The following is a 144,179-nucleotide window of genomic DNA, read 5'->3' as shown; positions in this document are numbered from 1 at the left end:
CTGCACCCCAGCCTAGGTGACAGAGCAAAACTGTCTCAAAACAAAACAAAACAAAACAAAACAAAACAAAACAAAACAAAACAACATACTTACAGGATGGCAAAAGACATACCTTGACTATAAGTAGGTTATAATCTATTCAGAAGACAAAAGTATCTGTTGTTCGTATATTAAAATAGGCAAACCAGAAATAAGGCCACACACTTATGACAATCTGATCTTCTACAAAGCTGACAAAAACAAGCAAAAGGGAAAAGACTCCCTATTCAATAAATGGTGCTGGGGTAACTGGCCAGCCATATGCATCAGACTGAAGCTGGACCCTTACAAGCCACATACAAAAATTAACTCATGATGGATTAAAGACTTACATGTAAAACTCACAACTATAAAAACCCTGGAAGGCAACTGAGGCAATATCATCCTGGATATAGGAACAGTAAAAGACTTCATGACAAAGACACCAAAGCAATCATAACAAAAGCAAAAATTGACAGGTGGGATCTAATTAAGCTAAAGAGCTTCTGCACAGCAAAAGAAAATGTCAACAGTAAACAGACATCCTACAAAATGGGAGAAAATATTTGCAAACTGTGCATCTGACAAAAGTCTAATATCCAGCATCTATAAGGAACTTAAACAAATTTACAAGAGAAAAACAAGCCCATTAAAAAGTGGGCAAAGGATATGAACAGACACTTCAAGACATATATGCCACCAACAAGCATATGAAAAAAAGCTCAACATCACCGATCGTTAGAGAAATGCAAATCAAAACCACAATGAGACACTATCCCACACCAGTCAGAATGGCTATTATTAAAAAGTCAACAAATAACAGATGCTGGCAAGATTGCAGAGAAATGGGAAAACTTACTTATACACTGTTGGTGGGAGTGTAAATTAATTCAATTATTGTGGAAAGTGATTCCTCAAAGGGTTAAAAGCAGAACAATGATTTGATCCAGCAATCCCATTACTGGTTATATACCCAGAGGAATATAAATTATTCTACCATAAAGACACACGCATGCAAATTTTCATTGCAGCACTATTCACAATAGCAAAGACATGGAATCAACCAGAATCTCCATCAATGACACACCGAATAAAGAAAAAGTAGTACATACACACCATGGAATACTATGTAGCCATAAAAAAGAATGAGATCATGTCTTTTGCAGCAACATGGATGGAGCTAAAGGCTATTATCCTCAGCAAACTAACACAGGAACAGAAAACCAAATACTGCATGTTCTCACTTATAAGTGGGAGCTAAATGATGAAAACTTGACTGGGCACAGTGGCTCACGTCTGTAATCCCAGCACTTTGGGAGGCCAAGGGAGGCAGATGACCTGATATCAGGAGTTTGAGGCCAGCCTGGCCAATATGGTGAAACCCCATCTCTACTAAAAATACACAAATTAGCCAGGCTCAGTGGTGTATGCCTATAATCCCAGCTACTTGGTAGGCTGAGGCAGGAGAATCACTTGAACCCGGGAGGTGGAGGTTGCAGTGAGCGAAGATCATACCACTACACTCCAGTCTGGGCAACAGAGTGAAACTCTGTCTCAAAAAAAAAAAAAAAAAAGGTAAGAACTCATACTCAAGGAAGAAAACAACAGACACTGGGGTCTACTCGAGGCTGGAGGTTGGGATGAAATAATCTGTACAACAAACCCCTGTGGCATGAGTTTACCTATTTAACAAACCTTCACATGTACCCCTGAACCTAAAATTAAGAGATTAAAAAAAAAAAAAGGAAAAAATAGTAAGACAATGACTAAGCAATACAGCAGTGCTACAGCACACTAGAATGTTGACAACTCTTTGCAAGTATGTCACCGAATTTTAATTGTTTAGTTCATTTCTTTTACATTAGGATTCTCAAATGAGCACCAAAGATGCTAACTGTGTTGCATATGTGGTACATACATAACAAAGCACTTAATGTCCCTATGTAATTTTATTTTAAATGGGTTAGGGTTAAAAAAACAACCAACTTATGTTCTGCTGAGTTTGATTTTTAAATGGAAATCTCAATGGTATCTGAATATCTACAGCTACTAAAACAATGTCATGAACATGAAGCAGAATGGTATGTGGATTTGTTGATTTATTTTTTAAAGTTTTTACAAGAAAGAGTAGGCATACCCAAACCAAGTTCATGAGTTAGAACGGTAAGGAAGGAAACAATTTCTCCTTTAAATCTCTTTTCTTCTCTGAAAATAAAACAATTTTCTTCTGATCATAAAAAAAGACATTCTTCTTTTTAAAAAAACTAAACACAAAAAGTATAAAGAAGAAAGTAAAAGTTACTGTTAATGTCTTTGTGTATACATACCTAGATATAATTTTCAAAATTGTATACTGAAACTATTTTTCACTTAATGGTAAGTAATGTTTCACATATTTTTTATGCACCCTTAAATATCAACCTACAGCAACATTTTAAATGTGTACACAGTATATACCACAGTATAGTTAAATGAAAAATAATTTAACCAACTCAAATCAAAGGACATCTTGATAATTTCAAATTTTTAGATAATAGTACCACAATGTGTATGTGTATGCATGTGCACCCATACACATATACATATTTATGTCATTTGTGTAATTCCTAGGAATAACATACCGAGGTAAATTTACTTATATTTTAATAAGAAATTAAAGACAAAGTTTGGATTTCAGCTGCACATAAGTTGGTGGGTCAGTTTAAAATTCATATTCCCAAATTGTCCTTGCAAAAGTTCAAACCAATTTTCATTTATACTCTCATCAACATGATATTTTAAATTAACAAACCAATATCTAATAACTTAGTTATGGAATGATTATAGGGAGTCATTTGTGTGGCCTAAAATTCTGCCTGGGAAAAATATAGTCCTAGACATCTACAGTGCTAAGTGTTTTTCTGTTAAGACTTGTAGCTACTCCCACTGTTGTTACTTTTGATTCTCTCACAGCAGGTAATCTATAGAGGGAGTTGGTTTATTAAACTGCAGTGAATATAAACCAAAAATTAGAAACAGAGGAAATATAAATAAGAAGCAACTGTGCCAGCATTTTCTATCTATGACCAAGATCACACTAAACATATCACTATTATAACAAGGAAAGTTGAGGATATTAAGACTTAGTTTCAAAGGATTTGTGAAAATAAATTACCTTAAAAGACCGCAAACACTGAAAATTATAAAAAAACACAGCTTTGGGAAAGTTTTGGACATAATCCAGGGAGAACTGAAAAAGGATCCAACATCAGTAAACAGAAAATTAGAGAAGTATCTGATGTAGCTAAGACTAGAGAAAGATATATGACAATCAGAAATTCATGAGGCACCCTATCTAACAAAACCAAGGGTTTTAAAAAAATTTAAGTCTAGTTTGGTCTGTCATCGTCCAATTCTTAACCATCTAATTGTTTCTCCATCATTATGGAGGGAAAGACAACAGTTTTGACCACAAATCTGGTACTGCATTTTTCTAGTTACTTACTTTTCCTGTCGGTGACTGGTCACATATTCTCCTTTCTTTCCAAATCTAATGCCTTCCTCCTCAACTCTCAGTTAGTAACTTTATTTCATTGAGAAAACAGAAGCAATGCAATAAAAACTCATTTTCCTGCTGAGTGTGGTGTTGCATGTCTATAGTTCTAGCTACTCCAGGATTGCTTAAGCCTGGAAGTTCAAGGCCAGTCTGGGCAACACAGTGAGACCCCATCTTTTTCTTTTTGAGACAGAATCTCACTCTGTCACCCAGGCTGGAGTGCAGTGGTGCGATCTCAGCTCACTGCAAGCTTCGCCTCCCAGGTTCACGTCATTCTCCTGCCTCAGAATCCCGAGTATCTGTGACTGCAGGCGCCCGCCACCATGCCTGGCTAATTTTTTCGTATTTTTTTAGTAGAGACGGGGTTTCACGGTGTTAGCCAGGATGTTCTCGATCTCCTGACCTCGTGATCCACCCGCCTCAGCCTCCCAAAGTGCTGGAATTACAGGTGTGAGCCACCGCGCCCAGCCAAGAACCCATCTTTTTAAAAGACAAAACTCATTTTCCTACTACCAAATCTGTTAAGCTATTGTATCTGTACTTCTGCTTTTCTTCCTGTTTCAATGGATGAACTGTCCCAAAACCTTAAGGTCACATTTCCTTCCACAGTGGTGTTGGATATCATCCTCCTGCAATTATCATTTCTCTTATACGTCACGAATTTTCTTTTCTCTCTTGGATTATTCCCATAAACATGCAAACATGCTGGAACATCTGCCATCTCAACAAACACCCTCCCCTCAATGCATGTTCCTTTCTACCCATAGACCCATTTCTTTGCTCTCCTTCATAGCAAAACTCCATGGAAGAGTCCACAATCATTTTCTCTGCTTCTTCACTTTTAGTCTCTCTTAATCCCACTCCAGCCAGGTTTACCTCTCCACCACTCTACTGTAACTGCTTTTGTCATGGTCACCAATGACCTTCATCTTGCAAAATCCAATGGTCAATTCTCTGTCCTCATCTTACCTGATCTCCCAGCAGCATTTGACATAGTGGACTACTCCCTCCTTGAAATACTTTCTACACTTGGCTTCCAGGCCATCACAATCTCCTGGTTTTCCTCCTGCCTCACTGGCCGCTCCTGATCAATAAATATTTATTGAATAAATGAATATTAAATATAATGATTATAAAGATCTAATACTTAAGATAACTATGTTAAAAACAGATCACTTTTTATATGGGAAAATAAATGGAAATGTATATACCATTAATATTAGAATCTTATATTAATATAATATAATCTTACATTAATATAAGAAAATAAACGGAAGCTCTATATACCATTAATAAAACAGCACACTACATGGCCACTAAAACAAAATTTTATTGGTAGGTAGTTTTTTGTTTTTTTTTTTTTTAACTCGGAGGATATACACAAAACTGCTAATTGTAGTTATCTTGTGGGATTAGGGGAAGGGAAGTACTGTGTTTTTCACTTTCTGGTATTTATGTACTTATATATGGTTTGAATGTTTTATAACAAACATGTATTACCATCATACTAAACAATATACCTTACTTATACGCAAAGTACCTAAAGAAATGAGCAACTGTTTGAGTACTGGAATTATAAATCTAAATATATATATAATGTTACAGCAAAGGTCACAAAATGCCAAATGACATGAAGGGAGAAAAGATAAATGTAAGCTGGAATTACCAGGAAGATTTAATCTAGGAGTTGATGCAGAACTATGGGAAATGAAGAAAACCATGAAAAAAAAAAGATGAGAAGTTACATGAAATATCTTATATAAACCACAGTGAAATATCATTAAGTAACACTTTAAAACCAGTGTAGAAGAGATTAAAAAGGTATACGCTTCTCAACACAAAGATAGATGTTTGGATTTATAAATGATGGATATTTTAATTACCCTGATTTGATCATTACAAATTATATAAATGTATCAAAATATCACATGTACCCCCAGAATATGTACAGCTATCAATCAGAAAACAAAAAAACCAAAAAGGTATAGGAGGAGAAATTAACATAGCACCTATAAAACTCTCTTGCTTAGCAAAAAGTGAACATTTATAAATAAGTATAATATCTAGCCTGAATGGTAAAATCATACTATAAAAGAGTAAAGCCTTATATACAAATGTTCATCTAAATATATGAAAAAACAATTATAACCCCAAAATGGAAACAATAGAAATGTCCAATAGCTGGAGAACGCCAGAGTTAGGTAGGGTAGGACTACCATGTATCATGCAGCTATTAAAACTTGTCTATAAAGAGTTCAAAATAATGTTATAGATAAAAGGCATACATAATAAAGTGATAAAAGGCTGGTTGGAAATTTATTTACAAAAGATCATAACTACGTAAACACTAGTAAATCTAAGTGCACACACACACACAGACAGGAAGGAAATACTCTAAATGTTAACAGTAATTGTTTATATATATATATACTGTGTATATATATACAGTATGAGATATACTGTATTATATATATAATATATATAGTATGGCATATACTGTATATATAAAATATATATTTTTTATATGTTATATATTACATATATAATATATATATAATATATATTATATGTAATATATATAACGTATGGGAACAATAAATTTTTCGTCTTCTAAATTTTTTTAGAAGAGCAGCCCATTCTGAAGGTCAATTATTTTTAAATCTTTTATTAGTAGTATTATTGTAATAGTGTGTATACAGGAAAATCTACAATTTTTAAAAAAGGAATCTGGGCTGGGCACAGTGGCTCATGTCTGTAATCCCAGCACTTTGGGAGGCTGAGGTGGGTGGATCATGAGATCAGGAGTTCGAGATCAGCCTGGCCAACATGATGAAACCCCACCTCTACTAAAAATATAAAAATTAGCTGGGCATTGTGGATGCCTGCAATCCCAGCTACTCGGGAGGCTGAGGCAGAAGAATGGGTTGAACCTGGGAGACTGAGACTGCAGTGAGCCAAGATCTTGCACCAGTGCACTCTAGCCTGAGCAACAGAGCAAGACTCCATCTCAAAAAAAAAGGAATCTGTAAAACTAGGCTGGGCATGGTGACTCATGCCTGTAATCCCAGCACTTTGGGAAGTCAAGGCGGGTAGATCACTTGAGACCAGGGATTCGAGATCAGCCTGGCCAACAAAGCGAAACCCCATCTCTAGTAAAAATACAAAATAGTAGTCGGGTGTGGTGGCACATGCCTGCAATCCCAACTACTCAGTAGGAGGCTGAGGCATGAGAATTGCTTGAACCTGGGAGGCAAGGTTGCAGTGAACTGAGATCATGCCACTGTGCTGCATGCAACCTGGGCGACAGAGCAAGACTCAGTCTCAAAAATAAAAAAAGGAATCTGTAAAACTAGTGGTAAAAGCAGTAAAAATTAAGAATTCAGTATTAAATTTATAAGACATTACTAAAAAATCATTGTTAACTACTCCACACGAAGAGAATTATAAATATATCTATCCATTTTGATCACAAATCCTAAAAAATTATTTATCAAAATCTGTTCCCTGGACAACCTACATTGGCATCAACTGCAATGTTTATGAAAAATGCAGATTTTTTTTGTGCTTTGCCTAAGACCAATGGCGATCAATCCAGAACTGTTCTAGATTTTCCAGGATAGTCAGATATTAAACTACTGAAGTATACTGGAAATTCCAGTATTTCAGGATTCCAATTTTATCCACCCAGAGTGTCTGGGAGATGCAAAAAGCTTGTCACACTGTGTGTCTTCATTTTGTTAGTGAAAATATTGCTGTTGTGATAACAGGCAAATATCACCTAGAAGTTTTTGAAAAACAGAAAATGAGCTAATAATGGGAGTCCATTTTTTCATTAGTCCATGTTTTCTTTTTTTTAATGGGAGTATGAGTACTAATAGCCTTAATAAGTAAAATGCGATAAAAGAATAATATGGTTTAACATCTAAAGAGTAATTCACATGTAATCAACAAGATGTGGTGACAAGAAAGACACTTTTAAAAAATAAAGTAATTCACTTACGTTCTGAGGATGGAAGAATGAGGCAGCTTAAGAATCTTTCTTACATAATCATAGACTTTGCTACTGCACAAGTAGAGTGTACATGCAAATTGTTTCATTTCCGTGGTGTACTCATCTGTTTCTCTCCAATTATATAACTCCCACTTAAAATCTGTTAAAATAAATTTTTTTATTCTTTGTGATGAATAGTAAAATTTTCAGGTACATATTATAGCATTTGGATGTAAAATGCACTGGGCATCAAAATTCAAATACAAATATAGATGCATTTTAATTAAGTCTATTCAGAGGTTAATATCCATGTAGGCCCCTTGACCAATTTATTCGGTTCATCTGGAATCATTTCATTAGAGGGAAAAAAAATTTTTCAACTTGAATTATGTTTTACTATTCAGTGGCAGCCTGAGTGGAGAGATTTTTAGAGGAACAGGAAAGAAAATAAAATGAGGACATTTATTTATTTTATTTTGTTCCCTGATTAGTATTTATCTGAGGGTGAAAATTAGATATGAAAAATATTTCTGGGGATAGGGTACTATTCAGACTGAACAGACCATCTTGCCTAATATCGAGAAAGAAAAAAAAAAATTCTTTTCCTGGTGGGGATTCCTATTTATGACCTCTAGTCCCCTCTTGGAAAAACATAAAATATTCTCCTCCTTTGGAGATACCTACTCTTTTCTAAAAACAGGACACGTTTCTCTTTTCCTAGAATGTAATCCAAATCTCTGCTGCTTTCATCAAAGAATAAGTTGGCAATTTTTATTTTGCCCTTTTTCAAATATCTTAGTTCACAAAGAGGACTAGGTAGCCTTTCCGTGGGTTTACAGGTCTACTCTATAGAATATTTTAGAAAAAAATGTGGAGATACACAATTTCCAAGCTCAAAGAAATTCTGCAAACTAGTACAACTCCACTGCAAAAAAACTTTGGTAAAATTATGTAGCAGTTAAAACTGTTCATAATGAATTTGCAGTAGCAAATGGGTAAGAGCTACTATAAAAAGTGAAAAGTGCAGAACAGAAAATGGTATAAACCATATGGTCTCATCTCTGGGTAGTGGGATTACACATTATTTTAATTACTTAAATATTTCTTTGCTTTCCTATAATAAATATTACTTTTATAACTGGAAAACCGTAAGATACAAAAGAATTTTGGTGATATTCTTTCTTCTTGCTTAAGCTGAGACTTTCACTTCCCAACTAAAAGCATGTTTTCATAGGCAAGAACAGAATAAATATTTAATGGTATTTCAGAAAAACAGCTATTTTTGTAAATACTACAGGTTACCAAGGGGAAATACCTGAAAATTGAGCTCGTAGCAGACACTCTGTTTCTTCAGAAAGTAGTTTCTCTTCTACAAGTGCATCAATTAATCGTAAACCCTTTCTCTTCTTGATCATCCTGTAGTTCTTTACGGAGATAAGTCTTTTTTTGGACACTTGTAACATTTGTTGCACCTCAGCCAGTTTCTCTGCACCTATCATCAAAGGTGTCTTTAAACTATAGTTATGGTCCTCAGTGGCAACTTCTTGAGAATTATCTGGAAGAGGTTGTTTTAGGATTTTCTGTCTTGCTTTACCTTTAAGATGTACACCTTGAGGAATCTATGACAGACATATAAAATTAAAGTTATTTTAGAAATAATCACACAGAAGAGTATCTATAAAAATACCCTAGGTACAAAGCACTAATCTGGTTGCTGTGGAGAGTTAGTTAGGAAAGAAAAGGTCAAAATCTCTGAATGTTTTAATGTATAGTTTATAGGGTAATATAAACAGTTTTTGGTTTTTTTTTTTTTTTTTTTTTGCACTACACAGAAATATTAATGTGATGTTGAAAGTTTCTGAAATAAAGTAACTAGAGAAAAGTGGTAGTAAACTGGGACGGCTTCATGGAAGTGAGTTTTAAGCAGTTCTTAGAAGGTACAATAACATGGTTAATGAAGGTGACAGAGAAGTTATTTGTGCAAAAAGGAAGGCATAGTGGACAGAGCATGGCTTTGGAATTAAGACTGACCTGGGTTTGAATCTTAGCTCCCTCAATTAGCTGTCACATAAGCTCTACAATCCCTTGTGTCCTCATCTGTAAAATGTGGATAATAATACAAGGTTGTTTTGAGGATACAATATAAGAATTTATGTAGATCTCCTAGTACAATGCCTGGACCATTGTAGCTCTCAATAATGGCAGCCATTATTGATTTTACACAAAAGTATGAAAGCAGGCAAATTTATCACATATATAGTAAGTATATACGGTTTGAAAAGAGAATTCAAGGCAGTTAAAAATGTACAAATCAGTTAACAGTAAGCTCTTGGAACTTGGTGAGTTTGAATTTGACACCAACTAAATACTTCCAAATAGGGGAATGAGATAAACCAATACTGAAAGAAGGAGACTCTGATGATTAAGAGGAAAGTAAGGCAAGTGTCAGGATAGAACAGTTAGGTGACTATCACAGACTGTGCAGAAAGTGAAAGCCCATGTGTCAGAGTTGTGGTTAAGAGGTAAAAGGATAAAATAAAACCAGTCATAGGAAACAGAAGACTATCATACCAACACTGGTGACTCACTCATAGAAAGTTTCATTATTTCCCATAGACTTCCTGTATCAATGTTAATAATTAGGTATATTTTTGATCAAGATAAATAACATTATTAGGAGGAACCAAAAAACACAGATAATTTCAAAGTACTTTGAAAGCTGTCTCATAATTTAAAAAAGTCTGTATTCTAAGGCTATTTATATCTACCAGTTGATTTTTGCAATTGGTTAGTAACCTTTATATATATCTAGACAAATGATTTGCATTTATATAGTTTTTTAAAAGCTCCAGAACAGATGCTAATATATATAGATTTTTTTTTTAATTTTCAAAGCATTTAAAATCTATTACTGGATTTAAGACTTGGGATTTTTTCTGTCTGCAAATTCTAGCTATAATAGGGGCTATCTTGATTTTTAAAAGCTCTGTAAATTTTCATTTTGTTGACTTACACCTACATTTAAGTACCTTGTATAGAGAAACAGAAGGCACAGCTCCTTTTTTCAGCTTTCTTCTTATGCCATATGACTCAAAGTCACTTTCTTGAAAATGTTTGGAACACAGTATAGCACCTGGTCCTGGAATCCAAATCTTTTTGCTTCTGGGGTCCACACGATTAACAGCCCTGATCCATTTTGAGCGCTGTATGGTATCAGTTGGAAATCTATGGCAATCAGATTAAAGTTCCATTAACATGAAAACATTATAGTAATACTGCAGTAGTATTAATTATATATACCCATTTATTATTTTACTGCTTTATAGAAACATAAAGCCAAGTGAATTAAAAGTTTACTTAGTTCGTTTTTCAAAGTTCTTTGATTTTTTTAATCCACAAGTTCAATATCTGATTGTCTGTGTCAATCATAGAGGGGCAATTCTCATATTAAAAATCCTACTGTATTTTGTCTTCACTTCCTACACTTAACAGAATCTGCTCAAATTTAAATGGTTAAAGAATATATGACTCTTTTCCTTTCCTGTGGTGATTTTAAACTATTTGGTACTCCTTTTAAGAAGTGGAGCCTGGCTGGGCGCAGTGGCTCACGCCTGTAATCCCAGCACTTTGGGAGGCTGAGGCGGAAGGATCAGAGGTCAGGAGTTCAAGACCAGCCTGGACAACATGGTGAAACTCCGTCTCTACTAAACATACAAAAAATTAGCCGGGTGTGGTGGTGGGTGCCTGTAATCTCAGCTACTGGGAAGGCTGAGGCAGGAGAATCTTGAATCCAGAGGTGGAGGTTGCAGTGAGCTGAGATCGCACCATTGCACCCCAATATGGGCAACAAAAGTGAAACTCCGTCACAAAAAAAAGGTGGAGCCTAATTCCCCTCCCCATGAGTGAGTATGGGCTAGAGTTAGTGATTTGCTAAGGAATGGAAAAAGAACATGTGACAGTAAGTGACCACAGACTATGTCATAAAGGAACAAGTTTTCCTCCTTGCTCCCTGTAGAGAATGGTTTGCTCTGGGGTAAGGTACTGGCATGTTATAAGCAGTCCTGTGGAGAAAACTAGTTGGTGAGCAACTGAGGCCTCCAGTCAAAGGCCATGTTGAGTTGGTCTTTTTGAAAGCAGGTGACTTCAGCCTTCAGATGACTGCAATCTTATGAGATACCATAACATCCAGCTACACTCCTGAATTCCTGACCCTTAGAAATGTGTGAGGTAATGTTTATAGTGAATTTTGAGGTAACTTGTTATGCAGCAGTAGAAAACAAGACAAGTATATTTACTATATTCAACTTTTTCATGTTTAAAGGCACTACTTTTTGCTAGCCCTGATTATAAAAATTACCTTGCATTTATTTATTTTTCAATCCAAGCCAAATTATGTTTAGAAACTTGTCGGCTAGGCGTGGTGGCTCACGCCTGTAATCCCAACACTTTGGGAGGCTGAGGCGGGCGGATCACTTGAGGTCAGGAGTTCAAGACCAGCCTGGCCAACATGGTGAAACCCTGTCTCTAATAAAAACACAAAAATTAGCTGGGCATGGTGGCTCGCACCTGTAATCCCAGCTACTAGGGAGGCTGAGGCAGGAGAATCGCTTGAATCTGGGAGGCAAAGGTTGCGGTGAGCCAAGATCGCGCCACTACACTCTAGCCTGGGCGACAGCAAGACTCCATCTCAAAAAAAAAAAAAAAAAACAAGAAACTTGTGAAATTAACACAATAAAAACCACAAAACTACTCTTTCTGCCCCCTCTTCTTTGACTTATTTTAGAGACAGATTTATACATAACTATGCTTTTTGTGCATTTTAATTTAGACTTTAAGGCACATAGTTACCAGAACTGAGATTGGTATAAATTTTATTTCTCAGTTAATTGCTACAAAAATATAGCAGTATGGTAAAACATAATTCTGAGATACTCTCTCAATCACCTTGAGAAAGAACACTGACTTGGAAAACCTGTTTTTAAGCTTTATAGCTTTAAAAGATCAGAACACTGACCTTTTACCAGCTATATGGTATTAGACACATCTCTCAATCTTAGAAAGATCAGAACACTGACCTTTTACCAGCTATATGGTATTAGACACATCTCTCAATCTTAGAACTTCCTCATGGGGCTGTAGTAAGAGTGTATGAGGCTACAAATGTATTCAAAATCACTTTGTAAACTCTAAAGTACTATCCAAAGTTTGCACTTTCCTAGGAACAACTAATTCCATTTCTGGGATTAAAATTTTATTGTTCCAGGAAGATGATGACACTTGATCAAGGGAAAATGAACAGGGAATTCTTTTTCCAATAAGGTTGGAGCAAATCTATCTTTTTTCACTGAGTTATTTTTTAACTCATGGAACATATTTGCAAGGGAGCTTTTCCACAGATTTGGTATAGTCTCTAAATGTGCAAGCAACCCTCAAGAGTTGGCTGGTCCAACAACTTCTATTACTAGCGTGGTCCTCTGATGCAAAGCTTCCCAACTGTTATGCCTAGTGAGTACAGCTGTTGATATTGGCCTGGGACACCTGAGTAGTTACTTCAAGGCAGCCCCAAAGAGTGCTGCAGGTTTGCCCCCAAAGTATTGAACAATTATTTCCTATGCGTAAAATGCTTCTATGAAAAAGGCTGGGGCTGGGCAGGGTGGCTCATGCCTGTAATCCCAGCCCAGAAGTTGGAGATCAACCTGGGCAACACACTGAGACCTCTTCTCTACCAAAAAAAAAAAAAAAAAAATAGCCGGGGTGGTGGCCTGTGCCTGTAGTCTCATGAGGCTGAGGTGGGAGGATCACTTGAGCCTGGGAGATAGAGGCTTCGCTGAGCTGTGATAGTGCCACTGCTCTCCAGCCTGGGCAACAGTGAGACCCTGTCTCCAAAAAAAGAAAAAAAAAAAAAAGAAGAAGAAAAAGGTTGGAAAATATTGTAGTCTAACTAGCATAACCAGTTTTGAGTTCTGGAAAAAATTAAATTGGTAATAATACCATTTTTAAAGCATTTACCTTGTGCTCTATGTATGCTATAAAGTCTTACGTTTTGGTTTTACAAAACTCTACAAGGCAGGTTTTTATTCCTCTTACAGAAGAAGAAACCAAGACCCAGAGCTAAGTACAGAGATCAGTAAATAATCAATTAAAACTGGAATTCATGTCTCCCTAGTTTAAAGCTACCTCTATCCCAAGAAAAATCCCAAATCAATTATCGTCTCACATACAGAATGAATTGGTTCACACTGTTAACAATTTAGGTGGAGGAATCAGCCTTATTTAAAACATTAAAAAAAAAAAAAAATCAATGAATTTGATACACAGCCTACCATACATAATCCAAACTCCTTAACCTGGCATTTAAATTTTTTAAATGATTTGTCTCTCAGGTACTTTCCCATTCCTCTATATTTGCACTTTCTATCCTTTACATTTTCCCATGCCATTCCTAACTATCCTCTTCCTAAACCCATTTTCCAACCATAAAGTTCTTTTTGATCGTTCCATAAATCTGCTCCTTTTGTCTGGGATGATCTCTTTTACCCACTTTTCTACTTGCCAGTACACTCTGAATACTGATTTGAATGACCTATAGCAGTCTGAACCATGGATAAGTTCAGATAAGACTGGTCTGAAATTCTTCCCCACTGTCGAGTCAAATGAAACTTCCCCATGATCAAATCCAACCAGAATCGGACCGGCCTTGTAGAGCTCGGCTAATAGCACTTAAGAACTTTCAATGTCTGCCAGTACAGGAGAAAACTGATCTGTACTCGTGCTCAGGAACACGCCACACACTTCAACCGTTGTCCCAAACTGCCTTCCCTTCCGGCCTCCTCACTTTAAATAATAAGACCATCCAATTAATGGAGGACTCCTTTCGCGTAACTCTCGCTACAGCGGTAAGCGGTGCGAGACCCGGCTACAAGGAGGTAAACACTGAGCGAGGAGAAAGAACCTCAATTCTCACAGTGCCCCAACTCCGCTCCCACGCCCCGACGCTGCGCACGTCACGTCGCGTCACATCCACGGCACGACCCACAGTGCGGCCCGGCCCCGCCCCACGCCGCGCTACGGCCCGCCGGGCCCCGCAGGGAGTTCGAAGGCTCCGAGGCTGCTCCCATACGCACTGGTGGAAGGAGAGGCCGCGCTCCCGGCTGAGCACGGTGTCACGGGTGCTACAGCCCACTGCGGAGCAACTTCGGGTCATCTTCTTGTTACGTGGGGCCCCACCTTCGGGGTTCCCGCGACAGCATGAATCACGACCACTTTAGCTCCGCCCGTTGACTGCGGCTACGACCTTTATTTGTCAGGAAAGGCGGGCTTTAGAGGCGCGGGACTTCCACACTTCCTCTCCGAAGGCCCTGCGCCGGTACCGTAGCCAATCACAGGCCACGTTGTGTCGCAGCAGCCAATCGGAAGGGCCTGAGCCTGAAGACGTGCACTTGACCGCTCCTCCTTCCGCGTTGGAGGCCCAATAGTGGGTTTTGCTGCCACCGGTTCATTTTCCTTCTGTTTTCACCCATTCTGGCACAATCCGCCACCATCGTCGTTCTTTGTGAGACCAAGCCTGAAAATGCGAAGCAGAGAGGCAGGACCAAAATTGAGGCGAATCCGGGAACCTGCCAATGGGTCTCTGGATGCGTTCTCTGAAACTGGAGGATATCGGGAAGAAAGGGTATGGAAAAGAGATAAAACACGGTGCCCTAGGTATGTTAAAGACAGAGTCGGGCCCAAAATACATGATTTACTGAGATGCGTGTCGTGTTCTTGCGCTTTATCTTGTAGCTCTCCGATGCGGAGATAATGCGGAAACTCTTGGCATGGTTGGCAGTAGGTACCTGATACGGGAGGAGCGGGAGTCAAATAGGATACGCCCACTTTTAATTCGAGGAACTCTTCTGAAACACTGCCACAATGAAGGACATAAGGTAAGGTTCTTGGGGCTCGTCAGTAGTAATAGGGGACAAGGGGCAATTAAGTGGTTTTGGTTGGGAATGAGGCGTTATGGATAGCTTTCAGGAGAAAAAGCTTAGAACAATGTCTTAGTTATAAGCCCTTGTGTTTGAGGAAGAGATTTCAATTTGCTTAGAAGGAAACAGGCAGTGTGTTTTTGTCTCTGAGGAGATCCTTAGCATACAGAAAACAGAAGGGTTTGCAACTTTTCCGTTTCTTTGTATAGCACACAAAAATAATTCCAAATATCCAGGCCTAACAAGATTGCTTCTTTTTCCCCTTTGTGTTTACTTTGTCCTAATTACAGCCGAAAAGACACATATTAAGGTGTTTATTCACACCAGTTTTCCACTAAAATATGTTTATGTCTTCTTTGGATGGAATTAATAGCTTTTGGTTATGGTTCCTTAAAAGTCACATGGCCTAAGGATAGTCAAGGAACTTTGGAAAAATTGGTCCCTGGGCGATGAGCAGGGAAAATACTTTTTGGCTGTAAGATGTGTGTAGAGAGTAGGAACTGGATTTAAATACTGTAAGTTGGTTGGGCTGTTAGAGCCTTTTCCTACTCAACCAATTAAGACCTGAATGAGGCTGAATAAAAATACATTGTTTTTAGCTGTCTTTAAGGAAAAAATCAGTTGCCTTGTATTTTTGTGACAGTTTTATTCAGATATAATTTTCATACCATACAACTAACTGGTTTAAACTGTACAATTCAGTGGGTTTTAGGATATGCACAGAATTGTGCAATAGTCACAATCAATCTTAGAACATTTTCATCACTCCAAAAAGAAACCTCATTTTTTTTTTTTTTTTCTTTGAGACGGAGTTTCGCTCTGTCGCCCAGGCTGGAGTGCAGTGGCGCGATCTTGGCTCACTGCAAGCTTCGCCTCCCAGGTTCACGCCATTCTCCTGCCTCAGCCTCCCAAGTAGCTGGGACAACCGGCGCCCGCGACCACACCCGGCTAATTTTTTGTGTTCTTAGTAGAGACGGTTTTCACCGTGTTAGCCAGGATGGTCTCGATCTCCTGACTTCGTGATCCACCTGCCTCGGCCTCCCAAAGTGCTGGGATTACAGATGTGAGCCACCGCGCCTGTCCGAAACCTCATTCTTATTAGCAGTACCTCCAAATATTCCCCCACCCCACTTCAGCAACCACTAATTTACTTTCTGTGTGCCCATGCCTGCTCTGTACACTTCATGTAAATGGAATTATGAACTAATATATGGTCCTTGTGATTGGCTTCTTTCACTTGGAATGTTTTCAGAGTTCATCCATCTTATAGCACGTATCAGTACTTTATTTTTTATTGCTGAATCATATTCCATTTTATGGATGTAGCAGATTTTGTTTATCTGTTCATCAGTTGGAGGGCATTTGGGTTTTTCCTTTTTTTTTTTTTTTTTTTTTTTTACTGTTAGGAACATTTGTGTACAAGTTTTTCTGTGGACAAATGTTTTCATTTTCCTGATTACACACCTAAGAGTGAAACTGGTGAGTCATAAGGTAACTAACTGTGTTTAACTTCTTGAGGAAGTACCAGATTATTTTCCCTAGTGGCTGCAACATTTTACATTCCCACCAGCAGTGGATGAGGCTGTCAGTTTCTCCACATTTTTGTGGTGTGAAGTGACTGTCTCATCGTGGTGTTTACCTTTTCTTAAGGATTCAAAATTTGTTTGCAGATACAGGCCTTCATTTGCCATTTTCTTAAGGTAGAGTTGAAAGTACTGCTGCCAGTTCATCATCTGAAATGAGGGCTGTTTTCTTTCCTGTTTAATTGGATTGTAACTATTTGCCTTTCCTAAAGTTGAAACAGTGTGCTTCCACGTTATTCTGACAACATTCCTTTATTATATTCAAATCAGTTTCTGAAAACTGCTTTTATTAGAACAGATTTACTTAAATGAAGGCAATAGCTGCAAGGGGTTACTGCTGTAGATACTTACTTCTGGATAGGAAATAAGTAATCCTATCTTTACATTTGTTTATAACTTATATATGCTTTTTTTTGTTGTTGTGATTGTTTATTTTATTGTTGACATTGAAGTTCTCAATTTGATCCTTTGGTTATATCGTTGCTTCTTCTAGTAACTTCATATCCAGTGATTAAACTTTTTCACTGCTGTTCACATAATGAACTGTTGTGATTATTGAATACTTAAATGAGGATATGTAAGCTGTATTAAAGATCGTGTTATTTGCAAAGGCATTGACTATTGCACAAAAAATTTTAAAAGAAAATATCTCTTTTCAGGAGTCATGCTCAGAGATGTCAAGAAAAGATACATGGGTCTTGGAAGATAATTACTCAAAATATGCAGGTAGTATATTTTTCTATTCTAAATGTGTTAAGTATTCCTGGAACTATAGCAGTGAGTTGGAAATGGAGGATTGTCCAAGTAAAAAACATTTATAAAGGATTTGATGAAATCTAATTATTTTATGGTATAGAATCTTATTAATTGTCCACTTGGAAAGAATAATAACAAATTATTTATTGGCCCATTACTATGGGCCACACATTATGCTGAGCTTTTTATTATTTTATTTTATTTTTTTGAGATGGGGTCTCACTCTGTCACCCAGGCTGGAGTGCAGTGGCAAAATCTCAGCTCACTGCAACCTCTGTCTTCCAGGCTCAAGCAATCTTCCCACCTCAGCTTCCTAAGTAGCTGGGACCATAGGCATGTACCACTACACCTGGCTAATTTTTTTTTGTATTTTTGGTAGAGACAGGGTTTTGCTGTGTTGCCCAGGTTGCTAAGCTTTTTATATAGAGTATATAGAAAGAGTTGGTTTTCTTAAACACTGTTTATTTCTTATAATAGCTATGAAAGCAGATACAGACTTCTTGCTTTCTAGGGTTGGTATCTTGCTTGTTGAGCACCTATCCCTTTTGTCTTGCCAAATTTTTCATTGTTTGAGTTCTGTCTTTTGTTTCAGAAAGCCATGGAGTTTTGAAATTATTGTTAAATCATTATTTGTTACATAATTATTTCTACTTCTAGAATCTCATGCTAACTTGGAAGTGTCTTCTCAGCATCAAGCCTGATATAGAGGGGCAGCTACACCCTAATGTACTCCAAAACTAGTTATGCTTTGTTTTATACGTAATGCTTCTATTATTAGATAAGTGGTTTCCAACTATTAGAAGCAGTGCTAAGACTTAAAGGAAAAGGGGGAGTGTTTTTTCTTCTAACAGAACTTTTGAGCAGTGATGAAAGGAAAACAAGAAGACTCAAAAGATTATAAATCTCGGCATGAATTAGTATTCTGCCAATTAGAAACATTCTGATTGCCTGACAAGATCTATTGCTGATGAGGAGTAGAAGCCTGTGGGAGGTGGGGGTGGAAGCAGCAGAAGGGAAAACAAGCAAGTAGTAAAATGTATTCATCATAGTGGATAAAAATCCACTTTGGGGGAAAAGGTCAAACTCCTTTAACGGTGCTGTACATCTGTACCTTTACTCTATCCTATGGCAAATATTTGTATAACTGCACAGAAGAAATTGGACAATATTCGTTGAAATATTCATAGAAAGTTCAACTTTCCAAGTTAGTACCACCCCAAGGAAAATTATATGAATAGGGATACTTAATTTCTAGCCATACTCTAGTTCTAATCAGCTTCTCTAAGTAGCTGGAACTGCAGGCGTGTGCCACCACACCTGGCTAATTTTTTGTACTTTTGGTAGAGAAGGGGTTTTGCCATGTTGCCCAGGCTGGTAAGATTTTTATATATAGTATAAAGAGTTGGTTTTCTTGGCCAGGCATGGTGGCTCACACCTGTAATCCCAGTACTTTGGGAGGCTAAGGCAGGTGGATCACCTGAGCTCAGGAGTTCAAGACCAGCCTGGCCAACATGGCGAAACACCATCTCTACTAAAAATACAAAAATTAGCCAGGCGTGGTGGCATGTACCTGTAACCCCAGCTACTTGGGAGGCCAAGGCAGGAGAATCACTTGAACCCAGGAGGTGCAAGTTGCAGTGGGCCAAGATTTGCCACTGCACTCCAGCCTGGGTAACAGAGCAAGACTCCATCTCAAAAAAGAAAGAGTTGGTTTTCTTAAACAATATTTATTTCTCTTAATAACGCAATGAAAGTAGATACAGACTTCTTGCTTTTTAGGGTTGGTATCTCACTTGTTGAACACCTACCCTTTTGTCAGATGCATAGCAGGTTAACAAAGTCGATAAAGTGATATGCTTGACATTGTTCTGAGTTTTTTTTCCCAATTATAGTAAAATTGGAGGTCTTAACTGTTCTACATTAGATAAATACACGCATTTGTTTTAAAGAGCTAAGCAATGAGAATCTTATGAGTAGAGCTGAAGTTCAAGAAATAAATGTCCAATGATTAAACTTTTTCCACTGCTGTTCACATCATGATTTGTTGTGATTAATGTATGTGGATGAGGACATAATAGAAAAAGAAAATGGTGAGGCTTGTATATATTGTGTTTCTGCACAATGAGTTCCTTTGAATGTTTTTCGTTTTAGGAATAAAATTGAAGGGCGTTTTTCTTAGAGAACATCATTTGTCATATTTATTTGATCAAGAAGTTGAAGATTTATGTAATAAGGTATGGGACGTACACATTTATTTTGATAAAAGAACACAAAAAAGGTCAGGTATGAGTAGAAAATTCACATTTATTTGAGTCTAATGTGGATACTGTACTCTGAATTAAAGTTTTCTTTTTGTTACTCTTCCAGCTTTTAAAGATAATAAGTATTATTTCAAAATAGTATTTTTTAAATTAATAGATTCAATTCAGGAAAGGCATTGGAGGGGGTGGAGCTTTTGACAGTCTCACTCTGTTGCCCAGGCTGGAGTGCAGTGGCGCAATCTCTGCTCACTGCAATCTCTGCCTCCTGGGTTTAAACAGTTATTGTGGCTCAGCTTTCGAAGTGGCTGGGATTAGAGGCGCATGCCACCATGCCCAGCTAATTTTTTTTATTAAATAGAGACCAGGTTTTGCCATGTTGGCCAGACTGGTCTCAAACTTCCAGCCTCAAGTGATCCGCCTACCTTGGCCTCCCAGAGTGCTGGGATTATAGTCATGAGCCACTGCACCTGGCTGTTGGTTATCTTTTCTTAGAAATAATGATGTAATCTTTTCAGCACCTGAATTCTTAAAGATCTAAGGTTTACAAATGACTCTTAGATATGCCAAGGATGACTATCCTATAACTTAAGGAAGTCAGGAACAGTAGAAAAGAAGGTGATAGGAAACTGGGAATCTTAAAACTAGTTCTGTCATTAATTAGGCTTGTTATTGTGGGTATTTCTCAAATTTAAGAAATATGAGGGGTCTTGAAAAAGTTCATGGAAAATGCATATCATGAAAAAACTGCATGGATTTCAAAATTTTTGGACCAAAATAAACTCCTACTAACTTGTTATAACATGTTTGAACAGGATCTAGTTTGAAGCACTAAGAAGAATAAGACATCAGTTTGAAAAGAGGCTGTATCAGAGCAACACAAATTCTGCTAAAATTGAAGGAAGAACAAACATCAAATATATGTTGACACTTGGGTGGAAGAATGGTGAGCTAATTGATGCTTTGTGAAGTTTATGGGGCCAATGCTCCAAAGAAATCAGTTTACAAATGGATAACTCGTTTTAAGAAGGGATAAGGTAATGTTGAAGAAGAAGCCCACAGTGGCAGATCATCCACATCAGTTTGTGAGAAATTAGTTCATGGCATAATTGAAGAAAACCAACAATTAACAGCAGAGACGACAGCCAACACCATAGACATCTCAGTTGGTTCACCTTACACAATTTTGACTGGAAAAGTTCAGCAAACTTTATACCTGATAGATACCAAAACCATTGCACCCAGATCAGCTACAGACAAGAACAGAACTCTCAATGGAAATTTTAAGTGGGATCAGGATCGTGAAGCCTTTCATTGAAAAATTGTAACAGGAGATGAAACATGGTTTTACCAGCGCAATCCTGAAGACAAAACACAAAGCAATGTTACCAAGATAAGTAGTAGTTCAGTCAAAGCATAAGTGGACTGGTTGAGAACAAAGGTCATGGCAACAGCTTTTGAATGCTCAAGGCATTTTGCTTGTTGACTTTCTGTAGGGCCAAAGAATGGTAACATGTGCTTATAGAAACTTAGCCAAAGCTTTAGCAGAAAAATGCCTGAGAAAGATCAGAGAGTTCTTCACCACAACAATGTTCCTACTCATCCCTCTCATCAAACAAGGGCAATTTTGCAAGAGTTTTGATGGGAAATCACTAGGCATCCACCCTACAGTCCTGGTTTGGCTCCTTCTGACTTTTTGTTTCCTAATCTTAAACATTTTTTTAAGGGCAGTACATTTTTCTAAAGTTAATGTAAAAAAACTGCATTGATGTGGGTAAATTCCCAGAACTCTCAGTTCTTTAGGGATGGACTAAATTTTATAGCTGGTATCATCACTTACAAAAGTGTCTCGAACCCTATAGAGCTAATGTTCAGAAATATCGTTTATATTTTTATCTTTTAATTCCATTTTTCTACAAACTTTTTGAAGTCTCCTTGAATATGTACCCTTTATAAAGGGGAAAAATTCTGTGACTAATGTTGACTTAATGCTGACTTAATTTTCTATTTTGTAAATATATACAAACATAAAAGTTGATACAAATTTTGTTCATAGCCCTTAACAAACAAATTTGTGAAATAAATGCATTCAGAAACAAACTAAAACATTAATGAAATGGATGCTACTGTTTTACTGAGGTGTAAACATACTACTGGCTGCTATGGAAAAAGTTACATAAACAGTCATGTGCCTTGTGATGATTGTTTTGTCTACAACTTCGCTCTTTGCAGACCGCAAGACTATTGAAATGAGGGGAAGGGATCTGAATTCCCGAAAGAATGTCAAGTGGGCATCGAGGCTTATGCCTATAATCCTTGCACTTTGGGTGGCTAAAGCAGAAGGATCCTTTGAGGCCAGGAGTTCCAGACCAGTATGGGTGACAAAATGAGTCCCTGTCTCTACAAAAAATAAAATAATTAATCAAGCATGGCCATGTGCCTATAGTCCTAGCTACTTGGGAGGCTGAGGGTGGGAGGATCACTTGCACCCTGGATGTTGAAGCTGCAGTGAGCTGTGATCATTGCCACCACACTCCAGCCTGGGTGACACAGCAAAAACCTGTCTCTAAAAAAAATGAGAATATCTTTGTGCTATGAAATCCTAATTTGAAGAATTCGTCATTAAATTCTCTCCAAACATTCTTCTAGTGAGCAATTCAGTTTTTATTTGATTCAGGATTAGGCTTGGATAGTAGTTAACGAAATTGGATTACAACTGTTTTGTGAACTAGAGTTTTTTTTTAGATACAGGCAGTCCTTGCTTTGCAAAGTTCCAATATGCATAAATGCCAGTTACCACAATTAAGTTAAATAAAACCAGTCCAACAATGTGGTTAATAATTCCATTACCACAGTACTGAGAAAACTTGCATAAATTTTGCTGCTAGCTCCTTAGTCCACAAATCGTGCCCCCCACCTCCGCCAAAAAAAGGTGTGCATCATGATCAGTGGCCAGTTAGGTTCTTTCAAAGTTTGTTGGTGATTTGTTACTGATCATCAGTTCATGCACAGATAGCAAAGCACAAAGTGCATAGTAGTGTTGCCTCCGTGACCCCAGAGATTAAACTTGTGACCATTTACAGAAATGGATAATCAAAATAGGTAATTGGTCAACAAGGGACAGGGCAGCAAAGAAAAGTGATAGTTGGATATGGAAGTGAAGTTGGATATGATTAGAAGATTTGAAAGTGGTGACAGCAAAGCAAAGATAGGTTGAGACCCAGACCTGCATAAAGCTGTAACACAGGCCTATTGAAAAAGTATGATAAATGTAAAAAGGTAAACTTGCTTCAACGTCTTTCAGTTTTAATTGCACTAGGAACAGAAAGCTGCTTGCGGTTTGGAGCATTTACTTGTTTGAAGACTAATCAAAAATCCCAATCAGTTTGACTAGCATTCAGGCCAAAGTGATAACCTTAGTTACTGCGTTGAAAGAAAATGGTAATTAGAAGACTGAAAGAAAATATATTACTACCAGTTAAAGCTGGGTTCATTATTTCAGAAGTTGGCGTGAATTAATGTTAAGCTATCTTTGAAGCTGCAAGCTTCAGATGGAATGTTACAGAAGATGTAGCTGACTGGGAATGTTGACACTGCTGCTGTTCAAGAGGCAGGATCCTGCTTTAGCCACCCAAAGTGCAAGAGTTGGCTTTGAATGCTAGGTGTAATGAGAAAAGAACTTGTCTAGAAGTTAGGAGACCTGGGTTGAATCCAGTTTCTGGTAGTTTAGCAAGTGATTTTCCTTTGGCTTTACCTCGCTGTAAAATAATTCCTCCCTAAACTAAAAGTACACCCAGACAACGCATCTAATTAGATTTGAAGCTCTGGGGAAACTAGTAACAGTGGAAGGCGAGTGCTACCGGGTCTCAATACCATGGGATAGTAACAAGTATGAAAGGGTACTAATTGATAACACCGTAACACCCCATCTATGCCTCTCTGTCCACAATAGCCTTTGGGTATGCCCAGATAGTTTCGCTTTGTGTAAGTTCTCAAAATGCCAGAATGTGTAATCAAGTGGGTAATTTTAAGAACTCAGTCACAAATTACAATAAAGCTCTTGCAGCCCAATTTTCCACGTGGTTTGGCTCGGGCAGTGTCGCCAGGGGCTGCAGACGCCTCACAGGACTAGTGCTACGTGGCCTTCCTGCGGACCACGGCGGTTATTCGGCCGGACGGAGACACCCTCTGCACTAGTCCTTTACCTGCTAGTCCTGGCTACCGCATCCATATTCTGCAAGCCGCCCCTCAGAAAAGGGTTTACATTCGCGCGGGCGCGATGACCGCAGAGCGCGCCCAACCCGCAGAGCCATACCCTGCACCTCAGCCTACCGCCGGTCCCGGAAGTGCCGTGGCGGGCCGTGCGTCGGGGTGGGCGGGGAGAAATGTCGCTCCCGGAAGTGTTGGGCGGCAGGGCGTGGCTGCGGCTGCGGCTGCCACGTTGGAACGGAACGTGGAGGTGGCCCTGGCCCGGGAGGAGGGGCGGCGGCGAATGCTTGGAGACTCCGACGGGCGCTGCACTAACGCAGGATCCGGCTGCTCAAGGTCCTTGCCAGGTGTGTCCACCCGTTGCTTTTTGTCCTCTTCGCCGGTCCTTAAGCCTTGCGGTAGAGCCCAGGCCAAAACTGGGACCGCAGCCTGGTCTCCGCTGCCCCGCGCCAGCCTGAGGCCCGGTCTCTGGTGACGGCGCGCCCCCAGTCTTGGTTTTGGGCCCGGCGGAACAACGCCTGGCGTCTGGACTCCTTCAGTGATCGCGCCCGTCCGCATCCGCCGACGTCTCCACTGCTGAGCAAAAGCCACCCGAGGCTGGCGACGGTGTCTTGCCGGGGAGTCGTAGCCGGGCTGGTAACTGGAGTTTGAGGTTAGGAGACTTTCAGACCCTTGTGCACAAAGAGGTGCGGTCCCCAAGGGTGAGGAAAGGAAAAAAATCTAAGGATTACTTTGGTTGACTTTAGTTTGGTTAGGATTTGTTTGTACTTGAACTGTTGCCAGATTTATAGTTAAAGGTTCATAGGTTTGAACTGACGTCTACTGTCATTTAACTAGGATTGGATTATTTTAAGGACAGTGGTAGCCAGGCGCAGCCTGTACTTTGAGGGCAGTCTCATTAAGTGTTACATGTTTTTGCTAATAAGTTGTTAAATTACGGGGCTGTTGTAAAATAAACCAAAATATTGCCTGGACTTGTGGGCATTATAAAATTTTCCTTGCGCTTAAGGAACTAATTTTACGTAGGGCTTTTTGAAGTTGCAGTGATCTGATAGTCTATGACAAATCCTTTCTCCTATTTTTTTCTAACTATAGAAAACTGAAATTTGGTTGTCTTTGTGGGCAGTTATAACTGTATTTAATCAGTAAAGCTGTGTTCTTGTTATAGCGTCTAGCGTTTTCTGTACCTCCGATTATTCAAGGGTTGGCAAAAGCTTACTCTCCTTTTTTGTTTTTGTTTTGTTTTTTGTTTGTTTGTTTGTTTTTTGGTTTTTTTGAGAGTCTCGCTCTGTCACCCAGGCTGGAGTGCTGTGGCGCGATCTCAGCTCACTGCAACCTCCGTCTCCCGGGTTCAAGTGATTCTCTTGCCTCAGCCTCCTGAGTAGCTGGTATTACAGGCGCCCGCCACCACGCCCGTCCAATTTTTGTGTTTTTAGTAGAGACTGGGTTTCACCATGTTGGTCAGGCTGATCTCGCACTCCTGACCTCAAGTGATCCGCCCGCATTGGCCTCCCAAAGTGCTGGGATTACAGGCATGAGCCACCACGCCCAGCCTACTCTCCTTTAGTGGTTCTTCTGTGCTTCTTGTTTCTCAGTATTCCTTAATTACAGCTCAGGGAGAGGTTTGTAGACTCCAAGAACTTTTGGATAACTCGTGGTGTTTTTGTAGTTTTGTAGTGATTTTGTCTTACATACGTCCACGGTTATTTTTGAAACTTGAAATTTAAGGTAGATTTAGAATAATATTGCTTAATTTTATATAGGCAAATTCTTTATTGAAACTGTGGGAATAGAAGTAAATTTGTAAACTGTGAAGAGCAATGATTCACAATTTTGGGGGGATTTCACTGTCTTATGGGAATCTAATGAAAGCATTGGAAGAATGCAAATATACACACGTAGGATTTTCTTTTTTTATTATTTTACTTTTTTTTTTTTTGAGACAGGGTCACTCTTTGTTGCCCAGATTGGAGTGCAGTGGTGCAGTCATAGCTCACTATAACCTTGAACTCTTGGACTCAAGAGATCCTCCCTCCTCAGCCTCAGAAGTAGCTAGGAATATGCACGTGGCACACGCCCAGTTAATCTCTTATTTTTTATAGGGATGGGGGTTTCACTACGTTCCCCAGGCTGGACTCAAGCTCCTGCTCTCAAGTGACATGTAGGATTTTCTGTGTACATAATATTATGAAGTTTGCAAGTTAAAAACTCCTGTAAGGGGATATTACTAGATTGATTTACATTGATTACATTGTTTTTAGAAATGTCATTAGGTTAATTTCAGCTCAAAAAGTTTTATTATACTGAAGATTAATATGACACCAATTAGTTCAGTAACCAGTGCACAGTTACTTTCTCCTTTGATTTGGTTTGGGTTGAGTGAAATGAACCTAGGACATTGAAAATAATAAATCCTCTGAACAATTGTTTCTATCCATATTGAGATATTTTGCCCACAGAAAATGAATTTTTACTAAAAGCAATGCCAACTAGGGATTGTATACCTGGTTTGGGAATCAAAGTTCCAATTCTATTACCTCTTTAACTTTTTACTTGCTTTCTGAGGTATGGGTCAGCTCTATATAGCATTGTAAGGTTGGTACTTTTCAAAGAATAGTGCTGTTGGGTTTTAGTATTGCTTCAGAAAATTTACATTTTGAAAATGAGCAGAAAGAAAAAAGTTTCCACCTAACTGAATGCAATTATCGAGAGAAAGTTGCATGAAAAATAAGAGTTCTAGTCTGGAATATAAATATTCCTCAATAAATCTTTTTTTTTTTTTTTTTTTTCCTGAGACAGAGTCTTGCTCTGTCTCCTTGGCTGGAGTGCAATGGCACGATCTCGGCTCACTGCAAACTCCGCCTCCTGGGTTCAAGCGATTCTCCTCCCTCAATCTCCTGAGTAGCAGGAATACAGGCATGCGCCACCACGCCCGGCTAATTTGTGTATTTTTTAGTAGAGACAGAGTTTCACCATGTTGGTGAGTCTGGTCTCGAACTCCTAACCTCGTGATCTGCCCACCTCGGCCTCCCAAAGAGCTGGGATTACAGCCGGGAGCCACTGCGCCCGGCCATATGTATTTTTTAAATTTATTTATTTTTTGAGATGGAGTCTAGCTCTGTCTCCCGGGCTCACTGCAGCCTCTGACTCACTGCAACCTCTGCCTCCCAGGTTCAAGCGATTCTTCTGCCTCATTCTCCTGAGTAGCTGGGATTACAGGTGCGCACCACCACGCCCGGCTAATTTTGGTATTTTTTAGTAGAGATGGGGTTTCCCCGTGTTGGCCAGGCTGGTCCCGAACTTCCGGCCTCAAGTGATCCGCCCACTTCGGCCTCCCAAAGTGCTGGGATTACAGGCACGAGCCACTGCGCCTGGCCAATAGATGTATTTTTGAAGGTTCATGGTAGTAGACGTTTTAAATGGTGATGTTTGTGATAACTGTCATTTATGAGCATTTGTTTATATATGCCAGTCACTGTTCTAACTACTCTGAGTAATACCACTTATTTCTCACAACAACCCTATAGTATAGATACTGTTATCCTTATTTTAATGAGAGAGGAGCCAGGACATACATGGATAAAGGGACATTACTAAAGTCAGAGGTAGACATGGTGAAGCTGGAATTTAAACTGAGGGTGTCTGCTCTAGACCCCATGCTCTTAATTGCTGTGGTATAGATACTGTCTTGTAGATGGCATATATGAACAAGCGATTGTCCACACAATTTTCTTTTAGTCTTGTCTTGTCCCTTTCTTCCTTTCTTCCTTTCTTTCTTTCTTTCTTCCTTTCTTCCTTTCTTCCTTTCTTCCTTTCTTCCTTTCTTCTTTCTTTCCTTTCTTTCCTTTCTTCTTTCTTTCGTGTGTGTGTGTGTGTGTGTGTGTGTGTGTGTGTGTGTGTGTGTGTCGGAGTTTCGCTCTTGTTGCCCAGGCTGGAGTGCCGTGGCGCAATCTCGGCTCACTGCAACCTCTGCCTCCCAGGTTCAAGGGATTCTCCTGCCTTGGCCTCTGGAGTAGCTGGGTTTACAGACGCCTGCCACCAAGCCCGGCTAATTTTTTGTATTTTTAGTAGAGACAGGGTTTCGCCACGTTGGTCAGGCTGATCTCGAACTCCTGACCTCAGGTGATCCTCCTCCTGCCTCTGCCTCCCAAAGTGCTCGGATTACAGGCGTGAGCCACTGCGCCCGGCCTTCTTTTTATATTTTCGTAGTGATTATGTTCTGTTTAAAATAGTATTGAGTGAAACAAGTATTCATAGTATAAATTGTAATCACGTTTAATATTGAAAAAACATTACACACGGCTTTTAAAGTAAGTCTTGCTTGGGAAGTATGTATGGTTTAATCTAAAACCTTTTCCTGTTTTTGAGCGTGATGGCTCATGCCCGTAATCCTAGAACTTTGGGAGGCTAAGGAAGGATGATTGCTTGAGGCCAAGAGTTCAAGACCAACCTGGCCAACATAGTGAGAACCTGTCTCTGTAAAAAAAAAAAAAAAAAAAAAAAAAAAAAAAATTAAAATACATTTTTAAAAATACCTTTTTGGGCAGGTGTAGTGGCTCACTCCTGTAATCCCAGCACTTTGGGAGGCCGAGGTGGGCTGACCACGAGGTCAGAAGTTTGAGACCAGCCTGACCAACATGGTGAAACTCTGTCTCTACTAAAAAATACATAAATTAGCTGGGGGTGGTGGTGTGTGCCTATAATCCCAGCTACTTGGGAGGCTGAAGCAGGAGAATCACTTGAACCCGGGAGGCGGAGGTTGCAGTGAGCCAATTTCATGCCATTGCACTCCAGCTTTGGTGATAGAGTGAGACTCCATCTCAAAAAAAAAAAAAAAAAGACTTTTCGTATTTTTAAGAAAATCATTTACAACTGAATGATTATTTCCAAGAGAAGGAAATATGCATATCCAGGTTTAACTATATTTTCATGGCATTCTTAGTAATTTTGAGAATGATTGCAATAAGTAGATCGATTATGGTACTCTTATTTAATTAGATTCAGGGCATATAATATAGTTCTAGGCCATTGTAGTATAGTGATTCTTTTTTGTTTTTTTTTTTTAAATAGATGGTATTGAAACCTTATATTCAGTACAGGTTAATAAGCAGAACTGCTTCTCATGGAACACTGAGTACTAAGGCTAAGAAATAAACTTTAGTAAATGCTTTGAATTCCCATTTAACCATTTTATGTTCGTATAAATGTGTCTCTTTCTTTTTCAATGTTACACATTAACCAAGCATTAATGAATTAGGTAGTCCTTGTACTTTAGCTCTTGGAAGTACTATTATTGTATTCCTTTTTTTTTATAATATAGCTATTTTGCTTTCACTTTTAGAAATTATTCTGAAGCCATCTTATAACCTTTTCCCCCTTAACAATACTTTCTCCTTTTTTAAAAAGTAAATGATCCTTTAAAGAGTTAAGAATTTAAAAGTAAATGTTTTATCTGAAACTGGTCATTCTAGTTCATTAGTCTACTTGTTTTCCCCTAAATATAAACTTTTAAAATAAATCAGAACTTTCTGCATATCTCCTAGTGTGCTAAGCAATTTTGAGTCTAAAAAGGGGTAAAAGTTTTGAAAAAGACATTATTTGTCTAGTTGATGAGATAAGATAGCACATAAGGCAACTGGTTAAAAAGTAATCGGAAAATATGTCAACAATATGTGCTAGTAGAATGTTACAAAATGTTTATTAAAATAGAATGATATTATTATAAAATGCTTAAATTGTAGTACTGACAAATATAAACTTGTGGTGAGTATTTAGATCAATGTGGATTGAATCATCAGGGCAGTTTTCGTGGAGGAGCTGGAACTTGAATTTATTACTAAAGATTAGATGAGACAGTTGGCAAAGAGGAAGAAGAGGAAATTCATGTTAAGAAAATAAATGCCTTTTTTATATCTTAGAAAGTTGGAATTTTTTCCCCGCAAATAACCCTGAAGTTTTCTTGTTTAATCTCATGATAGCAGTAATCTTTAAAAATAGCAAGCCTATCAAAAGCACTAACCCATGTGCTAAGCACTTTGTTTGGCTCCCTATTATAAAACATATGATCTCATTGGAACCTCACAACATCCCATGAGGTTGTCACTCTTTTCCCTGTTTTACGAATGTAGAAACTGGGGCTCAGGGAGGTTAAATAATGTGTCCAAAGTATCATAGCTAATAAGTGGCAGAGTCAGTAGTCAAATTGAGAATTAACTCCAGAGACCATGCTTTTAGCTATGTGATACATCCTGCCTCCTAATCTCACTTTGCCCTAACCTAACACAATTTCTAAAATGCATTTCTTCAGTTTCATCATGCATGCTGGTTGCTTTGTTATTGTTTCTCCTAAATGTTAATATTTCCTCTATGATATGAAAATTGAATACCTGAACTTGTTGGAAGTAATAAGAACTTGGACTCCGGAGCTAAACTTGCGAGTTCCGATCTTGGCTCTAGCCCCTTGCCCCCTTGCTAGCATGTACAGATTGTCTAACTTTCTGTGTCTTAATTTTTTCCTCTATAAAATCTCCTTCAAATATAAACAATTTGCAGGTACAAGACTCGAGGCATATGTTTAAGGCAATCTTAAGGAAAATGTTAGAGGATAGACTCTGGAGCTGAGTAAGGAAACTGGCAAAAAAGTCCTGTTGGATAGCATGGAGTATCCTTTTTAACTGCAGGGCTGAAACTGGAACAAAAGTGAGAATGAGGAAGAAAGAATAAAATGTAAATATTAAATGTCCAATAATATAGGGATTGGTTATACGACTAATAAAAAGAGAAGAGGAAAGAAATTGGAGGTAGAATAAGTTTGTGAATTGCCACATCTGTAATGGTTGTGAGTCAGAGGACATCATTTAAAGCTGACAAATCAGTTAGTAGAAGTATAAGCAGTTCAAAGGTAAACACTGAGAAAGATAATACTATTGATTGTAACTGTGTTGTGTGGAGGGGCAGTAAGATTATACAAGCTAATTTCATAAGTGCTCATAGTAGGGAGTTAATAGTTTCTGTGTAAAGAAATAGAGGATTAATGGTGTTAAGTAAAATATTTAAAATTACAATTAAAAAGATAAAATCAAACACATAATGAAAATATACGTCATCCTAATTATCAGAAAAATGGTAATTGCACAAAAAAAGATGACTTTTTAAAAATTATTACCCAAAGATATTAAACCAAAGTAAAATATGACAAAACTAAGACCAACTATGTCTGTCATGTCATTTTAAATATCCTTAGCTAACCTACTGAAAAGATTTTCAAATTGGATTACCAATAAAATCTGTTGGTTTTTTGGTTTTTTGTTTCTTTGTTGCCGTATAGCTAATGATGACATAATTCTGAAGGGCAAAAGTATACATGTAAAGGCAAACAAAAGGTGGAATTCAGACCAAAAGTCATTATTTCAGACAAAGAAGGATATTCATAAAGCTAAAGTGTACATTTGACAGTGAATTTGAACATTATGGATGTGCACCAAATAACTGTATTAAATAACAAAGTAATTTTCGTAAAGCAAAAGTTTCAGGAGATACCATGAGAAGTAAACATAAATATATTAGCAGTAAGAGACTTAATTCACTGTTTCAGTCCAAGGCAGATTAAGTGGACAAAAAAATAAGGATATAGGATATCTAAACAAATCAATAAAGAGGATTTAATTAGTATATATTGAGCTGTAGGTCCTGAAAACAGAGAGCACCCCTTCTTTCTAGGTCCCAAGAATAATTCACAAACATTTACTATATAGGCTCCATTGATAGGAAAGTAGGAATTAACAGGCACAGGGGATTTTAGGACAAGGGAACTACTCTGTGTGATACTATAATGACAGATACATGTTGTCATATGTTTGTCAAAACCCATAGAATGTACAACACCTAGAGTGAGCCCTCATATAAATTGTGGAGTTTCAGTGATAATGATGTGTTCATGTTAGTTCATGGATTGAAACAAATAGACCTTTATGATGTGCGATGTTGGTAGTGAGAAAGGTTATGTGGTTGGGAACTGTGTAGCATTTTTTTGTACTTTGTGCTCAACTTTTCTAGGAACGTAAATCTAAAAGAGAAAGCATATGTTTTTGTTTTTTTTTAAAATCAAAATCCTATGAAAGGTAAAAAGAAGTTGTTTTTTTTTTTTTTAAAAAAAAAGCAAAGTCAAAAGATAGTCTATCAACTTAATAGAAAAATTGTCAAATAATGGCCAGCTGCAGGGGCTCACCCGTGTAATCGCAGCACTCTGGGAGGCCAAGGAAAGTGGATCACCTGAGGTCAGAAGTTCGAGACCAGCCTGGCCAACATGGTGAAACCCCATCTCTACTAAAAATACAAAAAAATTAGCCTGATGTGGTGATGTGTGCCTGTAATCCCAGCTACTTGGGAGGCTGAGACACCAGAATCGCTTGAAGCCTGGAGGCGGAGGTTGCAGTGAGCCGAGATCACGCCACTGTGCTTCAGCCTGGATGACAGAAAGAAACCCCTTCTCAAAAAAAAAAAAAAGAGAAAAGAAAAATGGTCAAATGATACATGACTAGACAGAAGAGATGACAGAAAAGGAAATATGGTTGACCCATAATCATGTAAAAAAAGATGTTATACATTATTTATAATATTACTATGCAGAGCTAACATTTTTCTTTTTGTTTTTTTTTTTTTTTGAGTCATAGTCTCACTCTGTTGCCCAGGCTGGATTGCAGTGGCGCGATCACGGCTCACTGCAGCCTCAACTTTCCGGGCTCAAATGATCCTTCCTCCTCAAACTTCCGAGAAGCTGGACAGACATGCATCACCATGCCCGGCTAGTTTTTGTATTTTTTGTAGAGATGGGATTTCACCATGTTTTCCAAGCTTGTCTTGAACTCCTGGGCTCAAGCAATCGGCCTGCTTCGGCCTGCCAAAGTGCTGGCATTACAGGGCTGAGCCACTGCACCTGGCCTTTCATTTTTTACTGTTGCAAAAAATCTAAAAGTGTGACAGTATACTCTGGTAAGGCTACAGGGCAAGAAGTAATCGTATATTACTCTTGGTGCTATGAAAAGGCACAATTGCCATAGAGGACAACTTGGTAATATTTATCAAAATTAAAATTGCATTAACCTTTTAACTTAGCAATTTTACTTCTGGAAATTTATAGCTGTCCCTTGTTTTTAACGAAATAACGTGCAGATGACCATTTATTTCAGCATTTTTTGTAAAAATAGCTAAAAACAGCTTAGGTGTTTGTTGGTATTTGACTAGGTAATTGTGGTACATCTTACAGTGGAGTACTATGCTATTTCAATGTATTTATGTAAAAATAACAAAGATCTTTAAAAAGTGCATAATACTATACCTTTCTAATTTTTCCATAAAAGTAACTTCTTTTTTGAGACCAAGTCTCGCGCTGTCGCCCAGGCTGGAGTACAGTGGCATAATCTCGGCTCAATGTAACCTTCACCATCTGGGTTCAAGTGATTCTTCTGCCTCAGCCTCCCAGATAGCTGGGATTACAGGCATGCATCAATCACCACACTTGGCTAATTTTCTTGTATTTTTAATAGAGACGGGGTTTTGCCCTTTTGGCCAGCCTGGTCTCGAACTCCTGGCCTCAAGTGATCCAACTGCCTCGTCCTCCCAAACTGCTGGGATTGCAAGCATGAGCCACCACGCCTGACCCCATCAAAGTAACTTTAATGACAGAAAATATGTAAACAAGTGGTATATGGGATTATACCTTGAAGTGACCAGTTTTCTAATAATTTCTACTTTAAAATCTGTGGGTTCACTGTATTCTCTCTAATATGTTTTAATTTTGAATTATTTTTTTAAACTGCTCTTATCATTGAGTAATCCTACTCCAGGAAGTTGTGCCTTATTTATTTTTTGGCTGCTCTTACCCATAATGTTTTGTCACCTATCCTTGTTGGATAAACACATGTGTAGCAAAGTTAATTCTTCAGGTACCACCTCATTATTTTTGTGGGCTATTTTTCTAGACCGATTCAACTGAAGAACTATAATCTGTAGACAGAATAGACCAGTATTTGTCTCAGAATAATTTATCAAGTTTTTCTTCTTTTTTTTTTTTGAGGTAGAGTCTCGCTGTCTCGCCCAGGTTGGTGTGCAGTGGCGCAATCTCAGCTCACTGCAAGCTTCACCTCCCAGGTCATGCCATTCTCCTGCCTCAGCCTCCAGAGTAGCTGGGATTACAGGCGCCTGCCACTACGACTGGCTAATTTTTTGTATTTTTAGTAGAGACAGGGTTTCACCATGTTAGCCTGGATGGTCTCGATCTCCTGCTCTTATGATCTGCCCGCCTCGGCCTCCCAAAGCGCTAGGATTACAGGCATGAGCCACCGCGCCCGGCCTCAAGTTTGTCTTCTTTCTAATTAATATTTCCAACAAATGACACCTAAACCAAGTTGATTTATTTGCATTTGGACATTACTAATGTTGTAGTGGTTTGTTCAGTATGTTTCTGTGTAAAATATCTGTGTTCTATGTTAGACATTCAAATCATTCAAGTCTATTTCTTTGTAAAATATTCCCTTTAGCAGGATGAAGTTAAAGGAAGTAGATCGTACAGCCATGCAGGCATGGAGCCCTGCCCAGAATCACCCCATTTACCTAGCAACAGGTAAGTTCAAAGGAGAGAAGATAGTATGAATTACCTAATTTCTTCTCTTCTGCGTCTAGCTTATTCAGGTTAATCTTTATCTTCTCTGGAAAGCCTCTCTCTCCCTGGCAAGTTACCGACATTCTCTCAGCCAAGTCCAGTGTTCTTCCTGTGCGTTCCCATAGTATTTTGATCATGATGTGTTAAATCTAAAATAGTTTCCTTCACAGGAATTGTGTTTTATCTTTATTCCTCCAGTATTAAGCACAATAGATGGCATGTAAAAAACAAACAAAAAAAAAACAGTTAATATCAGTTTGAATGAACGAAGAGCAATTTTGATGTTAGCATTTTTATATAAAAAGAATTAGTTATATCATGTATGTCTATAAGCAGATATAGTAAATCACAGGCCCTTTTTTTTTTTTTTTTTTTTTCCTTTTTTTTTTTGAGATGGAGTCTTGCTCTTTCACCCAGGCTGAAGTGCAATGGCATAATCTCTGCTCACTGCAAGCTTCACCTCCCTGGTTCACGCCATTCTCCTGCCTCAGCCTCCCGAGTGACTGGGACTACAGGTGTCCGCCACCTCACCTGGCTAATTTTTTAGTACAGGTGGGGTTTCACCGTGTTAGCCAGGATGGTCTTGATCTCCTGACCTTGTGATCCGCCCGCCTCGGACTCCCAAAGTGCTGGGATTACAGGCGTGAGCCGCCACGCCCATCCCCTATCATGGGACCATTTTTACAGAGATTTTTAAATATCTACAGGCTTAAAAAATTATTTACACTACCCACTCTTATAAACATCCTCTCCTAGCCCTGTGCTAGAATCTCATTGCTATAGTGATTTAAGCGTCTGCTCAGTGGCGTATGCTCAGCATTCATGAGCAAGAGAATTGAAAAACATGCTTTTAACTTCGGTTTTGTAAGGTTTCTCTGAGTCTTATTTTTGTGTGTATAGTTACCATAAATGTATTTTCTATAGGAACATCTGCTCAGCAATTGGATGCAACATTTAGTACCAATGCTTCCCTTGAGATATTTGAATTAGACCTCTCGGATCCATCCTTGGACATGAAATCTTGTGCCACTTTCTCCTCTTCTCACAGGTATGAGGTTCAGCTTTAAATTCATGTGATTATTTAATTATATATTGTTCTTGATTCCTAATTTGTTTATAATTGTGCCATTATTAGAAACTACAAGGAATACCATCAAGGACATGAAATATTTTGTGAAAAAGCATGTGAGTGTATTTTTATGGAAGTGAAAGTAGTGTTTATATGTCCTATTGATTTTTTTTTCCTTTGCTTTTTTGAGACAGAATCTCACTTTGTAGCTCAGGCTGGAGTGCAGTGGCACGATCTCGGCTCACTGCAACCTCCACCTTCCAGGCTCAAGCAATTCTTGTGCCTCAGCCTCCCAAAGAGCTGAGATTACAGGTGCGCACAACCCCGCCCAGCTAATCTTGTATCTTTAGTAGTGACAGGGTTTTGCCATGTTGGCCGGGCTAGTCTTGAACTCCTGACCTCAAGCAGTCCACCCATCTCAGCCTCCCAAAGTGCTGGGATTATAGGCGTGAGGAACCACACCTGGCCAGTATGTTCCATTGACTTTTTTATTGCTGTTATATGTAAGGTGGGAAGGAGAGGCTGTAGTTTCTAGCATTTTTTTCTGGGTTTTGTGTGTGTGGTTTTTTTTTTTTTTTTTTTTTTTGGATGGAGTTTCACTCTTGTTGCCAGGCTGGAGTGCAGTGGTGCAATCTTGGCTCACTGCAACCTCTGCCTCCTGGGTTCTAGTGATTCTCCTGCCTCAGCCTCCTGAGTAGCTGGGATTACAGGCATATGCCACCACACCCGGCTAATTTTGTATAGAGTTTGTTTTTCTTTCTCCTTTATTGTGCCTGTTTGCAAAAAGGTAGAGGTACTAGGAAAGAAGTAGTCATAATAAGTATTAGTAGTGATTATCTCTGAATGGTAGCTTATTTTTATTTTCTTCTGTTACAATATTTAGAAATATATTTCACAGTTTTGTTGACATGATTTCTAATACACTAGATAACTAGGTATTTGGATCATACTTTCAAGTACTTATGCCTTATTGTAATGCAGAGAAAGGATGCCTTCATTTGAGTAATAAAATAATCTTTATTGCCTCAGTATCTTAGCAGGGTTTAAAGAGATTGCTCTTTAGCTGACAGAATACAGCTCAAATCTTGCAGTTTCATGGGATTGCTCATATTCTTCAGAGCTGTCACAGTGGGATGGGAACCCCAGATACCTTTTGTCTAGTAGTTTTTCTGCTTACTACCGTCTGTATCATCGTATACCTTTCTGCCTTCATATTTCATCTCCATTCTGGATCATATATTTTATTCTCCAGTAGTAGGGGTACTTGTCATAATATAATCTTGATGTCGTTTTTCTAGTGTTAGAATACATTCTGTTTCTTAGAAAATTTCACGACTCCTTTAACACCTTTACTATTTAACAGACCACTTGTTAGTGACCCTTGTTTGTTTTTGTTTTTGTTTTTTTTGAAACGGAGTCTCGCTCTGTCACCCATGCTGGAGTGCAGTGGCCAGATCTCAACTCACTGCAAGCTCCGCCTCCCGAGTTTACGCCATTCTTCTGCCTCAGCCTCCCGTGTAGCTGGGACTACAGGCGTCCGCCACCTCGCCCGGCTAGTTTTTTGTATTTTTTAGTAGAGACAGGGTTTCACCGTGTTAGCCAGGATGGTCTCGATCTCCTGACTTCGTGATGCGCCAGTCTCGGCCTCCCAAAGTGCTGGGATTACAGGCTTGAGCCACCGCGCCCGGCCTGTTTTTTTTTTTTTTTTTTTCAGACAAAGGTCAAAGCATGAGACCCTTCTATAGCCAAAAAAAGAGTGTTTTTACTTTTCAAAGGAAGTGATTGATTAGCTCTATTTTACAATGAACCAGAGGCTATTTAAGAAGATTAAAACTTAGGGTCTCACCATTTCTAAATGGTAAAATCATTCTTAAGCTCATATTTTTTGACACACAACTCAAGTATATTTTGTTACACTACCTTATAAGAGTTTTTACTCTTTAAGGATTACAAAATCAAATATGCAAATATGAGTATAAATAAAAAATGAAATACTATTATACCAAAGTCATACATAATTACCAGGAGTGGTGGGGAAGTAATATATTTGGACTGTTTATGAAAACATTAAAAAGTAAATGTATAATTTCAATTTTTTGTCTACATTTATTTGACTTTAAGAATGAGTTATTTTATTCATTTTCTCCTGTAGATACCACAAGTTGATTTGGGGGCCTTATAAAATGGATTCCAAAGGAGATGTCTCTGGAGTTCTGATTGCAGGTGGTGAAAATGGAAATATTATTCTCTATGATCCTTCTAAAATTATAGCTGGAGACAAAGAAGTTGTGATTGCCCAGAATGACAAGCATACTGGCCCAGTGAGAGCCTTGGATGTTAACATTTTCCAGGTAAGACTTTAACATTCATTCATAATTCTTAGACTATGTGCTGCTCTTTTGAAATCAGTATATGAATCTACTATGCCTCAGTTTTGGAACTGAAAGTTGAAAAACTATGAGGCTATACAGGTTGACAAGTGTTTGTTTAAAAAATGGTGGGTTCAGAATTGAGATCGGGGTTAAAAATACTACCTCCATGAAAAGGATCAGACTGATAGGTTTTTGTTTTGTTTTTTTTTTTTTGAGATGGAGTCTCGCTCTGTCACTGGACCTCGGCTCACTGCAGTCTCCGCCTCCTGGGTTCAAGTGATTCTCCTGCCTCAGCCTCCTGAGTAGCTGGGACTACAGGTGCATGCCACCACGCCCAGCTAATTTTTGTACTTTTAGTGGAGACGGGGTTTCACCATGTTGGCCAGAATGGTCTCTTGACCTTGTGATCCACCTGCCAAAGTGCTGGGATTACAGACGTGGGCCACTGTGCCCGGCTGGCTGATAGGTTTAATTAAGTCTGAAGATGTCATGCCATTCGAATAGACATTTTATAAACATTAAGAGCCCCATAGATTGGAAACCTTGCCTTTTAAAAGTCTGTGCTAGTTCAGCATTAGGCTGGTGCTGTGATGTCCAGGTTAATTCACTGTTTTATTAATTGAGAAATTTTGTGTTTATGACAGACATTAATACTCTATGAAATAATTAGAAATTAAATGTAATGGCTGGGCATGGTGGCTTACGCCTGTGTAATCCCAGCACTTTGAGAGGCCAAGGCAGGCAGATCACGAGGTCAGGAGTTCGAGACCAGCCTGGTCAACGTGGTGAAACCCCGTCTCTACCAAAAATACAAAAATTAGCTAGGCATGGTGGCAAGTGCCTGTAATCCCAGCTACTTGGGAGGCTGAGGCAGGAGAATTGCTTGAACCAGGGAGGCAGAGATTGCAGTGAGTTGAGATCGTGCCGTTGCACTCCAGCCTGGGCGACAAGAGCAAAACTGAAAAAAAGAAAAATATAATGCAGATTTAACAAATAGTCAATTAAGATTCTTTGTACTGTTGCCTTCATAAACATTACTGGGTGTTAATTATATAAATGCACAGCTTAATAAAGATCTTAGCCTGCACAGGATAGTGAAACCCTATCACTACAGAAAATGCAAACAATTGGCAGAACATGGTGGCTTACGCCTATAGTCTCAGCTACTCGTGTGGATGGCTTTAGCCGGGGAGGTCTATGCTGCAGTGAGCTATGATCGCACCACTGCACTCCAGCCTGGGTGACACACAGAGACCCTGTCTGGGAAAAAAAAAGAAAGACCTTGAGTTAATAGGATACTAGATTATAACAACCAAAAATGAGTATTAAGAAAATTTTAAGTAGTTCCTTTTCTTATATTATAAATAGATCCTTAGGGTATAGCAATACAGAAACCCAACTTGTTTATTTCTTTTTTGTTGTTGTTTTGTGTTTTTTGAAACAGGGTCTTGCTCCCTCTGCCAGGCTGGACTGCAGTGGCTCATGGCTTACTGCAGTCTTGACCTCCTGGATTCAAGCAAGTCTCCTGTCTCAGCCACCCAAGTAACTGGGACTACAAGCATGAGCCATAACACCAGGCTAATTTTTGTAGAGACAGTGTTTTTCTGTGTTGGTCAAGCTGGTCCTGAACTCCTGGGCTCAAGTGGTCTGTCTGCCTTGGCCTCCCAAAGCGCTGTGACTACAGGCATGAGCCACTGTGCCTGGCCTTCATTTCTATAGTTTGTGGTATCTGCTCTTTAGCTACCTCGTTTGTTAATTGTATGAAACAGCTGATGATTTTTAATAAAGTATTTTGTGTTGTAGGTAGCTACTACCATAGAATTTCTCTCTTGTTTTAGTTATATGCCAGCTGATAAGAGAATAATTTGTAAAAGTAAATAGTAGTGGATGAAGGTCAATATATGAAGCCCGTCGTCTTCCTGTACTTTGTATTACAATTTCAGGTTCTTTTTGACCCTTAAGGTTTGTACCAGAGAAAACCTAGAAATATTGCCACCTGGAACAAGATTGAGTGTATATGAACTAGAAATATGAGAAGAATTATGACAAGAGATTTTACTAGTGCTGTATTGATTCAGCTCTGGAAGCTGACTTTGAAGTATACTGAGAAAGATACCACAATTTTAGCATTCAGCTTTTTATGAAAGCAATAATTGATTACCTTTTTAATCTTGTAATTAAATCTCCTTCCAGAGATGCAAAGATATAAACAGTAATCCTCACGTGGTTGCAAGACTGATTAAGAATTTATCCGGCCGGGCTTGGTGGCTCACACCTATAATCCCAGCACTTTGGGAGGCCAAGGCAGGTGGATCACCTGAGGTCAGGAGTACGAGACCAGCCTGACCAACATGGAGAAACCCCATCTCTACTAAAAATACGGAATTAACTGGGAGTGGTGGCGCATGCCTGTAATCCTAGCTACTCGGGAAGTTGAGGCAGGAGAATTGCTTGAACCTGGGAGGCGGAGGTTGCAGTGAGCTGAGATTGCACCATTGCACTCCAGCCTGGGCAACAAGAGCAGAACTCCGTCTCAAAACAAAAAAAAAAAAAAAAAGAATTTATCCATATACTTTTAAAAATAATATCTTGCATTAAAATTAGTTTGTTCTCAGTAGACATCTTTTGTCTTTGATAAGTAGAATTTTATGTTTTTCTAGAAAACTTTAAATTTTGAAAGAATTATGCATAATTTAGAAATTCATGCATATGTTTTTCACTTTTTAACTTAAATAGAAAAATTGTGTATGCTACATCTAATATCTTTCTAACTCTGAACTGAGTTATTCTGAATTTTCCTAATTATGCATAAGTGCTATTTAGTTATGTTTTCTTCTTACAGACTAATCTGGTAGCTTCTGGTGCTAATGAATCTGAAATCTACATATGGGATCTAAATAATTTTGCAACCCCAATGACGCCGGGAGCCAAAACACAGGTATTTTTATACTGATTTTGATCATTGTAATAAAAAAAGCCAAAAGTAGTTCTTCTCAGCCCACTTATTTCACTTTTAAGGCTTCTCACACAAAACATATATGTTTAAAATCATTGTTTAGATGTTACTGATTTTTCTTCAGTAAAGTATTAATAAATATGTTTCTTCAAAGTATGAGTGAGTCCTTCAAGATTAAATATTTATTTCGTATCTCCCACCTGGTAGACACTGGTCATTGTATTAGGCATACAGTAGTAAACAAAATGAACAAAAATCCTTAATAATTGTCTTAGATATAGTATAATTATTTTTGTTCTTTGTGTGATAGCTGCTCTGTGTTTTAGCAACAACCAACCTTCTTAAAACACACTTAGGCAAGACCATGGAAGACAAGATTTAAAATAAATACCTCAAGCCGTTTGCCTGTGTATTTCTAGTAAGTTTGGTAAGAACAGTCTTTTCCTGTTCTTCTTTATGTTGTATAGGCTATCCAATTGAGTAGCCAGTGTAACTGGCTCTAACATTTTGGCAATCTGAGAGGTAGCATAATGATAGCATATGCACTGCCATTTATAAAGGTATTTTGCTAATGGTCTAGGCTGTAATTTTGCCCTGCTTAGTTTTCTGTCATAGTCACCAACATCTACTTTGTGGTCCATGATCTACCTTGCACCAGTTGCAAAGTAAACAGTACTTGGTTTATAGCAGGAATTCAATAAAATTCTTGTTGAATGAGATATTATTAAACAAGATAATACACTTGAAATGGCATGTACCTGCACTTTAAATCGTATAATTGTATGTGTTGAGAATATAGAGATGTAGGACTATAAAGCAAATTTGTGGGATAAATGGGTCAAATTTTAAAGTAATATACTTTTCAAAATGAAGGATCCAATTTTACAGTTAAATTTGACTATAATAGAGAAACAGTTTTTATTAACTGTTTATTCCTTGTAGCCGCCAGAAGATATCAGCTGCATTGCATGGAACAGACAAGTTCAGCATATTTTAGCATCAGCCAGTCCCAGTGGCCGGGCCACTGTATGGGATCTTAGAAAAAATGAACCAATCATCAAAGTCAGTGACCATAGTAACAGAGTAAGTATGTGATTGACTTGTGATGAACATGTTGTATTTCTGCTGTAAGTATTCTGTGTTGTTTGTCAGAGTTGACTAGAAATCAAATTTCTGTGAAGTCAAATCCTGTTTTTTCATTAATCAGTCATGTTAGAATGAATGTTTTTTTCTTCTAAGGGAAAATCATAAAATTTTTATGATTTTATGGCAATTGGAAAATCATATCCAATAAATATGTTGGATATTAATGATGAAGAGAGATTGGTTAATCAAGGAACTTATTCCATGGTATACTGGTTGTTTTACTCTGCTAGCTGTTTTAAAACATTGCAGCAACTGTTTGTTTGTTTTTTTTTTTTTCTTGAGACAGAGTCTCTGTCTGTCGCCCAGGCTGGAGTGCAGTGGCGCAATCTCGGCTCACTGCAACCTCTGCCTCCCGGCTTCAAACAATTCACCTGCCCCAGCCTCCCAAGTAGCTGGGATTACAGGCACGCGCAATCACGCCCGGCTAATTTTTGTATTTTTAGTACAGATGGGGTTTCACCATGTTGGTCTGGCTGGTCTCGAACTCCTGACCTCATAATCTGCCTGCCTCGGCCTCCCAAAGCGGTGGGATTACAGGCCTGAGCCTCTGTGCCTGGCCATTGCAGCAACTTTTTAATTCATCTTTAGCTTTTCTTAGAATGTAAACATTTTTCCTGCTGGGAACTTCATCACTGTGAACTTGTAATATTTGACTTCTTGGCCTCATCTCTTCCTCTGATTAGGTACTGCTAAAATGAGCTAATATATTTCCAGCACTTCCCATAGAGCACATTAAATTCTGAACCTTAAATGTATCTTAATTTTTTTATGTCATTAGGTGCTATAAAATAATTTAGATATAATTTGGAGCCTTTTTTTTTTTGTTTATGAGTACATTGCATGGTTTGACATTTTCTAAAATAAGTTTGCAAAAAGTCGGAGTATACATATGTAATTTAAAAACAACAATAACAACAAAAAACTATTGGGGAGAACACTTCTTCAGAGTATTGTTTTCAAGTGAATCAGGAGTTTTAAAACAGAAATGTCAATGGAATAAACCATACCAGAAGCATTTTAGTCATTTTGTGGAACATTTAATAGAATCTGAACTTGCAGATAGTTCCTAATAATGTTAGTTTATTCCATATGAAAATTTAAATGGTAGTTTTTGCTTAAGATATTTTGCCTTGAGTTTTCTGATAAAACAGAGGAAAAGTGTGGAGTTTTTTGTGTCTTGTGTGTGTCTTAATCTTTTTTCTTTTTTTTTAAGGGTTTTTTTTGTTTTTTGTTTTTTTTTGAGATGGAGTCTCACTCTGTCTCCCATTCTGGAGTGCAGTGGCGCAATCTTGGCACTGCAACCTCCGCCTCCCGGGTTCAGGCATTCTCCTGCCTCAGCCTCCCAAGTAGCTGGGATTACAGGAGTCCGCCACCACACCTGGCAAATTTTTGTATTTTTAGTAGAGATGCGGTTTCACCATGTTGGCCAGACTGGTCTCAAACTCCTCACCTGGTGATCCGCCCGCCTCAGCCTCCGAAAGTGCTAGGATTACAGGTGTGAGCCACCACGCCCAGCCTGTATGTGTTAATCTTTTATCTTTTTTTTTTTTTTTTTTCCATTTTTCCGAAAGTATTTTAAATGTGTATAAAATGTTTTCTGTACTGGCCGGGTGCAGTGGCTCAATCCTAGCACTTTGGGAGGCCGAGGTGGGCAAATTGCCTGAGCTCAGGAGTTCAAGACCAGCCTGGGCAACAGGGTGAAACCCCTTCTCTACTAAAATACAAAAAATTAGCTAGGCATGGTGGTGTGTGCCTATACTCCAGCTACTGGGAAAGCTGAAGTGGGAGAATCACTTGAACGTTGGAGGTGGAGGTGGCAGTGAGCTGAGATTGTGCCATACTGCACTCCAGCCTGAGTGACAGAGCGAGACTCCATCTCAAAAAAATAAATAAATAAAATGAAATATTTTCTTTATACTTATAGTTTTGATAGTAAAACTCGTTTTTGGTATACAGTTATTCTGACTCAGAATGGTTTTGTGTGTGTCAAATAGCTGCATGAATTGAGAAAATATTCAGATATCTTACTTCTAAGACTACCATTCAAGACTCTTCAATAAAATTTGGTAGTTTTACATTTTGTTTTGTTTTGTTTTTTAAAATAAACTAAGGCCAGGCGCGGTGGCTCATGCCTGTAATCCCAGCACTTTGGGAGGCCGAGGTGGGTGGATCATTTGAGGTCAGGAGTTCGAGACCAGCCTGATCAACATGGTAAAACCTCATAACGACTAAAAATACAAAAATTTGCTGGCATGGTGACTTGCACCTGTAATCCCAGCTACTCGGGAGACTGAGGCAGGAGGATCACTTGAACCTGGGTGAGGTGGAGTTTGCAGTGAGCTGAGATGGCGCTACTGCACTCCAGCCTGGCTGACAATAAGTAAATCATAAATAAAATAAGCCAAAGCTGGTGTTTTTTTACTATTTGTTTCAATAAAGGCATGTTTCTCGTTTTAGTTTGGTTTTTCATAAAGTGGTATGATTCATAAAATGTGAACCTTAACAATCTGCAGATGCATTGTTCTGGGTTGGCATGGCATCCTGATATTGCTACTCAGATGGTCCTTGCCTCCGAGGATGACCGGTTACCAGTGATCCAGATGTGGGATCTTCGATTTGCTTCCTCTCCACTTCGTGTCCTGGAAAACCATGCCAGGTATCATGCTGCTGTTCCAAAGAACTGGATTTGTTTATTTTCTGAACACGTTGGTGATGTTTTTGTGACCAGAAATATACCATAGGACATAGGAACTTTTTTTTTTTAGACGGAGTTTTCCTCTTGTCACTAAGGCTGGAGTGCAGTGGCAAGATCTTGGTTCACTGCAACCTCTGCCTCCCAAATTCAAACGATTCTCCTGCCTGAGCCTTCTGAGTAGCTGGGATTACATGCATGCAGCACTATACTCAGCTAATTTTTATAGTTTTAGTAGAGATAGGGTTTCACCATGTTGGCCAGGCTGGTCTCGAACTTCTGACCTCAAGTGATCCGCCCACCTTTGCCTCCCAAAGTGGTGGGATTACAGGCATGAGCCACCGTGCCTGGCTACCATAGGTACTTAATGTTTATATCAGTTATCAGTCAATGCTAAAATTGGTTTTGTTATCCATTGTTTTGCGTAAAGTCACAGTTTCTGCATTAAGTAAGGACTTACTGCAGTTAGATTTCATGCCCTTCCATAGGTAAAACATTTCACTGTACCTATCTAAGTTACGTACGTGTGTGTGTGTATGCATGTATAATCCCAATATAATTTTTATACAATTGGGATAATTTGTGCATATAGTTAGATAACTTTTTTCGTTAATCATGAATACTGTATAATGGTAAGAAGTTGATTTCCACAAAATGATAAGTATATTTTTTAGATGGGATCTTGCTGATTTGCCCAGGATAGAGCCACCATAGCTCACTGTAGCTGTGAGCCTCTGGGCTCAAGTAATCCTCCTGCCTCAGCTTCATGAGTATGCCTGGAACTACAGGCACACGCCACCATAACTGGCTAAGTTTCAAATTTTTTGGTAGAGACAGTGTGTCGTTATATTGCCCAGGTTGGTCTTGAACTCCTGGCCTCAAACAGTCCTCCTGCCTTGGCCTCCCAAAGTGTACAGAATAATTTTTATCTACATATTTTCTCATTGAAAGGTGGTCTGTAATTTATTGTGAAATAGTCCGTTGGGCATTTGTTTTCACTTTTTTGCTATCATACACTGCACTATATTGAACATCTATGACTTTGTAATGATCAGATAGCATATACGTTACTAAGTTGCCTCTGAAAATATTGCATTTATTTTATTTTTCTTTCTTTTTTGGTTTATTTTTCTTTTTTTAATTTTATCTTATTTTTGAGATGGAGTCTCACTCTGTTGCCCAGGCTGAAGTGCAGTGGCACGGTCTCAGCTCACTGCAGCCTCCACCTACCAGGTTCAAATGATTCTCCTGCCTCAGTCTCCTGAGTAGCTGGGATTACAGGTGTGAGCCAACGCGCCCGGCGTTGAAACTTTGCATTTAATTGTATTTCTGTTAACAATGTGTGAATCTCCAAAGCCTAGGCAGAAATAATTGAGATTTGGTTTTCTTAAGATTAAAAATTTCCTTGTTCCTTTATGTTTTTTATAGGGGGATTTTGGCAATTGCTTGGAGCATGGCAGATCCTGAATTGTTACTGAGCTGTGGAAAAGATGCTAAGATTCTCTGCTCCAATCCAAACACAGGAGAGGTATGGGGAGGAAATGTTTCTCAACCTTGTAGCCCTTGTAGTATGTTACTTCTGGCTACATAAGAAATTTTCTATGTGGATTCTTTAGTGGATTACTATGTGAAAAGTATGTGGAGGTGTGTGTGCAGTGTTTATTTGGCTGCAATTTTATCAGGAACATAATCTAAGCTCAGCTTTTTAACCAGAAAAGTCAGTAATTGAAATAGTATATTTTAAACTAGTAATCATCCCCTCCTCATTTCCAATAATGTATTTATTACCTAGACTCAGAAATACTTTGATTTATTTCACATGTGATTTATGGGAATCAGTATCTTCGATGTAGGATTGTTCAAGGTTTACATCTTTTGTCTGCTTTACCATTCCTGAGGATCATGTTTCACTTCTGGAAATTGGTAGATATAGTTTTCCAATCTCTCTTCTGAATGATAAAGCAAGAATATAAATTATAGCTTTTATATTTTTACCTTTTTTATGTGAAGGTAGATTATTGCTAGTGCTTATGTAGTTTGATAGAATACTAATAAAATAGTGTCTTTGATAAGTTTTCATCTATATTGTTAAAATTAAAACAAGCCCTTTAGTTATTTGGTTTCTGGTTTAAGAGTCGTGGATGTAGCAATAGAATCATTAACATTAGGGGAGACGAGAAAAAAATTAATAAATCTTACTGCATATCATTTGTAGGATGAATAACAAAAATCTTAATTTTACACTGTGCCTTGCCAAGTAAATTCAAAATTCATGGAACTTACTATTCTGTCATCATTTTCTCTGTTATATAATTTAATTAGATGAATTTTTGCCTATGATTAGTTGTATGTGCTTGGACTTTGAAGGAAGAAACTTTTAGTACATGCTACAACTAAAAAATTGGATTTTGTTCAAATACAAATAAGGAATAGATAAATGATCTAAGTTTTATCAAACCGCATATCTTACCAAACAAAATAAATACCAAAGACACGAGCAGGCTAAATACCTTTTCAATTAATTCTATTTTTTAATAAAATGAAACATTTTAAATGTCACATGGGCCAGGTGTGGTGGCTCACGCCTGTAATCTCAGCACTTTGGGAGGCCAAGGGTGGCTGGCGAAACCCCATCTCCATAACAAATACAAAAATTAGCTGGCTGTGGTGGCGTGTTCTGTAGTCCCAGCCACTCGGGAGGCTGAGGTGGGAGGATCGCTTGAGCCCAGGAGGTCAAGACTCCAGTGAGCTGTGATTGCGCCACTGCACTCCAGCCTAGTCATCAGTGTGAGACCCTGTCTCAAAAATAAAAATAAGAAAAAGAAAAAAAAAAAGTCACATGAAACCAGAGCTAAGTTCATTTGACTTATCATAAAGTCCTAAGGTGTTGCTTCTATGAATAGCAGTTAACCACCATACTAACTTTGAGTTCACAACAAGCATTACATTGTAAAGCTTTCGTATAAGCCATTTTCTATTTATTTTTTTTTTATTACTATTACTATTTTTTTGTCAGGGTCTTGCTCTGTTTCCCAATGCAGTGGCACCACGACAGCTCACTGAAACCTTGACCTCCCAGGCTCAGTCAGTCCTCCCACAGCCTCCCAGATGGCAGGGACTACAGGCATGCACCACCATGCCTGGCCAATTTTTTGTATGTTTTTGTAGAGATGGGGTTTCGCCATGTTCCCCATGCTGGTCTTGGAACTCCTGGGCTCAAGCAGTCTGCCCACCTCAGCCTCCCAAAGTGCTAGGATTATAGGTGTGAACCACCATGCCCGGCCTCATATAGGTCATTTTCTATAGTTCTTTCTCCGTCATTTTCTTTCTAAAGGAAGCTGATAATGCCAAATTCTGTTAGGATTCTGCAGTGATAGGAAGGGTGTGTACAGTACATGTTTTCTCTCGTGATTAAAAGTCAAATTTCTTAGTGAATTCTTCCTTCTCAAGATTGATTTTAAAATTTGATCCTCAAGTAACCTAAATATGGTTGTTGTTTGGGTCTTACTAGACAAAAACAATTGGACAGGACATCACTAATCTTTTAGAGTTTAAAAAGTTGGCTCTAGGTCGGGTGCGGTGGCTCACGCCTGTAATCCCAGCACTTTGGGAGACCAAGGCGGGCGGATCACTTGAGGTCAGCAGTTCAAGACAAGCCTGGCCAACGTGGTGAAACCCCGTGTCTGTTAAAAATACAAAAGTTGGCCGGGCATGATGGCGGGTGCCTGTAATCCCAGCTACTTGGGAGGCTGAGGCAGGAGAATTGCTTGAGCCCAGGAGGTGGAGGTTGCAGTGAGCTGAGGTCGCTGCCACTGCCCTCCAGCCTGGGCAACAGAGCAAGACCCTGTTGCAAAAAATAAAAAAGGTGACTCTAATAGAGTGTGCTGGTTTTTCAAATGCATCCACTATTTTGAACACAAGAACCTCAGTTTTTAAAATGTGTTTATTCAAATCCGATTGAAATTTTAAGTCACATTCCTGTTAATCAGAATAGGTCATCATAATGAATCATTCTTGTACTTTAAAAAATCTTAGTATTCTTTTTCCTGGCTACAGATACTTTCTACAAAAAGTTGTTCAATTTAGCTATACTTGTTGACCACGTTCATTCAGGTGTTTTGGTTACGAAGTGGCCATACTGAAGGGGTGGCCTGCCCCTCCACACCTGTGGGTGTTTCCCGTTAGGTGGAACGAGAGACTTGAGAAAAGAAATGAGACACAGAGACAAAATATAGAGAAAGAAAAAGTGGGCCCAGGGGACCGGCGCTCAGCGTACAGAGGACCCATGCAGGCACTGGTCTCTGAGTTCCCTCAGTATTTATTGATCATTATCTTTACCATCTTAGAAAAAGGGAAGCGACAGGATAATAGGATTATGGTAGAGAGAAGGTCAGCAGCAAGACATATGAATAAAGATCTCTGTGACATGAATAAATTTAAGGAAAAGTGCTGTGCCTTGATATGCATATGCAAACATCTCCATAAACTTTTTTAGTGCATAAAGAGCAGCATTGCCGCTAGCAGGGCCCACTTTCAGCCCTAAGGCGGTTTTCTCCTTTCTCAGTAAACAGAACATACAATCGGGTTTTACACTGAGATGTTCCATTGCCCAGGGACGGGCAGGAGATAGATGCTTTTCTCTGTCTCAACTGCCGAGAGACCTTCTTTCCTCTTATACTAGTCCTCCTCAGCACAGACCCTTCACCGGTGTCAGTCTGGGGGATGATCAGGTCTTTCCCTTCCCACTAGGCCATATTTTAGACTATCACATGGGGAGAAACCTTAAATAATACCTAGCTTTCCTAGGCAGAGGTCCCTGCAACCTTTGGCAGTGTGCGTGTCCCTGGGTACTTGAGATTAAGAGAATGGTGATGACTTTTCACAAGCATACTGCCTTCAGGCACTTGTTTAACAAAGCACACCCTGCACAGCCCAAAATCCGTTAAACCTTGAGTCACCACAGCATGTGTCTCTTACAAGGACAGAGTTGGGGGCAGGGTCACAGATTAACAGCATCTCAAATACAGAACAAAATGGAGTGTCTTATGTCTACTTCTTTCTATATAGACACAGTAACAGTCTGATCTCTTTCTTTTCCCCGCATTTCCCCCTTTTCTTTTCAACAAAACCACCATTGTCATCATGGCTCGTTCTCGATGGTCGCTGTCTCTTTGGAACTGTTGGGTATACCAGCAGACTAACAGCAAACAGAACAGGCACACAAGGATTCATATGAAATCTACAATAGTAGTACTTCAGATGGTTTTAACCGAAGTGACAGGGTTAAGATTTGCAAGGCCATCAGCACCTCCTGCAGTTGCCTCAATTTCTGGTACCAACACATGAGATCACTGCCCCCGGATGGCGTTAAAATTAAAATTAAAATTGCATTGTCATTGATAACATCTTATCAGGAAACAGGGTTTGAGAGCAGACAACCTGTCTGACCAAACTTTATTAGGCGGGAATTTTCTCATCCTACTAAGCCTGAGAGTGCTACAGGAGACTAGGGCTTATTTCATCCCTTGGACTTTGACCTTAAAAGACAGCACGCCTTGAGGGGGTCGTTTATGGGCCTACCCTCAGAACACATTCTCTTTCTCAGGGATGTTCCTTGCTGAAAAAAAGAATTCAGCGACATTTTTTCTATTTGCTTTTAAAAAGAGGAGAAATATGGCTCTGTTCCATCCAGCTCACCGGCGGCCAGTTCAAGGTTACCTCCATTGTTCTCTGAACATCGCTGTTATCCTGTTCTTTTTTCAAGATGCCCAGATTTCATATTATTCAAACACACATGCTCTACAAACGATTTGTGCAGTTAACACAATCATCACAGGGTCCTGAGGTGACATACATCCTCCTCAGCTTACAAAGAAGATGATGGGATTAAGAGATTAAAGACAGACATAGGAAATTATAAAAGCATTAATTTGGGGAACTAATAAGTGTCCTTGAAATCTTAACATTTTATGTTTTTCTGCGGTGGCTTCAGCTGGTCCCTTCGTTCAGGGTCCCTGACTTCCTGCACATCTTTTCTTCTGATATCACCACCTTGTTCATCTTGCGAGTGAATGGTGCTCGATTGCGGTGTTTCTGTCTCCGTGGAGGTGCTTTTCTTTCCATCTCCGATGGGTTCATTGTAGAACTTCAAATGTTTAGTGGGTATCCAAACAGGAAGCTGATTTTCTCCTGGTGAAACACAAGCAAAACCTCTTCCCCAGGTTATCACCTTCCCTATTTCCCATGTCTTATTTTTGTTGTCTTTCCACCAAATCAGTTTTCCTTCATGTGGGCTGTTCTTTTTGCCAGTAAGATGTTGTTCAGCAGAAGTAGTAGTCTGATTTCTATAAATGTTTAAAAAATTTAAAGTATAGAGTGCTAGATTAAGTTGCATCTGAGGAGTGGTACACTCCTTACTGTCTCCCCCTTCTTTTTGTTTAATTAACTGAGTTTTGAGTGTTCTATTAGTTCTTTCAACTATGGCCTGACCTTGGGAATTAGAAGGAATTCCTGTTGTGTGTGTAATTTTCCACTGATTTAAGAATTTTTGGAAAGCTTTACTACAATATCCTGGTCCATTGTCAGTTTTAATTTTTTTTGGAACTCCCATTACAGCAAAACAAGATAATGAATGTTTTTTTAACATGGGAAGTACTTTCTCCTGTCTGGCAGGTTGCCCATATGAGATGTGAATAAGTATCAACTGTTACATGAACATATGATAATTTTCCAAATGAAGGTACCTGTGTAACATCCATTTGCCGTAACGCGTTAGGACACAGACCTCTGGGATTAACTCCTGCCTCTTGAGTGGGCAGGTATAGTACTTTACACTGGGTTGTTGTACAATATCTTTTGCCTGTTTCCGTGTGATATCAAATTTGTTTTTTAACCCTGCTGCATTTACATGAGTCAAAGCATGAAGTTCTTGTGCTTTTATGAATGCAGAGGATACCAGTAAGTCAACTTGTTCATTTGCTTTAGTTAATGGTCCTGGTAAATTAGTGTATGCTCGAATATGAGTAATATAAAATAGGAAATTCCTTTTTCTTACAGTTTGTTGTAATAAATTGAATAGCTGGTTTAACTGATCATCCATGCTCTATTTAATTAGAGCTGTCTCAGCATCCCTTGTAGCCTGTACTACATATGCAGAATCTGATACAATATTAACAGGTTGATTAAAATCTTGTAACACTTAATGACTGCAACCAACGCTGCCCTTTGAGCCGATTGATACTGAGTTTTGAGCAGCATCTTGAAGCCTTGCTACAAAATCAGGGTAAGGCTCTTTAGAGCCTTGTCTTATTGTATTGAAGGAGGGGCAGGCGGTTTCTGGGTCTTGAATTTTCTCCCAGGCCCTGAGGCAGATAGCCCTAATTTACTCAATGGCCTCATTTTGCATTATTACTTGTTGACTAGCAGTGCTCCAATTTTGACCTATTCCTAATAGTTGATCTACGTCTATGTTAATTGGAAGATTAGCAGTCCTATGTCTTCGGACCTGTTCTTGTGCCCCATCAATCCACCAACTCTTAAATTGTAAAAAATGAGAGGGTGAGAGTGATGATTTTGCCAGAATCTCCCAATCATAAGGAATGAGTCTATGTCCATGAGCAATGGAATCTAATAATGTTCTCACGTAAGGAGAGTTGGGTCCATACTGTTTTACTCCCTCTTTCATTTCTTTTAGCATTTTTATAGAAAAGGACTCATATCTGGCTTCAGCTACGGGAGGCTCTCCCTCTTGGGCCCCTTCTCCAGATGGTCTTGATTCTAATATTACTGGGAATTGCCACGCTTCATTATCTCCTTGTTTTCTTGCCTCATCAATAATTTTATGTAATGCACTACCCTGTCCACTAGACGGTGCTGTAGGATTAAGTCTCATGGTGGGCAGCTGAGGCTATAGCACCCTGCCCTGTGGCGCTGGAAACATTCCTGGCTGTCCCTACAGATTTTCTGGGGGCAGCCAATACTGAAATTCAACTGGTGGCCAGTATTAATAGGCTACTGGCAGCTGGGTCTTACTTTCTATCGGCTGATATTGTGGACACTATTTGGATTGGCATTGCCATGACAGAGACTCTTATCTTTTTCTGTTTGATCTTCTTTTGGAGTTTGTACTTGTTTAACCTGCATTTGAGGTTGTAAAGTTACAGGCATCTAAGCTGCTGTAAGAGGAGTTGGCCATTGTGGGTTAGACTCTGATGGCTCTGCTAATTCTGGACCTTTTTCTTCTAACTTTAACATTTCAGGATATATCACCTCCTGTAATTGATTATCATCAACATTTTGCATTGACCGAGCCATTACCGGCTCTGCTACACATTTACAATGTGAACTTTCTGTTCCTTTCCGGGATTCTATCCCTGCCTCTTTGACAATATACTGCACAGCTTTCAGGGACATAAGAAACTGAAACGCTATCTTCTTCTGTTTGAAACGGCTCTGAAGCTACTTTAATAATGACCCAATCATTCCATACTGTGAGTGGGATGATTTTACCTTCCCTGCTTGCTTGTTTTAATTCTTTGCCAATTTTTTCCCAGTCTTTTAGATCTAAAGTTCCCTGTTCCGGAAACCATGGGCAAAACTGTTCTATTGTTTGGAATAGCGTAATTAGATTTTTGGTAGAGACTTTAATTCCCCCTCTTTTTAAGAGAATTTTAATAAAGCTGCGATAAGAGGCATATTTACTTTTAGTTTGCCCCATTGTTACCCTAGGTTCTTCCGAGCGCAGGAGCTTACCGCAAGGCTGACTGTAGACATACTCGGGAGTCTCTCGTCGACTTGTCCTCAATGACCACGCTCGAGCGTACCTTCACCTTAGAGAAAAGCACCCACGTTGGGCACCAGATGAAGGGGTGGCCTGCCCCTCCACACCTGTGGGCGTTTCTTGTTAGGTGTAATGAGAGACTTGAGAAAAGAAATGAGACAAAGTGACAAAGTATAGAGAAAGAAAAAGTGGGCCCAGGGGACCGGCGCTCAGCATACAGAGGACCCATGCAGGCACCGGTCTCTGAGTTCCCTCAGTATTTATTGAGTCACTACAGCACATGTCTCTTGCAAGGACAAGGTTGGGAGTAGGGTCACAGATTAACAGCATCTCAAATACAGAACAAAATGGAGTCTCATGTCTACTTCTTTCTATATAGACACCATAACAGTCTGATCTCTCTTTCTTTTCCCCACACCATACCATTTTCTGAGTGTTGTTGTTTGTTTTTTGTTGGCCTAGGTGTTATATGAACTTCCCACCAACACACAGTGGTGCTTCGATATTCAGTGGTGTCCCCGAAATCCTGCTGTCTTATCAGCTGCTTCGTTTGATGGGCGTGTCAGTGTTTATTCTATCATGGGAGGAAGCACAGACGGTTTAAGACAGAAACAAGTTGACAAGGTAATAGGAAGTGTTAAAGTTTTCTATTATAATGCCTGAAAAAAGAACATGTTGTGTAATATTTTGAAATGACTTCACTGATTAACAGTGCTGGTTAATTGGACAATTGTGATCAAAAATTTTTTTGGATATGACTGGAAAAAAATGAAAGATAGTTTGTGTATGGTCAGATTCTCATGTTATTAATCTTTTTTAGCTTTCATCATCTTTTGGGAATCTTGATCCCTTTGGCACAGGACAGCCCCTTCCTCCATTACAAATTCCACAGCAGACTGCTCAGCATAGTATAGTGCTGCCTCTGAAGAAGCCGCCCAAGTGGATTCGAAGGCCTGTTGGTGCTTCTTTTTCAGTAGGTGGATTTTGTTTTTATGGTCCATAGTCACAAAGGACTTTTTATACCAAAGTGTTATTACAGGATCACTCTGATGGAAGAAGTCGGGGTTTAAGTTGGGATTTAAGATGTATTTGTGGGTATTTCATCATTCAAAATGATTTCTCTGAAAAACTGGAACCTACTCTTTTTTTTCCCTTTTTTAAAAACATGGTAAAATATACATAAAATTTATCATTTTATCCATTTTCAAATGTACAGTTCAATGGCATTAAGTACATTTACATTGTTGTTGTGTAGCCAACACTCTATGTTCTTCCCCCCACTTTTTTTTTTTTTTTAATTTTTTTTAATTTTAGACAGAGTCTTGCTCTGTTGCCCAGGGTGGAGTGCAGTGGCGCAATCTCGGCTCACTGCAACCTCCACCTCCTGGGTTCAAGCAGTTCTCCTGCCTCAGCCTCCTGAGTAGCTGGAATTACAGGTGCACGCCACCACACCTGGCTAATTTTTGTATTTTTAGTAGATATGCGGTTTTACCATGTTGACTGGGGCTGGTCTCGAACTCCTGACCTCAGGTGATCCACCTGCCTCGGCCTCCCAAAGTGCTGGGATTACAGGCATGAGTCACTGTACCAGGCCCTCCTCCCTTTTTTTAAAATGTGTCTTCCTTCTCTCTCTCTCTCTATCTCTGTCTCTCTAGCTCTTTCCCTCGCTCCCTCCCTCCCTTCTTTTTTTCTTTTCTCTTCTCTTCTCTTTTCTTTTCACAGGGAGTGTCCTCCCTCCTCTTCATCCTTTTAGCTTTCTTTTTTAATTGTCAGCTTTTTTTATTGTAAAAAATGCGTAATATAAAATTTACTATCTCAACCATTTTAAATATACACTACAACCATTTTTAAATATATACTACAGTAGTGTTAACTATATACATGTTGTTGTGCAACAGATCTCTAGAACTTTTTCATCTTGCAAAACTGAAACTCTGTGCCCTTGAACAGCAGCTCCGCATTTCCTCTTTCCCTTGAATCCCTGGTAACCACATTCTACTTTGTTGCTAGGAGTTTTACTACTTTAAATTACTCATATAAATGGAATCATGCAGTACTTGTCTTTTTGTGGCTGGCTTATTTTACTTAGCTTAATGTCCTCAAGGTTTATTTGTGTTGTAGCATGACAGAATTTACTTCTTTTTACAGGCCAAATAATATTGCATTGTGTATATATATCACATTTTTTTTATCCTTTCATTTGATGGTCATTTTGGTTGCTTCCATCTTTTGGCTATTGTGAATAAATACTGTGGTGAACATGGGTTTGTAATTATCGTTTTGGGATCCTGTTTTCAGTTTTTTGAGACATATACCCAGAAGTGGGATTGCTGGATCATACGATGGTTCTATTTTTAAGTTTTTGAAGAACCTCTCTACCGTTTTATAGCAGCTTTACCATTTTACATTCTCACTAATAGTGCACAAGGGTTCTAGTTTCTCCACATCCTCTCTAGCACTTTTTGTTTGTTTCTTTCTTCCTTTTACATTGCTGACACTTTCCCTCTTTCACACCAGACTTCTAATAGCTTGATTGCATATTTGTTGCTTGTCTTTTTCCTCTCTAATCTTTACTACATATTCCAAGATTAATCTTCCTAAAATAGACCTTCGAATATGTTTTATGTCACTCATAAGTCTGTTCTTTGGATCTGCTTAATCTTCTCATCATCCTATCTGGTCTTCTGTATCTGGGTGGATCACTTGAGGTTTGGAGTTCAAGACCAGCCTGGCCAACATGGTGAAACCCTGTCTACTAAAAATACAAAAATTAGCCAGGCGTGTGGCCGGCACCTATAATCCCGGCTACTTAGGAGGCTGAGGCAGGAGAATCACTTGAACCCAGGAGGCAGAGGTTGTAGTGAGCCAACATCCCGCCTTTGCACTCCAGCCTAGGTGACTAAGAGTGAAACTCTGTCTCAAAAAAAAAAAAAAAAAAAAGTACATTTCATCTAGAACAGAAATTGAAATGATGTCAGACTGTGGCGCATGAGAGGTAGTATCAACTAATTTCATCCAGATTATCTGTTTAGGCCACTTTATAAGCACTGTTTTTGGCCATATCCTCGGGTTAACACTGAGTTTGTTCATTCTCTCTTTTATAGTTTGGAGGCAAACTGGTTACATTTGAGAATGTTAGAATGCCTTCTCATCAGGGAGCTGAGCAGCAGCAGCAGCAGCACCATGTGTTCGTCAGTCAGGTTGTAACAGAAAAGGAGTTCCTCAGCCGGTCAGACCAACTTCAGCAGGCTGTGCAGTCACAAGGATTTATCAATTATTGCCAAAAAAAAATTGATGCTTCTCAGACTGAATTTGAGAAAAATGTGTGGTCCTTTTTGAAGGTAAAGTTGCTATTTTAGGCTGTATTATTTCATTATCTGCAAATTTAACTGTTCCATTATATTCTAAATCTGTCTTCCTTTTAAAGAATTGAAAAAGTGTGATTTCAGCAATTCATCATGAAATTAAGAAGCATACAACCTGTGTCCAGAGTTTTTCCTTCTCTACTTTGAAAAGTGTAATACGAAATACATTTTTAATAAGAAAACAAAAATAGATCTGTTTAGAGGAGAGAGACATAGTCAGCATACCTATTTTGAAGATTAGTACATAGAGTTTACTATAATGAAAACATAGAATATTTAATATCTATATTAGATCTAATTAAGGAAAATGGAAAAAGGAAGAGGAATAGAGGAGAGAGGTTGGAGGCATTTTTCCTTTTACTTTAAGAGGAGTTAGAATAGAGTAACAAATAGAATTTTCTTGTTGGTCATTTTGCCTGCACTGGAATGTCTATTTCTTTATACAGTACTGATTTTTCAAGTAAAGCAGTCTTGAATACGGTAGGTTAAAGTCTAAAATTAAAGAATTTATATTTTGTAATAATTTGGGGAAAGAATTTTAGGACATAGAATATTCCACATAGTTTGAGTTTTGTATCAGTTTAACCTTTGAACATAAGTTTGTATTTAAAAAACTTACTGTTCAAAAGTAAACTTTATTCAACCAGGGTAATTAATTACTAGTATATTTACTATTAAAAAACAACTTATTTTTAAAAAATAAGTTTTTTTAAAATATGATTTTAAAAAATGATTCTGGGCACATGTTCTCAGGACCTCCTGAGGCTGGGTCTCCAAATAAAAAACCAGAAAACCCACTATTCTTTTTTTTTTTTTTTTTTTTTTTGAGACGGAGTCTCGCTCTGTCGCCCAGGCTGGAGTGCAGTGGCCGGATCTCAGCTCACTGCAAGCTCCACCTCCGGGTTTACGCCATTCTCCTGCCTCAGCCTCCCGAGTAGCTGGGACTACAGGCGCCCGCCACCTCGCCCGGCTAGTTTTTTGTATTTTTTTAGTAGAGACGGGGTTTCACCGTGTTAGCCAGGATGGTCTCTATCTCCTGACCTCGTGATCCACCCGTCTCGGCCTCCCAAAGTGCTGGGATTACAGGCTTGAGCCACCGCGCCCAGCCCCACTATTCTTTAGATTCGTTCTAACAATGAATCTTTAGAATGTAGACTTCAGATAATTTTAATAATTCTCTTTGGAATTTGATTCATTCTTATAAAAAGTTGACCTTTAAATGTAGGTCTTTCTTTTAAGAATATGTCTTTTTTTTAAAAGGTGAACTTTGAGGATGATTCTCGTGGAAAATACCTTGAACTTCTAGGATACAAGAAAGAAGATCTAGGAAAGAAGGTAAACTTTCAGGAAAGTTAGATGGCATGCGGTTTATGAATCACACTTCAAAAAAATAAAGTTCGACACAGATTATCTTAAATCACCCAATAAACATTTAATACTAATTTGTGTTTGGTTGCCAGCATTTTTTCTTTTTTCTTTTTTTATTCTCCATTATTACCCACAGTGGTTGCCAGAGTTTTGAATACATACTTGTATTAGCCTTTCATCATTCTTTGGAAATGACTAGAGTTTTCTGTAACATTGCAGGTTGTTGCATGTGTGGTAGAGGTATACCGTGCACTGTAAGTGCATATTGAAGTTTAGTGCTCTTTTGATGTCCAGCAGAACTAAGATCACATCACAACCCCACTCTTTAGTGGCTGTGTCTTTGCTCACTCCTTTAGAGTTTTATATTTAACTTTATTAGTAGTCTAAACTTCTTGAGGCTGTAACTTTTTTAGGCTTGTAAGAGATTAATATATGAAAGTTATACTTGCATGCCTGATGGCAGAAAATGAGGAAATAGAATGATTGTCAGATTATTTCTAATCACTTCCGTGTGAAAGAAGCTAGAACCATGGAGAACCAGTTATAGCTTTTATTGTTTTTTTAAACATACTATTCCTATAAGAACTTTTGTGGATTTTTGCCAGTGAGAAGCAAGAGGTGAACATTTGCTGGATGCTCTGAAATAGAATTCCATGTAGTAGGTGAGCTGTTATTTTTATTTCAGATTGCTTTGGCCTTGAACAAAGTGGATGGAGCCGATGTGGTAAGAAGGCCTTTAAAAATAGCTACCTTCTAAAACTTTGGCTAGGTCATAACAAAGAAGGAAATATCATTTAAGAAATTTGTGTTTTATGGTTCATAGTATAAAAATAAATGCTTATTCTAGATATTTTAATAAGTTAATAATTCTCATTTTTAAAATAGCATGAACTTAGCTGGTGGAGCATTCCTTTCTCTTGACATACATATTTGAATTTTGTAAAGGAGGAAAAACAGAATTAATGACTACTCAAATACTTAAGATAAAGTTTTTGTTGTTGTTGTTTTTTGTTTGTTTGTTTTTTTGCCGGGGAAAAAAAAATTGATGGGAAAGTGGGCTGGGTGCGGTGGCTCACGCCTGTAATCCCAGCACTTTGGGAGGCCGAGGAGGGCAGATCACGAGGTCAGGAGTTCAAGACCAGCCTGACCAACATGGTGAAATCCTGTCTTTACTAAAAATACAATAATTAGCCGGGTGTTGTAGCACATGCCTGCAATCCCAGCTACTTGGGAGGCTGAGGCAGGAGAATTGCTTGAACTGGGAGGCGGAGGTTGCAGTGAGCCGGGATCGTGCCATTGACCTCCAGCCTGGGTGATAGATAGAGTAAGACTGTCTCAAAAAAAAAAAAAAAAAAAAAAGAATGGGAAAGTGTTAGCAGTAATAGTTCTTTACTTTTCCTTTAATGGTGATTCTCAAATAAATTTACTCACTGTTGCTTCTTATGATTAAACTAGCTCTGAATGTTGTTGGTTGGGTCTTTTGTCTTCCTGGTTCACTAACAGCCTTTTAATGCTACATTTTTCACCTTCCCCTGTAATTGTTTTGTGTACCAAAGGCTCTTAAAGACTCTGACCAAGTAGCACAGAGTGATGGGGAGGAGAGCCCTGCTGCTGAAGAGCAGCTCTTGGGAGAGGTACTTATTATTTTTTTTTTTTTCATATTATACTGAACAAATTTGTGATATTTGTGTATCTCACATTAAAATAAGAAAAATTTTCTTGACTACTTGTGGCAAAATTAAGTTGAAATAAATTGTTTTCTTTGAGATGTTTAGGATAGGAATCTATTTACCTATACTGATAAAAGTATCATCTCCAGACTCTTGTTCTCCAACCTTGTTTCTGGATTATATGGTTTAAAACTAACAGTTGATGTGAGATTAACATAATTTGGTCAGATGACTATCAGGATGTCAAACTGAAAAGAGATTTTATTCAGAAATCCTCATTGTGTTGCATGTGAAGTTAATGTCTTTTCTTGGCCTATAATTTTGGGCCAACTATCAGTGGCATAGGCCTCTGAATTAGTACTGAACATGGAGTTGAAGTAAAGGATATTTCACTAAACTTACTGTCATGATTTTCAATAAATGTGTCCTTAGTTGATAATTTTTGTAAATAATTAAGAAGAGTCCTTGAACACAGAGTTACATCATTAATTTTTCCTTTTAATTTTCTGGGTGTTTTTTTTTTAACCACTAATGAACAAATCTATAATTTACTTTTCTTGCTTTCTAATTTTATATCATCTTGGAAAATCAACAAGTTCTTCTCATCTCATCTTTGGCTTTTTCATTGTTCTTTGCAATATCTTGACTATGGAATGTTTTGTATAATTTTTTACTAAGTTGTAAAAATAATTCAGTAAATTTAGTCTATTACAAGATGATTGCAAAAATCATTCTCCTTAGAAGTGGATCTCCTAGAGTTTATTAACAAGAGAATAAAGAATGTGGATAAAATCTTACTAAAAATTTGAACTAGGCCAGGCATGATGTTTGCTCATGCCTGTAATCCCAGCACTTTGGGAGCCCAAGGTGGGAGGATTAATTGAGGCTAGGAATTCAAGACTAGCCTGGACAACATAGTGAGACCCCATCTCTAAAAAAACAAAAACAAATTAACCCAGCAGGATGGCACATGCCTGTAGTCCTACCTATTTGGGAGGCTGAGGTAGGATCACTTGAACCCAAGAGTTCATGGTTGGAGTGAGCTATGATCACACCATTGCATTCCAGCCTGGGTGACAGAGCAAGACCTTGTCTGATTTAAAAAAGAAAAGAACTAATTTTGAGAATATTTAAACAGAATTGTAAGATACATAGAGAAATGTACTTTCATTTATGTACAGGTAGACTATGTATTATCAAATAGAGGGTCATTTGGGAATGCACTCATGAATAATAGGTAAGGAAAATATGCATTTAATGAAATAGTAGTCATCAATGTGTACTTTGGTTCTTTGAAAAAATGTGTTTAAGGAGATAAAATCTTCCCCTTTGTCTTGATGAGCTATTTGTTTCATAGTAGCTTACACATTGAAGGCACTCATTACCTAATAAATTGTGCATTTTTTGACCTTATATCTAGTTCAGAAGTCCATAAATAAGGATAAGTCATTTCTAGAAAGCGAATTGGAGAAATAGTGACTTAAAAAAAAAGAAAAATGGCCGGGCGCGGTGGCTCATGCCTGTAATCCCAGCACTTTGGGAGTCCAGGGCAGGTAGATCACGAGGTCAAGAGATTGAGACCATCCTGGCTAACACGGTGAAACCCCATCTCTACTGAAAATACAAAAAATTAACCAGGCGTGGTGGTGGGTCCCTACTCGGGAAGCTGAGGCAGGACAATGTCGTGAACCCGGGAGGGAGGTGGAGCTTGCAGTGAGCTGAGAATGCACCACTGCACTCCAGCCTGGGTGACAGAGTGAGACTCTGTCTCAAAAAAAAAAAAGTATTTTTATGCAAGTTTGTTAGTGAATATAATTAGATCAGTGTGTCTGATTTATTCCTTAATGTGAATAACTTAAATTCTTAATTTCTTGGAGTTTTTAAATTCCAAATGCTTCTCTTTAGTTGGGGAAAGGGAATTAGGGTTATAGATATTCTCCTGTAATAGTCAACATTAATAATTAAGTGTATTTGCAGATGGTGCAGTGCTGTACTCTGCATTAAAATTACCCAGTTGTAAAGTGCCACTGACCTTGAATACTAGATATTTACATTCAGATGTGTAGATAATGTAGCACGGAAGATAGATATTTCATCTCATGTAAGAAAGCTGTGTTTTTCTTTAAAAATTTATCTCTAATCTCTGATATATTTTGGTCTTATTTTGAATTTTTATGCATAGGAGAGAAAGCGTTTAAAATTATTTGCCTACAAAATGCTTCCATTATATTTTTTCTAAAGAAAACATTGAGTTTATTTTTAATCAGTCTTGCAGGTAGTCTCAGAAATTATAACAGAACTGTGTTTATTTTTACCAGACTAGCCCACTGCTCCAGGTATGACTAATTTGAGTGAAAACGAAATGTATACTTGAATTTAAGTGTATTAATAAATAATATATTGCTTTTATGTTGTGGATACCAAGTGATTTTTTATTCTTTTTTTTTTATGATTCAGTTAAAACAAAAGCACCTTATAATCAAATGTAGTGGACAGGAATTCTTAGATGTGTAAAAGCAGGTTTGTTTTAAAATTTTAAAATAGTGTAATTTTAAAATATATTTTCCAGCCTGGCATGGTGGCTCACGCTTGTAATCCCAGCGCTTTGGGAGGCTGAGGAGGACAGATCACGAGTTCGGGAGATTGAGACCATCCTGGCTAACATGGTGAAACCCTGTCCCTACTAAAAATACAAAAATTAGCCGGGCATGGTGGCAGGCACCTATAGTCCCAGCTACTCAGGAGGCTGAGGCAGGAAAATGGCATGAACCCAGGAGGCAGAGTTTGCAGTGAACTGAGATTGCACCACTGCACTCCAGCCTGGGAGACAGAGCAAGACTCCCTCTCAAAAAATAAAATTAAATAAATAAAAATAAAAATATATTTTCCATATTTTGAGCCACTCATAGTTACCTAAGAAAACAAAGATTCTTCGGCTTCATTACTGAGATACCAGTAATGAATATGTACACGTTAGTTTGTTTAATAGTGTTTTCTTTGTTTTTTTTTTTTTTTTTTTTGAAGCGGAGTCTTGCTCTGTCGCCAGGCTGATGTGCAGTGGCACAATCTCAGCTCACTGCAACCTCCACCTCCTGGGTTCAAGTGATTCTCCTGCCTCAGCCTCCCGAGTAGCTGGGGCTACAGGTGCACACCACCACCACCACCACCAGCTAATTTTTGTGTTTTTAGTAGAGATGGGGTTTCACCATGTTGGCCAGGATGGTCTCAATCTCCTGACCTCGTGATCTGCCCTCCTCGGCCTCCCAAAGTGCTGGGATTACAGGCATGAGCCGCTGCACCTGGTCAATTTTTTTTATTTTAGTAGAGATGGGATTTCACCATGTTGGCCAGGATGGTCTTGATCTCCTGACCTTGTGATCTGCCTGCCTCAGCCTCCCAAAATGCTGGGATTACAAGCACGCACCACCATGCCCGGCTAGTTTTGTCTTTTTAGTAGATATGGGGTTTCACCATGTTGGGCATGGCTGGTCCCGAGCTTCTGACCTCAAGTGACCTGCCCGCCTTGGCCTCCTGAAGTGCTGAGATTACAGATGTGAGCCACTGTGCCCAGCCTGCTTAACCAGTATTCTTCATGACCTTGGATTTTATTTATGATTATGTAATGGGAGGTAATATTTAGGGAAGTCATAGATCTTAGTGTAAATTTGGATCTGAGAACTTTTCTGGAATAACTTGGTATGTCATCTAGTCTGTAGATGAAGAATCATGTGTAAATTTTTTTTTGTCAGTAAATCATTCCACAGTTTTATTCTGGCTAAATTGTTGCTTTTTTCATCTCTTTAGCACATTAAAGAGGAAAAAGAAGAATCTGAATTTCTACCCTCATCTGGAGGAACATTTAATATCTCCGTCAGTGGGGGTAAGTACTTGTTGGTTTTGATTTCTAATTTTTTTTAACCATTGGAAAACAAATAGTTCCTGCATTTAAGTTAAAATGCTTCAAGTCAGGTGCCATGGTGCATGCCTATAGTCCCAGATACTTGGGAAGTTGAGGCAGGAGGATCGCTTGGGCCCAGGAGTTTGAGGCTATCCTGGACAATATAGTGAAACACTATCTCAAAAAAAAAAGTTTTGTCACAGGTGGTACAGTGTGAGAAAGAACTCACTTTTCCTTTAGTACAGTATATGTAATCAGTGCCGTGGGAAGGCTGGTGTGTTCAGACACCTACGTGATCTTTGATAATCCAGTTAAAGCAGTCTGGAAAATGTATTATTTTATATTTATCTCAGCATATTTCTATAGATCTTTTCCATAAATACCAATAGCTTGTGTTAGAAATTAATCCACTAGTAGTCAGAAATTAGTATTGTGGTCTCCATTCATGTATGTGTATAAAAATTGATAGATGTAGTACTTTGTTGTTGGTTTTGGTAACAAAAACTCTATTTAACTTGGATGTATTATTTTCTTGTTGCAGACATTGATGGTTTAATTACTCAGGCTTTGCTAACAGGCAATTTTGAGAGTGCTGTTGACCTTTGTTTACATGATAACCGCATGGCCGATGCCATCATATTGGCCATAGCAGGTGGACAAGAACTCTTGGCTCGAACCCAGAAGAAATACTTCGCAAAATCCCAAAGCAAAATTACCAGGGTATGTTATTTTAAAAATAAGCAATAATGTATTTGTCTTTCTAATTATAAAAACAATACACTGTTATTATAGATAACTGAAATGCAGAAAACAGCAAAGAATTTTAAAAACTCATTCATATTTCCTTGACCTGGAAATAGTTGTTGACAGTTTGGCATGATTATTCTAGTTTTGTTGTTTTGTTATATATTATTAATTTTAAAGATGGTGTCTTGCTGTGTCACCCAGGCTAGAGTCCAGTGGTGTGATCTTGACTCACTGCAGCCTCCACCTCCCAGGTTCAAGCAATTTTCCTGCCTCAGCCTCCCAAGTAGCTGGGATTACAGGCGCCCGCCACCGTGCCTAGATAATTTTTGTATTTTTAGTAGAGATGGGGTTTCACCATGTTGGTCAGGCTGGTCTCGGACTCCTGACCTCAGGGGGTCCGCCCTCCTCGGCCTCCCAAAGTGCTGGGATTACAGGCGTAAGCCACTGTGCCTGGCCTTATTAAAATTTTTAATTGTGGCCGGGCGCGGTGGCTCATGCCTGTAATTCCAGCACTTTGGGAGGCCAAGGCGGGCAGATCATGAGGTCAGGAGTTCAAGACCAGCCTGGTCAACATGGTGAAACCCTGTCTGTACTAAAAATACAAAAATTAGCTGGGCGTGGTGGCGGGCGCCTATAATCCAAGCTGCTAGGGAGGCTGAGGCAGGAGAATCGCTTGAACCTGGGAGACAGAGGTTTCAGTGAGCCGAGATCACGCCATTGCACTCCAGCCCAGGCAACAGTGCAAGACTCTGTCTCAAAAAAAAAAAAAATTTTTTTTAATTGCTCTATAATATTTTATGGTAAGAAGATGTAATGTTTCCCTTATTTTGTTATGTTTAGGTAGTTTCCAGTATTTTCCAAATAGAAATAAACACCTTTGTTTATATAATGATAAACACCTTTGTTATGCCTAAAGACTTGTACAAATTTCTGATTATTTAAATTGAACTGTAGTCATAGAAGAGGAATTTCTGGCACAGAGGGTCTAAATTTTTTTTTAACTTTTACTTTAAGTTCAGAGGTACATGTGCAGGTTTGTTATCTAACTAACAAACTTATGAGTTAACTTGTGTCATGGGGATTTGTTGTACAGATTATTTCATCACCTAGGTATTAAGCCTGGGACCCATTATTTTTTCTGATTCTGTCTCTCCTCCCACCCTCCAATAGGCCCCGGTGTGTGTTGTTCCTGTCCATGTGTTCACATGTTCTCATTATTTAGCTCTTACTTATAAGTGAGAACATGCGGTATTTGGTTTTCTGTTCCTGTGTTAGTTTGCTAAGGATAATGGCCTCCAGCTCCATCCATGTCCCTGCAAAGGACATGATCTCGTTGTTTTTTGTGGCTACTTGATGTTATTTCTACATCATAAAAAAAGTAATTTTTATGGAAATTAGTTTTCATTAAAGTTGTACCAGTATTGAGTCCCATCAGCCTCATCTCATGTCACTCTCTCCTCTGTTACCTTTTAGCCACAGTGGCTACATTGTAGTTCCTCCCTCACTCATTGCATGTTCGTTTCTCACTGGAACTTTGCATCTGTCGTGCCCTTGGCCTAGAAGGCTTTTTCCTTCTTGATGAAGTTAATTCCTTCTTGTTCTTCAGATCGCGTTTCAAAAGTCTACATGCTTGGGCAGTTTTTCCTGATCCATCTAACCAGGTCACACCTTTCTATTAAAGGTTCTGATAGCATCTTACGTTTTTCCTTCTCAGCACTTTATGAAATATGTTGTCAGTTGTTTTTGTTGTTGCTGTTGTTTCTTGAGGAACAATAATACCATTATTATGTCATTTGATTCAAAAATATACTTCATTTTGCTACTGCATTTGGTATGAAATAGTTGACACGATTAATTAGCCAGGATTAATTTTTATTGCTATGTTAAAGACTTTTAGTTCTTCCTTTGTTTTCCTTTCTCAAGCTCATCACTGCAGTGGTAATGAAGAACTGGAAAGAGATTGTCGAGTCTTGTGATCTTAAAAATTGGAGAGAGGCTTTAGCTGCTGTGTTGACTTACGCGAAGCCAGATGAATTTTCAGCCCTTTGTGGTAAGAGATGTGCTTTATATTTAACTGCATTTACATATGTGGCAGAGCATATTGTAAATAAACTTAAATGACAAATTTTATTAGAAACTTTTTAAAATCTGCAAATCACAAAAAAGGAAAAGAAGTTCTCATTTCAGTGCCTTTCTCAGATTTATTAAATACATCTTCATACCTACTCTTTTTTTTTTTTTTTTAATCTTTTAGCGATTTTGGTTTCAGACAGACTAGAGTTGGAATCTTGCCTCTGCTACTTAGTAGCTGTATGATCTATGAAAAATTACTTTCTAAGCCTCAGTTTATTCATCTGTAAAACAGACCATAAGTAGCTCTCACTTAATGTTAGCTATGGTAAAATTAATAATGATAACGTTAGAATAGAAATTACCATTATAGGCCATGACTAAACTGGTGGCTGAGGAATAAATATTTGCAAGAAAAGCTTAAGGCTACTAGTATAAAAACAAATAGCCGTTTGCTACCTTGAAAGAATTATAAGAATATAAAAATTACAAGATACTAACTGCTTTTTTTGGAGATGGAGTTTTGCTCTTGTTGTCCAGGCTGGAGTGCAATGGAGCGATCTTGGCTCACTGCAGCCTCCGCCCCCTGGGTTCAAGTGATTCTCCTGCCTCAACCTCCCAAGTAGCTGGGATTATAGGCACACACCACCATGCCTGGCTAATTTTGCATTTTTCGTAGAGACGGGGTTTCACCATGTTGGCCAGGCCGGTCTTGAACTCCTGACCTCTGCTGATCTGCCTGCCTCAGCCTCCCAAAGTGCTGAAATTACAGATGTGAGCCACCACGCCCAGCCATAACTGCATTTTTATAAGTAATTTATACTAGACTTAGCTACCATTGATAAATCTATTCCAAATATGCCTCTAGGGTTTTTTTGTTCAAATATTGTTACCATTTATTGTTTTTCTAATTTAATAAAAATTAGTTGTACAGTTAGATAATAGTTTTGTAAAATCATTTATTATATACAATTTTTCACTCCCATTCATTTAACAAATGAATATTTACTGAGCATTTAGAGTGATTTTGTTTCTCTATGCTATTCATTGGTTATGAAGCATAATCCATGCTTCTGAAAATATTATTTAACTGCTCACAACCTCATATACAGATTATCTTGGGTATAATCTTATTTTATTTTCCTCTTACTTATAGATCTTTTGGGAACCAGGCTTGAAAATGAAGGAGATAGCCTCCTGCAGACTCAAGCATGTCTCTGCTATATTTGTGCAGGGAATGTAGAGAAATTAGTTGCATGTTGGACTAAAGCTCAAGATGGAAGCCACCCTTTGTCTCTTCAGGTAGTATCTTTGAAACAAAAGACACTTCCTTTTTAGTGTTGTCTTTCACCCTACTTATCATCAAGTTGTAATCTATAAGTTCATTTCTTCTGTACATTCAAGAACTTCTTTTGCTGTATAATTATATGCATTTATTACTATCTTTAAAGAAGCAAAGTTTGAGATGATAGGATAGGGAAATGGGGTTGCAGCTGTTGTAAAATCATGGCTGTGATTTGGGAGTTTATTGGGGGAAATAGGTGGCAGGAGGATTGAAAACAGCTCTCAGGTTTACCTCTTTTTCTGTGTGCTCCTCTGTCTGCTTCCCGTGGCTCTGTCTGCCATGAGCAAAGAAAGAAGCAATGTGGGTAAAGGAATAGGAGGCATCCCCAATACCAATAGAGAATCTTTATGGGTAAGGGAAAATGAAAGTGAGAGGTAAATGGAATCCCATGTAACAGAGGTCCCCAACCCCTAGGCCATAAACCAGTACCAGTCTGTGGCCTCTTAGGAACCTGGACTCACAGCAAGAGGTGAGTGGTGGGTGAGCGAGCATTATTGCCTGAGCTCTGCCTCCTTTCACATCATTGGTGGCATTAGATTCTCATGGGAACAGGAACTCTGATGTAGTCTGTGCATGCGAGGGATCTAGGTTGTATCCTCCTTATCAGAATCTAATACCTCATGGAACAGGCCAGGTGGAACAGTTTTATCCCGAAACCATCCCCCCTGCTGGCCTGTGCAAAAATTGTCTTCCACAAAACTGGTCCCTGGTGCCAAATAGGTTGGGGACCACTGCCATGTCACACCAATACACAAGCAAGAGAGGAAGTAGAAAATGTGGGGACTATTCTCAGGCACTAACTATATATTAGATATTTTTTTCTAAGCATTTAAATCAAAGAGTCTTTTTTTTTTTTTTTGGTTTTTTTTTTTGAGACGGAGTCTCGCTCTGTCGCCCAGGCTGGAGTGCAGTAGCCGGATCTAGGCTCACTGCAAGCTCCACCTTCCGGGTTTATGCCATTCTCCTGCCTCAGCCTCCCGAGTAGCTGGAACTACAGGCGCCCGCCACCTCGCCCGGCTAGTTTTTTGTATTTTTTAGTAGAGACGGGGTTTCACTGTGTTAGCCAGGATGGTCTCGATCTCTTGACCTCGTGATCTGCCTGTCTTGGCCTCCCAAAGTGCTGGGATTACAGGCTTGAGCTACCGCGCCCGGCCAAATCAAAGAGTCTTATGATAATTTTACCATATAATATTTCTCTGTCTGGAAAGAGTTTTTCCAGTAGAGTCATTGCTTTAAAGATCACTCTATTGAATGGGAAATCAAGGTTTTTGTTATAAGAGCTTCTGAGAGAAAAGCACTTGTTTTACCCTTTTGGATCTAAGCACTTAGGAAAGGCAGAAAGGTAGGATATCCTTATGCTTTCTACCAGAAGCATAGCTCCCCATTGTGGGAAGATTTGGTGTTGAAGGGCACACGAGAACTTTGAGTTAAAATAGTAAACTCCTTTGGAAATCACATGCCTCTGTCTACGGGTCACCTCATGGTAGTACTATTTTTCTAGGATAGATGGTGTAATGTTATATTAGTCCATTTTCATACTGCAATGAAGAAATACCCAAGACTGGGTAATTTATAAAGAAAAAGAGGTTTAATGAACTCACAGTTCGACTTGTTTGGGGAGGCCTCACAGTCATGGCGCAAGGTGAAGGAGGAGCAAAGGCATGTCTTACATGGTGGCAGGCAAGAGAGCATGTGCAGGGGAACTGCCCTTTATAAAACCATCAGATGGCTATCAAGAGAACAGCCTGGAAAAACCTGACCCATGATTCAATTACCTCTCACTGGGTTTCTCTCATGACACATGGGGATTATGGGAGCTAGAATTCAAGATGAGATTTGGGTGGGGACACAGCCAAACCATATCAGATATTTTCACTCACAGTTCCTCCCATACAGGCTCGAACACAGTTTCTACCTTTAGACACCTGCCTGTCATTTTCACTTTGAGTATTTGCCTGTTTTAGCTCACTAGACAAGTATCTGGTAGCTTAAGGATATTTAGGAAAAGGCGCTAACCTTCCTATCCTACCCTATCCATAAGTAAGAGGCCTTACTAGCTTTTCACTTGCTTAAATAGTGGCTGTACTTTCCTAAGAGGGATGGTAACAGGTGCTATACTTTTAGTGGGTTTTATAAATCTTAGTAACTCTTGATCTTTTCCTCTTATACATGGTCTTGATATTTCTGTTTTGTTACTCATTTTTTTCATTTAGGATCTGATTGAGAAAGTTGTCATCCTGAGAAAAGCTGTGCAACTCACTCAAGCCATGGACACTAGTACTGTAGGAGTTCTCTTGGCTGCGAAGATGAGTCAGTATGCCAATTTGTTGGCAGCTCAGGGCAGTATTGCTGCAGCCTTGGCTTTTCTTCCTGACAACACCAACCAGGTAATTAGAATTGACCATTTTTGTAATGTTTGAGTAAGATGAGTCCAGTAGATACCACTTAGCATTAGACATAAACATACTAGTTGGTGGAATGTTTTGGAGCAGTTGAATTTCTATAACCTGACTGCAGGTAAATGTTATTGACAATTCTTCAGGGATCATTTTAGGTATATCTAAGCTGTGTTAGAGAGATAGGATAATCTTGCAGTGCGATAGATTCCTTCATACTGACATAGTATTTTAGGAAAATGAATAGGGAAAAGACCAACTTTTTATTTCTAAAGCCAAATGCCAATTCTTCATACAAAGTTCTTTGTGGGAATCTTTTATGTCAAAAAACTATAAATGTTAATGTTTAATCAAACAAATGGAGCTGTTAACATTTTTTAAATCTCATATGTTCCATCCGAGATAGTATTGAACTTCATTCTGTATGCCATTTTAGTTTGCTACTGTCTGTGGGCAAGTATATTTTTATGTATTCAGGGCAGAGGGAACTAATTACATTGTCCTTATTTATTGCACAATAAAACTTGGACAAAACGATACTTGTTTCAATTCAATTCAACAAGTGGGTATAGAATGGTGAATAAGATTGCCAAGATCCTTCCTCTAGGAAGCCTCCAAACTCAAGTTGGCTATGGACAAGTAAACATGGGATTCCAAAAGTGTGATATAAGTACTGTAATAAGGGTATTGGTGCTGTGGAACACAATAAAGGGGAACCCAAACCCAGTCGTGGAACATAGGTAGAAGTACGGGTGAGGTTTGAGGAAACTTTTCCACAAGAATATATCTGCATTTTGTGTCTGATGGAGCTTGATTTTGAGCCTTGCAGATACTGTCTTGTCCCTATACTTTTTTATTAATCACTTTATTCTGTTTTTTATGTTTTTGGTTTTGTTTTTTTTTTTTTTTTTAGTCAATTGTTTTTAGTATTTTGTCTGTTTTAGGGAAGTATTGATAAATTTCATTGGGTAAAAGTACATAATATTCTCCAGGATTATGGAGGTATGACTCTTTAGTTGGTTTTGTAAACACTAACTATAAGCTGTCTCATTCGTTTCTGAATTGTTGATGGGAATGTTAGGTAGAATAGATGATACATAATCTTTTCCTTTAGGGTGACTTTGGCATACTAATTTTGTTAAGACTTTTTACTTAGTAAGTAAAAAGTTGTAAGTAAATAGTTACATTGAGATATATTATAAGAATTTTTATCTTAAGACTAATTTACCTTAAGACCCCTAGCTCATCTAGCTTAAGATTAATTCATTTTCAGTACCACTTATAAGCACATCCATTTTCTATACATTATTCTTCATGCTCTTTTCTTTGGACTTTAAAGAACATTCTTTAGGCCAAAAAGCATAATTTTGATGTTATTTCCTATTTATCTCAGTAGACCCTGCCTTTTTTGTTGGGGGAAGTATGTCCTGAAACTTTGTGATAGCATTGTGATATATAATTCTCCCCTGTAAAAGGCAAATAAAATATGCCTAAAACACTTAAATGATCCCTTTAAACCTTTAACAAATGTATAGGAATGTATAATTTTTAAAGATACTAAAATCTTGCTGAAACATTTTAACACATTGCCTTTTTGTTATTTGTTAATACTTAGAGCATATATGTGGTCACCTCATACTTTTGTAAGTCTCTATGCATGTAGATCTATATGAGCTACAGATCTGAATTTCACATCTCACTCTTTATTTCAAAAATCTCTTTTAACATTTTCATCTCTTTCTTAAATCACCATTTTCTTCAATAACCATCTTTAGTAGTTGATTCTCTTTGGTGGCCTCTTTTAGTTATAGTTGTTTTTTATTTTTTGAGACAGAATCTCACTCTGTCACCCAGACTGGAGCAGTGGCGTGTTCTTGGCTCACTGCAAGCTCCGCCTCCCGGGTTCACTCCATTCTCTTGCCTCCATTCTCTTGCCTCCATTCTCAGCCTTCCCAGTAGCTGGGACTACAGGCGCCTGCCACCATGCCCAGCTAATTTTTTGTATTTTTAGTAGTGACGGGGTTTCACCCTGTTAGCCAGGATGGTCTTGATCTCCTGACCTCATTATCTTCCCACCTCGGCCTCCCAAAGTGCTGGGATTACAGGCATGAGTCACCGCCTCTGGCCTTAGTTATAGTTTTTAAAGTAGTTTTGTGATTTATGAGCATTAGGTAACCACAAAAAAACATCAAAAGAGTGCTAGTGATAAGTGATACTGGTCTTGCATAGTAACCATGAGGTAGGTATAATTCAAATCTCTGCCTCCGTTAAATTACAAGTTGCACTGTATGTCATGGACCTTTGGTGCCAGTCTTGAGTAGTAGAAAGCGCAATGTCAAATCTGTGTGTCAGAGTCTATTGTATAATACCCAGCATTATGAACAAAAAGGGTTATCTTGATGAATAATCTGATTAAGATTAACATGCTGTCATATATCTGGGTGAACTCTTAACAGTCTGCTGTTTTTCCATTCCTTTTTAGCCAAATATCGTGCAGCTTCGTGACAGACTTTGTAGAGCACAAGGAGAGCCTGTAGCAGGACATGAATCACCTAAAATTCCGTATGAGAAGCAGCAGCTGCCCAAGGGCAGGCCTGGACCAGTTGGCCACCACCAGATGCCGAGAGTTCAAACTCAACAATATTATCCCCATGTGAGTGATATCATCCAGATGAAGTAGGAACACTTTTGTATTTCTCTTCAAATTGGTGGTTTTCATTTGTTCAGCAGGAGACCTTCTCTGATATGGTAAAACTAGACAATATATTGTTATAATAGATCTGTTTTCTAGATTCTTGAAGTTGTATTTATGATCTACTTTTTGAAATCATCTCTCTCATTTGGTCAAAGAGATTGTATTTTAGATATAAATTGGTTTTAAGCTCTCTAGGGAGATTTGTTCTATTTCTCTGTCACTCAGAGTTTACTTACACATGTGTATCTGTTACTGAAACTTCTATTTGAGTCATCTAACAATCTGTAAAGTAACAGGAACAATCTTGGTGATATGGTTGTTTTATAAAGTATTTTTAGGAGATAGTATTTTTTGAGTATTTTTAATCATTAATATAGGTTTAGGCTTAGTGTATTCTGTGTTTGCACAATAAAGTATATCCAGAATACAGATTTTTTTTTTTTTTTGGACAATTTAGATATTAGAGAAAAACGAATGACCAAAAGTATGTGAAGTTTTAGATTATGTGGAATGTGAAAAGAACTAATAATTTTATTTAAATTACCAAATGTTTGGTGTCATAAAATGTGGCTTCTTAATATCTTTTACTATTTCACATGGAAACTTCCATATTTCCAGACCAGCAGATAACCTTCGTATACTTAAATGAAGAATATTTTTTCCATAGGTAATAAATAGTCTTGATTGATAGCAAAGTTAACAGGTACTCTGCCTGTTTTAAAACAGAACAAATTGCTGATAGGATTGATGGAGTCTTTTTACGTTTTGTTATAGCAAAAGTAAACATAAAATCTTGAAAAGCAAAAAAATGTCCTTTTGTCTGTTATATTTTTGATTGGTGCTTAATCAGGATAGATTACATTTGAATATAACTGTTAACTATCTAGAATACTCTCTATTTTGACTTTTTTCATTAATTTGACAAATATTTTTTTGAGACCCTGCCGTGAGTGCCTGGCATTGCTCTAGCTGCTATGGGGGTATATTTATGAGCAAAATAGACTAAATTCCCCCGCTCATGGAGATTGCACTAGACTTAGAAAGTCGATGACATAGGTAGGGCAGAACAGATGATGGCTGGGAAAACTGAGAAGCAGAGATGTCAAGCAGCCCACCAGAATTGAAGACACAGAGCTTGAATTTCTTAGCATTGCATGGCTGGTTACCGGCCAAGTTGGGATTAGAACTCCCAAGCATCTTGTTAAACCAAACTACCTGTCATGGTACTGAAGCAAGGCAAGCTCTACATTAGGAAAAGAGAATATTTGCTCTTTATGTCCTTAGCTTTATCTTTCTGGAAAAAGATAAAAACATTGAAAGATTTGTTATACTTTGATTTACCAATGTTATAGGAAAAGACAAAGTGAGTCATAAATAAAGCAGTGATTTTCTTGATTAAAGCTTATGATATAATGAGGACAGTGGCTTGTGGTTTTAATGCAGTGTTAACAGGCAGGGTCAAAGGGAGGAGAGGGAGGCCAGATCAGTGGGAGTTCCACTTCCACTTTGAGCAGCGCAGCTTAACCTTTACAGTTGACCCTTGAACCATGTGGGTTAGGGGTACCGACCCTGCATGCAGTTGAAAATCCATGACTTCACTCCCCAGAACTTAACCCCTAAAATTAGCCTGCCGTTGACTGGAAGCCTTGCTGATAACATGAACAATCCATTAACACACATTTTATATGTTGTGTTTATTATATACTGTATTCTTAACAGTGAAGTAAGCAGTCTGGGTGCGGTGGCTCACGCCTGTAATCCCTACACTTTAGGAGGCTGAGGCAGGTGGATTCCCCGAGGTCAGGAGTTCGAGACCAGCTTGGCCAACATGATGAAACCCCGTCTCTACTAAAAATACAAAAAATTAGCTGGCATGGTGGCGCATGCCTGTAATCACAGCAACTCAGAAGGCTGAGGCAGGAGAATTGCTTGAACCCAGGAGGCGGAGGTTGTGAGCTGAGATCGCACCATTGCACTTCAGCCTGAGTTACAAGAGCAAAAAACTCTGTCTCGAAACAAACAAACAAAAACAATGAAGTAAGCTAGAAAAAAGAAAATGTTATTAAGAAAATCATAAGGAAGAGAAAATATATTTATTATTCATCATTAATATTCATCATTAAGTGAAGTGGTCTTCCTTCTTGTCATCACATTGAGTATGCTGAAGAGGAGGGGTTGGTCTTGCTGTCTCAGGGATGGCAGAGGGAGAAAAGGTGGAGGAGGTGGAAGGGGAGGCAAGAGAGTCAAGCACACTCAGTGTAACTTCTGTTGAAAAAAATTCATATCTAAGTGGACCCACGTAGCTGAAACCCATGTTGTTCAAGAGTCAATTGTATTAATTTTTTTTTTTTTAATGTTTTGGAGTTTCTGCAAAGATTTACTTGACAAAAAGGATTTTGATGGCTCAAAAAAACAAATAGGCCCGGCGTGGTGGCTCACGCCTGTAATCCCAGCACTTTGGGAGGCCGAGGTGGGCGGATCACGAGGTCAGGAGATTGAGACCAGCCTGGCTAACACAGTGAAACCTCGTCTCTACTAAAAATACTAAAAGTTAGCTGGGCATGGTGGCAGGCGCCTGTAGTCCCAGCTACTCAGGAGGCTGAGGCAAGAGAATGGCATGAACCCGGAAGGCAGAGCTTGCAGTGATACAAGACTGTGCCACTGCACTTCAGCTTGGGCGACAGAGCCAGACTCCATCTCAAAAACAAACAAAGAAAAACCCAGTGGCCTCTACGGCAAGCAATGTAGTGTAGTATAGAAAACACTGGCCTGGAAATCAGGCGACCTGGAATCACCATTGATTTGTAGGTCCCTTCCCTTCTCTGGACCTTGGTTTTTCAGCGATAAAGGGTGGGGATTAGACTGGATGATCTTTAATATTCAGTTTTAATACTCTGATTGTATGATTTTTAAGCTTCATATTGGACTAATATGATTTTTGTGGCTGTAATGAAATCCAGAAAAGAGAACTTATACCAATGTGTTTATAGATTAGTAGTAGCATGAATACTATTAATGCTTCCAAAAAAAATCACTTTTTTACTCAATTATGTTTTTTTTCTGGAATGTCTTTTTCCTTCTCTACTTACAAAGCCTCACTTTCCCCACTTATTTGACACTTGAATGGCATTATTCTTGTGCTTTGACGTAGGTTTTCATACTGATTTTTCTGCTGCCTTCCTCTCCCTGTTTCATTGTGATTGTGTGGTTTTTGTTGTTGTTGTTTTGTTTTTTTGGGAATTCCAGCTACCTTGAAAGCAGTTGCCTGACTAATGTATGTTATCTTGCCAATCTTACCTTTTGCTTTGCATCTGGCTATTAATACCTTTTGGGGTTTTTTTCTTCTTTTAACGTTTTCATTTTTTATTTTCTGTGATTGGTATTTCTTTGTTCAATTCAGGTTAGAATTGCCCCTACTGTCACTACCTGGAGTAACAAAACTCCTACTGCCCTTCCCAGCCATCCACCTGCAGCCTCTCCCTCTGACACACAGGTATATCCTTCATTATTCCTCTTTGAGCAGAATTCTGCTCACCTAAATATACATAGTTATATGTTCTGTACTCACCTTCCTCAAGCTGTTTCACCCCCACTCCCCATCCATCTGCCTGCTCATTGCATTTTAATGCTTTTAGGATGCAAGAAGCAGTTTTTAGTATAATTAATTTATTTCCTTATCCTTCCTCTCCTTCTTTTGCAGTTCTAAATTGACTTGAACTACAAAAACACCAACCAAGGTTTTGGCAGTGGTTTAAATCTGATTTTACTGAAGACTTTTTTTCTTTTTTCTTTTTCCTTTTTCCTTTTTTAGCATTGCAGAAATTGAAGAGAATCAAAAGATCCCTTTATGGCATTTGTACTTATATTTACAGAGTGGAGTAGTGGATGGAAATTAGTAGAGATGGAAAATCCTGGTGACATTTCATAAATATTTTTAAAGGCTGTTAGCATCTTTTGCCATTCATTGCAATTATTACTTTGGATCTGTCTGATCTTTAATCATTCAAAATGTGCTGCTCAGAAAATGTGCTTTTCTGAGGAAGATAGAATATGCAAAATGCAATGTTTCTTATGCAATAAAGTTTTTTGTTTTTTTTTTTTTAAATAAACATAGAATTCCATTTCAGAGATTATAATTCCATCTGGTGAAGTTCCTGGTTCTACTTGTAATCCGCCTTCTTACCATGTTCTTGTTTCCTAGGGAGAAAATCCTCCACCTCCAGGTTTCATAATGCATGGAAATGTTAATCCAAATGCTGCTGGTCAGCTTCCCACATCTCCAGGTCATATGCACACCCAGGTACCACCTTATCCACAGCCACAGCGTAAGTAGTGTGACCCCAAAGTCCTTTCAGAGCAGTATTTATGATCCAATGTAGTAACTTTACTTTGAAGCCCCAAAGTCATTGTCAAATCAGTAAGGAAGAACCATTCTGCATAGGATTCCTGAGTCCCTGCTGCAAAAAAAAAACATGTTTTTTTAGGAGGTGGCCTGAATCACCATGCTAGGAAGTAGCTTCTTTGTCACTCCGTTCAGAGTAGTTGATTCCTGTTCCTCGGCTATTACTAAGACTTGTTAAAGAGAATCAAGTGTCCCATGATTTTGATACAAAGAAACAGAATTTTAGAAATTATTGAATACATATTCTTTTTCTTCAGGCAAGGTGACACAAATTATTTTTAGAAAAATGGTTTCAAGGGGCATTTGTTGTTACTGTTTTTCCATTTTATTTATTTAATAGACTTTGTATTTTAGAGCAGTCTTAGGTTCACAACAAAATTGAGCAGAAAGTACAGAGTGCTCCCACTATTGAGGTCCTGTGCCACAGTGTGTATTTGTTACAATCGATGAGCCTACATCAATGTCTCATTATCACCCAAAGTCCACAGTTTACACTCTCAGTGTTGTACATTCTGTGGATTTTAACAAATGTGTAATGACATATATCTATTAGTGGCATTTTTAAAACAAAATAATTATACATGGAAAGTGAAATATTGGCATTGTTTGAAAATTTAAGCGCAAAAAAATAAAATTCTCAAAGGGGAAGATTTAATGAGTGTGTTCTGTGCCAAAATGGATGTTATTACTCAACATAAATATGAATTTGATACAACCTTTTCACTCAAACGTTTAGGGTGAAAGCTGTCTTTAGAGTAGATAAGGAACAGATACACTTTTACTAGATTCACTCTGTTGAGGTTCATACCTACCCTTGGTCACAAAGAATGTCATGGTATTTATATTTATATCTCCCTAAGCCAAACATAATGGCTCATGCCTGCAATCCCAGCACTTTGGGAGGCTGAGGCAGGAGGATTGCTTGAGGTGAAGAGTGAGCCCAGCTTGGGGAACAAAGGAAGACCCCATCTCTACCAAAAAAAAAATGTCAAAATTAGCTGGGTGTGGTGGCACCTATAGCCTGTAGTCCCAGCTGCTCAGGAGGCTGAGGCAGGAGAATCCCTTGAGCACAGGAGTTCGAGAGTACAGTGAGCTACAATTACACCATTGCACTTCAGTTTGGGTGACAGAGCAAGACCCTGTCTCAAAGAAAAAAAAAAAGTCCACAACTCCCTAATCTGGGTTTAGGTCTTTGCATTAAAGCATGAGTTGGCTGCCTTGCCTGATTGTTTACTAACCATCTTCATACTGTATGTAAAATTTTGTTAGGGATCTTAGAGTTGGCTGTTAATCTGGAACTGTGCTCAAACTCAAAATTTCAGTAGCTGGTGATTTAACTGGATGTTGGAGAAGATATTTGATGCATAACAATAGTGTTCACCCTACAGTTCTTATTGGGAGGAAGGTCTGGAGCTGCCACCAAACTCCATGTAACTTTTTCTGTAAAGTGGGGTGCTTTGAATATATAATTCCTCCCTGGTTCCATCTGGTGGTCACTGTAGTCTTTTCACAGGATCAAGAAAAGTCTCAGAAAAGGGTCAGTCTTGCAGTTCTTGGGTCTGATGATTCAAAGATTTTCATAACCAGCAGCAGTTTGGGGATGGCATTTTTCAAGTACTGAATCTATTGAATTTAAGCGTATTTGGGGCATTTGAGCCTCAAAAATATAACAGTGTAAATTTTTAATTTGGGATTATAACTTATTTTGATTAAAATCATTTCTATAGACTGAGATAACTTTTTAGTTTTCTGCTACTATCTGAATAAACTTGTAACTAATTGAAATTTCTGTTTCTTCTCCTTGGTGTAGCTTATCAACCAGCCCAGCCGTATCCCTTCGGAACAGGGGGGTCAGCAATGTATCGACCTCAGCAGCCTGTTGCTCCTCCTACTTCAAATGCTTACCCTAACACCCCTTACATATCTTCTGCTTCTTCCTATTCTGGGCAGTCTCAGCTGTACGCAGCACAGCACCAGGCCTCTTCACCTACCTCCAGCCCTGCTACTTCTTTCCCTCCTCCCCCTTCCTCTGGAGCATCCTTCCAGCATGGCGGACCAGGAGCTCCACCATCATCTTCAGCTTATGCACTGCCTCCTGGAACAACAGGTACACTGCCTGCTGCCAGTGAGCTGCCTGCGTCCCAAAGAACAGGTCTGCGCTTGAAAGGGATTTGGTTTGGCCCACTCCTTTGTTTATGAACAGATGGGTGGATGGAGGGGTATTATTTCTAACTGTTTGTAAACTGGGTAATGTGAGGTGTTGACTGAGGTTTGGGTTTGTTTTTTTGGGGGGGGTGTGTGTGTGTGTGTGTGTGTGTGTGTGTGAGAGAGAGAGAGAGAGACAGACAGAGTCTCGCTCTGTCACCCAGGCTGTAGTGCAGTGGTACAATCTCGGGTCACTGCAACCTCTGCCTTCCGGGTTCAAGTGATTCTCCTGCCTCAGCCTCCCAGGTAGCTGGGATAACAGACATGCACCACCACACCCGGCTAATTTTTGTATTTTTAATAGAGACAGGGTTTCATTATGTTGGCCAGGCTGGTCTCAAACTCCTGACCTCAAGTAATCCACCCACTTCGGCCTCCCAAAGTGCTGGGATTACAGGTGTGAGCCACTGAGCCTGGCCTTGATTGAGTTTTTGTTGTTGTTGTTGTTGTTGTTTTGTTTTGTTTTCTTTAAGACCCAGTCTCATTCTGTTGCCTAGGCTGGAGTGCAGTGGCGTGATCTCGGCTCACTGCAGCCTCCACCTCCTGGGTTCAAGTGATTCTTCTGCCTCAGCCTCCCAAGTAGCTGGGACTACAGGCACAAGCCACCATGCCCAGCTAATTTTTGTATTTTTGGTAGACATGGGTTTCACCATGTTGGCCAGACTGGTCTCGAACTACTGACCTCAGGTGATAGCCCACCTCACCCTCCCAAAGTGCTGGGATTACAGGTGTGAGCCACCGCATCTGGTCAGATATTACTACTTTTAAAGTCTTAAGGAAAGAGAGTTGATCCCAGAATTATACACACATCTTCCTCCTTTGATGTACAGTCATATGCTGCCTAATAAAGTTTCAGTCAGTGACAGACCACGTATATAATGGTTATCCCATAAGATTATAATGGAGCTGAACATTTTCTATAGCCTAGTGATGTCTTAGCTGATACACTGTTGTAGCGCAACATGTATTATTCATGTTTTGTTTTGTTTTGTTTTGTTTTTTTGAGTCAGAGTTTCACTCTTTTGCCCAAGCTGGAGTGCAGTGGCGCAATCTCCGCTCACTGCAAGCTCCACCTCCCGGGTTCACACCATTCTCCTGCCTCAGCCTCCCAAGTAACTGGGACTACAGGCGCCCGCCACCACGCCTGGCTGATTTTTTTGTATTTTTTTAGTGGAGATGGGGTTTCACCATGTTAGCCAGGCTGGTCTCGATCTCCTGACCTCGTGATCTGCCCGCCTCGGCCTCCCAAAGGGCTGGGATTACAGGCGTGAGCCACCACGCCCGGCCTACTCATGTCTTTTTTTTTTTTTTTTTTTTTTTTTTGAGACGGAGTCTCGCTCTGTCGCCCAGGCTGGAGTGCAGTGGCCAGATCTCAGCTCACTGCAAGCTCCGCCTCCCGGGTTTACGCCATTCTCCTGCCTCAGCCTCCCGAGTAGCTGGGACTACAGGCGCCCGCCACCTCGCCCGGCTAGTTTTTTGTATTTTTAGTAGAGACGGGGTTTCACCGTGTTAGCCAGGATGGTCTCGATCTCCTGACCTCGTGATCCGCCCGTCTCGGCCTCCCACAGTGCTGGGATTACAGGCTTGAGCCACCGTGCCCGGCCTACTCATGTCTTTATAGTGTTGCTGGGGTAAACAAACCTGTGCTGCCTGCCACTCAGAAGAGTATAATACATACAATTATGTACAGTATATAATACTTGATAGTGATAATAAACAACTATTACAGGTTATATGTTTACTATACTTTTAATCATTATTTTAGAATGTATTTCTACTAGTTTTTTTTTTTTTTAAGTTAACTGCTAAACAGCCTCTGGCAGGTCCTTTAGGAATTATTCCAGAAGAAGACATTGTTCTCATAGAATATGACCGCTGTGTTTCAATGCCCCTGAAGACTTTCCAATGGGACAAGATGTGGAGGTGGAAGACAGTGATATTGAGGATCCTGACCCTGTGTAGGCCTAGGATAATGCATGTTTTTGTGTCTTAGTTTTTAACAAAAATTTCAAAAGTAAAAAAATTATGTGTATATATATGCATATATATATATAATGGCATGATCTCAGCTCACTGCAACCTCCGTCTCCCGGGTCCAAGTGATTCGCCTATCTCAGCCTCCCGAGTAGTTGGGATTACAGGTGTGCACCACCGAGCCCAGCTAATTTTTGTATTTTTGGTAGAGACAGGTTTTCACCATGTTGGCCAGGCTGGTTTCAAACTCCTGACCTCAAGTGACCCTCCTGCCTCAGCCTCCCAAAGTGCTGGGATTATAGGCTTGAGCCACTGCGTCTGGCCATAAATAAATTTTAAAAATAGAGCATATTTTTGTACAGCTATATAATATTTGTGTTTTATGGTGCTATTACAAAAGAGTCAAAAAGTTAAAATATTTAAAAGTTTATAAAGTAAAAAAGTTACAGCAAGCTAAGGTAATAAAATAATTTTAAATAAATTTAGTGTAGCCTAAATGTAGTGTTTATAAAATCGACAGTAGTGTATAGTAATGTCCTAGGCTTTTACCTTCACTCACAACTCACCCAGTGCATCTTCCAGCCTTCTAAGGCTCATTTGTGGTGAGTGCCCTATACAGGTATAGCATGTTTTAAATCTTTTATACCATATTTTTACTGTACCTTTTATATGTTTAGAACACAAATACCATGGTGTTACAGTTGCCTACAGTATTGTGTTTAGTACAGTAACATGATGTACGAGTTTGTACCCTAGGAGTAATAGGCTATATCATACAGCCTGGGTGTGTGGTGGGCTCTACCATTTAGGTTTGTGTAAGTGCACTCTGTGATGTTCACACGACGATGAACTCACTTAATGATGTATTTCTCAGAATGCATACTCATTACTAAGTGATACATGACTGTATAATATTAAAGTCCAGAGTACCAAAACTCACACACACACACACACACTGTATTCATCATCCTTAACTACACAAATAAGATTCCAGTAATACACTGCAGATACATCAATAGTTTGATATTTTAGAGAGGAATGCTAATTCATTTGTGGAGTTCCAAAAATTACCTTTTATAACCTAGGTGACTGAAGATAGCATCCTTTCTCCGTAGTTGGGTAAGAATCAGAATTCTTGAGTGAAAGAGGTAGCATGGGTTGGAGTAAATCCCCACTTAAAAAGTGGTACAGGGAAGTAGTGAAGGGAATTAACATTTATTGAGTTCATATTGGACATGTTCTAGCACTTGTTATATGTTTTCTTATTTAAGTCTTACAACCTTGAGAAGTAGTAACAATTATTTCTTTAAAAATTACAGATGAGAAGACTGAGTTTCTTAGGAGTTATGTTTCAGGATTGCACAGTGATAGTCTCCAAGTTGAGATACAAACCAGGTTCCCTATCTTCAAAGCCTATGTTCATTCTTCTGTACCAGGTAGTTTAGTCCTGGTGTAAATGATAGAAAACTATCACCATTGCAATTTCAGAAATCATCCAGATGATTTTTGTTTGAGGCATTTGTTACTTTATAATCTAAATTAAATATTTGCATAGGTATTCTTTTTCTCCTTAAGCAGAAGTACATTTGGCCTTGAGATTAGTCTTTGTTTATATACAAAGTAACAGAACATTCTAACCTGGCTGAGAAACATAGTGACTAAAAGGAAGAAGAAGCCAGACAACAGCTTTTCAGTGTTGAGCATGCAGTATGCCTGTCTGCTTTGTTACCTCTTGAACGTTAGTAGTCTGCTATATTTTAATCTACTGACAACTTTATCTTATAGTAGTCTGCTGTATTTTAATCTACTGACAACTTTATTTTATTTTCTTTTTGAATTTCCTAAAAGTTTTGCTTAGGTTATACAAATAATTATAAATGAGGCTGGGTGCGGTAGCTCATGCTTGTAATCCTGCCACTTTGGGATGCCAAGGCGAGGCTGGGCGCGGTAGCTCATGCTTGTAATCCTGCCACTTTGGGATGCCAAGGCAGGTGGATCACCTGAGGTCAGAAGTTGAGACCAGCCTGGCCAATGTGGCGAAACTCTGTCTCTACTAAAAATACAAAAATTAGGCTGGGCGCGGTGGCTTGTGCCTCTAATCCCAGCACTTTGGTAGGCCAAGGCGGGCGGATCACCTGAGGTCAGGAGTTGGAGACCAGCCTGGCCAATATGGCGAAACCCCGTCTCTACAAAAAACACAAAAATTAGCTAGGCGTGGTGGTGCATACCTGTAATTCCAGCTACTCAAGAGACTGAGGCAGGAGGACCGTTGAACCCAGGAGGTGGAGATTGAAGTGAGCCGAGATCGCGCCACTGCACTCCAGCCTGGGCAGCAAGAATGTAACTCCGTCTCAAAAAAGAAAAAAAGAAAAATTAGTCAGATGTGGTGGCAGGCACCTATAATCCCAGCTACTCAGGAGGCTGAAGCAGGAGAATCATTTGAACCCTGGGACAGAGGTTGCAGTGAGCCGAGATCACGCCACTGCACCCCAGCCTGGGCAGCAAGAATGTAACTCCGTCTCAAAAAAGAAAAAAAGAAAAATTAGTCAGATGTGGTGGCAGGCACCTATAATCCCAGCTACTCAGGAGGCTGAAGCAGGAGAATCATTTGAACCCTGGGACAGAGGTTGCAGTGAGCCGAGATCACGCCACTGCACCCCAGCCTGGGTGAAAGAGTAAAATCCATCTCAAAAAATTATAAACAAAAATTTTGTCGTTCCAATGTGTCTCAGATAATGATTTTGTTTAGGATTTAGAAATTCGAGCCGTTCAATGGTTAATTTCTGACAGATAGCAGAGACTTTCAAGTTCTCTATTAGTGAACCACAAAATTAACGTGCTCAGGGCTCAGAGAAACTAATGTCACAATCTGCAAAACATTCATTCGGTAAATTTTCAATGGATACCTGTTTGGTCTACAATCAGAATTATCCCAGACAGAGACAATAGAGGCAGAAAAGACCATACATTTCTAGTGAAGAGCAAATAGCTATGCTATAAATTGAACATGTAATTTGTATTTAGGCCAAATTTTGGAGAGCCTTAAGTGCCAGGGCAAGGAGTTTTACTTCATATAATACAATAAGAAAGAAGTTTCTCATGAAGGATTTTGAACTGCTGAGTGGTGCAGTCAAAGTGGTACTTGAGGGAGATTAATCTGGATGTAGCCTTGCAAGATAGATTGTGGGCAGCACAGCAGAATCAGAGGTAAGAAAACAGACTCTTTCCTAGTAATAGGTAGGAGATGGTAACAGCCTGAGTTGGGATAGTGCATTGCGGTTTCTGTGATGGCAGCACAGGACAGCAGGGAGTTTTCCCTGTTTTACTATCTAGGATAACTGACTGTCACTTTTGTTTCTGTTTCTAGGGGAGAGAGCACTTTGAAATATGAAGACTAATTTAATTTATGTGTATAATCTTGTACTTCTTCATATAGAAGAGTCTTGAAGGGAAATAATACTGTATATTCTCATGAAACAGTGTTCTGAAATTTAAAAAAATTTTCATGAACATTCTTTGGCAAATTATAGCACCTAGTTTTAATTATTCAAGTAAAGGAAAGCATGATATCCTTCCTTCCTTTTCTTTGAATAATTCTATCTTGTATCATTAGAAAATGACTTCAAGGATTCAGAATGTCTTTCTAATTTTTAATTTTGGGTTACTCTTTTTAAACCTGTGACATGCTAGGCTTATAGGGAAAGGAAAGATATATGGTTGACAAAGATGCTCTATTCTGTTTTAAATTAATCTTCTAGCCAAAAGTCTCTATGCTTTTAGCACTAATATTTTTCTCTGAGTCCACTGAAAAGTGTCTTAGCCAGTGCATAGATTCTACCATTATGCTCCTGTAAGAGTACCTAAGAAGGTTTCCAGTGAGAAGTGGGATTGGGTAAGGATATTGTGCAACTCCACCCCTGCATGTGAGACCAGCAGTTACCTCTTCCTTCCCCCAAAGATTCTCTGCACGATGAATCTCTACACTAAGGTGGATAACACTCCATAGTGTTCAGTGACATGCTATATTTATTTTTTAAATGAATGTTTCTTGGAGTGGGCACGGTGGAGTGCGTGAGCCCTGGAGTTCAAGACCAGCTTGGGCAACATGGCAAGAGCCCATCTCTATAAAAAATACAAAAAATTAGCCAGGCATGGAAGCACGTGCCTGTATTCTCAGCTACTTGGGAGACTGAGATGGGAGAATCACTTGAACCCGGGAGACAGAGGTTGTGAGCTGTGATCGCACCTCAGCGGCAGTGAGACCCTGTCTCAAAACAACAAAAAAAGTTCCTTGGTTTTTATTAATTTTTCACTGTAGGGAGTTTGTAAAAGACTCAAAGTCGTATAAAAAATAAAATAAAATTACCTATAATTCTACCACCCAAATATAACTATTAATTTAGGTTTATTTCCTTCATACACATATATACATACATAAAAACTTGCATTAAAGTTTTTATTATGGTGAAATATATATATAAGATAAAATTTATTTTAACCATGTTTAAAGGTACAGCTCTGTGGCATTAAGTACATTAATATTGTTGTGCAACCAGCAGAACTTTTTTTTAAAAAGTTTTGGGATTCATGGTGGGTGTATATGTTTTTAAGGTACAGAAGATATTTTGATACAGGTATACAATGCATAATGATCACATCAGGGTAAACAGTATTGGAGTATCCATCACCTCAAGCATTTATCATTCTTTGTGTTGCAGACAGTCCATATACTCTTTTAGTTACTTTTAAATGTACAATAAATATTGTTGACTGTAGTCACCCTGTTTTGATGTCAACTAGATCTTACTCAGTTCTATCTAACTATGTTTTTGTACCCATTAGCCATCCCTGCAGAACTTTTTCATCATCTCATACTGAAACACTGTACCCATTAAACAATAGCTTCTGTTCCCCACAGCTTCTGGTAACTACTGTTCTACTTTCTGTCCTGTGTATTTGACTATTCTAGGTACCTTACATAAGTAGAATCATGCAACATTTGTCCTTTTGTGTCTGGCTTTTTTGACTGGCATAATGTCTTCCAGGTTCATCTATGTTGTAGCATGTATCAGAATTTTTTTTAAGGCTGGGTAATACTCCATTGTATGTATATACCACATTTGTTATTCATTTGTTATTCATCTGCTGATAGACACTTTGTCTATTGTGAATAATGCTGCTGTGCCTTTGAACAAGGATGTGCAAATATCTGTTTGATTAAAAGATCTGTTAATTCTTTTTTTTTTTTTTTTTTTGAGATGGAGTATCACTCTGTTGCCCAGGCTGGAGTGCGGTGGTGCAATCTCAGCTCACTGCAACCTTCACCTCCTGGGTTCATGCGATTCTCCTGCCTCAGCCTCCCAAGTAGCTGGGACTACAGGCACGTGCCACTATGCCCAGCTAATTATTGTGTTTTTAGTAGAGATGGGGTTTCACTGTATTGACCAGGCTGGTCTCAAACTCCTGACCTCGTGATCCACCTGCCTTGGCCTCCCAAAGTGCTGGGATTACAGGCATGAGCCACCGCGCCCAGCCAGCTTTTTAGTGTATATACCTAGAGGTAGAATTACTGGATCAAACAGTAATTCTACATTTAGTTTTTTGAGGAACCACCACACTGTTTTCCACAGCAGCTGCATCATTTTACATTCCCGTCAGGAACGCACGAAGCTTTCAATTTCTCCACATCCATGCCAATAGTTGTGTTTTCTGTTTTTTATTTTTTTATTTTTTTTTGAGACGGAGTCTCACTTTGTCGCCCAGGCTAGAGTACATTGGCGCTCACTGCAAGCTCCGCCTTCCGGGTTCACGCCATTCTCCTGCCTCAGCCTCCGAGTAGCTGGGACTACAGGCACGCACCACCACGCCCAGCTAATTTTTTGTATTTTTAGTAGAGACGGGGTTTCACCATATTAGCCAGGATAATCTTGATCTCCTGACCTCATGATCCGCCCACCTCAGCCTCCCAAAGTGCTGGGATTACAGGCGTGAGCCCCCGCCCCTGGCTTGTTATTCTGTTTTTTAATAGCCATCCTAATGGATTTGAAGTAGTACTTCATTGTGTGCATGCGTTTTTAACAAATTAGGATCATAACACAAACACACACACACGTGTAATTTTACATCTTTTTCCTTTTTTTTTGAGAAAAGTTCCACTCTGTCACTCAGGCCGGAGTGCAGTGGCTCAATCTCAACTCACTGCAACCTCTATCTCAAGCAATTCTCATGCCTCAGCATCCCAAGTAGCTGGAACTACAGGTGTGTGCCACGACGTCCAGCTAATTTTTGTATTTTTAGTAGAGACGGGATTTCACCATGTTGGTCAGGCTGGTCTCAAACTCCTGACCTCAGGTGATCAACCCACCTCGGCCTCCCAAATGTTGGGAATTACAGGTGTAAGCCACCACGCCTGACCTTACTTTTTTCTTAATATTACACCGTGAACCATTTTTTCATGCCCTTAAAGTTATGTCATGTTTTAAAAAGAGTAAAATATTCATCCCCACTTTATAGTTTTTCGAAAGAGTTAAAAAAGGATAGGGAAGGATTATCTCCTCTCCAGTTTTCTGAGACATTTCTATTCAAGGTTAAAATGTACTGTGTTGATATTTTTTTTTAAGTGTTGACCAAGAGTATCATTTTTCACATCCATAATGAATCTCCATGTTACGGTCTTCTGTAGATATTTATGTTCTTCAGGTAGCTTGTTTTATGTCCTGTCGCTATTAAGGGATGTCTCTATAAAGTAGAGATCAGTTGAACTGTTTGTAAAAAGTCATGAAATCCCAGCACTTTGGGAGGTCAAAGTGGGTGCATTGTTTGAGGTTAGGAGTTTGAGACTAGCTGGGCCAACATGATGAACCCCCATCTCTACTACATATACAAAACTTAGCCAAGCATGGTGGCGAGTACCTGTAATCCCAGCTACTCAGGAGGCTAAGGCAGGAGAATCACTTGAACCCGGGGGGTGGAGGTTGCAATGAGCTTAGATTGTGCCATTACACTCCAGCCTGGGTGACAGAGCGAGACTCCCTCTCAAAAATAAAATAAATAAAATCAATCCTTGAGTACGAGAAGTTTTTTTAAGAAAAGTCACTAAATCTAAATCTATAAAAGCAAAAAGGATTGAAAGGGGTTAGAATTATAATTGAGACAAAACTACGCTAAATTAATAAAAGGACTGTTGGGGTTTTACTAAAACACATAGTTTAATATATTGCATGGTTTGAGGTTAGGAGGAGTTAGGCATATATTTTGGGAGAGGGGTACCTAATTATAAAATATTACCTTCTATTCAGCAGACCTTCCCCACCCCCCTTTAACTTATTCAGGCTAGCCAACTGTTCCTCTTGAGAGACTTGTTTTGCTTCTATTCAGTTTTACCCCAACTTGGAATTTGATTTTATTATGACTTTGGTGTCATTTTACCAAGGGGACATAAGAAAATAGTTCCACAGACTTTTTTGTGCTGCTAATAGTTGGTAAAGTCTGGATACCCTCCCAGGATTTAACACCCACAGCTTAAAAGCAGTCCTCTCATCTTCTGCACCTTCTTATGAGGAACAGGAAGAGAGCATGTTGTTTTGAGCTGACTAAAGGGTCAAGCCCAGCGTATTTCCAATACTTTTAGGTTTGTATTATATTACCTCCCTCAGCCAGAAGCTGAAGCCTGGTGCTTGAGAGTGCATGAGTAGTCGGGAATCAGGTCAGTCCTTTATTGTAATGCACACACAGTAACTCACCAGGCATTTATGAACTATACTGTTATGAACTCATATCTCACATGGAGAGCTAGGTTGTAAAGTCATCATTTGAGATAAAAATAGAAAATCACTTATAGTCAGTTATCATTGATCATTTTTACAGTTAAACCCCAGATGAAAACGTTGGCTTGCATTTATATCTTGTATGAAAAACATCTGTCAGTAAACATTAGAATTGCACTCTACACAATGAGATTTCAAGCTATGGGATTACCTCTCCCGCCTCACAGTTTCCCTGTGAAACTGCTTCTTGAGTAGAGTTCAAACTCAATTGAACTCACTATATTTTTTCTATTGTTTTACTGCCTATTTAATTGCAGAATGAAATCACAATTTTAGTTGCTGCTTTGCTCCCTCCCTCATCAATTAATGATAGCTGAATCCACATAAGTTATGTGTCTGACATACTGACATTGTATACCCTTGATTTGAGGCTGGGCCTGGCATGACCCTAAGTATTTGACAATTGGGATTGCTGTGTTGTCAGTCTGTTTTTCTCTTGTCCACTGCTAGAAACTTTGGTTTCCTATAAGAAGTAGTTATTTCTGGGAGACTTGTCCTTAGTCTGCAAATCTGTATTTTTTTTTTTTTTTAATTATACTTTAAGTTTTGGGTTACATGCAGTTTTGTTACATAGGTATAGATGTGCCATGGTGGTTTGCTGCACCCATCAACCCGTCACCTACATTAGGTATTTCTCCTAATGTTATCCCTCCCCTACCCCCCCACAGGCCCTGTGTGATGTTCCCCTCCCTGTGTCCATGTGTTCTCATTGTTCAGCTCCCACTTATGAGTGAGAACATGTGGTGTTTGGTTTTCTGATCTTGTGATAGTTTGCTGAGAATGATGGTTTCCAGCTCCATCCATGTCCCTGCAAAATACGTGAACTCATCCTTTTTTATGGCTGCATAGTATTGCATGGTGTATATGTGCCACATTTTCTTAATCCAGTCTGTCATTGATAGACATTTGGGTTGGTTCCAAGTCTTTGCTATTGTGAATAGTGCCACAATAACCACACATGTGCATGTGTCTTTATCATAGAATAATTTATAATTCTTTGGATATATGCCCAGGAATGGAATTGCTGGGTCAAATGGTATTCCTAGTTCTAGATCCTTGAGGAATCGCCACACTGTCTTCCACAATGGTTGAACTAATTTACACTGCCATCAACAGTGTAAACGCATTCCTGTTTTTCCACAACCTCTCCAGCATCTGTTTCCTGACTTGTTAATGATTGCCATTGTAACTGGTATGAGATGGTATCTCATTGTGGTTTTGATTTGCATTTCTCTAATGGCCAGTGATGATGAGCATTTTTTCGTGTGTCTGTTGGCTGCAAAAATGTCTTCTTTTGAGAAGTGTCTGATCATATGCTTTGCCCATTTTTTGATGGGGTCGTTTGCTTTTTTCTTGTAAATTTGTTTAAGTTCTTTATAGATTCTGGATATTAGTCCTTTGTCAGATGGATACATTGTAAAAATTTTCTCCCATTCTGTAGGTTGCCTTTTCACTCTGATGGTGTTTCTTTTGCTATGGAGAAGCTCTTTAGTTTAATTAGATCCCATTTGTCAATTTTGGCTTTTGTTGCCGTTGCTTTTGCTGTTTTAGACATGAAGTCTTTGCCCATGCCTATGTCCTGAATGGTATTGCCCAGGTTTTCTTCTAGGATTTTTATGGTCCTCGGTCTTAAATTTAAGTCTCTGATGCACCTTGAGTTAATTTTTATATAGGGTGTAAGGAAGGGGTCCAGGTTCAGTTTTCTGCACATGGCTAGTCAGTTTTCCCCTACGCCATTTATTAAATGGGGAATCTTTTCCCATTGCTTGTGTGTGTCAGGTTTGTCAAACATCAGATGCTAGTAGATGTGTGGTGTTATTTCTGAGGCCTCTGTTCTGTTCCATTGATCTGTATATCTGTTTTGGTATCAGTACCATGCTGTTTTGGTTACCGTAGCCTTGTAGTAATGTTTGAAATCAGGTACTGTGATGCCTCCAGCTTTGTTCTTCTTGCCCAGGATTATCTTGTCTATGCAGACTCTTTTTTGGTTCCATATGAAGTTTAAAATAGTTTTTTCCAATTCTGTGAAGAAAGTCAGTGGTAGCTTCATGGGGATAGCATTGAATCTATAAATTACTTTGGGCAGTAAGGCCATTTTCCTGATATTGATTCTTCCTATTCATGAGTGTGGAATGTTTTTCCATTGGTGTCCTCTCTTATTTCCTTGAGCAGTGGTTTGTGAGTCTCCTTGAAGAGGTCCTTCACATCCCTTGTAAGTTGTATTCCTAAGTATTTTATTCTCTTAGTAGCAGTTGTGAATGGGAGTTCACTCATAAATCTGTATATTCTTACAGAAAGGACCATATGAGGTGGTTGCATTATTTGCTGGGCCTATTCTCATTTATATGCACAACGTGACCCCAGAAATTGTTTCTGCAGAGTGCAGACCACTGGGGCCTCCTCAATCCAGCAGTGAAAAATGATACCACTGTGCTAAGATACGCACATGTATCCTTATCAAATGCAGGTTGAAGTCTGTAGGACATGTAGAAATCACCCCATTTCTCCAGTTCCCTGCTGCTTCAAGAGGGTGTTGGACCAGCAGCATTCATATCATCTGGGAGGTGGCTGCAAAGACAGTGTCTAAGCTTCTATCACTATACCTAATGAATTAGAATCTGTGGTTTAACAAGATCCATAGCTGATTTGGATTCACAGCTTTGAACAATACCAAAATAGACACATTAGGTGAATATGTTAGGAAGTGCTATCCCCTCCGTGATATTTCTTCATTAGTTAAATAGTAGAAAAACAATCAATGCAAACAATTAGGGAAACATTGTTTTTTAAATATGAAGGGATAAAATTTTCTCTTAAAAAAGATAGAACAGTAAGAAAAAAGTGATGTTTAAGTGTTAATTGGATCTAACAAATGAATTCCCTCTGTCAAAAACCTGGTTACTTAGAGGACATTTCACATGACTTGGTTAAAAAGTAAGTTTTGTTCTCTTATTAAATTAATTTATACTTTCTGGGGATTAATGAAGGGAGAAGAAACAATTATAAAATGAGTAAAGTTTAGAATGTCTTCAGTAAACACTGTTAAGTAATTTTTACATTTTGTCTACAGAAAACCATTCTGTCCAAGACCAGGCACCTATGTTGGAAGGTGAATTGGTTGTAAAATATACCTTTGGAAATCTTTGAATAATTGAATACAATTAATGAATGAACATTAACAATAATGCATGTGAACTTCAAAGATGATGATATCCTAAATCTGATCAGGATAATTTTTTTTTTTTTTTTTTTTTTTTTGGCTTCCCAATTGAATCAAATTTTACAACTGATTGAATTTACATGATTACACAAGTAGCTTGGTTATAAAGGCTGTCTGTTTTATATAGACATAAAGAAAACAACTATGCCAAGACTGTCTTAAGCCACGGGTAAGACTAGAAAGTGATTGCAGAGATTTGAATGATTAATCTATGTAGAACCAGAAGTTTAAGAATTTCTTAATCAGAAAGCAGCATATGAGTTAATATTTTGTGGTTAACTCTTGACCGTTTTGAGCCATATCTGATTTTCTGTCTCCTAGTAAACTTCTAAGAAATGAATTCTACTTTTATTTTTTTATTTTTATTTTTTACTTTTTTAAGACAGAGTCTCGCTCTGTCACCCAGGCTGAAGTACAGTGACAGAATCTTGGTTCACTGCAACCTCCACCTCCCAAGTTCAAGCAATTCTCCTGCTTCAGCTCCTGAGTAACTGGGACAACAGGCATGCACCACCACACACGGCTAATTTTTGTATTTTTAGTAGAGACAGGGTTTCACCATGTTGGCCAGGCTGATCTCGAACTCCTGACCTCAAGTGATCCACCCGCCTCAGCCTCCCAAAGTACTGGGATTACAGGCGTGAGCCACTGCGCCTCGCCTGAATTATGTTTTAAAATCAAGACAAGTAAGTGCTGGTGGTTAGTTGAAGATCTGTATTTTTTAAAGTTTCTGTGACTTTGGTTTGACAGTTTTCTTGTGACTTAATATGTATATCAGTTAAACAAGTGCAAGTTAAAATATTGAAAGAACATTTATAGGAAAGGGAATAATTTTTTGTCTTATATATATACATACATAAAAGTTTCTTTAGCAAGTATCTGGTTCCTTATAGAGGATATCAAAACTCACACTTAGTGAAATGTAAAAGAATTAATTGTGATTTAGAAATTATTCTGTCTTATTTCCAGCATGTTGTATTCTTTTTTCTTTAAAGATACTGGCATTAAAATACTTAATAAGTTCTGCTACTGTCGTTCATTTTTCACTTTGAAGTAACACGGTTTTTTGATTTGTTAGTGTGTGTGTGTGTGTTTTTTAAGAGGAAATTTACTACAGTTGGTAGTATTTTAATTTTATATTTGCTATTAGCCTGGAAATTTTTTTATGGCATTTTTTTTTAGCACAGGTATTTGAATACCCTTTTTTACTTTGCTTATAATTCCCAAGGCAAAGGTGATAAAAATTACTAGTGTTACATAGTTGGAGTCTGCTTTTATCTTAATATTTCTACCATGTTTAGAATAGATGATTTGCTCATGTTGAATTGCCCTCTTGGCAAATAGGAGATTGCTAATTTTATTGTTTTTTTATATGTTGAATATATCAGAAGCCTGGTGTTTTTTTGTTTGTTTGTTTTTCTGTTTGTTTTTGTTTTTTAGCAGACTGTATTTTCATTATTAGGAGAGAATAGTAAACTGATCTTTGAAAGTCATACACCAATATAAATAAAAACTTCACCACCCTAAATTTAGCACAGCTCTTTCAGTTTAAATGGAAACAGTGTCGAGATATCTTACCTACCAAGTGAAGGCCTTGTTCCTATTAAGAGATGTGAGTGTGAGAATCCAGGGCTACATAGTGATCCCCACACTCAGCTGGTAAAACCTTTGTGTGACAGTTATCTCAGGGTTAAGGCAGAATTTTGAAGCATTAAGTGATGGATTCAGTTTTACTTTTTTCCTTTCAGGATTCTAAAGGAATACGTTCTCTATTATCTGTTATAGGTCCTCAGAATGGTTGGAATGACCCTCCAGCTTTGAACAGAGTCCCCAAAAAGAAGAAGGTACTAGAAAAAGATGTTCATCCAATGGCCTACAGATGTAATGTTAACCACATAGCCACTTGGAACACACTATACTTCACTGATTCTTTTAAAGGCGAAGCTTACTGAGTGATGTATTTAAAGCGATTTAAAGCATACTTCAACATGCGCCTTCTAATCCATGGAGGGAAGGAAAGAAAGTAGAAAACAGTATCATCAAAACCTTGTTCTGATGATGGTGATATTAATTAAAGCCCTTTTAGAAGGCAAGCTATAAATTCCCAACCGGCCTCTTTCAAAAAGTAGGAAATTTCAGGCCTCAGGGTTGCTTTTTTTTTTTTTTTTTTTTTTTTTAAGAATTACTTTGGTCTTTGGGTTCTACTAGTAATCATGAATTTGGCAATTAAATTTTAGACTTTTTCTGTCACATATAGTGTGAATGAAATAGCCTCATGGCTGAGCACTGTACAGATCTCAGTAACTGTTAAGAGCTGTTAGAGCACAAATTAGATGCTTCTTTCTGCCCAAGCCATTTACTTCTAAAAAATTCCTAGTGACCTCCTTCCCTAAATATAATAAGAGGCCACAATATAAAATTAGGAGGCTTTAAATGAGGAAAGAATCCCAATATTTAGGTTAGTATTAATCAGAAACTGAATTTAGTACTTTTAGTGTGATAGAATTGCCAAATAATGTCTACTTAGGTATTACATTCTGATCATATTAAACACATGTGCACATACACGCACATGCATACTTGGCACCTCTGATTCCAATATTGCTACATACAGTTCTCCAGACCTGATACCCTCTTTCAAAAATGCCATGGTGACTATAATCCCAGCACTTTGGGAGGCTGAGGCAGGCGGATCATGAGGTCAGGAGTTCTAGACCGGCCTAGCCAATATGGTGAGACCCTGTCTCTACTAAAAATACAAAAATTAGCTAGGCGTGGTGGCACACGCGTGTAATCCCAGCTACTTGGGAGGCTGAGGCACGAGAATTGCTTGAACCCGGGAGGCGGAAGTTGCAGTGAGCTGAGACTGCGCTATTGCACTCCAGCCTGGGTGACTGAGCGAGACTGTCTCAAAAAAAAAAGCCATGGTTTTAGCTCCCCTTTATTGGGGATAAGTATGGGAGGGCAAAGGGAGACAAAGAAGTCCAAGTTTGAGCCCCCTATCCGTCTTAGCCAAATCAGCTCTATTTTTGTTTTACTTTACTTTATTCTGCATAAAATTTCATTAGAAAAAAGCATTCTACTACTATTAAAAAATTTGTTTAGCCATGGTATAACCTCACTCCCTTATTTTAAGCTGAAGAAATGTTGCTATCGTTTTTATTCTTACTCCTGGTGTCTTTTATTTCCATCTTTTAACAGATGCCTGAAAACTTCATGCCTCCTGTTCCCATCACATCACCAATCATGAACCCGTTGGGTGACCCCCAGTCACAGATGCTGCAGCAACAGCCTTCAGCTCCAATACCACTGTCAAGCCAGTCTTCATTCCCACAGCCACATCTTTCAGGTGGCCAGCCATTCCATGGCATACAGCAACCTCTTGGTCAAACAGGCATGCCACCATCTTTCTCAAAGCCCAATATTGAAGGTGCCCCAGGGGCTCCTATCGGAAATACCTTCCAGGTAACAGTAAATTTGTAGAAGTGGAATGGGAGGATGGCTGTGTTTCAGTATATTTTCTTTAATGTGCTAACTTTTATGATTACATGATTATTATTAAACATCTAGACAACCTAAACAAAAAATAGTAACTTTTTTTTTAAAGATTGATCATATATGTATATTATTTTTCAATTACATGGCCACATAAAAGAAGGTTATACATTTAAGAGTGTTTACTATAACTTGGCTAGGTCAGTAGCCATAATCTAAAATCAGATGAATCATCTCTGCATCTGAGGTTGCTAAGCAAAAGCTGTTTCCAAAGATTTTTCTCTTTAAAATAGAAAATAAAAATGTAGTGAGTTATATATTTTTATGTGTATGTACAAAAGCTAATAATACAGCCTTATCTTCAGATAAAGAAAAACATTTTTTACTTGCTTTTCACAACACAAACAGCCAGTTGGCAAAGTCCTGAATGTTGAAAAATTTAACACATTTCTACATAACACACTTAGACATAGTTAAGTATTTTGATCTATTCATGAGAAATAAAGAGCTTAGATCAAAGTTCAATATAAGAAGATGAAACAAACTCCTGCCCAAGTAAAAAAACTAGTTCTACTGTCTGATTCTGTCTTTGATTCATTGAAGTCAAATTTGTAAAGATTATATCTCTTGTCACAAGAGTATACTTTACTGTTAAGAGATAATATGCCTGAAGCTGGGCACAGTGGCTCACACCTGTTATCCCAGCACTTTGGAAGGCCGAGGCGGGTGGATCATCTGAGGTCAGGAGTTCAAGACCAGCCTGGCCAGCATGGTGAAACCCTGTCTCTACTAAAAATACAAAAATTAGCTGGGCGTGGTGGCATGCGCCTGTAGTCCCAGCTACTCGGAAGGCTGAGGCAGGAGAATTGCTTGAACCCAGCAGGCAGAGGTTGCAGTGAGCTGAGAGCGCACCACTGCACTCCAGCCTGGACGACAGAGCGAGACTCCATCTCAAAAAAAAAAAAAAAAAGATAATATGCCTAAGGAATTTTTAAATGTTAAGAGTTGCATTTCAAAAACATTTTGACAAAGATGAGAAGAAATGGTTCTTTCTGGAAAAATAAAAATTACGGAGTTTTATTTAAAAAGAAATAAAGATTACAAGCCTGTGTTATTTTGGGAAGCTACTCAGCCCTTATATTTGTTTAGACCTGGGTTCTCATGCTGTACTCACCTAGACCTGAAGCTTAGTTACCATCAAAAGAGAAAGATACATAGTGTTCAGCCAGGCTGTATACCCAGCTGCTTGCCTACTTGGATGTCTTGGAGGCACTTCAACCTCAGCATGTCCAAAACCTAATTCATACTCTTCCTCCCAAACTTAGTCATCTTTCCTTGTTTCCTGTTATCAGTGAGTGGCACCATAATCTTTTCTGTGGAATTCAGGCAAAAACCTGGGGATCATCTTTATACACTTTTCCCTTTAACCTCTATTTTAAATCTGTCTCCCCAAATCTTGTCGATATCACTCCAAAATATTTTTTGAATTCTTTCTTCTCCACGTTTTTACTCTAGTCCATGCTACCTTCATCTCTAATCTTCATCAGTGTAGGAACCTCCTAATTGGTCTGCTGATATCTACTTTGATCCATCTCTAATTTGGCCTTTTTTCGTCTTTGCCTAAAACATTACAGCTTCCCATCGTTCTCAGGATAAGGACCAAAATATTCAACATTGTCTGGAAGGCCTCAGCTCATACTCCTTGTTCTCTCTGCTCCAGCTATACTGACCTTTTAGCTCCCTTTTACCGTGATCCTTCCTTTGTACATGTTATTCCTTTCATCTGGAATGCTCTTTTTTCCTCACTTAACTGTTCAACTCCATTTTGTCCTTCCAGTAAAATTTCCTGAAGAGAGCCTTCCCTTCCCTCAGTCAAATCTCAGTTATAGCATCTTTTGTTTCCACCAAGTGTTAACGTACTACAGTTGCTATTTTACATACATTGATGATGTTTTTAAACTGTGCCTCTTCCATTAGCCTGTAAACTCCCTGAGAACTGAGATCATTTCTGTATTGGCTCACCAGTAGTACATAGCCAGTGCCTGGTACATAGTTGCCTAATATTTTTTGAATGAGTGAAAGAATGAACTAATAAAACTTAACCATTTCTTCTTTGTTCTTTCATCTGTACACTCAGCAGCATCGGGATGTCTTCTCTCTTAATCTTTGGCTTCATCTTACAGTTTTGATCACAGCCCAATTAACAACCTCTAAGAGTAAAAGAATAGAAGAATGCCAGCATACACGAAAAAGAGCCAACAAGCAGAGCAAGCAGCCATTCTAACCAGCCAAGTGTGTTTTCCAGTGCCTTGTTTTTATTCTCTGCTGGCACATACTTATTTCCCATCAATTATAAACAATATTGACCAACATATGTTACCTAATTAATCAACTACTTTGTATCCAGTCCTGTATATGAAAATCCAAACTGTAGGAAGAGTGCCTACACTTTGTACTAGATATCTGGTTTTTATTTTTACTTATCCTAAGTGATTTAATGTGTGAACATTAAATTTTAATTTGATTTTGAATAGGTCTATCTATAAGGTTGTCAGTTTCTGTTTATCATATAGATTCAAGATTGTATATATAAGGTAGCTTCTGGTCATTTCTGATCAGTTTTTGTTGTGTTTCTTCCAGCATGTGCAGTCTTTGCCAACAAAAAAAATTACCAAGAAACCTATTCCAGATGAGCACCTCATTCTAAAGACCACATTTGAGGATCTTATTCAGCGCTGCCTTTCTTCAGCAACAGACCCTGTATGTATTTTTTTTTAAATCATATTTTGCTTAATTAGAAGAATCCTTGGCCAGGCGTGGTGACTCACTCCTGTAATCCCAGCACTTTGGGAGGCCAAGGTCGGTGGATCATTTGAAGCCAGGAGTTCAAGACCATCCTGGCCAACATAGCGAAACCCCATCTCTACTAAAAATACAAAAAATGAGCTGGGTGTGGTAGAATGCACCTGTAGTCCCAGCTACTCAAGAGGCTAAGGCAGGAGAATCACTTGAACCCAGAAGGCAGAGGTTGCAGTGAGCCGAGATCGCGCCACTGCACTCCAGCCTGGGTGACAGCGAGAGACTCCATCTCAAAATAAATAAATAAAATAAAAGAATCCTTTATGGACTTCTTCTATAATTATTGCTTGAAGTCCTACAAGGTGTATTTCTAAAAAGTTTGCACAAAAGTAATAAAGCTAGCACTTACATAGTTTGCATTACATATAGAAATATATTTAATTGCTTTTTATATATAAATGTACTTAATCTTCACAATAACTTGTGGCAGATAGATTTGTCATTTTTATTTACAGACAAGAGAATTAAGGCAAAGAGCAGTTAAGTAACACTTAAGGTCAGAGCCAGCATTCAAACCCAGACATTCTGGCTCTAGAATGTATGCTGTCAACCACCAAGCTTTACTGCCTCTCATCAAGAAAATGATATTTGGCACATAAACAGAACATAATGGTGCTATGCAAGAAACTCAGATTTGGGATTTCTTTTTGAGCTTATATTGAAATTGTTAAAAGTAGATAGATCATCTTCTAAAGCTTTGCAGAGATGTTAAAGATAGTTAAATGTTTTAGATATCGGAGGCATATTTACATTTAAAGCAACTGATTTTACTTAGTTTACTTAGGATACCCCTGTATTGCAACAACAAACATTCCACAAAGCCAGTCTTAAGTGAAATTTCATTTTCTGGTAGCACACATTGAATATTTTCAATCATTGGCTACTTGTCTGCATGAAAAAACAACTTCTGGGTTTTATTGTTCATCAGACATTGAGTATGAATATGTGCAGCCTTCTGCTGGTCAGTGGCTTTGTGGAAAGCCATTCTCTGTACTGAAAGTATCAGGAAAGCTTCGTGCCTGACATTCTGGGAGTGATGGGAAGACCAAGGTGGAAACAAGAGAGCAGACGTAGCTGATAACCAGATACATGCTAGCCCTTATGCACACTTCTAAATAGACAGGCCATAATTTACCCTTCTGTCGGTCATCATTCTGTATTCCTCCTGGATACCAAGGAGCTCTGGGTAGTAGAGAACCATAAAAGACAAAGTGTTCCTATAATTCCTGTAATTAGTTGGGGAAGAAGTTCTAATATTCTGCCTGCCTGGCTGCCCTTGCCCCCTTGGGGTGGGGCTCCTGTTTGTAGCTAGATAAGGTTAACTTTCTTTTTTTTTTTTTTTCTGAGATGAAGTTTCACTCTTGTTGCCCAGGCTGGAGTACAATGGTGTGATCTCGGCTCACTGCAACCTCTGCCTCCCAGGTTCAAGCAATCCTCCTGCCTCAGCCTCCCTAGTAGCTGGGATTACGGGCATGTGCCACCACGCCCAGCTAATTTTGTATTTTTAGTAGAAATGGGGTTTCTCCGTGTTGGTCAGGCTGGTCTCGAACTCCTGACCTCAGGTGATCCATCCACCTCGGCCTCTCAAAGTGCTGAGATTACGGGCATAAGCCACCACTACTGGCCAGGTTAACTTTGAGCAAGGACTGTAAGGTTTCCTTTCCAGAAAAGTTCATTTTAATCAATAGTTGGAATGGTTTTTATAGCATGGATTTATCTTATTTTCACTTTATGTCTAAACAGCACAAAGTAATTTTGCCACACAACTTGATGTGTAGCATCCTTGATGGCCTGTCTCTTCCTGTCTCTTCTCCAAGCACACTGGCATTCCTTCCTTGAACGCACCAAGAGCGCTTCAGCATCAGGGACTTTATACTTGCCGCTCCTTCTGCCTGGAACTCTTCCTCCACATACCTGCATTGTTTGTTTCCTCCCAAGTTCAAGGCCTCTGCTCAAATGTCCCGTTAGCCATCAGGCCTTTCTTTATTACCCCCAACTCCCAACATGTGTAGCCCCCTTCCTGTGTTAACTTTTCTTCATAGCAGTTATCACCATCTGACATGCAATATATTGTTCATTTAGTGTCTTTTCTCACCCAGTGGGATATGAGCTGCATGACATACAAGACTTTGTCCCTGGTACAGCACACAGTAAGCAGTCAATAAATATTGAACTAACATGAGGCTGTGGTATAATGTAGAACATTAAGTTAATCATGTAATTTTAAAACTGGTAGTTTTAGTTTTAGAATAATTTCTTTGACTATACTTTACAGTACTATGGTAGAGAGGGAAAAAAAGCTTTTTAATTTAATCATGTGTTTTACTACTTCCCTCAGTAATCTTAAGCTGCCAAAAGATAGTTTTCTTTTTTTCTTGGTGCTTTAAAGGCTTAGAAAAAGGCAGAATTAAACAAATGTAACTAAGTGTTTAAATAGTATTTTCTAAAGGTTAAAACAAGATTCCACAGTTTACCTGTATGTTTGCCTTCTACCACCTATAATCGACAGTAACTGTACTTAGACCTTCTTTTCTGTGATACACTGACCCACTGCTGCCTCCTGATGCTTGTGAATATATTGCAAGCAAACATGCATATATACCTTATCAAGTGAGTTTGCAGTGCATATGAAATCCAATCAGTACTCTTTTCATGCACTGGAAGGAAGTCTCATCCTCTCCTCATCCCAGTCCCCTCCACCCTCCGCCCTCCACTCTCCACCCTTGATAGATGATTGATCTCTGTTCTAATAACCTGTTCAAGTTTCTTTTTTTTTCCTTTGAGACAGAGTCTTGCACCGTTGCCTGGGCTGGAATGCAGGGGCAAGATCTCGGCTCACTGCAACCTGCGCCTCCCGGGTTCAAGCAATTCTCCTGCCTCAGCATTCCAAGTAGCTGGGATTAAAGGTGCCCACCATTACGCCCAGATAATTTTTTGTATTTTTAGTAGAGACAGGGTTTCACTATGTTGGCCAGACTGGTCTCAAACTCCTGACCTCATGATTTGCATGCCTCAGTCTCCCAAAGTGCTGGGATTACAGGCATGAGCCACCGTGCCCGGCCATAATCTGTTCAAGTTTCTTAGTTGTAGTTGCCTCCATTTCTTTATAAAATGAAGCCATTCAACATTTTAAGTATAAGGTTTAGTGCAATGAGATAGGGCAAGTTCTTAGGTTAAAAGTTAATGTTCAAATATAACATCTGTTTTTTCTTTCCTGCAGCAAACCAAGAGGAAGCTAGATGATGCCAGCAAACGTTTGGAGTTTCTGTATGATAAACTTAGGGAACAGACAGTAAGTTTTGGAGGAAAAGTATTTATGATAATCATTTATTCCTAGTTGCTAGTAAAACAGTTGTCTCATCAGCACTCCCATTTAGTATGCATGGGGGCAAAATTGTCATGACAGTTAGAGAATGGGCATGGCTGTGTTAGAATCATAAATTCCACTCACTGGGATTAAGGGGATATGGCTCTGTGTGTGTATGTATGTGTGTGTATGTGTGTGTATGTGTGTGTGGTGAGAGAGAAATTTTAACCCTCTCATAACAAGAGTATAAATACAAACTGGCCTGTGTTAGCCATAAGGTAACTGACCTTCTGCTGTTCCTTTTATATGGCCCAGTTACAAGAAATCAAAGAGTAGGCAGGTACTCTATTTTCCAGGGACTGAATCTATAATCTTTCTCAGAGTCTAAGACTCTTGATCCTTTTCTTTTAGGATAGCCATTATACAAAAACAAAGCCAAATGTAGCCACAAGATGAATAAGGTAATGTGCTGTAACTATGCAGATAGCCAGGAGTAAGAAGGCAATTCGCTATGTTTGTCCTCTTGTCCCCACCTCACCATTCCTTTCTAAAATTGTCTTGTTTTTTATTAATGAAAGCACTAGGAAAGGAGAGGAAAAAAAGAAGTGGGACTTTTTATTTTTTCCATTTCAGCATTCCTCTACCCCATTCCCCACACCCAGTTCCATCAGATGAAAATAACCATTTCTCTCATGAGAACCAAACTAAAGAAAGTTGATATAACAGTGGAAGTAGTAGTGTGGTCCTTGGACTGATCCAAAATAAAATCTTCTCGCTGGGCACAGTGGGATATGCCTTTAATCCCAGCTACTCAGGAGGCTGATGTGGGAGGATCACTGGAGCCCAGGAGTTTGATACCAGCCTGGGCAACATAGCAAGACCCCATTTCAAAAAAAAAAAAAAAAAGATACAATTAGCGAATACATCTAGATGAGTGTATATTAAAACTTTTTTTAAAAACGAGATGAAAACAGGCCAGGCACGGTGGCTCATGCCTGTAATCCCAGCACTTTGGGAGGCTGAGGTGGGCAGATCACCTGAGGTCAGGAGTTTGAGACCAGCCTAGCCAACATGGCGAAATCCTGTCTCTACTAAAAATACAAAAATTAGCTGTGCATGGTGGCACATGGCTGTAGTCCCAGCTACTCAGGAGCCTGAGGCAGGAGAATCACTTGAACCCAGGAGGCAGAGGTTGCACTGAGTCGAGATCGCACCACTGCACTCCAGCCTGGGTGACAGAGTGAGACTCCATCTCAAAAAAAAAAAAAAAAAAAAACCAAAATAAAGTCTTCTGTAAAATATGGACACCTGTGCCAAGTAATGACGTAAAAAACTACAGGTTTTATAGTTTTAAGAGATGACAGGATTATAAAAAGCAGTTAAGAATTAGTAAATTTGGGCCCGCCCTTTGAGATATTATGATTAAGAATCTTTAATCTCCTTTTTGTGCATAGGAGAATTTTTTAAAGGTCTGAGGCTCTCTTTTTTTTTTTTTTTTTTGAGACAAAGTCTGGCTCTGTTGCCCAGGCTGGAGTGCAGTGGCGCGATCCTGGCTCACTGCAATCTCCACCTCCCGGGTTCACATCATTCTCCTGCCTCAGCCTCCCGAGTAGCTGGGACTACAGGTGCCCGCCACCTGTAAAATTAGTGCCCGGCTAATTTTTTGTATTTTTAGTAGAGACGGGGTTTCACCGTGTTCGCCTGGATGGTCTCGATCTCCTGACCTTGTGATCCACCCACCTCGGCCTCCCAAAGTGCTGGGATTACAGGCATGAGCCACCGCGCCCGGCCTGAGGCTCTCTTAAGTGGAGAGAGACATTAGCATTTCAGTTTGGAGAGGAAATCGGGCCGCTTTTCTATAATAAAATACCTGGCTTATACATGTATAATCCATTAATAACTTCTTTATGTAAATCATTTTGTCATGGTTCTACTTGACAACTGTTGCTTGGTTCAAGAAACTTTCTAGAAATGCTAAATGGTTTATACATTTTTATAATGTTTGTTTCAAGTTCCACTTAAATATCTGGGTGTAATGTTTGTGGAGGATCTCATGGGAAATTCTTCCTTATTTTAATTCTTTCTCTTGGTTCTACTTTTGTTTCAGCTTTCACCAACAATCACCAGTGGTTTACACAGCATTGCACGGAGCATTGAAACTCGAAACTACTCAGAAGGATTGACCATGCATACCCACATAGTTAGCACCAGCAACTTCAGTGAGACCTCTGCTTTCATGCCAGTTCTCAAAGTTGTTCTCACCCAGGCCAATAAGCTGGGTGTCTAAAAGGACAGCTTCTCTTCCACTCAATATTGCCATTTTTCCAAAGAAACATGTTAAAAAAAAAAATTTTAAGACACGGACCAGTCGCCATTAGCATGTTTGCATAGCAACCAGTCAAGAGCATTTACACTATTTCTGCCGATATACTCACCTTAGAACTGCTCAGAACCCTGGTGCTTTATTTTTTGTTTTAATCTTTTGTTGCCAGTGATGATTTTCCTATTCTGAAACAGTGTATTTCCTGGATTACACATAGTATGGTTTCCTGAAGTATTCTGATAAATGTGTTTTTTAAAACCTTAATATACTTTTTAGAAAAGGAGCATCTGGTTATGCATAAAGCAGAGCTAAAACTAAATTTCTTTCATGTCCTCCCTACTTCCTCCATGTCAATCAGATTAAAGTGTGTAATCCTATTTTATGTGTGTATAGTCTTTTTTGAAACGGCTGCTTACAATTTAGTTTATTTTTTGTGTCTTAGGATTCACTCTGTTACTGAGTAGATAACTACATCTACAAACTGCTGCATGGGTTTTAGCAGATATTAATAAAAATGGGATCCCTGGCTTTAAATATATATGAAAAGACTGGACATTTTTATTCTGTAGAATGCATTGAGCTTTTTTCTATTTCTAAATGTTTCAATATTCTATTTGAGTTTTAAGACTAAATTGTGTCCATTTTATAGCTGGAAATTTTTTCACCTATTTTGTTTAAATTACCTATAGCTGTGCCAGGTGTGGTGGCTCACACTTGTCATCCCAGCACTTTGAGAGGCCGAAGCAAATGGCTCACCTGAGGTTGGGAGTTCGAGACCAGCCTGACCAACATGGAGAAACCCTGTCTCTACTAAAAGTACAAAATTAGCTGAGCGTGGTGGCGCATGCTTGTAATTCCAGCTACTTGGGTGGCTGAGGCAGGAGAATCGCTTGGACCCGGGAGGCGGAGGTTGCGGTGTGCCGAGATCGCGCCATTGCACTCTAGCCTGGGCAACAAGAGCAAAACTCTCAAAAAAAAAAAAAAAAAATTACCTATAGCTTTGAGGTTTAAGTTCAGAAAGAAAGCTTTAATTTCAGTCAGCCTCCTAAATCAAAGCCACACATTTTGCACCCAGTTTTTCTGTCAAGTGATATTATTATCATTTGTCTTAAGAACAGTGTGGTAAGGCTGGGCGCGGTGGCTCACGCCTGTAATCCCAGCACTTTGGGAGGCCAAGGCAGGTGGATCACCTGAGGTCAGGAGTTCAAGACCAGCCTGATCAACATGGAGGAACCCCGTCTCTACTAAAAATACAAAATTAGCCTGCCAGACGTGGTGGTGCATGCCTATAATCCCAGCTACTCGGGAGGCTGAGGCAGGAGAATCGCTCGAACCCGAGCGGCCGAGGTTGCAGTGAACCAAGGATGTGCCACTGCACTCCAGCCTGGGTAACAGCCTCAATCTCAAAAAAATAAGTAAAAGAACAGTGTGGTAAACAAAAAAATAATGGTCCTTGTAGAATCTGGAGAAGAGTTAAATAATTTTCATAGTTTATGCAATATTCCTTAAGAGGTTTAAAAAACTAGAAAATAAACACGGTGGAGTAAGTTATGTCAATTTTCTTCAGCCTGAGTGAAATAGTTTGCAAGAACCTCTTGATTCTATTTGCCAAGATTCCCTACTCAACAAATGTTGCATTTTAAAAAATTACCCAGGCTGGGTGCAGTGGCTCACACCTGTAATCCAGCACTTTGGGAGAAGAGGCAGGAGGATCACTTGCGCCCAGGAGTTCAAGACTAGCCTGGGCTACATAGTGAGACCGTGTCTCTACTAAAAATAAAAAAAATTAGCCTGATATGGTGGCACATGCCTGTGGTCCCAGCTACTTGGGAGGCTAAGGCGGGAGGATCCCTTGAGCCCCAGAGGTCAAGGTTGCAGTGAGCTGTGATTGTGTCACTTCACTCCAGCCTGGGTGACAGAGACCCTGTCTCAAAAAAGAAAAACTCAATTTTGTAGCTCAGAATAGTTTTGTGACTTAAAAGAAAAAGAGTACCTTGATAGCATGTACATATGTTAGAGTCTCAAAAATGGACTATTTAGACTTGTAAATGGATGTACTGTCGCCTAGCTCACTGGTTTTCTATGCACTTGATAGTGTGAGTCACACGCCTGTAATCCCAGCACTTTGGGAGGCCAAGGCGGGTGGATCTCGAGGTCAGGAGTTCAAGACCGGCCTGGCCAAGATGGTGAAACCCCATCTCTACTAAAAATACAAAAAAAAATTGGCTTGGTGGCAGGCACTTGTAATCCCAGCTACTCGGGAGACTGAGGCAGAGAATTGCTTGAACCTGGGAGGCGGAGGTTGCAGTGAGCCAAGATCGCGCCACTGCACTCCAGCCTGGGTGACAGAGTGAGACTCCATCTCAAATAAATGATAAATAAAAAGATAGTGTGAGTCAGTTCCACTACTCATTGAAGTGACAACGTGACCCTCTGGATTTGACCCTGAACAGTAGTATCAGCCCAAGACTCCGTCTGCAGAGTGGGCTGACTTCAAGTATTTTTTTTAATCACTCTTACAGTTAGAATTTGTTTAGCGGTTGCATGTTTATCTTGACATGACAATGGCATATTTGGCATCATTCTACCAAAAAGAAACTCTTTTCCAAAAGATGAGAAACAAGAGTAGGTGGCAGTGGAACCCTGGCCAACCCAAAGATTTATTTAAGAGTATGAGTGTATAGGCCGTGTGCAGTGGCTCACGCCTGTAATCCCAGCACTTTGGGAGGCCAAGGCAGGCGGATCACAAGGTCAGGAGATCAAGACCATCCTGGCTAACACAGTGAAACCCCGTCTCTACTAAAAATACAAAAAATTAGCCGGGCATGGTGGCGGGCGCCTGTAGTCCCAACTACTCTGGAGGCTGAGGCAGGAGAATGGCGTGAACCCAGGAGGCAGAGCTTGCAGTGAGCCAAGATCGTGCCACTGCACTGCAGTCTGGGTGACAGTGCAAGACTCCATCTCAAAAATTAAAAAAAAAAAAAAAAGAGTATTAGTGTATAAAACTACTTGCCTCTGGTAGCAGAGCACCTGCTCTCACCTTTTTCATTACATTGTGATCTTTTTTTTCCACTTGCAGCTGTTTCTGTATGTGGCTTATAATCTTGGGAAAGTTTCATGTAAATGAATGGAGCTGAGATGAGTTAAACTCTGAAGTATGAAGATAATAGGCAATTAGAGAAAGAAAGCAGTTTTTCTTCAGAAAAGACAACTTTCAAGAAGTTTTCTTTTTTAAAAAATGGAAAAAAAATGTCAACTTGATTTTGTAAATAATTCTATTTTTAATGTTTTCAACGTGGATGACATTACAGTATATGCCTGCACAATTCAGGAACCTCTGTTTAAGGCTATTCTTATATAAAGATTTCATGGATTATACAACTCATTGTTGTGACATTTTGGAAAGTTAGAGCTATATTTTCTACCCTTGTCATTACTTCATATATAGTGACCAGTCATGCTTTCTGAATCCCAGGTCTATTCAAATTACTTTTTCTGTTTTTGTGCTTTTTTAAAAAACCTACTTAATTTTAAAACAAGGGAAGGAATGTGAGGAAAGCTGGTGGGTGAGGCCAGGTGTTGGCCAGGAAATGTATCAGAGTCTCTGGAGGTGGTGCTTTTTATATTACTTCCAGTCCTCTTCTGCCTTCTTTATACCACCCTTTGGGTTTGGTGGGATGGAGGTGCCCTCAGGCCGCACCTGAGAATCATGTATAATCAGCGGTAGAGTCAATGGAGGTAGTTGTTCATTTGAACAGTGTGGGGCAGGAAAAAGTTGGGAACAGAACTGCTCTATACCTGACTGTTGAGAGTCCAGTGAACCTATATATTCTTTGGATTCAGAAAATTGTCATGTATCCTGGAGGACAGGAAGATGCCATGGGATCCCTTGCGACCAGATGTGCTTTGATGGCTCATGCCTGTAATCACAACATTTTGTGAGGCTGAGGCAGGAGGATTGCTTGAGCCCAGGAGTTCAAGACCAGCTTGTGCAACATGGTGAGACCCCATCACTACAAAATATATTTTTTTTTAATTAGCCAGGCATGGTGGCACATGCCTATAGTTCCAGCTACTCAGGAGGCTGAGGTGGGAGGATCACTTGAGTTCAGGAGGTTGAGGTTGCAATGAGCTGTGATCACGCCACTGCACTCCAGCCTGGGCGACAGAGAGAGATCCTCTCTCACAAAAAGTGGGGGAGGGAAGGACGACATTTTCGATAACCACTTAACACCTGACCATATTTGGATTCACCTAAGAGTGAATGCAAAGCCATTTGTTGACTCTTCTGCCACAATGGAGACTTCATTTGGAATTGTCATGAAGTTTCAGTCAATAGTGTATGCACATGTGTGTGTATATATATACACACACACACACACACACACACACACAAACATACAGATTCCCCCCCCACCCCCACCCCTTTGTTTATTCCACTGCTGTGGTAGCAGCATCCTCAAGTATAACCTCTGATTAATCTGCAGGGGTGTTCACATGCTGAAGATGTCAGTGTCTTCAAATTATTCTGTAAATAAGTGTAAGAGGGACTGTGCACAGACACTGTTAACTATTTGATCTTATGGATAAATGTCCCAAATTTTTAAATAAATGTAGATTACAGAGAAAGAGCAAATTAGCTTTCACTTTTTCTGGTACATTGTTTAATCAGTTTTAACGGGCCTTTCCTGGTAGGTACTGCTGCTAATTGAAAGGATCTGCCTTTTACTTGAGCTGGGCACTCAATTATGTATTTAGATCTCTCTCGATCTTCACATCGGCCCAGGGCACTAAGTAATTCCAGTTGCCAAGCACAGCTGGAATCTGGATTCCAACCCAGGTCTCAGCCTAGTAAGCCTGTCTTTTTCCCACAAAAACAGATTTTTTCCCCCAAAGTAAAGATAACTGCTACTGTATAACAAAAACCGGAGTTTTGATTTTGATTTTGCTCCCCTACTCCACCTCCCCATTAGTCTGCAGAGACCTGGCTTCTTCCACAAAAGAGGAATATACACATTGTAGTGGGTAACATTTATTGAGCATGGTGTGTTGGCGTCTTTTCAGGCAGGTTCTCTTTACATGGTGGGAAAGGTGACCCCTGTCAGCACAAAGCCTACATCTCCACTACTTGTGATATACAAAGGGAAGAGAGACCCTCTCGCAATATCTATATATTGTTCATATAGACCACTCTGGCTTCATTTGGGTCTCATGCCCACTACCAGATCAAGGTGTGTGCCAGGGAGGTGGAGTACCGGAACTGGCTGGTCCGGATAGTACGCCCACCCTAGTGTGAGCCCAGTGGTGTGTGTGTGTGTGTGTGTGTGTGTGTGTGTAGAGATGGAGTCTCGCTCTGTCACCCAGGCTGGAGTGCAGTGGTGTGACCTTGGTTCACTGCAACCTCCACTTTCCGGGTTCAAGCAATTCTTCTGCCTCAGCCTCCCGAGTAGCTGGAACTACAGGCCCACACTGCCATGCCCGGTTAATTTCTTTTGTATTTTAGTGGAGATGGGGTTTCACCGTGTTGCCCAGACTGGTCTAGAACTCCTGAGCTCAGGCAATCCACCCGCCTCGGTCTCCCAAAGTGCTAGAATTACAGGCGTGAGCCACCACACTTGGCCGAGCCCAGTGATTTTAAACCCTACCAGGACCACATAGAGTGATTCCCCTGAAGGAAAGGGTGCAGTATAGAGAAAGGGAGAAAATGACCAGAACAACCACATACCTCCTTGTAGATCATACCAGGGAAGAGTTACAGAACCAGGGTTCTAGACTGGAGGGAAACCTTGGATAGTAGCAGTAAAAAGCTATTAGGGAGCTCACTTTATCCCGACTGCTGGAAGTAGTGTCTCCATGACACCTGGGAGTCAAGGAGCTGGGTTCTAGTGCCTTCTCTGCCACGTACTGTTAGCCAAATCATGTCACCACCTTCTGCCTCTGTTTCTCCAACTGTAAAATGAGGGAATAGGACTAGATTTCTAACTTCACTTGCAGCTCTGAAAGTCTGTGATACATCTGCCTTTTCCACAATGTCTTTGTCTATTACCTACGAGTCTTCAGGGGGATAAAAATTTTGGTAAGCACCAAAGCTTTTAAGAAAGAGGACAGAAACAACTCAGGCCCATTTCTATTTGGATAACGTTTTTCCTCTTGTAGAGTTAACTTGATTTCCATTCTGGAGAAAAATCAATTCTGCACTTCCCCTGGTTGGAAATTAATGGGCAAGCATTAAAGAGATAGTTTGTAATTTGAGGACTTGGGATAAACATTACTTGGCATTGTAGTCCTCAAGTACTGAGTCCTCCTCATTAAGGATCTATATTTTCATGAAATTAACCTTTCTGCAAACCCGTTCCCCACATCAAGCATAGGCTACATTTGAGTGATTGCTTAGGATACTCACAATGAACCAGGTTTTCTTCTGGTGCTGCAAATCTGGGTCACCCTTTTGACATTCCTGAACTCTATTTACAAATTCCCCCTCCCTGCTAGAGAACAACAGGGGCCTTTGCCTTTTAAGAGCAGGCTGTGTACTTGACACAGCAGGAAGAGAAAGAGGTCATTGAAATGGAAACAATAACAGCAGCTAATGCCGAGAAATAAATAAGAACTTCTCTGCATGTATCTGCCCTTGGAAACCAAAATAACTATCCTAAGAGAAAATGAGGTGGGTGTTTGTGGAGGGAAGGGAACTGGAGAGCTGGAAGAGTTTGTGGGTGAAAACTTTATTAATGCTGTCTTCTGTCATAATAATAGGGAATGTTTATTTCAGAGAGCTGACATTTGGAAGCAGGGAGAGTGGAGAGGAGTTTGGTTAGGTTTATAGACCTCATTTCTAGACAGTTGCAGCGACTAATGCCTGTAATCCCAACACTTTGGGAGGCCTAGGCAGAAGGATCACTTGAGCCCAGGAGTTCAATACCAGCTTGTGCAACATAGTGAGACCCCCCATCCTACACACACACACACACACACACACACACACACACACACACATATATATATATAATATATATATATATTTTTTTTAATTAGCTAGGTGTGGTAACACATGCCTATAGTCCCAGCTACTTAGGAGGCTGAGGAGGAAGGATCGCTTGAGCTCAGGAGGTTGAGGCTTCAGTGAGCTGTGATTACACCACTGCACTTCAGTCTGGTCAAAGGTTGATGTGGTGTGGGTATTAACAATTGTTGACATGTCATGACTGGGTCTTAAAAAAGGATGATTAGTGACTTCCAGAGCATTTATTAGTGTTTGTGGTATATACTTCTTTTAGTGATTATTTTATTAGTGTCTACCTCCCCTACTGAACTGTGAACTCCCTGAGCATAAAGCCATAAACTCCTCTGTCTATGGAGCTGGGCTCAGTGCTTAACTTCTAGAAGAGGCTCGATAAATATATATTGAATGAAAGAATGTTAATAGATTGAAACTCAAGATTGTTTGGAAAGATGCAAGGGGCAGCATATTGCTGATCAAAGAGACAGGTTTGGGTAGGTTTCAGTATGTCAGTGGGTTTTTCATAAAGTAGACCTTCTTAATTGTCTTATGAATCAGACTCTAATTCAGCCTTCAAATCTGGCCTTCTCCAGAGCCCAGTTCCCTGCTGCCAAATTGCAGCAGGCATGGTGGCTCATACCTGTAATCCCAACACTTTGGGAGGCCGAGGCCAGAGGATCACCTGAGGTTGGGAGTTTGAGACCAGCCTAACCAACATGGAGAAACCCCAACTCTACTAAAAATACAAAATTAGCCAGGAGTGGTGGCGCATGCCTGTAATCCCAGCTACTTGGGAGGCTGAGGCAGGAGAATCACTTGAACCTGGGAGGCGGAGGTTGCGGTGAGCCGAGATCACGCCATTGCACTCCAACCTGGGCAACAAGAGCAAAACTCCGTCTCAAAAAAATAAAAATATAAAATAAATAAATAAATAAAATCAGCTGGGCATAGTGGTGCATGCCTGTAGTCCCAGCGACTGGGGAGGCTGAGGCAGGAGAATCGTTTGAACGTAGAGACGGAGGTTGCAGTGAGCCAAGATCGTGCCACTGCACTCCAACCTGGCAACAGAGTAAGACTCTGTCTCAGAAAAAAACAAAACAAAAACCAAAAAGTCATCGGGAAATGTGGGAAGGGTCTTAAGCAATAAGGCTGGTGTCTTTGTTAAAGGAAAACCCTTCGCTCTTTTTCTCATCTAGAGCAATAGAAACATTCATTTTAGAGGACCAGGTCTCCCATCATCCACTGCTATATAAACTCTCAATGGGGAATTTTTCCAATCTATTTAGTACAGAAAGAGGGACACCAACCCTCCTGGGACTGGAGGAAGCAGAGAAGACTGATTTTCTTCTAAGCCATGGTGTTGCTGTATCTCAAAACCAATCTTCCTGTAATCTTGAAGGCTAACTTCCCAACTTCATGCTTCACTGGAATCATTCTAATATAAAGCTTGTGAGTGATGATCTCACACTGTGAGCACAAAGATTGTTTAAACTTGAAGCTGTTCTTCAAACTTGAAGCTGTTCTTCATGACCCTTAACCAAGAGGCAACCTCCTTCCCCTTTAAAGTCACAAGAGCCGCAGAGCTGATTCCTTTCTTGTGCCAAAGGAGTTGCCTTTAATCATTACCTCTGTAAAACCAAAGCAGATGATTTTTTTTCACAGTTCCCTTCAAAGCATGCCAATCCTGGCCCTGCTAGAATTAATTCCTTCAAGGTCTGAATCCCTGTAACCTACTCAGTTTTGCCTCTCTTCACAGTCTGGGACCCCCAGGAGCATCCTGGCTTTCTGGTCAGGCAGGTTTTTATAACTGCATTCAGTCCGTCTCTCTAGAATGATTAAAAATAATAATAAAATGGCCGGGCGCGGTGGCTCAAGCCTGTAATCCCAGCACTTTGGGAGGCCGAGACAGGCGGATCACGAGGTCAGGAGATCGAGACCATCCTGGCGAACACGGTGAAACCCCGTCTCCACTAAAAATACAAAAATTAGCCGGGCGTGGTGGCGGGCGCCTGTAGTCCCAGCTACACGGGAGGGTGAGGCAGGAGAATGGCGTAAACCCAGGAGACGGAGCTTGCAGTGAGTGGAGATCGCGCCACTGCACTCCAGCCTGGGCGACAGAGCGAGACTCCGTCTCAAAAAAATAAAATAAAATATAATAATAATAATAATAAGTGGTTCACACTTATTAGGTACCAAACTCTACAAAGTTCTGTTCCTGTGAAATGTGTGGTATTATCTCCATTTTGCACATAAAAATACTGACATTGAGATTATTTGGTACTTTGCATGGAAAGGATTACCAGCATAGATCTGTCTTAATTCCCAAAATATATAGGATGAAATTGAAGATCTGAAAGAGACTCGTTGTCCCCAAATCACACAGTACTCAGATGTGCTGATTCAGAGTGGGAGGGCCAGACTTCAACCCAGTCTTTTTTTATTGTTAATTTTTAATTTTTGTGGGTACGTAGTGGGTATACATGTTTATGGGGTACATGAGATATTCTGATACAGGCATGCAATGCATAATAACCACATCAGGGTAAATGGTGTATCCATTACCTCAGGCATTTATCATTCTTTGTGTTACAAACAATCCAGTTATACTCCTTTAGTTATTTTTAAATGTACAATAAATTATTGTTGACTGTAGTCACCTTGCTGTGCAATCAAATACTATATATATATTTATTATTATTATTATTATTATTATTTTTGAGTTGGAGTCTTGCTCTGTTGCCCAGGCTGGAGGGTCCTGGCGTGATCTCAGCTCACTGCAACTTCCGCCTCCCTGGTTCAAGCAATTCTCTGCCTCAGCCTCCCGAGTAGCTGGAATTACAGGTGTTTGCCACCATGCCTGGCTAATTTTTTAGTATTTTTAGTAGAGACAGGGTTTCACCATCTTGGCCAGGCTGGTCTTGAACCCCTAACCTTGTGATCCACCCGCCTTGGCCTCCCAAAGTGCTAGGATTACAGGTGTGAGCCACCGTGCCTTGCCAAATACTATATTGATTCTATCTCACTATACATATACACACACACACATATATATTTCATATATATATATATATATATATATATATTTTTTTTTTTTTGAAATGGAGTCTCACTCTGTCACCCAGGCTGGAGTGCAATGGCGTGATCTCGGCTCACGGCAAGCAATTCTCTGCCTCAGCCTCCTGAGTAGCTGGAATTACAGGCACCCACCACCACGCCTGGCTAATTTTTTTTGTATTTTTAGTAGAGACAGGGTTTCACCATGTTAGCCAGAATGGTCTGGATCTCCTGACCTCGTGATCCACCCACCTTGGCCTCCCAAAGTGCTGGGATTACAGGTGTGAACCACCGCGCCCGGCATTTCTAACTATATTTTTGTACCCATTAACCATCCCTCTTTCTCCCCTGCCACACTTTATTTCCCAACTACACTTCCCTTCCCTGGTAACCATTGTCCTACTCTCTATCTCCATGAGTTCAGTCGTTTTAATTCTTAGCTCCCACAAATGCATGACAACATGTCAAGTTTGTCTTTCTGTGCCTGGCTTATGTCATTTAACATAATGACCTCAAGTTCCATTCATGTTGTTGCAAAGGATAGGATCCCATTCTTTTTTACGGCTGAATTGTACTCCATTGAGTGTATGTGCCACATTTTCTTTATCCATGTGGACACTTAGGTTGCTTCTAAATCTTGGCTATTGTGACTAGTGCTGCAATAAACACGGGAGTACAGATACCTCTTCCGTAGACTGATTTCCTTTCTTTTGGGTATGTACCTAGCAGTGAGATTGCTGGGTCATATAAATATATTTATATTTTATATATTATATATTTATATTATATAAACATACTTATAAACATATATACAATAAATATTTCTGGAATATTCTATGAAGAAATGGGTGAATAAACCTTGAATACAATGCTTCAACCACTTCACATTTTTAATTAAACTATTAATTTTGAAGTAATTATTTATTCATATACAGTTGTAAGAAATCATAGAGAAATTGTACCTTTTACTCAGAGTCCTCAATGATATTATTAATAATTTCCATTTCCACCAACAGCGTATGAAGGTTCTCTTTTCTCCATATCCTCACCAGTATTCGTTATTGTCTGTCTTTTGGATAAAAGCCATTTTAACCAAGGTGAAATAATATGTCATTGTAGTTTTGATTTGCATTTCTCTGATGCTAATGATGTTCAGCATTGTATCATACACCTGTTGGTCATTTGTATGTCTTCTTTTGAGAAATCTCTGTTCAGATCTTTTGCCCATTTTATTTTATTTTTATTTTTTTAATTTTATTTTTTTTGAGACGGAGTCTCGCTCTGTTGCCCAGGCTGGAGTGCAGTGGCCGGATCTCAGCTCACTGCAAGCTCCGCCTCCCGGGTTCACGCCATTCTCCTGCCTCAGCCTCCTGAGTAGCTGGGACTACAGGCGCCCGCCACCTCGCCCGGCTAGTTTTTTGTATTTTTTTTTTTAGGAGAGACGGGGTTTCACCATGTTAGCCAGGATGGTCTGGATCTCCTGACTTCGTGATCCGCCCGTCTCGGCCTCCCAAAGTGCTGGGATTACAGGCTTGAGCCACCGCGCCCGGCCCTGCCCATTTTAAAATCAGATATTATGTTTTTTTCCTGTAGCGTTTGAACTTCTTATATATTTTGGTTATTAATCACTTGCCAGCTGGGTAGTTTGCAAATATTTTCTCCCATTCTGTGGGTTGCACATTCACTTTATTGACTGTTTCCTGTGCTGTGCATAAGTTTTTTAACTTGATGTGATCCCATTTGTCCACTTTTGCTTTGGTTGCCTGTGCTTGTGGGGTATTATTTAAGAAATCTGACTGGGCACAGTGGCTCACGCCTGTAATCCCAGCACTTTGGGAGGCCAAGGTGGGCAGATCACCTGAGGTCAGGAGTTTGAGACCAGCCTGGCCAACATAGTGAAACCCTGGACCCTACTAAAAATACAAAATTAGCCAGGTGTGGTGGAGCACATTTGTAATCCCAGCTACTCGGGAGGCTGAGGCAGGAGAATCGCTGGAACCCGGGAGGCAGAAGTTACAGTAAGCTGAGATTGTGCCATTGCACTCCAACCTGGGTGACAAGAGTGAAACTCTGTCTCAAAAAAAAAAAAAAAAAGAAAAAGAAAAAAAAGAAAAAAAGTCTTTGCCCAGTCCAATGTCCTGGAGAGTTTCTCCCAATGTTTTCTTGTAGTACTTTGATAGTCTGAGGTCTTAGATTTAAGTCTGCAATCCATTTTGATTTTTTTTAGTGAGAGATAGGGGTCTAGTTTTGTTTTTCTGACTATGAATATCCAGTTTTCCCAGCACCATTTACTGAAGAGACTGTCCTTTATCTAATGTATGCCTTTGGCACCTTTGTCGAAAATGAGTTCACTGTAGATATATACATTTGTTTCTGGGTTCTCTATTCTGTTCCATTTGACTATATGTCTGTTTTTATGCCAGCATCATGCTGTGTTGGTTACTATGGCTTTGTAAGTCAAGTAATGTGATTTCTCCAGTTTTATTCTTTTTGCTCCGGATAGCTTTGGCTATTCTGTGCCTTTTGTGGTTTCATATACATTTTAGGACTGTCTTTTCTATTTTTGTGAAGAATGTCATTGGTATTTTGATGAGGATTGCATTGAACCTGTAGATTGCTTTGGGTAGTATAGACATTTTAACAGTATTGATTCTTCCAATCCATGTACATGCAAACCCAGGTTTTAGACTGCCAAGCCTAGATCCTTCACAAGACTGTGATTTTGTCCTGTAGACAAAATCTACATTTTTTTTGAGAAATGCATAGATGTGAGAATCATTGTAAATTTTTAACTTAAAGAATGGACCTTTTCTTGCTCTTCCCTCCCTCCCTAAAACCTGCATTTTCTCCACAGGTTCTTGCTCTGTCACCCAGGCTGGAGTGCAGTGGCACAATCATGACTCACTGTAACTTTGACCTCCCAGTCTCAGGTGATCCTCCCACCTCAGCCTCCCAAGTAGCTGGGATTACAGGTGCACACCACCACACCCAGCTAATTTTTTGTATTTCTTGTAGAGACAGACAGGATTTTGCCATGTTGCCCGGGCTAATCTGAAAGTCTTGGGCTCAGGTGATCCACCCACCTCGGCCTTCCAAAGTGCTGGGATTACAGGCGTGAGACACTGTGCCTGGCCAAAATACAACCTTATCTAAGTGCTAGGTGTTTTGCTAGGCTCATCCCCATATCTAAGCTTTTTCTTAGGCTATTATCCAAGTGAGGGCCTCTGCAAAATCACCTATCTTCCAGGGCCTTGTTTGCTGCCACCTCCTCCATGAAGCCCTCCTGATCATACCAGACCACATGCCTCATCATGTTTCTCTCTCACACACACAGTTTCTGTAGGTAGCATTAACATATAATACTTTTTGTCTTATTTCTATCCTATCTACCAGAAGCAACTTCTACTCCAAGGTATGCACTACTGGCCAGAATCCAGGAATTCTGGCTGTGACGGTCTTGTCCTCATACATCTCAGAGCTGCTAGTTTGTATTTAGAATCTTCTAACTGTTCATTGACATTTGAAAGCTGTTACTTGTCTTTCTTTAGGAAGTCCCCTTGGGCACCCAGCTCACAATCTTCTCCAGCTAAATCTGGATGCAGCCCTATGATTTCAACCCCCTTTGGAGGTCCCATCCATAATACTTCATCTTCCTCATTTCCAGGAACTGCCAACCCTCCACTATAATCCTGTGGCCTCACCCTGGAGCTTATCATTGGAAACTCTTTCACAACCATAGGTCTCAAGTCTCGGATCCCACTCTTGGGGCACAATGGCCATTACTTCTTTTATTCTCATTCCCTAACAAATTTTCTCTTCAATTTCTTCAAAACCTTGGTTCCCCTGATTCCTCCACTGTTTATAACATCTTAGCTTCCTTCTACTCATATTTCCACAAGTACCTGGATCCTTTGTCCTCCCGTCAAACCCACCCTACAACTTCAATATGGATATTCCATCAGACCACTGAAGGAGGCTGTGTAACCACAACAGTGCAGAGTAAATCAGTTTAAGCTTGTGGCAACCATTCTTAGTTGGGCCCTTAATTTGGCCAGGCAACCTTTTAAATGTTCTTGATCAGCTTCCTCTCTCATTTTCCTCAACAGCTCTTGGAGGCCTTCATCGCTTTTTCCCAACTCTTTATCAAATTTCCACTCTGCTTGCCCAGCAGACACCTGATCTTCCCTTCAGAGCAAACAGGCCATCATGGCGTCCTCCCTCACTTTATTGGCCCACGCTGTAAGCTCCCCTCATCCTCATTTCCTTCCAGTCTCCAACGAAAAGCTGTCCCTCTGCTCTAAGTTAGCCCAACCATCTGTTCACCTGATCCCATCCAGCCCTAGAAAGGACACACTCAACTTTGTTTCTCTATCCCTCTCCTCTTTACTGCCAAGCACCTAGAAAAATTAACTTACATATGCATTCTATGCTTATCTCCTCCCTCTGTATCTTAAAGTCACCTCTGTGCAAGGTCTGTTCCCATCACTTGTTGAAAAGGCCTCAACAAATGTCAGCCATGACCTTTGTATACAGTGAGCTCTTCATTCCCCTTCTTTCCGGGCCTTTCCATAACATTTTCGACATTGCGAATCGTGCTCTCCCACACTCTGCTGATTCTTCCACTTCTCTCATTTTTCCTTCACAGTTCACACCACTGGCTTCTTTTTCTTGGCTGTGTTCATAAATAGTGGTTCACTAGGATTCTATCCTGAGCCCTTTTCTCTTCTTACCTTTCCTGGCCAACTGTTTCTACTGACATGGATTTTACTATATTGAACCATGACTAAATTGTTATTTTCAGTCTAGACTTTTTGCCAAGCTCCAGGCACCTATATAGTCAAACATCCACCCAAAGTTTCACTTGAATGTCTAAAACAGGAATTCCTTTTCTTCTTTAATTTACTTCTTCAGTTCCTATCTCAAAAATGATTATAATGATTATGGTGATAATACTTACTAATTCCTTACTATGTGCCAGGCACTGTTCTAATCACTTCATGGATATTGACTTTAGTTGTCACAGGAATACTATAAGGTAGGTATTATTTTCACTTTACAAGAGAGGAAATAAACGCAAACTTAGTATTTCAGTGAGTGACATTGTTCTTCAGCTGAATACCCAGTCCAGAGACCCCAAAAGAATCTAGATTTTTCTTCCTCTTTCTTTATGTTTAATCCAGCATCAAATCTCTTTGACTCTTCCATTTGAGTTTCTCTGGCTTGATTCCATCCTCTCTATTTATTGTTCTCCAGAATCTGTGCCCTTGCCTTAATTCAGGCCCTCATCATTACTCAACAGATTCTTAAAATAGTGTCCTAACTGAGCTTGACATCTTCAATCTTAGCTCTCTGCACCCCCAATGCAATCATTCCCCACTCTCTTCTAGAGTGGTCTTCCTGCAGTGCAAACTTGATCCCAGTACTGTGCTACATAAAGGCTTTCTGTGGCTCCCCTCACCTACCTCATAGCTCTGTCTGCACGGCACTCAAGACACCCACCTACCCTCATCTGCTGCCCACTGCATGGCATTTCAGTTTCATCTCCCACGCTTCCCTACTTTCACTTCAGATATTCCATATACCTCCCTGAATGCCAAGTGCAAAAACTTTACTCACGCTCTTTTCTCTGCCTGGAATATCCCCTACCCTTTCTTTGAACTATTCATACTTCAACAGTGCTGTCTTATATGACAGCCATTAGCCATACGTGGCTACAAGCACTTGTCGTTAATCTGAATTAAGGTGTGTTGTGTTGTAAGTGGAAACATGGACTTTTGAGACATAGTATGAAAAAAGTATAAAATGTGTCAATGATTTTATACTGATTTTACATTGAAAAGATAATATTTTGGATATATCGAGTTAAATAAAATATATCATTAAAGTTGTTTTTGGTTTCTTTCTACCTTTTTAATGTGGCTACATTAAAATTACACATGTGGCTTGAATTTGTGGCTCATGATATATTTTTATTAGACAACAATCTTTCAAAATCCTTACCCAGTAAATTTAACCAATAAGGCAAAAGACTTGTACACTGAAAACTACAAAATGCTGCTGAGAAATTAAGGAAGACATAAATAAGTGAAAAGATATGCTATGTTCATGGATTGGAAGACTTAATATCATTAACATGAAAATACTAATTAAAGTCATATACAGATTCACTGCAATCCCTATCAAAATCTCAATATCATTTTTGGCTGAACTAAAAAGATCCTAAAACTGGTATGGAATCTCAGTAAGCCCTGAATAGCCAAAACAATCTTGGAAAAAAAAAAAAAAAAAAAAGAACAAAGTTGGAAGTCTCAAACTTCCTGATTTCAAAAGTTTTTACAAAGCTACAGTAATTTAAACAATGTGGTACTGGCATAAAGACAGACATATAGACCAATGGAGTGATATAGCCAAAAAAAAGAAAAAAAAAAAACTCTCATATATACGGTCAACTGATCTTCAAACTTCCTAATATCAAAAGTTTTTACAAAGGTACAATAATTCAAACAATGTGGTACTGGCATAAAGACAGACATATAGACCAATGGAGTGATATAGCCAAAAAAAAGAAAAAAAAACTCTCATATATGCAGTCAACTGATCTTCAACAGGGGTGCCAAGACCATTCAATGGGAAAAGGACAGTCTCTTCAACAAATGGTGCTAGGAAGACTAGATAACTACATGTAAAAGAATGAAGCTGGGCATTTACCTTATACAATACACAAAAATTAACTGAAAGTATATCGAATACCTAAATGTAAGTTGTATAGCTAAAACTATAAAGCTCTTAAAAGAAACTATAGAGGAAAAGCTTCATGACACTGGATTTGGCAATGATTTCTTGGATATGACATCAAAAGCACAAGCACAAACAATAAAAGTAAAAATAGATAAACTGGACTACATCAACATTTAAAATGTCAGTGCATCAAAGAACACAATCAATAGAGTGAAAAAGGAAACCTACAGAATGGAAGAAAATATTTGCAAATCATATATCTGATAGGTTGATATTCAGAATATGTAAAGAACTCCTACAACTCAACAACCACAACAACAAAAACCTTATTTAAAAATAGAGGACGTGAATAGACTTTTCTTCAAAGAGGGTATACAAATGACCAACAAGCACATGAAAAGATGCTCAATATCACTAATTATTAAGGAAAGGCCATCAAAACTACAATGAGATATCACTCCTTACCCACTAGGATGGCTATTACCTAAAAAACAGAAAAAGTATCAGTGGGGATTTGGAGAAATTGGAACCCTTGGGCACTGTTGGTGGAAATATGAAACGGTGCAGCCACCATGGAAAACAGTATGACAGTTCCTCAAAAAATTAAACATAGAATTGCCATAAGATCCAGCAATACCACTTCTGGATAAACATATATATCCAAAAGAATTGAAACCAGGGTCCTGAAGAGATCTTTGTACATCCATGTTCATAGCAACATTTATTTCCAGGAGCCAAAAGGTGGTGCAACCCAAATGTCCACTGATGGATGAATGGATAAATCAATAAAATTCATATCCATACAATAGAATATTATTCAGTCTTAAAAGGAAGAGAATTCTAATACATACAACCTAGATGAGCTTTGAAAACATTCTGCTAAATGCAATAAGTCAGTCACAGAAAGACAAATCCTCAACCGGGCACGGTGGCTCACGCCTGTAATCCCAGCACTTTGGGAGGCCGAGGCGGGTGGATCATGAGGTCAGGAGATTGAGACAATCCTGGCTAACAGGGTGAAAACCCGTATTTACTAAAAATACAAAAAATTAGCCGGGCGAGGTGGCGGTCGCCTGTAGTCCCAGCTACTCGGGAGGCTGAGGCAGGAGAATGGTGTGAACCCGGGAGGAGTAGCTTGCAATGAGCCAAGAACGCGCCACTGCTCTCCAGCCTGGATGACGCAGCAAGACTCCGTCTCAAAAAAAAAAAAAGACAAATGCTCTATTATTTCACTTATGTGATGTATCTAGAGTAGTCAAACTAATTGAAACAAAGTAGCACAGTGGTTGCCAGGGTCTGGATGGAGATTGAAACGGGAGTTTAATGAGCATAAACTTTCAGTTTTGCAAGATGATAAAGTCCTGAAGATGGGTTGCACAATAATGTGCATATAGTTAACACTACTGAACTGTACATTTAAAAATGGTTACAATGGTAAATTTTGTTACATATATTTTATGTTACATGTATTTTACCACAATTAAATATTTTTTAAAAATCCTTCCCCAGGTATCACTCCCCCTCCTCCCTGCTCCTGTGTGAATTAACAACTCCCTCCTTTGCACCTCTACATTATCTTGTGTATACCACCATTATGGCTCTTATCACACTTTTGGTAATTATGTATTTGACAGGATAAGGGTTACTGTCCCATTTGCCCCCATCCTGGGACAGGTGAATACTCATTCACTCCTGGGGTCCTGACCAGAAGCTAAGAAAATATACTAGTGTCTTTGGCAAGACAGAGAAAAGAGGCAGTGACCCCGGTGGCATAATAGGCTAAAGAGGACCGTCATTATTAGCAAGAGTGTATCTTGTATCTTGCAGATGTTTCACTCTGAGGCTGGACCTGGAGGGACCATTTTTCTTCAACAATCCTTTTATAGGCAGGCTCTGAAAAACCTAAATAACACTTCTTTCATCCCTCAACACATCTTCTCCATTATGAGAAACATCTTCTCCATTATGAGGACAGCCAGCTGAAACGATTGGCCATACCTGGTCTGACCCACTGGAGGGAAGCGAGGAAGATGTTCATTCAAGATGGATTCAAGTTAGAGTAGCTGACCTAATAAACAAGGTTCGGGGTTGGGGGTTAGGGGGTGCAATAAGGAACTATTTTGCTGCTTCCCCTGGACTCCTTGTAAGTAAGTTTGATGCCTAATTAAATTTTTTTTTCTGATAATGGACTGTAACTTTCTGCCCTTCCAAGGTCATAGTCAAGAGGTTACATTTGTTTGATCCATCTTTGCTCCTAGATGGGAGCTCCTTTAGGGGCGGGACCATACCTCATTCATCCTTGGATCCCCTGTGCCCACTAGTCCTGGCAAATAGCAGATGCCCAATAAATGTCAAATAAATGATTGAATGGTTAGAATGAGGGTCTTTACAGCATTGAGCCTTTCCAATAACCCGGAGAGAGGCTTTTGGCCGGGCAACTAGTCTACCACAGAGAGAAAGGACAGTCTGAACTAGAGAGCCACAGGGAGTACGAAGGTCTGCTGGGTATGGGGAGCAGACGGAGTATGAGAAGAAAAAGTGATTCATTACATAGCCCAGGTTGAGCAGGCTGATGAAATTCGCACCCTCCAGCTTCATGTTCCATTGTCTCACTGGTCATTATATAGCGCTGACATTTATCTGGTCTCCAGGCAAATTCTATAATTTCAGCTCCATCTGAAGCAACACAGTAACACCGACTCAGTGGCCTGGATTCCACAAGTGCCACATACCTTGCTTCAGCTTAAATCGGGCATTGTTTTCTCCGGCTGCTGGGACTGGCTCAGATCTGCTAACAATAAGATCCTTATACATGGCCCTTTCATGCAGTCAGTATTTAAATTTTTTTTTCCCTCTCTTGAAATCCTGGAAATGATTCCTAACAAGGGTTAATCTAAAAATCAGCAGGTTTTGGTCAACATAATGGCGCCCCTTCTTTTTTTTTTTTTTTTTGAGACGGAGTCTCGCTCTGTCGCCCAGGCTGGAGTGCAGTGGCTGGATCTCAGCTCACTGCAAGCTCCGCCTCCCGGGTTCCGGTCATTCTCCTGCCTCAGCCTCCCGAGTAGCCGGGACTACAGGCGCCCGCCACCTCGCCCGGCTAGTTTTTTGTATTTTTTAGTAGAGACGGGGTTTCACCCTGTTAGCCAGGATGGTCTCGATCTCCTGACCTCGTGATCCGCCCGCCTCGGCCTCCCAAAGTGCTGGGATTACAGGCTTGAGCCACCGCGCCCGGCCGGTAATGGCGCCCCTTCTAACTCACATTCATGGAATATGCAAGCTGGAAGTAAGAGTAGAAACTAGTTCTGCTTCTCAGGTAAGGAAATCTGTGCCCAGAGAGTTGGGCTGGGTTCCAGCCAGTTAAAACTAGAACTCAGAGCTGCGGTCCTGAGCCCTTTTCCTTCTGCCGCCTGCCCGCAAGTGCGGTCACACCTGCTTCAGACACTTCCAGCTCAATCTTCCCTCCATTTTCTGTGCAACTAGGGTCCTCTCTGGAGAGTTCGTAAACCATCAGCTTTAGGACAGAAGTGGGCAGACACAAATCTTTCACAGGTTAATTTTCCTTGGAACGTTCTGGGTGATTTTTTGTAAAGCCCGATTCTCAATGGTGTTGATTTCAAGGTAGTGTTCCTCACTGGGAGCTAAGGAGACGGTGCAGAAGTGCGCTCATTAGCTAGAATTGACCATAAACAGAGTGGCGCGGCTGATGGGCCGAGCGGGTTGGCAGGGCACCGATGGCAGCGAACTGGCCTAAATCATCTGTGCATCACCTAACAAGCACCAACTGAGCACTTACAGTGTGTCTGGGTCATCCAGAGCTGCCTAATTCAGAACCAGCAGCTGCCCTCCAACCCTCCCCTGGCCTGAGGAGCCCTCCTAACTAGCAGACTCAGGGACTTCTGATTCTCATCGTTGGCCTAGCCTTAACTAGTGTCGCGACTCCAAGTAAGTATTTAAAATTCTCCAACCCAGGTGGCCTGAGGCTTGAGAAGAAATAAAAGGCTTCTCAAAGGGATGATAGTTTCAGGAAGTTTTTTTTTTGTTTTGTTTTGTTTAATTTTGTTTTGTTTTTTTGTCAGGGGGAGGGACTGGAAAAATACCATAAAAGGCATTTTGGGGGTCACACACACACAAAAGCAGAAGCGCTGTGAGCCGCCCTGCAGGCTCCCTGTCCCGGGAGCTACCTCCCACCCGCCCCCGGGCGGAGGCGGCCAACCCCAGCCTAGTGGGCTCCCCAGTTCGGCCCAGAAGAGCCCGGCCGTGGAGGCCGAGGGGCGCCTTTCTCTTTAAGAGCCGCACGGGCGCTCCTGATTGGCTGTAGCTATGCAGGGTTTTCTTCCACTCTCCCTCGGAGCGCTCCCTCCAGCGTCACCGGTCCAGCTCCGTTTCCACAGCACCCCTCCCCGGCCGCGCGCCCTTCCCGCCCCGCGCGCGCCTCCTCTTTCTCGCCGCCGAGTTCAGCCCGGGCAGCCGTACGGGGGATACGCCAGCAACAGATGCCGGCCGCCAAGATCTGCATTCCTAGGCCACGCTAAGACCCTGGGGAAGAGTGCAGGAGTCCGGGAGAAGGGCTGGAAGGAGGGGACAGGACGTGCGGAGAATTCCCCCCTAAAAGGCAGAAGCCCCCGCCCCCACCCTCGATCTCCGCTCGGGCCGAGCGCCTGCCTGCCTGCTGCTGCTGCGGGCGCCCACCTCGCCCAGCCATGCCAGGCCCGGCCACCGACGCGGGGAAGATCCCCTTCTGCGACGCCAAGGAAGAAATCCGTGCCGGGCTCGAAAGCTCGGAGGGCGGCGGCGGCCGGGAGAGGCCAGGCGCGCGCGGACAGCGGCAGAACATCGTCTGGAGGAACGTCGTCCTGATGAGCCTGCTCCACTTGGGGGCTGTGTACTCCCTGGTGCTCATCCCCAAAGCCAAGCCGCTCACTCTGCTCTGGGGTAAGTTCCGCCGGCGCCCCCTGCGCCCCGGGCTCAGTGGCCAGGCCGCGCTGGGGCGCGCGAGGTCGCCGCTGGCCCCTCGGCTGCGGGCGGTGCGCGGCGACCCCCGGTCTCTCCTCGCCTCCCGCTGCGCGCCCCGGGCCCCCTTGGCATCCAGTTCTCCGTCCCTTGGGACGGGCAGGTGTTTTTGTCCCGGTATTTTCAACTTCCGCGCCCCCCTACCCCGTCGCGGTCTGCGTAAGGAAGCGCATTTGCCGGCTTCCCGATGGAGAGCCGAGGGGACCCGGAGTCTTGCGGCGCCACCGCTGGCGCAGAGGCGCGCGAAGGGAGAGGCTCGGCACAGGCTGAATCGGTTCTCAGTGAGAGAGGACGGGCGGGTGCTTGTTTAACCCGTGCGGTCCATGGGTCTCTCCTATCCCCGTCTCCCTCCCCCATCACCTCCGCGGGCCACGAACCTTGGGGGCTGAGATGAGGACAAGAAAGGGAGTTGGACCAGGGAGGAGAGACCCGGCACAGGATAGAATCTTGGTTTACGCGCACCAGATGGAAGATACCGGTTCCCCTCTTGCCTCTCCAAGGCCCATGTCCCTGCTCCCACCGCAATCTTCTATGCCCATTTGCAGTTCTCTGGCCTCGGAAGTTTCTCAGTGAGCAAACCGAGCCCATGGCGAGAGCGGTCTGACCCTAGCACGAAGCTCCGACTGTGGCTGTGCAGAGCCTTCTCCAAACCCTGTTACCATCTGGCCAGTGCGGGTCTGTTCCGCACCTGTGGCTCTCCTGGTACCCTCCTTCCGTACACCCCCACTCCTGCCAGTAGGGAAGGGAGCCCAGGCACCGACCACTATTCCCCTTCCCCTAGGCTCCAGGGGCTCCGTGCCCACCCTGCACGACCCCAGTCGTTGATCTTTGAACCTCTTCGCAGCCGCCCTGGCCGCAGTAACTGGTTTTGGCCTCCTTTACTGAAGCGGCAGTAGCCAGGACAAAAGGCACAGGCATTGATATGCTGAGTGAGAATTTGACGAGGTAATTCAAGATGCCCTTCCAGCTCCCGTTTCCCTGATCTCTAAGAAACACAACCTACTTTTATTTCCATAGGGGAAGAAGAAGGAAGAAAATGAGACCTCTTTCTACAAGGCTTTTTTGGCATGGTGCCAGCTGCAAATGCCTAGGTAGATAATGGGGCCACTATGGTTCCAAGCCTTCCTTTGAAACCCTGCAGTCCCTGCTCTTGGAAGCAAACCCATCCAGAAGTGGGTACCTCTTAGGGGGTGTGGCTCAGGGAGAGCACAGCAGAGTTGAGGGATGGTTAGAGAGGTAGGATCTTTCGGGATCCCTAAAGCCTTTAAAGTCTCCCCAAAGCTCTGGGAAATCTGCTGATTTATCTTTCCTTCCTTCTCTCAGTGCACCTCCTCATTTCTGTGTCCTTTTTACCATCACCTTTATGTGTTGGTTTAATTCTTCAACTGACTAGACTATGAGGTTCTGCTGTTGCTTCATGAACACTCCCACGCTGCCAACCAAAGCCCTTATTGCCCAGAGTTCTCCAGCAAGCGCCCCCCCCCCCCTCCCGCAGGGCTGGGCTTGGTCCTCAGAGCCCGGCGGCCTCTAGGGGATTGAGGCTTATCTTTAATAGCTGTGGTGTTCAGAGAGTGCTCAGGGAACAGTGAGCACTTAAAATATTATCTTACATGCCTAGGGCTCATAGGCTCCACTCCTTACAGCCTCTGAGCCCCAAGACCCTGGCATGGGTCCAGGAGCCACAAGGACAAGGCCCTTCTCTCCAAGTTTGCCAGGTCACCCCTTTCCAGACGGCACTCTGTGGTGAAGATAGTACCTTTGTTCTGAAAGACTGTGGCTTAGAGGACACCTCCCAGGCCCAGGTCTCCTCTAGCTTCCTTAGAGAAGTTAACAAACTGAAGGAATCCGGTTTCCCCTTTGTGATGCATGTCCCAAACCCCATCCCATACCTCCCTGGATAAATTCTGCCTTTGCTTCATCTGCTATTTCCTAAGTCTTTTTTTTTTTTTTTTTTTTTTTTTTTTTTGAGACAGATTCTTGCTCTGTTGCCCAGGCTGGAGTACAGTGATGCGATCTCGGCTCACTGCAAGCTCCCCCTCCTGGGTTCACGCCATTCTCCTGCCTCAGCCTCCCAAGTAGCTGGGACTACAGGCGCCTGCCACCACACCCGGCTAATTTTTTGTATTTTTAGTACAGACAGGGTTTCACCATGTTAGCCAGGATGGTCTTGATCTCCTAACCTCGTGATCCGCCCTCCTTGGCCTCCCAAACTGCTGGGATTACAGGCGTGAGCCACTGTGCCCAGCCCCTAAGTCTTAATTCTCTCCCCACCTTCATTGCCTCCCTAAAAAAAAAGAAAAATAGCAGACAATGGTAGATATTAGAGTTTTAAGGTCCAAAATTGTGACTTAGAAACATTCCAAACAATGAGTCTTATCTGATGAATAGCTACTGCTTCTGCTGCCCTTTTTTTTTTTTTTTTTTTTTTTTTTTTTTTTTTTTTTTCGGTGAGACAGGGTCTTGCTGGAGTGCAGTGGCACGATCATAGCTCACTGCAGTCTCAGTCTCCTGGGCTCAAGCAATGCTCCCACTGCAGCCTCCCAAGTAGCTGGGACTACAGATGTGCACCACCACACCTGGCTATTTTATTTTTCTTTTTTTTTTTGTAGCAATGGGGTCTCACCACGTTGCCCAGGCCGGTCTTGAATTCCTGGGCTCAAGCAGTCCTCCCAAAGTACTGGGATTACAGGCGTGAGCCACTGTACCCAGTCTCATGAATAGCTCTGAGGGAAGAAATGAGGGACAATCAGAGACCAGCTAAGATCAGCTGTGCTCATGGCTAGGCTACATAGGGTAAGCAGAGGGACTAGGCAGACGACTGACTCAGGGTTATTTTCAGTGAAAGCCCTGGTGCCTTGATCCACAAATGTCCACCACACTGAAGGCCCTTTTTCATCACCTCCCTACCAGTTATGTGTAGCATTAGGGCCAAGCTCATGCCCTGGTGGTCTGCTCATGCACTTGAAGGACCTGACTTGTAGAGGAAAAAGGTCAGCCTGTCCATTGCTTGCCACCCCCCACACCAGATGAGGTTGCGCTGGAAAGGGGAGGCCTCTATGCAGTGCACCCAGCAGGGGATGTGTTGGATGTGCAGTGTGCGGAGAGTAATTCGCGTGGTGGTAAAATGTCATCCGTGAAAGAGCCATCAAATTGTTAGTTCATCAAGTTGTTAGTTCTCCCTGGGGCCAGAGCCTGTTGTTTTCCTTTTTTATCCTTTTCGTTTTATGAGTGGGCAGGCGGTCAGAACAGAATGCTCTTGGTGCCCGTAGGTCCTCAGCAATGAGTTCATGACTTTCAAGGACAGAAAACCTGCATCTGAAGGCTTGAGCTCACAAAAATGCCTGCTTGAGAGTTTCTTGCCAAAGGGACAGTTAGTCAATGCCCTGAATCCCAAGATGGGTAGAGCAGGGAGTGATGCCTTGCAGTTACCATGTGGAGGGGTGAGTCCTGGCGCTGCTTCGCAGTGGAGCCTCCCCTGATGGCCTCCAGACATCTGGCTGTTGCCTCCCAGAAGCATCAGGGCCTTTTCTGTTTTTTCCCTAAATGTCATCCGAGTCCCCTAAATGTGTCCCATAGTGACATCATGACTATTTTCCTCATGTGGTAATTTCAGTGACAGCACCAGGCATGCAAAGCAGTAATTTTCTGTTTCCTTTGATAGATCAGCAATCCTTCTATCCTGTCTTGGGACAAACGTGACCATTGTTAAGGCAGATATAGGGTTCTCTGGTGCCCTGCTGGATTCTTGGAGCATCTGCACCATCCTATGTGGGATTCAGTATATGCCAAGGAAGCTGAGAAGTGGTGGAGATGAACAAGGCAGTGTGGGGTGATGGGGTGGTCAGTAGAAGCTGGGGCTTGGAAGGCGCTGGTCCACCAGTCACATTCTGAAATGTGCCCAAAGATGAGCTGTCTTCCGTTGGGCATCAGGTAAGCTGTATCTGGTCCTGATGTCTTCACTGGGTTGTGCTTCTTTTCCATCAAGTCCCTCAGGTTGTTGAGGAGCCCCAAGAATGCATGGTCATGGACTTCTGTCTTGCCCCAAGGTTTTCTAGAGTAAGCAAGGCTCAGTAGACAGGCAGATCTGAATGTGAATCCCTGCTCTTCTACTTACTTATCAGGTGAATGGCCTTGGACAAATTTATATCTCTGAAGCAGTTTTCTCACCTTTAAAATGGATATGTTAATACTGTTTGTTCCTAAAGTTGTGAAAATCAAATTAGATGATGTGTGTAAATCACTGAGCACAGTGCCTGGCTCTTGGTTGGTGTTAATTATTCACTGTCATTATTATTGGTCCTAATACTGGCCCTTTTTCTTCAGCAGAAGAAAAAAAACTCTTCCAGCAGCACAATAAATTCCACAACGCTGGCATAGAACTTGGCTTCACTGCCTCTCTTGCATAGAAAAGATAGATTTGGCCTTGGAAATAAGGGCTCTTTCTCAACGTTCCAAAGAGAGATGAACACAAATCCCTTCTGTACTTCCTCCCTCCTTCATGCCCTTCTCTTTCATTCCATCTTCCTCCTATTTTCCTCCAAAAGATCATTGTTTTGTAGCTGGGATCTTTCTGTTCAGCTGACAACTCAGCTGGTCTTTAGCATTTTCTTTGGGATTTTTGAGCACAGCCAGTTACAATTGCTACAGAAACAGGGCCACATCATTTCTCTGAATCTCTTAGAGTCTCAGTTTTGACTTGTTTTTCTCCCTCCCTCTTCCTTTGACTCATCATTTTAAAAAATCTTTAATGCTCAATTAAACTACTAAAAATCTAAGAAAAGTGAATGACTCTTCCTTTCAAACCCTGTAATTCCAAGCCCATTGTTGTTACAACTCTTGCATTTTTAACAAATGGGCAAGCATTAAGAGCCTTACCCAAGCCTGGACTGCAGCTAGACCGCAGAGAATAGAGTGTGCTTTTGCTAATAGTCCCAACAAGTATGAACATAGATTGAGGTTAACATTATTGACTCAATTCTAAAACAAACAAACGGATCAAGGTCACTGCAGACGGCACTGTGACCATGAAATGAGAGAGCTGCAGAGTAGAAACTGGTGCAAAGCCTGACATTGCTAAGTTCAACTTCAGACTCATTTCTTTACAGTTTGTGAGCCTCAGTTTCCTCATCTGTAAAATGGATACAGTAATATTGAGTTGACAGTTATTTCAGAATTGGGGCATACGTATTTTCTTTGAGACAAGGTCTTGCTGTGTCACTTAGGTTGGAGGGCAGCGGTGCCATCATGGCTCACTGCAGCCTCAACCTCCTGGGTTCAAGTGATCCTCCCACCTCAGCCTCCCAAGTAGCCAGGGCTAGAAATGTGTGCCACTGCACCCAGCATTTTTTTTTTTTTGTAGAGATGGGGTCTCACTATGTTGCCAGTGCTGGTCTTGAACTCCTGGGCCCCAGCGATCCTCCTGCCTTGGCCTCCCAAAGTGCTGGGATTACAGGCATGAGCCACTGTGCCTGGATAGGGCATATGCTAAAGGGCTTGCTAAAGAGTAGACGTTCAATGCTATCTACTATTATTACCTCCCAAGGTAGGGGCCTGGTCATGAAACCTGCACTGGCTTACTGGTCTGTCTCGGACTTGGAGTACTTGTGACTCAAATGTAAGGCACAGCATTTTTTTTTTTCGAGATGGAGTTTGGTTCTTGTTGCCCAGGCTGGAGTGCAAGTGCAGTGGCGTGATCTCAGCTCACTGTAACCTCTGCCTTCCGGGTTCAAGCGATTCTCCTGCCTCAACCTCCCCAGTAGCTGGGATTACAGGCATGCACCGCAATGCCTGGCCAATTTTGTATTTTTAGTAGAGACAGGGTTTCTTCATGTTGGTCAGGCTGGTCTGAAACTCCCAACCTCAGGTGACTGACACTCCTGGGCCTACCAAAGTGCTGGGATTACAGGCATGAGCCACTGTGCCTGGCCAGGCACAACTTTTAAATCCAAATATTTAATCATGGCCTTGCTATATTTTAGTTTTCACCTTACCTAGTTTTGTAAAATTATAAAATTATAATAGTTGCTTGGAAAAAGTCAGTGATAGATTTGCAAAAGGGTGACACAGCAGGGGTTTTTTTTTGTTTGTTTGTTTTGTTTTTGTTTTGCTGTTGTTGTTTTAAGGATCTATAAAAGTGTCTTTGAGTAGCATTTTTTTTTTTTCACTGAACATTTATTTTGAAATTCTGTATTCTCTGGAACGCAGTCTACCCATTCCTTTGTCCCATGTTTCTTTGGAAGTGCTACAACCTTGGGTGTAATAAGAGTACAACCAGCATTAGGCTGTACCTGGAATCAAATGAAACAGTGCAGTAAGTAGCTTGCCTGGAAGTCGGCACAGAGTAAATGTTAGCCTTCCTTTTCCATCCACACATTTCCTTAGTGTTTCTCTTCGCTCATTCCCTCTGTTCAGCTCTCTTCCTTTGGAGGGCGAGGCAGTCTAGCCAGCCCACTGGATAAAGAAAGCTCCGTGGTTATCAGGAAGCCCTGGTCCTGGGTAAAGGCAGGTTTTTGTTTTTGTTTTTGTTTTTTCCCCCAATTGTATTTCCCCTGACAATGGATTGGTGGCCACAACAACAGGTACCAGCTGTTTTCCCTCACAAATGCCTGTTGTTTGTTCATTACATGTGTGAATGGCCACAAGAGAGATCCTCACAGTCATGCATGCAGGCACATATTCATTCATCCACTAATCTTTTTTTCTTTTTTTTTTTTGAGACGGAGTCTTGCTGTGTCGCCTAGGCTGGAGTGCAGTGGCGCGATCTTGGCTCACTGCAACCTCCGCCTCCCGGGTTCAAGCGATTCTCCTGCCTCAGCCTCCTGAGTAGTTGGGACTACAGGTGCATGCCACCACACCAGGCTAATTTTTGTATTTTTAGTAGAGATGGGGTTTCACTGTGTTGGCCAGGATGGTCTCAGTCTCCTGACCTCATGATCCACCCGCCTTGGCCTCCCAAAGTGCTGGGATTATGGGCGTGAGCTACCACGCCCAGCCCACTAATCATTTTTTACATTCCAATGATTGTCAGAAATAGTGGCACATCAGAATCACTTGGGTAGCTTTTAAAATTATCAGAAGCCTGGGCCTTTCTTTACCTAGGCCTGATGAATTGGAATGTCTAAAAGAGATGCCCTGGCTTTTTCTTTATTTTAAGCTATTCAGGTGTTTCTAATGCACAGCAGGCTGAGAACCATTATTCAATTTCCTTATTCAACAATATTTATTACTTATTACCTGCCAAGTGCTGGCACCATCCTTGACTTCATGGCATGTACAGGCCAGTTGGAGAAACAGGTGCACAGGTGACACCCCTCAAGGCACCATCCATACCGGGCACCATCCATACTCGGGTGCTATGGGACCAAGAAGCAGTGCCAGCTTAGGGGGAATTGGGAGGCTCCCCAAAGGCAGGAGCCAAGTGGAGCCTGGCAGGTACAGGGATGGTTGTGGAGAGGCTGGGTGAGCTGGCATCACAGCCTGAGCAAAGGTCCCAAGGAAAGAGAGACAGGGCAGGGCAGCTCAAGAACTCAGTTGTTCAGCATGGCTGGTGAGTAGAGTGGAGAGAGAGGAACATGACGTGGAGAGGGAGACGCGCTGGAGGTCTCTGCTCAGTGGTGAGAAGATTCAGCAGACCTCATCTGGTTTGTGGAAAGAGAGGCTGCCCAGAGCTCCCTGCAGCCTTCCCACCGGCTCTCACCTCCTCCTCTCAGCCCATTGCACGTACCCATGATTTCTAGTGTGGAGGAACAGTCTCAAGCCCAATTTCTAGACCAGCACTTGTCGGTGGGATATGTGAAGTTATTCAGGAAAGACGCTGGGACAAACATGTCATTGGGTGCGAGTGTCCCTGACTCTTAAGTAGGCTTGAAGTGGGGCTGGGTGCCTGCCTTAGGCTGCATGGAGCTGAGGGGAGGCTTGGAATAAAATCTCAGTTGGGCATTTGATTTCACAGACTCAGACTCAGTCCTGGGGGAAAAATTACTAACAAACAAATACACTAACAACAACAACAAAAACCCCTAAGGCTATCACAAACTCAGACCAAACCCAGAGCCCGTCCTCCTTCCCCTTCCTTCCTTTATCCTGTACTCTTTCTCCTGTTTCTAAAAGGTACATGTGTGGACAGGGGGCTGTTCCCATTCCCCCTCATTCTTTCTTTGAAACTACCTTTTTAGCAGCTGATTCCCACGACCCACGTTCCAGGGAAGAAGGATCTGTCCTCCTCCATCTCGCTCCCCATTTTTGCAGGTGTTGGGGCTACTGCAGGGCCTGCTGCTTACTAGGAAGGTTGGAGGACTCTGTGGGTCTTGGCACGTTGCTGGTTTCTCTCTGGAGACATTCCAGAGCTTTAGAACAAACATGCAGACAGTCTTACAGCTGCAGTTGCCTGAGCCTTAAGGGCCTTGCTACTCAAAGTGTGGTCCTTGGACCACCAGCATCAGCATCACCTGGGAGCTTGTTAGAGAAAACAAATCCCAGACCTCACCGACCCCACAGAATCACTATCTGCATTTTAACGATATCTCCAGGTGATTCATCTGCACACGAGTTCAATCACAGGCTGACCATTTAGAGAAGCTGGACTTGAGTGGGATTTTGCAGTTTTTCCTTTTGATGGCCTCCTCCCCTTTGCTTCCCCTCCTACCCTTCTGACTCCTTGTAGCTTATTTTAGAACATGTCAGCATCCTGCTTCTCTGTCAACAAAAGGCTGTTGTTAAAATATTTCAGCCAGCAGCAGCAATGTTTAATTCATGGACTAGAAAATTAATTTTATTTTCACGAATAGAGCTGAGGAAAAATAGCAAGGAGACTGTGCATGGCCCTTGGGAATCCAGCTTGTCTATTTAACAGATGAACGGGCAACAGTGGGGAGGCCTGAGGGGAGGGCTGCCTTCTGCAAACTTGTGTAGCAAATTGTATTAGGATGCTTTTAGCTGCAGGTATCACAAAATTCAGCTTCAGATGGCTTAAAAGGAAAATTTCTAATTTCACTGATAAAAAATCTTGAGATAGGGCACTTTTAGGATGACCCAGCAATGCCATCAAATAGCCAGTTTGTTTTCGCCATGGTCGCTTGTCGCATTCAGTTTTCCTCATGGTTACAAGGTGGCTGCCAGAGTTCCGGGCAGCACATGGAGTTATAACAACGTCCTATGGAAGGAGATAGAGGCGGCCCCTTCCTGAAGTTTCATTTTATCAGAGACAGAATCTTTCCTGGTTACCTCACAGCTGATCCTCACAGCTGGTGTCCTCTTAAATCTCACTTGTGGCCGGGCACAATGGCTCATGCCTGAAATCCCACCACTTTGGGAGACAGAGATGGGTGGATCACTTGAGGCCAGGAGTTCCAGACCAGCCTGGCCAATATAACGAAACCCCATCTCTACTAAAAATACAAAAATTAGCTGGGAGTGATCATGAACACTTGTAATCCCAGTTACTCGGGAGGCTAAGGCACGAGAATTGCTTGAACCCAGGAGGCAGAGGTTACAGTGAGCCGAGATCATGCCACTGCACTCCAGCCTGAGTGACGGAGCAAGACTGTCAAAAAAAGATTTTTTAAAAAAAGTCTCACTTGTAGGATTGTGTCATGTGTCCCTTGTTAAACCAATTATTGGGAAGGGGATGGGTTACTATGGGTGGTTCAGCCTGATCAGGGTTGGACACTTTCTTCATCTGTTCAGGATACTATAACAGAATACCACAAACTGGGTGGCTTTTAAACAGAAGAAATTTATTTCTGAGTTCTGGAGGCTGGGAAGTCCACAAACAATGCATCAGTAGATTGGTGTCTGGTAAGGACCCACTTCCTTATTCATATATGGTGCCTTCTTGCTGTGTCTTCACATGGCAAAAGGGGTGAAGGGTCTCTTCTCTCTCCAGCCTTTTAAAAAGGATTGATTGACTGGTTGATTGATTGACAGCGTCTTGTTCTGTGGCCTAGGCTGGAGTACCGTGGTGTACTCACAGCTCACTCTAACCGCAAACTCCTGGAATCAAGGGATCCTCCTACCCCAGCCTCCCAAGTAGCTAGGACTACAGGGGCACACTACCATACCTGGTTAATTTTTTACGTTATTATTTTTGTAGAGAATGGGGGTCTTTTTATGTTGTCCAGGCTGGTCTCAAACTCCTAGCCTCAAGTGATCCTTCCACTTCAGCCTCCCAAAGTGTTCGACTTACAGGCATGAGTCACTGAGTCTAGCTCACCAGCCTTTTCTTCGTGCCTTAGAGGGCGCTAATCCCATTCCTGATGGTTTCATCTTCATGACCTAATCACCTCCCCAAAGCCCCACCTCCTAATACCACTACCTTGAAGGTAAGGATTTCAACATAGGAATTTTGGAGGGAAGACAAATATTCAGACCATAGCAGCCACGGAGTCACATGAGGCTAGGGCAAAAGAGCCAAACAAAACAGAGGCTCTGGCTTGAAGGAAGCGGAGGGCGTGGCTGTTGTGACAGCCAACACCTCTTCTCCATGGCCTTCCTTGGTGTTGCCTCCATTCCCTGGAAAGGTCTGGCTTCTGTGTTTTACATTTCAGTGTGCTCTTCTCAGTACAGTGGTAGGTTACTCTGGGCACAGGGAATTTTTAAACACCCTTGTAAGAGGGTTCCTGGAACTGAATTAGAAAAAGAAAAAAAAAAAAAAAGAGGGAAAACCAGTGACTTAGAATGGGTTCTTTACCAAGGTTCTCCATGGTGACATACTTTCCCCAGACTGATTGTTTTCTTGGTTGGTCATTTTCCACATCTTTCAAGTGACAAAGAATCTCACTGATGAAGTCACAACCAGATTTCTGTTCTCTTGCCTCAGATTTTGCTTAAAAAGGGAGTATTTATAAGGCCAGCGCATCCTCACTTAACCTCACACAGCAGGTACTTTTTATTTGCACAAACAATCTAGGAACAAAGATCTTGCTTAGGAGGAGGGTGCTAACTGTGTGAAACAAAACAATAGCTTTTGGCTGGAGAGGATGGAAAACCTTATTTTAAAGGGCAGATGTCAGAAAAAATGTGTAGAGTGGGACTGTGGCATAGCCATTGTGTAAAACCTTTCAGTCAAACAAAGCATGTAAAGTGCCTACTTAAGGTAATGCTTGATCTGTGTTGCTCCTGGTGGCTGTTGGGTCTTCTGGGGTGGAAGTTTTTGAAGATTGCCTTTTTTTTTTTTTTTTTTTAAGGTGAAGTCTCGCTCTTGTCCCCCACACTGGAATGCAATGGTGTGATCTCGGTTCACTGCAACCTCCACCTTCTGGGTTCAAGTGATTCTACTGCCTCAGCCTCCCCAGTAACTGGGACTACAGGCATGCACCACCAAGCCTGGCTAATTTTTGTATTTTTAGTAGAGATGGGGTTTCACCTTGTTGGCCAGGCTGGTCTCGATCTCCTGACCTCAGGTGATCCACCTGCCTCGGCCTCCCAAAGTGCTGGGATTACAAGCGTGAGCCACTGCGCCTGGCCAAAGATTGCCTCTTAAATAGAGAAAAAAATCAAATGTCAATGAGCTTGAAAATGAAACAAGACATGAATAGAGTTTAGAAATCAGGTTTAAATTTATTTTTTTCCCGTATCACTGCCTATTCTATGAACATTGTCACACACTTGCTATTTGGGCTGTGTTGGTTTTAGCTTGGTTCTCTGAAGAGACAATGGCTTACAAATGCAGCCTATGTCCTAAGTTGGAAAGGCCATCTCTAACAGCACCCTCCTCTTTAACATCAAAAGCATTTATTAAGCAAGTATTTAATTACTTACAGCCTGGGGCACCCATTGTGTAAGAAAACAAAGATCAGGTCTCTACCCTTCTCCCTTTCATAACTGAAAGGAACAGCTGTAATTTCCCCCAATACCCTAACCAACTTACTGTTCTTTAGGCAGAGGTAGATAATGGAAAATATTCTTACTTTCTTTCTTTTTTTTTTTTTTTTTTTTTTTTTTTGAGACGGAGTCTCGCTCTGTCGCCCAGTTTGGAGTGCAGTGGCGCAATCTCGGCTCACTGCAAGCTCCGCCTCCCGGGTTCACGCCATTCTCCTGCCTCAGCCTCCCGGGGAGCTGGGACTACAGGCGCCCGCCACTGCGCCCGGCTAATTTTTTCTATTTTTAGTAGAGACGGGGTTTCACCATGGTCTCGATCTCCTAACCTTGTGATCCGCCCGCCTCGGCCTCCCAAAGTGCTGGGATTACAGGCATGAGCCACCGCGCCCGGCCATATTCTTACTTTCAAACTTCCATGCATGAAGTTAGAAATGAATTTCTAAAATGTAATTGTCCCGTGGAGTAGTTTATCAACCCACTCCTCTAATAGGTTCATAAGAAGCTTTTGCAGATGGTTACAATAAAGCTCATCTCTATTCTCAGCCTATGACTCACTTGAGTGTCCCCAGAAACATTCGTTTTGCCCTGGAGTCTCTATTAGCCAAAGGAGATATTTATTAGTAAGTGTGAATAATGCACACATATCTCCCCCCTTTCACCTCTCACCCCCAAATCCATTGTTTGGCTCTGTAGCAATTGAAAAGTGGGTGAGTCATTAGCATTTTTTAGCTATCCTCAAGTTACTTTAGACTCTGTAGAGGGAGAAAAAATAATTTTCTCTCCACTCTTTGTCATTTTTAGCAGGGACAGACCCCCTGTAGCAAAAGACAGACTAGCAAGAGAAAAACAAATGGAAGTTTATGGACATACATACGTCAGGTATACATGAGAGAGAACCAGGGAACGAGTAATTCTCAAGGAGGTGACTTTGCATTTAGGCTTGCGTACCATTTTCAACAAAGAACAGTAAATTTATAAAGAAGTGACAGGACAAACAAAAAGGACTTTGAGTCTGGAGGGAAGGCAAATTGATAAAGGGTAGTTAGTAAGGCTTGTTATGTAGGTTCCTTTGATGTCTCAAGGCTGCTAGGGGTCTGACTTTGTCTTCCATGGTCATCCTTTGCTTTTCCTGGTAAAGAGGGGAGGAAGACCCTTTTGCCTTTGTAAATTTATGTCCCGCTTTTAGGCAAATAAGGGGAGGGCAGAGAGCTCTTCTTGTATCTGCTTCTTTTCAGTTGCTTTCAGCTCAGAATAATCCTTATGCCAGAGTAGCATATTTTGGAGCGGCATATTCTGGTTTCCTACAGCGTCATCTGGAGCTGGGAGGGGGGTGGGGGGTGGCGAGAGAAGCCACTACCCTGTAAGTATCGATGGGATCTGCAGTTAACTTGGCAGAGCTCCCATGAGAGTTGGAACAAGCCACAGCTATGAGAACTACTATTCCCTACGGACAGAGCTGTGCCACTGTGTGTGCACAGTGTGTGCCACTGTGGCCCTACTAGTTGTTAAAATATTGAAATAGTGAATAGCTGCTGCCTTCCCTGGTACTCCTGGAATCGTCAACAATCCAGGAGCTAAAGGGTTAATGCCTGGCCCAGCTGCAGGGCTTAAATCTACATCTGTTCTGACTGTTTTTGATTGGCTGGTGCCCTGTGGGTTGTCAAATGTTTTTAATATCACCTCTGCATTTGCATCCTCTTCTTACATAATCCATATAATCTTCAGCTTCTATCCCTTTCACAGTTCTAATTTAATGAGAACTTAAAAAAATCAGTCTGTTATTCTGGCTTAAATTTATGTCCCAAAACCATGTAAAGAAAGGCATTAGAGCACTGTCTAAATTCTGGGGCTTTCACTCACTTGTCTCAATAGAAACTCCTTTTGCGATAGAGGCAATGTGTATCTAAAATGTGATTTTATTTTCTGGTTTACAGTTGCCTTTGCATAAGATTTCCTCCCCCCCAAAAGAATTGATATTAATTTTATCATCAGAGAGAAATAACACCGTAAAGATAAAATGGTGAACCTATTTCTTTTTGGTGTTAGGGGTTGGGAATATGATGTGGAAGATGGCACTGCAGATTTAGGCGTACTCCTCACTCACAATTCATTTTCCCATGAGGCTGTAAATTGTGTCTAGGTTCTCCAGCTAGCCTGGGGCGAGCATCACTCAAACCATCACCTGAAGCCTGGTATAGGTAATTTTTTTTTAATTATAGAAAGTGTTAAACATATACAAAATAAAGAGAATAAAGTCTGTTACCGCTGCCTCACATGCACCTGGGGATTTTTTTTCTTTGTAACTGTTTTACTTTGATGTGTAATTTCAAGCTCATAGAACAGTTGTTAAGAATAGTACCAGGAACTCCCGTAGACTCTATCCACATTCACCAGTTGACATCTTGCCCCATGTGCTTTGTCATTTCCTCTGTGTATGTATGTTGGGGGCCGCACCGGGGGTGGTGGAGAATGAAAGAACACACACAAAGACAAAGACACACAGAGAACATGGCGGCCGCACTCAGAGCCTCCGCCTCACTTTATTTATACTTTATAAACCTCAGGTCAGCAGAAAGAATGCAATGCAAAACAAACTTTCTTTTCCCACATGTAACCTTTTACTCAGTACCTTGTTTCTATATTTTTTCTTATCTACCCGCCTTCTTGGCGCCTACGGGAGTTCATTAAAAGTTCAGTTGGAGATACTGTCCTTGAGCCCTATCTATTCTCAGCATACTGTTTTCAAAGGCCCCTGCATTTCCCCCCTTTTAATTTTGTTTTGCCTCAATCCTAAAAAGGTAGTCCATATTTGTTCTTGTGTTTTCTTTTGTTTTTGGTGGCGACGGAGGGAGCATCGAATTACCAAAAGAAGTAGACACAAACCAAGTGCCCAAAGCAATATACTTCCAGAGATTGTAGAAATTTATGTTTTTATCTGAGTCTATGGGTTAAAGGCAGCAAGGCGCTGCCCCAGCTCCTGCAAGGTTACAGTTCCAGACAGCACATGTAATTGTTGTCGAAATGCTTCGGAAATGTTCTGAGTGAGCTCTTGAATGTCCAAACTAATATTTTTATGGCCAATTAATAATTTTCGGATTACAGTCCAATTTTGAGAGATGTTAAAAGGCACAGGCATTACACAAAATTGAGTGGAATTCCAATCACATTGTAATGTTACCCGAGTACTGAGTACAGTGAGCTGATCTCCAAGCCATGTCAACGCTTGCTTTATGTTGTCCAATTTTTTAGCAAGTTGAGAATCAATGTTTCATTGTTGAAGCCATAACCGGTGAGATTGTTCATGTCATTGCTGCACAAATTTAGCATTTTGTATGCTTTGATGAAGAGCGAGCCCTGCTACAGTCGCAGTGGAGGCAATGGCAACAAGACTCATCACCGAGGCAATTATAAGTCTAAGGGCACAGAGGGTTCGCTGAAGAGAAGTCCAAATATAAGTTTCAAGAGGTGATGCCCCCCACGGTCGCGTAAGATTAACAGGTAGCCAAATTTTCTTACGAGCCCTGAGGATATAAATATCCCCAGTAAAGTTGTGTCACCAAGAATGATTGAGGCAAGACAAAAATGTACACGTATTTGTATAATTAACAATTCCCGTATTATTATCTCATATCAAATTCTCTGCTAATAATAGGTAGGGCTTATGGACACAAGCAATAATATATCGAGAGATATTCCGATATAACTGAATATGAAAGGAATTAGTTGGGTTAGAAAGATTAAGAGACATATTCTCCACAAAAGTGCTAATGGCATCGCCTGCAGCTAACAACTTCCAAAGATGACTCTGTACTTAGGCCTCTTTCACACCATACCAAGGTTTTATTATTGTTAGCAGCAATACTTTTATTTACCCGGTGCCATTTCAAAGGTATGTGACTAAATTTTATTTGAAAATCACCGTGCACACTTCAATCAGTTATTTGTATCCCATTGTATTCTAATAAAATCCGGGTTTTATTTCCCCGACATAGTTGCTACTCCAGCACCTCAATATTAGGAGAAACCTCTGGAATAGGATAAAAAGGTAAAGAACTAGGAATAGTTTCATTACTATATACAGTATGATTATAATAACAGTATTAGCAGCCACATAACTATGATTATAGCGAACAACCCAGGCTTCATACGATTTTCGGAGACAATGAGAACTATTTCTCATGCATATTGGAAGTTCTTCCACTCTAAATTGGTATGTGTTGTTTATAATTTCCGTTTTCCGTTTTATATTGTCTTTGTCTATATAGGGGGACGGCATTCAAGTAGTGTCATTGGTGAAAACTTTAATTTCCGCCTCTTCTCAGGCGACTCCCTGATACAAGGGTGGAAAGGGAATATAAGTGCAATATTCATACAAAGCCTCACTAAGGGAAATAAGTCCCCCACCGAGGCACATCTAACAAAGGAAGAAATGCATGCTGAATCCAGTTTTCTTTTCAACAGGGTTTCAATCATCTTGTAGGAAACCACTCAGGTCCGCTCCCTGTAAGGACAAGAGCATAGCCCCATTCCTGTTTTAGAACTTGCCCTTGAACATACTTACCTTCTTTATTAGGATACCAAATCTTTAAATTGTCAGCGGGGACTATCACCGAGAGAGGTGAGGAAAGATGAGTTACGACAGCGGAGTCTTGCAATTGTCTCCATTGATTCAAAAAATAATTAAAGTAAAAAGAACCTTCAAAATCAAAAAAATTAAGGTAGAAAGGTTAACCTTCAAAAAAATGTGGTTTTTTGGGGGGGCTCATTTCCCCCTTTTTGTTTTAATAGTTGAGTTTTTAAAGTTAAATTTGCGCGCTCGATGATGGCTTGACCTTGACTGTTGTCCGGGATTTTGGTGATATGTCGAATATTGTATTGCTGTAAGAAAACTTGTAATTTATGAAAGACATAGGCAGGGGCATTATCAGTTTTAAGTATAAAAGGAATGCCCATAATGGCAAAACAAGCTAAGAGATGTGTAATAACAGAATCAGCTTTCTCAGATGGCAACGGAGTGGCCCATTGAAAATGAGAAAAAGTATTAATGGTATGATGAACATACTTTAATTGTCCAAAAGAAGGAATATGTATAACATTCATTTGTCAAATTTGATTAACTTGAGTACCTCTTAGGTTAACTCTAGGATGGAAGGATGGAATGCTCAAAGGAGCACAGAAAGGACAAGCTTGAATAAGAGAACAAGCTTATTTATGAGTTAAATGAAACCGTCGTTGAAGGCCAGAACTATTAGTGTGATGTAGAGCATGTTCTTGTTCTGTAGCCTGCAGGTGGTTAATTAGAAGTGAATCAATCTGAGTATTTCCATGAACTAATGGTTCAGGCAGTTGAGAATGAGAACAAAGATGAGTGATGAATAAAGGAGCTCGACGTTGGCTTAAAGTA

The 144,179-nt window shown here is 40.3% G+C and overlaps 3 protein-coding genes across 54 annotated transcripts in view; 2 read left to right on the top strand and 1 right to left on the bottom strand.

The window, feature by feature from the left end:
* THAP9 (THAP domain containing 9) overlaps window positions 1-14,874 on the bottom strand; it is a 19,556-nt gene extending 4,682 nt beyond the window's left edge. Inside the window, exons 1-5 of one of the 3 annotated variants that reach the window (XM_037989494.2) lie at window positions 14,669-14,817; window positions 10,574-10,769; window positions 9,576-9,641; window positions 8,860-9,163; window positions 7,554-7,704 (exon numbers count right to left, since the gene is read on the bottom strand). In XM_037989494.2, coding sequence (XP_037845422.1) covers window positions 7,554-7,704; window positions 8,860-9,043 — 335 coding nt within the window. In that variant the 5' untranslated portion in view covers window positions 9,044-9,163; window positions 9,576-9,641; window positions 10,574-10,769; window positions 14,669-14,817. Of the gene's footprint in view, window positions 1-7,553; window positions 7,705-8,859; window positions 9,164-9,575; window positions 9,642-10,563; window positions 10,770-14,668 lie in introns of those variants that run through there. The other 2 variants (XM_007999059.3, XM_037989498.2) reach the window with 2 other exon arrangements.
* Window positions 14,875-24,533: 9,659 nt separating this feature from the next.
* Window positions 24,534-105,533, top strand: SEC31A (SEC31 homolog A, COPII coat complex component). 50 transcript variants are annotated; one of them, XM_007999066.3, is made up of 29 exons: window positions 24,534-24,664; window positions 34,856-34,938; window positions 35,902-36,025; window positions 38,199-38,397; window positions 41,261-41,356; window positions 42,317-42,457; window positions 45,034-45,176; window positions 46,641-46,740; window positions 54,454-54,615; window positions 54,812-54,964; window positions 57,096-57,332; window positions 58,617-58,691; window positions 59,410-59,448; window positions 60,281-60,358; window positions 64,199-64,274; window positions 64,834-65,012; window positions 66,963-67,089; window positions 68,266-68,411; window positions 70,668-70,841; window positions 73,333-73,503; window positions 76,946-77,038; window positions 77,747-77,870; window positions 79,758-80,054; window positions 93,023-93,061; window positions 94,958-95,016; window positions 96,374-96,637; window positions 99,308-99,427; window positions 102,747-102,818; window positions 104,941-105,533. In XM_007999066.3, the coding sequence occupies exons 2-29, from the start codon at window positions 34,860-34,862 to the stop codon at window positions 105,118-105,120; spliced, it is 3,747 nt and encodes a 1,248-aa protein (XP_007997257.1). In that variant the 5' UTR covers window positions 24,534-24,664; window positions 34,856-34,859; the 3' UTR covers window positions 105,121-105,533. The 50 variants fall into 50 exon arrangements, with proteins under 50 accessions (XP_007997257.1, XP_007997252.1, XP_007997256.1 ...); XM_007999061.3 differs by having other exon boundaries at window positions 79,758-80,099; XM_037989417.2 differs by having other exon boundaries at window positions 24,556-24,664; window positions 34,859-34,938; window positions 79,758-80,099.
* Window positions 105,534-126,298: 20,765 nt separating this feature from the next.
* The window catches only part of SCD5 (stearoyl-CoA desaturase 5), a 177,138-nt gene continuing 159,257 nt past the window's right edge, over window positions 126,299-144,179 (top strand). The window contains exon 1 of the mRNA XM_007999058.3: window positions 126,299-126,880. Coding sequence (XP_007997249.2) covers window positions 126,649-126,880 — 232 coding nt within the window. The 5' untranslated portion in view covers window positions 126,299-126,648. The remainder of the gene's footprint in view (window positions 126,881-144,179) is intronic.

The sequence above is a fragment of the Chlorocebus sabaeus genome, chromosome 7 (genome assembly GCF_047675955.1).
Source record: "Chlorocebus sabaeus isolate Y175 chromosome 7, mChlSab1.0.hap1, whole genome shotgun sequence".
NCBI classification, from domain to species: Eukaryota; Metazoa; Chordata; class Mammalia; order Primates; family Cercopithecidae; genus Chlorocebus; species Chlorocebus sabaeus.
This window is presented reverse-complemented; position numbering and strand designations above follow the sequence as displayed.

Excerpts from the sequence above, each read along its gene's own strand:
- SEC31A (XM_007999061.3), top strand. The coding sequence starts at position 34,860 with ATGAAGTTAAAGGAAGTAGATCGTACAGCCATGCAGGCATGGAGCCCT. Across the intron at positions 65,013-66,962 it reads CCCAAAGCAAAATTACCAGG|CTCATCACTGCAGTGGTAAT; the intron begins GTATGTTATTTT and ends TCCTTTCTCAAG. Across the intron at positions 102,819-104,940 it reads ATAAACTTAGGGAACAGACA|CTTTCACCAACAATCACCAG; the intron begins GTAAGTTTTGGA and ends CTTTTGTTTCAG.